The sequence below is a fragment of the Ranitomeya variabilis genome, chromosome 2, assembly GCF_051348905.1.
Source record: "Ranitomeya variabilis isolate aRanVar5 chromosome 2, aRanVar5.hap1, whole genome shotgun sequence".
In the NCBI taxonomy this organism is placed as follows: Eukaryota; Metazoa; Chordata; class Amphibia; order Anura; family Dendrobatidae; genus Ranitomeya; species Ranitomeya variabilis.
In genome coordinates, this window is record NC_135233.1 from 58,340,229 (window position 1) to 58,484,407 (window position 144,179).

The following is a 144,179-nucleotide window of genomic DNA, read 5'->3' on the forward strand; positions in this document are numbered from 1 at the left end:
GTATTATATAAAAAAGAAACAATTCTAAATATTTAAAAGTACCTAAAAAATGGAGAACACATGCAAGAAAACCGCACAAAAACAGCAATGCAGCACATTAAGGTATGTATATACACAATTCTTCTATATATGCATGGAATGCCTTTTCACTAATTTGTTATCCCTATTAAGCGCTGCACCACTACTGTGGAGGCATAATGGTTAAATATAAAAAGATAAAGTGCATAGTGCAATATATCCAGCTATTTGCCACCATATAGCCACCAAGCAACTGAAAGTGCATCTGCAGAATGAGGGAGCATCCACCTAATCAACAGTCTTTTGGCCCCATATACTGATAGTGTGTACACAAGAGTTAGACAGATTTTAACACAAAATAAATATAAAGTGACTGTGCTACATAACCTGTTTGTGCGGTCCTGAGCCCCAACGCGCGTTTCGCGTTTAGCTTCGTCCGGGGGAATGTATGCTGAGGTGTCAAATATGGTGCTTTTTATAGTAGTTGGCTAATCAGGCCATATTGGTATTCACAGTGTTGAAGCCGGCTACCGCGCCTGCGCAGGTTAGCGTCCTACATCACTTCCTCTCTCCCTGACTAAACATCAGGGGGAGGAGTCAGCGACGTCATGGACGCGTTGCCATAGCAGCGCGGCGACCCGTACAGCCACAGATTGTTATTGCTGTTGGAGCGAGTCAAGAAGATGTGAGGAGGGGACTCAGTAAGTAGAGGATATCTGTACCTCTTATGTGGCTCCTATATGGTGGTAGTACTCAGCCGCTTACTCATGCAGCTGCGCACGCGCAGCTCGGCGTCCCACGCCACCGCCACACCCCCTAGTCCGACGCGTCAGGACCGGGGGAGGAGTCAGCGGCGTAACAGACGCGTTGCCACAGCAACGCAGCAACATGATCCGCCGCAGGGAAACCCACCTTAAATAAGAATACCACAGAGAAAGGACTATTATGGGAGTAGATAAACTAGGTTACTGCATGGATACAGCATATATGGTACATGTGCTGTGAGATTAGGTGTGGTAAGTAGTGTATAATATAATAAGGTTTGTGCAAATCAAATAACACAGATTTGTGGTAAGTAAATAGGGAAAGATATCCCCAGAAGGCATGTAGTGAGTCTATGTGATACCTGTTATGGTTTCCAATGGCAAGGAAACATCAGAAGCATAGAATAAACGGACAAGCTCTCGGGTGATGGAAACTAGAGCTGACCGCGATGCTAAACCTACACACCACACTAGAAGTAGCCAGGGGGCATTCCTGCATTGTCTCTAGATGCCGCGCGCCAGCCGGAGAACTAACTACCCCTGGTAGAAGAAAACACAGTCCTGGCTTGCCTCCAGAGAATGTCCCCACAGGAGATAGCAGCCCCCCACATATAATAACGGTGAGAGCAGATGAAAAGACACACGTAGTATGAAAGCAGATTTAGCACAGAGAGGCCCGCTAACTAAATAGCAGAAAGATACAACAGAGGACTTCGCGGTCAGCTGCAAAACCCTTCAAAACACCATCCTGAAATTACCTTAACTCATGTGACAACTCATGCCACTGGAGTGGTAATTTCAGCCCAACAAGAGCTTCCAGCTGCAGAGATTCACATAAATGCAAACTGGACAAACATACAAGAATAGACTTAAGGACTAAAGTGTCCAACTTAGCTGAGCAGAAAACTGGGAGCAGGAACATGCAACAGAATCACTCTGGATACATTGATGGCCAGCATTAGAATGACTGAGGAGCAAGGCTAAATAGAATACTCCCACATCCTGATAGGAACAGGTGAACTGAAGGCAAAGCTTGCAGGACACCAGTACCACAAGAGACCACCGGGGGAGCCCACGAACCAAATCACAACAGTACCCCCCCCTTAAGGAGGGGGCACCGAACCCTCACAAGAACCGCCAGGGCGATCTGGATGAGCCCTATGAAAGGCACGGACCAAATCAGAAGCATGAACATCAGAAGCTGTAACCCAAGAATTATCCTCTTGACCGTAGCCCTTCCATTTCACCAGATATTGAAGTCTCCGTCTGGAAACACGGGAGTCCAAAATTTTCTCCACCACATACTCCAATTCACCCTCAACCAGCACAGGAGCAGGAGGCTCAACAGAAGGCACAAGTGGTACCTCATACCTCCGCAATAATGACCGATGGAAGACATTATGGATAGCAAAGGATGCTGGGAGGTCCAAGCGAAAAGACACAGGGTTAAGAATTTCCAAAATCTTATAAGGACCGATGAACCGAGGCTTAAACTTAGGAGTAGAGACCCTCATAGGGACAAAACGGGAGGACAACCACACCAAGTCCCCAACACGAAGACGAGGACCAACACGACGATGGCGATTAGCAAAACGTTGAGTCTTCTCCTGGGACAACTCCAAATTGTCCACCACCTGCCCCCAAATATGATGCAACCTATCCACCATGGTATCCACTCCAGGACAATCCGAAGACTCCACCTGACCAGATGAAAAACGAGGATGGAACCCTGAATTGCAAAAGAAAGGGGAGACCAAAGTGGCAGAACTGGCCCGATTATTAAGGGCAAACTCAGCCAACGGCAAAAAGGAGACCCAGTCATCCTGATCAGCAGACACGAAACACCTCAAATAAGTCTCCAAGGTCTGATTAGTACGTTCCGTCTGGCCATTTGTCTGGGGATGAAATGCAGACGAAAAAGACAAATCAATGCCCATCCTGGCACAAAACGCCCGCCAAAATCTGGACACAAACTGGGATCCCCTGTCGGAAACGATATTCTCCGGAATACCATGCAGCCGAACCACATTCTGAAAAAACAGGGGCACCAACTCAGATGAGGAAGGCAGCTTGGGCAAGGGCACCAAATGAACCATCTTAGAAAAGCGGTCACACACCACCCAAATGACGGACATCTTCTGAGAAACAGGGAGATCAGAAATAAAATCCATAGAGATGTGTGTCCAAGGCCTCTTAGGAACAGGCAAGGGCAACAACAACCCACTAGCCCGAGAACAACAAGGCTTGGCCCGAGCACAAACATCGCAAGACTGCACAAAAGTACGCACGTCCCGAGACAGGGAAGGCCACCAGAAGGACCTAGCCACCAAATCTCTGGTACCAAAAATTCCCGGATGACCTGCCAACGCAGAAGAATGAACCTCCGAGGTGACTCTATTGGTCCACTCATCCGGCACAAACAATCTACCAGGCGGACAACGATCAGGCCGATCCGCCTGAAACTCTTGTAAAGCACGTCGCAGGTCTGGGAAGACAGCAGACAATATCACCCCATCCTTAAGTATACCAGTAGGTTTAGAATCACCAGGGGAATCAGGTTCAAAACTCCTAGAAAGGGCATCCGCCTTCACATTCTTAGTACCTGGCAGATACGAAACCACAAAATTAAACCGGGAGAAAAACAACGACCAGCGCGCCTGTCTAGGATTCAGACGTCTGGCCGACTCAAGATAAATCAAATTTTTGTGATCCGTCAAGACCACCACCTGATGTTTAGCACCCTCAAGCCAATGACGCCACTCCTCGAATGCCCACTTCATCGCCAAAAGCTCCCGATTACCGACGTCATAATTTTGCTCGGCGGGCGAAAATTTTCGAGAAAAGAACGCACAAGATCTCATCACTGAACAATCTGAACTTTTCTGCGACAAAACCGCCCCCGCTCCGATCTCGGAAGCATCAACTTCCACCTGAAAAGGAAGAGAAACATCAGGCTGGCACAACACCGGAGCAGAAGAAAAACGGCGCTTAAGCTCCCGAAAGGCCTCCACAGCAGCAGGAGACCAATCTGCAACATCAGCACCCTTTTTAGTCAAATCAGTCAAAGGCCTGACAACGCTAGAAAAACCAGTTATGAATCGACGATAAAAGTTAGCAAAGCCCAAAAATTTCTGAAGGCCCTTAAGAGAAGTCGGTTGCGTCCAGTCACAAATAGCCCGAACCTTCACAGGATCCATCACAATAGAAGAGGGGGAAAAAATGTACCCCAAAAAAGAAATCTTCTGAACCCCAAAAACACACTTTGAACCTTTAACAAACAGAGAATTGGTCCGCAAAACCTGAAAAACCCTCCTAACTTGTTGAACATGAGATTCCCAGTCATCCGAAAAAATCAAGATATCGTCCAAATACACAATCATAAATTTGTCCAGATATTCACGGAAAATATTGTGCATAAAAGACTGAAAGACCGAAGGGGCATTTGACAGACCAAAAGGCATCACCAAATACTCAAAATGGCCCTCGGGCGTATTAAATGCGGTTTTCCACTCATCCCCCTGCTTAATTCGCACCAAATTATACGCACCGCGAAGATCAATCTTAGAGAACCACTTCGCCCCCTCAATGCGAGCAAATAAATCTGTCAGCAATGGCAAAGGATATTGATACTTGACTGTGATCTTATTCAAGAGTCTATAATCAATACAAGGTCTCAAAGAACCATCACTTTTAGCTACGAAAAAGAACCCCGCTCCAAGAGGAGACGAAGAAGGACGAATATGTCCCTTCTCCAAGGACTCCCTAATATACTCTCGCATGGCAGCATGTTCAGGTACAGACAGATTGAATAGACGACCCTTAGGAAATTTACTGCCAGGGATCAAATCTATGGCGCAATCGCAATCTCTGTGAGGAGGAAGAGAATTAAGAGTAGATTCCTCAAAAACCTCACGATAATCAGACAAAAACTCAGGAATTTCAGAGGGAATAGATGAAGCAATGGAGACCAAAGGTGTGTCCCCATGATTTCCCTGACATCCCCAGCTTAGTACAGACATTGTTTTCCAGTCAAGGACTGGGTTATGAGTTTGCAACCATGGCAATCCCAGCACCAACACATCATGTAGATTATACAGTACAAGGAAGCGAATCACCTCTTGATGGTCTGGAGTCATACGCATAGTCACTTGTGTCCAGTATTGTGGTTTATTACTAGCCAATGGTGTAGAATCAATACCCTTTAAAGGTATAGGAACTTCCAGAGGCTCTAGATCAAACCCACAGCGCCTGGCAAAGGACCAATCCATAAGACTCAAAGCGGCGCCAGAATCCACATACGCATCCGCAACAATAGAAGATAACGAACAAATTAGAGTTACAGACAAAATAAACTTGGACTGCAAAGTGCCAATAGCAGAGGATTTATCAACTTTCTTTGTTCGTTTAGAGCATGCTGATATAACATGAGTAGAATTTCCACAATAGAAGCACAAATGATTTTTGCGCCTGTAAATCTGTCGTTCGCTTCTGGACAGAAAGCTATCACATTGCATACTCTGTGGTGCCTCTTCAGAAGACACCGCCAACTGGTGCACAGGTTTGCGTTCCCGTAAACGCCGATCAATCTGAATTGCCATTGTCATGGACTCATTCAGACCAGTAGGCGCAGGAAACCCCACCATGATGTCTTTTACAGCATCAGAGAGACCTTCTCTGAAAATTGCCGCCAGAGCGCACTCATTCCACTGAGTAAGCACAGACCATTTTCAAAATTTTTGGCAATATATTTCGGCTTCATCTTGCCCCTGAGAGAGGGCTATTAGGGCTTTCTCAGCCTGAATCTCCAAATTTGGTTCCTCATAAAGCAACCCCAAAGCCAGAAAAAACGCATCCACATTGAGCAACGCAGGATCCCCTGGTGCCAATGAAAATGCCCAATTTTGGGGGTCACCCCGCAGTAAAGAAATAACAATTTTTACTTGCTGTGCAGGATCTCCAGCAGAATGAGATCTCAGCGAAAGAAACAATTTACAATTGTATTTAAAATTTAGAAAACAAGATCGATCTCCAGAAAAAAACTCCGGTACAGGAATTTTAGGTTCAGACCGAGGAGCATGTAACAAAAAATCTTGTATATTCTGAACTTTAGAGGCAAGATTATTCAAATTGGTAGCCAGACTCTGGGGATCCATATTTCAACAGATAAAGTCTGAGCCATTCAGGGGTTAAGAGGAGAGGAAAACAGGAGACTGCAATTAGAGCTGGAGTGCAACTTCAGAGGAAGAAAAAAAAAAAAAAAAAAAAAAAAAAAAAGGTTTCACACAGTTCCTTTTCTCTCCTGCTTCAGCCTATAGATTAAACATTTGGGCTGGCCATACTGTTATGGTTTCCAATGGCAAGGAAGCATCAGAAGCATAGAATAAACGGACAAGCTCTCGGGTGATGGAAACTAGAGCTGACCGCGATGCTAAACCTACACACCACACTAGAAGTAGCCAGGGGGCATTCCTGCATTGTCTCTAGATGCCGCGCGCCAGCCGGAGAACTAACTACCCCTGGTAGAAGAAAACACAGTCCTGGCTTGCCTCCAGAGAATGTCCCCACAGGAGATAGCAGCCCCCCACATATAATAACGGTGAGAGCAGATGAAAAGACACACGTAGTATGAAAGCAGATTTAGCACAGAGAGGCCCGCTAACTAAATAGCAGAAAGATACAACAGAGGACTTCACGGTCAGCTGCAAAACCCTTCAAAACACCATCCTGAAATTACCTTAACTCATGTGACAACTCATGCCACTGGAGTGGTAATTTCAGCCCAACAAGAGCTTCCAGCTGCAGAGATTCACATAAATGCAAACTGGACAAACATACAAGAATAGATTTAAGGACTAAAGTGTCCAACTTAGCTGAGCAGAAAACTGGGAGCAGGAACATGCAACAGAATCACTCTGGATACATTGATGGCCAGCATTAGAATGACTGAGGAGCAAGGTTAAATAGAATACTCCCACATCCTGATAGGAACAGGTGAACTGAAGGCAAAGCTTGCAGGACACCAGTACCACAAGAGACCACCGGGGGAGCCCACGAACCGAATCACAACAGATACCCTAAGTGTTCAAAAGAACACACAGAGCCTTAACCCATACTATTGAGGGGACAGCCTTCCCCTCCTACACAGAAAACTAGGTTCAAAATTCTTATTATCCATATATAAGCCCATAAGGGGCCATAATTCATCAGTGAATAAGTCAGTGTATATCACAATATTATAATAAAAATATTGTGAGTGAAGGACCCTCTCAGGTCAGTGACCCAAAATAAAGTCAGTGAATGACTGAATAGTGCCTAAATTCAGATTAATATACTGAATATTGTATGCATATTGATAAAAAATCAGTGCCCCTATAGTGAAGAGGAATATATTACTTCCAGTGACCTTTATGATAAATCTGTGACCCGCTCTTTATATATATAAAGGTCCAAGACCCATATGTTGTATGTTCCCAATATATAAAGCCTGAAATTTGGGAATCATGTACAACCATAACCCACCAATTAATAGGGCCAACTATACCCATTAAGCTAAAGCAAAAGCTCACTTTTGTGAATAAGGACCTATGGACAAGTAAATGGGTATATGTGTCTTCTGTTATATGGGCATAGCATGTAAATAACAGAACATTACATTGAAAATTATCCAATTTGTATTGAATCAATAAAGTGCAAATATATATACTGAGTCATACACACATTGTGATTTAACTAAATTATTCACTATTTGGATCCCATAGTGGGTATGGCTCACAATTTAAATAGAAGTCCAGTAAAGTCCATCACTCAAACATATCCATTTAGTTGTCCTTGTCCCATTTTTCTTAAATATTATTTGCTTTTTTCTTCTTCTTTTTTTTCCCTTTTTTCTTTGTTCTCTCTCTTTAAAGTTTTTCTCTCTAGGTTCCAAAGAGGTCCCCCTTCTGCCATCGACAAGACCCAGAAAAAGAACATCTCTCCAAGGGACAGCATGCAGCCCTCCAATCACCGCACTCCACACAGCCAGCCCAACCACCAACAGATGGTAAGTAGTACCTAAATAAAACTGAAACAGACACAGTTAAAACCCGTATATACAAATAAGCAAAATAAAACAAGACAGCAACATACATAGAGACAATTTTAAAATTAAAGAAAGGGGGCATAACTCAATTTCTCATTTAACCCTTTCGGGTGGATACAATCAATCTTTTTAATCCATCTGGTTTCTAACTGCGCTAAAATTTTTCTCCAATTTCCACCCCGCTGATCAATAAACACCTTATCAATCCCTGATACCCTCAACAAACTGGCATTGCAATTGTGAACTTGCTTGAAATGCCTTGGTATTGGCTTAAGCATTGATATGTCATCTTCCTCTTCAGCATTGGTGATATCTCTATAATGTTCTCTTACACGGATTTTTAGTGGTCTAGAAGTAAGGCCAACGTAAATCTTCTCACATGGACATGTGGCGTAGTATATAACACCCACCGTGTTACACGTTATATGTTGTGTAATGGTAAAATTTCTAGTGCCATCACTGGATTTAAACGTTGAAGCCTTTTGCATATTTGGGCAGGCTATGCAGTCCCTGCACGGGAAAAAACCCCATCTGGGTCCTCTTGAGCCAAACGCTTTGTTAGGTTCTTCACCAGGGTAATAACTGTGTACCAGCATATCTTTTAAATTTTGCGATCTTCTATATGTGATGGATGAGGTGTTACCTATATATTTTGTCAATACTTGATCCATCTTCAAGATTGCCCAGTATTTATTAAGGGCCTTTTTCATATCCATCCATTTCTCATTGTATGTGGATATGAACCTGGTCACGTTGTCCTGTTTATTAAATTTAGTTTTTGGCTGAAGAAGCTCCATACGGTTTTCCACCATTGCTCTCTTCCGGGCTCTCTTAATGCTTCTGTTTGAGTACCCCCGGTTTTTAAATCTCATTGCTAACTCATCAGCCTGCTTGTTGAATAGATGGTCATTTGAGCAAATTCTCTTAATCCGCAGGAACTGACCAGTTGGTATAGCCTTTACCACTTGGTGAGGATGGGATGAAGAGGCATGTAGGAGAGAATTTACAGCAGTCTCTTTACGAAATACATCTGTTTCCAATACATTTGATGGCCCCTTGAATATAAGGATGTCAAGAAATTCAATATTTTTCTGGCTGTACTTGCATGTTAGCCTTACGTTGATGTTGTTGTTGTTCAGGGTGCCTACAAAAGAGATAAGCTCTTGTTCAGTGCCATGCCAGATCATAAGAATATCATCTATAAATCTGGCCCAAAACAGAACCTTTTCAATGTCTGCCATAGGGTTGGTAAAGAAGATTCTCCTTTCCCATGCCCCAAAAAAAAGATTTGCATATGAGGGGGCAAAAGCCGCCCCCATAGCAGTGCCCTGCTTTTGTAGATATACAGTATTTTTAAAAATAAAGTAATTATGCTCAAGTGCAAATCTTAATAGGGACATGAGAAGGTCAATCAATTCTGTATCATAGTTAGACATTGTAAGGAACGTTTGTACTGCATGTATTCCATCTTTATGTTGGATCGAGGTATATAACGATTCCACGTCTAGTGTTACAAGCCACATGTCCTCTTCCATTGGAATCCCCTCAATTTTGCCCAGAACATCACCAGTATCTTTAATATGTGACGGTAAATTTTGAACAATGGGTTTCAGATGGTGGTCTAGGTACTTACATGTGACTTCACATAGACTTCCGTTCCCTGAGACGATTGGTCGTCCTGGTGGATTGGACAAACTCTTGTGTACTTTCGGTATGAAATATATACATGCAGTTCTTGGGTAGATGGGTATTAAATTGTCCCTTAGCTCTTTAGTTATTGTTCCTTCCTGATAGGCTTTGTCCAGTATGTTGTAGAGTTCACTCTGAAAAGCAGATGTTGGATTATACGTTAATCTCTTGTAGCAGGTAGTGTCCCTGAGTTGTCTAAAAGCCTCTTTTTCATATTGCTTTCGAGGCCATACGACAACGTTGCCCCCTTTATCTGAGGGTTTAATGACTATCTCCCTCATGTTCTTGAGTTCACGTAATGCTTTCCTTTGATTTTCAGACATATTGTCATTGGATATACCACCCGCAGTTTTCTCAAATTCTTCCGTAACCAATTTTACAAATATTTCAATGTTTGGGTAGATGTTTAGAGACGGGAATTTTTTTGGGGCTGGTGCTATAAACTTACTTCCTATTGATGGTTCATTCTGTTCTCCACTCAATTCTTCCAATATTTTTATAGTGTCCAGTTCCTCCGCACTCCATTCTTCACCTCTTTCTGATTTATCATGTAGTTTTTTGAGGACCAATTTTCGTGCAAATAAGTGCAAATCCTTTATGGCTATAAAGGAGTCAAAAGGGGAGGTAGGAGAAAAAGTTAGACCCAAACTTAAGACATCCACTTGAGCCTCAGATAGCTTAATTTCTGATAAATTGATTACCTGCAGTTTGGATGGGGGATTCTCATTTCTCTTGTCACCTTTCTTTTTATAATTATTCCCTTTCCTATTATAGTTGTTTTTCCTCAGGTTATAGGGACGGTATCTTGCTCCTATGTCTCCTTCTTCATCTCTTGATGACATAGATGAAAATGATGAGGATCTAGATCTCTGTTCTCTTGTTGTCCCCAGACGCCACCTGTACACGGTGCCACTTTTAAAATCATTTAAATCCCTTTGAAATTTCTTTGTTTTTATTTCTTTAACTTCTTTCTCCCAGATTTGAAATTGGGTGTCTATATCCTTATTCAACATATCCAATTCAGATGTTGTGAGGGATTCTGTCAGTTTTTTCTGTGTATTTTCAATGTCAAGATCAAATTTCTCTAAATTTTTCCTATTATTACCTATCAATAGTTCAATGAGTGATCTTGAACACTGATTACAGACCTCCTCCCACTTTCAGTTGCTTGGTGGCTATATGGTGGCAAATAGCTGGATATATTGCACTATGCACTTTATCTTTTTATATTTAACCATTATGCCTCCACAGTAGTGGTGCAGCGCTTAATAGGGATAACAAATTAGTGAAAAGGCATTCCATGCATATATAGAAGAATTGTGTATATACAGGCGCGGACTGGGCCGGGTTGCAAAGGGGCATGTGCCCCCCGGGCCGGTCACCAAGCAGCTGATTCGGGCTGCTGGTGGCCGGCGCTGTGTTCTCTGTGTCCTGACAGCGGCCTCACAGTGGAGCAGACACGCCCCCTGCCCCCTGTGTGCGGCCGGCTGCTGAGGAAGAGGGAACACTGCTGCATGTAACTGCTGGAGATCTGCATGTGGACGGCTCAGACATCAGTGAGTACCTTCAGCTCTGTGTGCGGAGAGGAGATGGACGCGGCTGCTCACCTCCCGATTAGTCCGGGGCCGGTCCCTATAGTATCAGTGGCCGCTCTGCTGATGCTCACAGATTTATTGCAGGAGACTGAACTTTCACCCTGTCAGTGCCAGGTCATCGGCTCCAGAGTTACCAGACTGCAGGAAAGTTCAGTCTCCTGCAATAAATCTCCCTATACTGAGAGTGAGCAGAGACTGTCTGCAGAATCCAGCACTGGAGTGATCACGCCTGAACCTGGTGACTGGACATCACATGCTATACACATGGCCCCGTATATATACAGTGCATGTATGTCCTGGGCCAGGTGCAGGATTGATCCATCCAGTGTATATAACATTGTGTACCTGTGCCTATAGTATACCCCTATCGGGCGTAACTACAGAGGTTGCAGCGGGGCCCAGAGTGCTAAGGGGCCCCTAAGCACGCTGAGCTACAAAATGGGCCGCCGGCCCTCTAAATCCTCTGCACAGGCCCTGGTGCGTGCTCTCTTGGTGAACGCGCTGACCAAGGCCGTGGCGGCCCACATGAGCACGGCCCTCGTTCTTGCTTGCGTACATGGCTGCAGCCTTTGTCAGTGAGGGAAAACAGGAGAGCGCACGCACCAGGGCCTGTGCAAAGGATTGAAAAGGCCGCCACCGCACGCAGAGATGCCTGAGCCTTACTGTGTCTGACCCTGGCCAGAACCAGTGTCAGAGAACAGTGCTCTCCTCACCAATCCCTGGCCTGCATCTGCTCCACATCCTCCGCACCTCCGATGCTGGCTGGACAGTGGACCCTCCTCATCCTCCCCTATCTCCGATGAGACCCAAGATGAAAACTTTTTTATGTATATGCAGCATTTGCAGTTTGACCTGTCTAATGTATATTGACTGTTGTATATGCAATATATAAGTGATACTGCGATTATATACCGCAGTAGCAGTATCACCTATATAATGTATGTACAGCAGTCTATATACATTATATAGGTGAAACTGCGGTACGTACATTATATAGGTGATACCACTGTGTGTAATATACTGCGACCGCTGTGTATAGCCCATATAGGTCAGCCGCAGTGTATATGTGTGTGTATGTATATATATATATATATATATATATATATATATATATATATATATATATACACACACATACACACACAGAGCGCCTGGCCTATATGGGCTATACATAGCGGTCGCAGTATATTACACACAGTGGTATCACCTATATAATGTACGTACCGCAGTCGCAGTTTCACCTATATAATGTGTGAGTGAGTGTGTGTGTCTATGTATGTATGTGTGTGTGCATGTATGTATGTGTGTGTGTGCATGTATGTATGTGTATATATATATGTGTGTGTGTGTCTATGTATGTGTGTGTGCATGTATGTGTGTATGTATGTGTATATATATGTGTGTGTATGTATATATATATATATATATAATATATATATGTGTGTGTGTGTCTATGTATGTATGTGTTTGTGTGTATATACATATATATATGTGTGTGTCTGTCTATGTGTGTATGTGTGTGTGTGTGTGTGTGTGTGTGTAATTATGCGTGTCTATGTTGTATATATATGTGTGTGTGTGTATATACCGTATATATATATATATATATATATATATATATATATATATATATATAATTATACACACCACTTATTTTTCGGATTATAAGAGGCTCCGGATTATAAGACGCACCCCAAATAATAAGAAAAAAATATTTTTTAATAAAATGGTGGTGCTTCTTATAATCCATGCGTCTTATTGCTTACTGGGAGTAGTGGGTGCAGTGAAGGGGGGTCTCAGGGTCGTTGCTGGAGGAGGCAGGAGTGGGGTGATGCTGCAGGCCAGGATGAGGGGGGCTCTGATGTGCGACGTGATGGTGTGGGGGGTCTTGTGCTGGTGCATGTCCGATGCTGCTGCCGGGTGTCTCTGGGTGCCTGGCGGTTGCTGGCCGGTGCTGCGGGTGTCTCCGGGGCCCAGCAGTGCTGCGTGGGTGTCCGGCGCTGCCATTTTGCGACAGGCCAGAGCCCCGGTAATTCCACGGTTCCCTGTGTGTGTGCAGTGGACTCCGAGAATATGGCCAAGAATATGGGCTAATAAAGAGTCCACTGCTTAAAGGGATTGTCTCCCACTAGGACAACCTCGTCTTAAACTGAATGTTCGGCCCCGATACATTAATAAAGCCTATACTCACCTGCCGTGCCGCGCCGTTCCCACAGTGGCTGTTATGTGGGGTTATGCCACATGTTGCCTGGAACCAATCAGTGCTGGTGTCACTGTCCCCGCCTTCAGAAAAACTGAACATGAAGAGGAAGTGCAGGATGAGCTGCTTGATCCCGGACGTCCTCTTCATGTTCAGTTTGTGCGAAGATTGAGACAGTGACACCAGCACTGATTGGTTCCGGGCATCACATGTCATAACACCACATCACAGCCACTGTGGGAACGGCGCAGCACAGGAGGTGAGTATAGGCTTTATTAATTTATCGGGGCCGAACATTTAGGGGTTGTCCTAGTAGTGGACAAGCCCTTAAATATTTGGTGCTGCTCGGTTATATATATATATATATATATATATATATATATATATATATATATATAGCTTGCGTGGTGTAAATCTAAGTATCTGTGTATATACACTGCACAGTACCACTCCTCCTGTCCTGTATATATACACTGCACAGTACCACTCCTCCTGTATATACACTGCACAGTACCCTCCACCTGTCCTGTATATATACACTGCACAGTACCCTCCACCTGTCCTGTATATATACACTGCACAGTACCATTCCTCCTGTCCTGTATATATACACTGCACAGTACCACTCCTCCTGTATATATACACTGCACAGTACCCTCCACCTGTCCTGTATATATACACTGCACAGTACCACTCCTCCTGTATATATATACACTGCACAGTACCCTCCACCTGTCCTGTATATATACACTGCACAGTACCATTCCTCCTGTCCTGTATATATACACTGCACAGTACCACTCCTCCTGTATATATACACTGCACAGTACCACTCCTCCTGTATATACACTGCACAGTACCACTCCACCTGTCCTGTATATATACACTGCACAGTACCATTCCTCCTGTCCTGTATATATACACTGCACAGTACCACTCCTCCTGTATATATACACTGCACAGTACCACTCCTCCTGTATATACACTGCACAGTACCCTCCACCTATCCTGTATATATACACTGCACAGTACCATTCCTCCTGTCCTGTATATATACACTGCACAGTACCACTCCTCCTGTATATATACACTGCACAGTACCACTCCTCCTGTATATACACTGCACAGTACCCTCCACCTGTCCTGTATATATACACTGCACAGTACCATTCCTCCTGTCCTGTATATATACACTGCACAGTACCACTCCTCCTGTATATATACACTGCACAGTACCACTCCTCCTGTATATATACACTGCACAGTACCACTCCTCCTGTATATACACTGCACAGTACCCTCCACCTGTCCTGTATATATACACTGCACAGTACCATTCCTCCTGCCAATCCTGTTCCTGTCCTGTTCTCGGATAGGCGACATTGGTCTTTGGGAGGGTTAATATTGGTTTATTATTTTCAGGAATACTATGGGAAAATAAAATATATATATATTGGAAAACACATTTAAATGGATTATACCAAGTAATCCCCTTTCCCGAGAACTTTGTAGTTGCTGGGGTCCGACCGCTGGGACCCCCATGATCTCGAGAACCGGCGCTCTAAAGAAGCGATCAATCGTGGGCACTGTGGCGACATTCACACATAGCTCTTCAAATAACGCCTTTAAGAGGAGCGTTGAAGGGCACAACACAGTATAGGAAAATCCACTGATCGGGTGTAGGGGGAGTGTTAAGGTACCGTCACACTCAGCGACGCTGCAGCGATATAGACAACGAGCCGATCGCTGCAGCGTCGCTGTTTAGGTCGCTGTAGAGACGTCAAACACAGCAACTCCAGAACGATGCAGGAGCGATCCTGTGACGTAGCGGTGACTCACTTATCGTTCTCACAGGTCGTTAGCTCCATGTAAAACATTGCTGGCATCGTTGCTTTTGATGTCAAACATGACGATACACGCCGACCTGACGACCAAATAAAGTTCTGGACTTCTAGCTCCGACCAGCGATATCACAGCGGGATCCAGATCGCTGCTGGGTGTCAAACACGACGAGATCGCTATCCAGGACGCTGCAACGTCACGGATCGTTGTCGTTCTCGTTGTAAAGTTGCTGAGTGTGAAGGTACCTTTATAGTCTGTGGGCTGGTGGGGTTTGTGTGGCATTGCTCCTTTTTTGTCCCAGTCCGGCCCTGGACAGCTCTGCAGGGAGGCTGCCATACTTTGTACTGGTTTTACTCCCTGCATATTGTGGGGCAGCTGAAGGGTTCAGGTAGCAGTGTCATCGCCCTGTGTTGTTTTGTAGCCCACATCCCCACACTGACTATATACAGTGGGCAACTAAGGGGTAGACAGCAGTTCCTTATGAATAGTAGGGTCAGTGGGTAAATGTGTCTACCTGTTTTACAATGGTATGGCCCAAATGTGAGCTGAGGTAAAACATTGCCAGAAGCTAAGAGGGACCAAGCTTTCTTCTCAATAGCCTCTGACATGTCCATACACAGGCACTAATGCCCTCACACTTCTGCCAGTATGTACTGCCGTGTGTGTGGCAGTAGTTTTTCTAATAGTCTTATCACACCTGTCTGCCTTACTTCCTTGAGGAGGGACGGGAACCAAAGTTGACGTGTTCTAATATTGAAATCCCATTTCCCAGCTCTGGAAATTCACCACTTACGGTTGGAGGATTGGCAGTGATTGCATGGTTTAGAGGAGCACACTTCCATTTATAAGGGGTTGTCCCCGTCAGGCTGGGTTTACTGGAGGGATACCCTCCGCGAGGCTGGAGGTTGTGGTGCGTATACAGAATGTAAACTTCACTCTTGCAAACCCAGCCTACAACTAATTATGTAATGGTGCATGTATTACTAATGCAGATGACGTTTGCGTGTGTCGCCATTTCTAATTCATCTATATATTTTACTATATTATACTGCTCTGTAGTAAGCTCCGTTCTGCGCCCATATGTCTGTAGTAAGCTCCGTTCTGCTCCCATATGTCTGTAGTAAGCTCCGTTCTGCTCCCATATCTCTGCAGTAAGCTCTGTTCTGCTCCTATATCTCTATAGGAAGCTCTGTTCTGCTCCAATATCTCTGTAGTAAGCTCGGTTCTGCTCCCATATCTCTGTAGTAAGCTCGGTTCTGCTCCCATATCTCTGTAGTAAGCTCGGTTCTGCTCCCATATCTATGCAGCAAGCTCAGTTCTGTTCCCATATCTCTGTACCAGCCTGTTTTTAAAGCCTGTTATGTCTGCTGCTTTAATGCAATGGCCAGAGGTAAGCAGGGAAAAGGAGGGCCACCGCAACTCGAGGGCCACTGCCTTGTGATTGCCCCCCAGGCTGAAAAGTGCCAGCCAGCCCCTGTGTATACATACCTTAATGTGCTGCATTGCTGTTTTTGTGCGGTTTTCTTGCATGTGTTCTCCATTTTTTAGGTACTTTTTAATATTTAGAATTGTTTCTTTTTTATATAATACTTAATAAAGTTTGAAATTTACATATCTGATGACATTTACTTCCGTCCTCTTCCTCCTTTGAAATATGCAAATTCTTAGAGAATTTTCCTAGGCAGATAAAGTGGTAAGGATAGTATTGTGAAAAAATCAGATAGACTGGGCGCTCTCATAAGTAGCATAGTATAGGTAGTGAAAACTAAGATGGAATAAAAAATGCTCACCTTGTGGTAGGGTTGGTTTTTACATTTGAGAAAGACGCCATTCTGGCATAGAAATACATTGGATAAAAAAACACTTTTTTATTTATTGGTTCAAGGATCTTCATTTTGGTTAGCACAGCCCAAAACCAAATAATCTTTTCCTTCAAGCATCCTGGTGGAGTTCAACCACCAGAAGCAGCTGTTATTGAGCTTTCATACAAGTTGTCTACATAACCTGCTCAGGTGAGCACATTACCATGATCTATTATATCTTTTTATAAAGATATCACCCTATGGTCTGGGGCACTGTGTTTCCCTACAGTTTTTATCTGCCTTTGTGAGCAATGTGCCAAAGCACAGCCGCTGCTCCAATCCGGAATGTCAGATAAGTCCGGAGAAAAAGATACACATCGAGTAGAAAAAATTGGAGTCTCTGGCGCTGTTCACTGGATTTATTTCAGTATATTTAAAGCCAAAGGACGGTAGTTTAAAACATTAAAATTAGATTAAGATTGATTAAACAGTTGTGTTTTTATCTAGTAGTTGGATGCTCATCTGGTTCATCATGAAAAAATCAATACTTATTAATAGAGTTGATTAAAAATGTTTAAAAATGACACAGGTCCAGTAGCCACGTCAGTGTTATATTGCTTCTGGACTAGTACACTGAGAGCTTCCCGCTGCCTGTGGTATCCCCTTCTCCTCTTCTGATTAGTGAGCCACCGTGGCCGTGACATCAACCATGCATTATAACATAACATAATGATGTTGTGGAACCAACTAAGAAATAGCAAGATGTTGTTGATCTACCTGGTAAAACGATAGAATACTCAGCAAATTTTGAGTTTCCTTTATTGAAAGTCCACGTTACATAGAACACAAACTGGTTTTCGGCTCAGAACAGGAGCTTTCTTTAGGTGACAAAACAGAATTCATGCCAAGGGCTGTTTAAAAGGCCGTATTTTGGCAGTGAAAGCAGGTAAGATTATATACATTTTATTATAATATGCAAATTATGAAAAAAAACACTTGAAAACACATAAATATATTAGCTTGTAAACATAACTCAAAATTCGCTGTGTATTGTACCTTTATACCAAGTAGCACATTGACACCTTGCTGTCTCTTCTGTTAACGCTTCACCCATTATTTTCTATCTCCTGAGCAGCACCTAAAGATCTTCCTACTAATCAGAAGAGGCACGGAGGATTTTGCACATAACAGCAGTTTTGCAATCTTCTGGTTTTCGCTGCCATAGAATACCAACATGACAACTGAACCACGGTCCTATAAATCTTTTTGCTCAATTCAACTTATCAATAATCTTCCATTGCAAAAATTCTGGAAAATGGGCAGCATGCATGCTCAAATAATTACGGGCTGCATCCAGCAATTTCTCTTCCTGCTGGTTCCCGTAGGTCAAAAGAGACTACAAATTTAAAACAAGGGGGACTAGATAGGCATTAGAGCAGACACTGCTGGAAATCAGTTTTCCTCCTTTTTTACCATTCCAGGCCCTTTCAAAGTTAATTTATTTTCACTAGACTACCTGACATGATTAATATTTGGAGTCATGACAGCTCTGGTCCTGCTTTAATTTAAACATTGGTTTTACTTTTGGGTCAGTAAGGGTTAATGTCAGATTCCTTGCTGGCAGCTGCTTTGTTGCTGTTCAGCTGATATGGGTGGTGACCACTCCCACCATCATTTAAATAGTCACATGACACATCAGCTTACTGTTTGTAATAGAGTTTGTCTCTGAAGACCAGCGAGGAGTTTGGGGCTCTCTGATGCCAGCGGTGTAATCGCTGCTTCTGAGGAGTTCAGGGTCCTTTTTCTGTACTCTCTGCTATATGGAACTTGGCAGCAGAGTCTGGAGCTAAGTTTCAGATTCCCTTTCCATGTCTGTCTCATGCTTGTCATTATCCCCTGTGTTGATACCATCTGCAGTGGTGAGGTTAGCATTCTTGCCAGTCAGTGCACTAGCCAGGGTATTGTGAGGTGACAGCTAGGGACTACGCGATTGATGGTGCTGGGGGAAGGACCCACATAGGGCATTAGGGGAGCTTAGGGATAGACAAAAGTTGTTGTTCAGAGTTTCCACATCCCTCGCTCTCTACTGTTAGGGCCTTCCTCTCCCTTTTTCCATCCCACTGTTTGTGTGTTGTGTCGTCCCGAGCATGACACTGTCTCTTTAAAGTCTTGAAACACAACTGGAAGCAATTAACAAAAGTGAGGATGGGCTAGTAAAACATTACCTATATGAAACAATGTACAATGTATCCATATATTTATGATAGATAGAAAGACAGACAGATAGATAGATAGATAAATAGATAGATAGATAGATAGATAGATAGATAGATAGATAGATAGATAGAGTGACCTAACTTTACCAAAGATAATTTCTTTTGGTACCACTTTACTCTACAGTAACTATATGTATAGAACTGGTATTGAAAAATTCCTGGGAAAATATATAGTGATTATTTACACTTGGACATAGAAGAAAGCAGCAGTGTTAAAAATGATACATCAAGCTAAAGATTGTGTATCTCTAAGTTATCGACTGCTCTGTAAAGCCAAGGCATTCGGCACTGCATTAGCTTTGTTTCCAGGAGTAATGATATGGAATGTGTACCTAGCGTTCTAATTAAAACTTATGGTCATTCATCTATCTAATTGCTACAATGCCCTCCAGGAAAATTTCATCCCAGCTGTACCATTCTTCTTTTGCCTGACCAAGTTACTCTGAAAGCATGTGGATGTTAGCCAAGATGTGCAATGAATAATGTACTGACAATGATATCTTACCAGAAACATCATTATTGGATGAAAAACTGAAGAGGTCAGATAAAGGAGTACTACTTCTTACAGGTCTCGAATGCTAATTTGTGCTTTCTCTGACTGTATAGAAGATTTATTAAAGTGTAAACTCAGATTATCCGAAAGAGAAGAATATTTGTGCTGGGCCCAATGTATAAGTCTAGAAATCAAATCATCCATAATAACTGTAGTTCTCAATATAAAATATACTTTTACTTGTTATCTTACTTTCTCTTCATATTTATGTATTAGAACTGATTTTCTCATATATCAGTGCTGAGATTATTATTTGGTAAGTAAATCTAGTGAAATTTCTTAAATGGGAACATTATGATCGGACGATATGCCCATGTGCTTTTTTGTGAAGCCTATGAAGAAAAAATATGATTCTTGTACATCATACAAATATGCTAATATTGCAATTAATAATATGGAATAGTTTTGAAGCCCATTGCAAATTTAGCATTAGGGTCCTAAAACTTCCCATTATGCCAATAGCTATGGCAATGGGGGTGGAAGAGCATGTGATATTTGGGAGGGGGAATATTACAGATTTTACTCTACTAATGTAGCAGCAGCTAACATGGCAGCTTCCTCTGCTATTTTTAAAGTGTGTCCATTCCCATTAACTTTGCCGTCACGTTGACTTCTGCAACATCGGTATGACTTTCATTTGCAATCTCAACGGTCATGCAGCTGGCTCTCATTACTGGAACTTTCAACAGTCAGGGGAGTTACCCTTCAAAATTTGGGTTTTTCAATGGACAAATACTTTAACTTCTTTAAGAATACAGTAAAAATTACAAAGCTTAGTATATGGTCAGCCGCAATTTACTAAAAGGATGGTGTAAAGCAAAAGCATGTGCGTATTGGCTGCTGAAGATCCACGTGCCACCCACGCGACCTTCTCAGAGACGTGTACAGGATAGTTTGTGGATTAAGTCCACGCTGCCACAATAATACAGATTCGAATGTAATGGAAAACTCTGGTGGTTTATTTAATGCGTTTCAAGGTCTATCTGACCCCTTCATCAGGAAAATACCATGTCTTTGTGGTATTTTCCAGATGAAGGGGTCGGACAGACCTTGAAATGCGTTGAATAAACCACCAGAGTTTTTCATTACATTCGAATCTGTATTATTGTGGCAGCGTGGACTTAATCAACAATTTACTAAAAGTGAATCGCAAAAAAAATGGATTCTGGCAACTGCATTTTCCTGGTAAAATTTGGGTTTATTTGATTGTCCGCAAATTGCTCACTCATCTCCATTAGTTAGATAGAACAAATATAGATAATGGATAGAAATGAGCTGGGGATTTCTTGCAAGTCAGTGGAGGTAGGCAGGAGAAGAAGAAAGGAGGTGAGGAGCCAAAACTGACTGCAATCAACTCCTGAGAAATTCTGTTATTTCTTGGTCACATGGGACAAGCAGCTGCCCATCCACAAAAGGAGAAGAGATCAAAATTGAAGAGGAGTCAGTAAAGAGGCCAAAAGATGTGAAAATTATACTTTATACAGTTAAAGTAATTATATGAATTACTCAAGAGGGTTTTGCTTGTTTTTTCATTTCATGGGATAACATCTTTAAGAATATGTTCAGAAGCAATGGTATTTCTGATGTGGATTTTTCTACGCCCCAAATTAGCCTGATCTGATTTTTATTTCTGCAAGGCTGCAGTGCTAACCACTGAGCCACCATGCTGCCCCTTTCAATGAACCTGTGCCTCAGGCCTTCAGCTTGTCTTTTGAAGATAGTGTGATCCAAACAGTTTCCCCAGATTCTGAGGTACTGGCCCATGAGGATGCCTTTTTCATTGTTGCAGGATGGCGGCGCTTCCCATCTCAAGAGTAAGTTGGTAGAGACAGGCTTCCTGTATGTTTGTTTTCAAGGTGCCCCCCAAGCTCTCTCAAAAAGAATATCCAAAAAGGTAACCTATCCTGATTGACTTCAAATGTGAATTGTAAGCCTAAATTGTAGACATTCAAACTACACACAAAAGATGAAAACATAGATGTATCACCTGTCCAAATTATGAAAATAACATTAATATATGTTAGGGGTTGAGTTTCCCCCTCTGCACAGGGGGAATCTCGGACCATCTCTGCTGCGGTCTCCCATTCTTCTCCTGCCACAGTGGAGCCTGCTCAGCGGAGACATCGGTCCCAGCGTCTCGCTCAGGCTGACTCTGTACAAAGAGTTACTGCTGCTTCTCCTGCTTCTGCCATTGAAGCCAGTGTTGTGCAGTGGCGAGCAGACGCTTCTGGGACAAAGTCCTGCTTTTCTCGTTCTGAGCATGCCCAGGGTAAGATCTCTCAGTGGAGATCGAGGGTCACATGCTCAGATACTGCAGTCAAATCTATTGGTCCTTCTAGGAAGGTCCTGTAGGTGCGCAGGCTCTGTAGCAGCCTCTCATTGGTCTTCCTAGGAAGGTCCTGTATGTGCTGCAACTATTTAAGGCTTGCATGGCCGCACGGCCATGCACTAGTGTATTTCTAAAGTTATGTGCTTTGCGCCAGTGTGGTCATGTGAGTGTGTGTTCAGGGACCCGGCTGAAATAAGCCCCTAGAATGCTGGCACCTCTGGCGAGATTGTGTATGTATGTATTCAGGGACTTGGCTGAAATAAGCCCTTAGAATGCTGGCACCTCCGGCGAGGAGTTATGTGTGCATGCATGACCACTGACTGCTCTCATTTGGGTAGTTAGCCTGTGCCTCTGTGAAGTCAAACAGGACACAGAGCATTGCTGTGAAACTAACAGAGCTAGTTCATACCGCCATATAGTGCCACTGTTTACTAGCAGCAGGTTCCCCTGCACGGTGGACCCCGGGCTGCGAATGCATCTACTTCAATAAAACATTTATATTTACTCAGTGCGTTCCGCTAGCCCTAACAATATATTGTCACCACATTACTATATTTTCAACATATGGATGTGTCTCTTTACGAAAAACTATGGTCTCCTCCCACCAGCCCAGGAGCAAGTTAGGATACGAGGGGGTGCCAGGGCTCCCCATTGCTATGCCCCTGAGCTGCTGGAAATACTTCCTGTCAAAGAGAAAAAAAGAGAAAAAAAAATTACTGGTAAGGCAAAAACACATAACCTTCAGGACAAATTCATTGTGAGCCTTCATATGGGGGCCCTGTTTCCTAAGATATTAATCTACTACTTCCAAACACCTGTTGTGTGGGATCAACAAGACTAGGACCTCCACATATATGCTAGCTAACAGCATGTCCTGCTTCAAAGTGATCCCTTCAATCTTCCTCAAAGGTCATTAGTGTCACTAGTGTATGAATTCAAAGATAAATACAAAAGATCTTACATTTTATTGATATAAATACCAGTATTCTGGCAGATGCTGCATATTCTGGAAACAATGGGTCTCCCTTTGAGAGGCGCAAGACCTTTGTTGACCTTGCGGAGACTGTAAAATGTGGAAATTATAAGGCGTAAAGAAAAAATGAATTCATACTTGTTCTTATCTATTACACCTACGGAAAGTCCCACCAAAGTTTCTTTGTAAGTTCTTTTAAGTAAAGTGCTGTGGGGTCTAATGCAACAATTCGATAACAGTTACTATCGCTCCCAAAATCATGCAACACAATTGATGATAATTCATTGTTTACAACACAACCACATTCCCCCTTTTCAAAGGGCTTTATTGTTATATGATTTTTTATTCAAGTCTCAATAAATTCTGCATTTCAGTCTTGGCCAGATTAAATGACACATATTTTTTTTCTCTCATTCCAGTTTAGCATATGTGCAAAAACGCTAATATATAAGACGTCACTTTGGGCTCGGGTCATCTTTTTGCTTTTTTTCATCTTTCAGATTGGTAAATAGGCCTAATCCATGGTATTTGAGATTAATTTCCAGAAAATTAAATACAACTCTAACATCCTGTAGAAGAGATTCAGGAATACCATAATCTTGACAATGTTGTTTATTTTCCTATGTAAAGTGTTTGTGCCATCCGAGTTTCCTACTAAAAAGGTGGATATCTTTTACCCATTCAAATAAGTTGAAATCTGTCGTTGGAATGAACGAAAGTCCCTTTCTTCGAACATGAATCTCATCTATAGATAACAGTATGAGAGTTTTTTAAACTCTGTATTTCCAGTGTGTTGTTGGTATTCTGTTGGCTGAATTTTTTTCATAGTGGATGCGATTGTTCCAAAAAATACCTTCCCTTGTGTAAATTGTCTGTTGTTAAATCTAGTCTGTCCACTTCCCGTATTGTCTCTTTGTCTTCCTCTTGGAGTTTTTGCAGTGGTCTAGGTATCCGACACCTCAGTATCGGTTGAGGATATATCTGTCTCAGCATTTAGAGAGGTAGGTTTAATAGCAAGAAATCTTCTAACAAGCATCCTGAGAAATATACGGCAAATACGGCATTCTGCAGATTGGAAGAGTAAAAGCACATGATAATACCTCATTCACACATCAGTGTTTTTGAATCAGTATTTCATCAGTATTTGTATGCCAAACACAGGAGTGTCTCAAAAACACAGAACCGGTGTCAATCTTTAATTTATAGTTTTGATCTGTAAGTTTCACTCCTGGCTTTGGCATACAAACACTGATGCAAAAATACTGACTTATGGACGAGGCCTAAGATTGCAAGTTCTGGAACCTTCCCCAGTCAGAACTGTAGAAGCACCACAGAACAAGTACGAGCAATGTGTAAGAAGAAGATGATCGCACTGTTGAATTCTGAGCCCTGTTTGCACCTTGAGATAGAATGACAAAATGTGGTTATCGGGATATTTCCAGGTCACATCAGTGAAGCTTCCTTCTCCTTATCCCTATAGAAACGTGTAGGTTTTTGTCAATGTATGAAGACATCAACCATCTTAAATACTATAGCAATTCTCTAGGCAAAGATAATGTTTATTTCTTGATTAAAATTATTTATGAATTTATTTTTTACATTTTCTTTCTACCTTTTTTTCTATTCACTGAGAACCCCTTTATAGTCCTGGATAAACCATTTTAATTTTCTAGACTTGAAATGTTTTGCCTTCCATCCAGTTGCAATAAGTAAATAAAGTGTCTAAATGATGAATACCAGTTTTATGTAGGTTAATTTTTAGTTGCTTTGGATTAGTCCCCAAGTCCCCACTGTTAACATAAAGCTAGAAAAGAGAATGAATAATAACATTATACGGAGATCACGCTTTGTACCATGCACATTAAATACAGAAACCAGGCAGTTCTACACTGTTGCCAAACCTTTTATCTCCATAGGCTTCCATCTTTAGGCTTTTTATTTCTAATCCATTTATATTAGGTGTAGTTAAATAAGAGTAATTTATGAGTTCAGCTGCACTCTAACAAATATACAGCAATTAGTCTACATTAATACACATAGACTCCACACCTCCATCTCTATAACTTTCAAAAAAACATAAAATAAGCATTCAATTTCAGAAATATTGTAAGATGTTTTTGCGAGCTCAAAAAATGTATCGGTGAAAAAGAAGACTTACAGTATCACATTATACCCAAGCATAATGGACTATAACTGTGGGTTTTCTTTAAACTAATTTCAACATGTTAGAATGAGAAAGGGGTTAATGTCTTACGGTCTGCAAAATCTCCTAAAGTGTTGTAGTTCTTAGGAGAAGGAGTGTGTCTAGTTTTTATGCAGGTATATATTTTGCTTTAATGCAAAAGACACCTAAATGTATGCACAATACTCCCATATTCATGAAGACTATAAATAAATGAGCATTCCTGAACTCGTTGGAGAGTTTTGGAAATATGGAGATATGTTTCTTCTTTTCTGACTAGCTGTAAACTGAAATCCCAAAATATTTTAAGTTGGAGTTAGGACTGCTCTAACACAACTGCTTTTCTAGTAATGGACTAAGCAAACCCCTGTGTAGTCTGATTCTGCAGTGATTCTCACTTCCATATTTCCTCGAAAAATCTACCATTAGCAAAAATCAGGAGTGGATGAACGGCAATACCACTACAAGTTCAGATTCCTTGCAGTTTGCAATTATGGAGACATACAAATATGCATAGATACTTGACACTGATCTCTCCTTCAAGCTACATATGCAAGCCTTTTCCACCACTTCCTGCTAACTTCAACTCAAAAATATTTCATGGATCCGTACATTCCTCAACCAAGAACTTGCAAAAACCCTAGTTCATGCCCTCATTATCTCCCGCCTTGACTAGTGCAACCTCCTGCTCTGTGGCCTCCCCTCTAACGCTCTCGCACCCCTCCAATCTATTCCAAACTCTGCTACCTGACAAATCCACCTGTCCCCCCATTATTCCCCAGCCTCTCCCCTCTGTCAACCCCTGCACTGGCTACTCCAGTTCAAAACCCTAACCATGGCATACAAAGCCATCCACAACCTGTCTCCTCCATACATCTGTGACCTCGTCACCCGGTATTCACCTACACACAACCTCCAATCCTCACAAGATCTTCTTCTCTACTCCCCTCTTATCACTCCACTGGAGTGATCTGACAACTCATAACTTGCAAAAGACTTACCGGAGTGGTGCCGAGAACAGAAAAAGCCGGCAGCTGGTAAGTATAAGACAAGGTGCAGAGAACTTAGATTAGTAACATCACTCCAGTTGTAAAATATAAAAAATACTGTATTTCATGCATTGGTTTCCTAGGTCAAAATCTCAGGGCCTTAATTTACCTATGCAATGTTTGCAACTGCAAATATGGATAAGCTGAGTAAATTGGCTTAAGTGCTGTTCATATCTATATATCTGAGCTCTGTTCTAACACAACATAACATGACAAACGTCATGAACTGTCAGTGCTGCAAATGGTACTTGTCATGCGGCTCATTGTACTGTATTACTGCTGTCAATTATGAACTAAAGCCAGGAATTACAGTGGGGGAAATACGTATTTGATCGCTTGCTGATTTTGTAAGTTTGCCCACTGAAAAAGACATGAACAGTCTATAATTTTAAAGGTAGGTTAATTTTAACATTGAGAGATAGAATATCTAAAATAAAATCCAGAAAATCACATTGTATGTGAGTGCATATGAGTGCCAAGTTCTTCATAGATTTTATACTACGGATTTGGCTTTGGCTCCTACTTGTGCACCTGCTTTCAGAAGTGTCATGTTCTACTATTACATATGAACAAAGTGTAATTTTTTGGGAAAATTCACGTGGATAGAGCTTAAAGGGATTATCCCCAGAATAGGTCATCAATATTTGATTGGTTGCAGGTCCGAGGCATAGCACCTCCACTAATCAGCTACTACTATTATTTGTACTTTCTTAACCTTAGTATTGCTTGTTAACTAAATTATTGTTATTTGTATCAAGAAACATGAGATATAGCATTAAGATAATTATTATTTTTTGGCTTAGAGTCAGCATTTTTAGTCAATTGCTAAGAAGATGTCAATGTGATGACACAGCATCACCCCAGCCACTGGGGTGGGGGTGAATTATTCTTAATTATGCAAGACGTATTATTCCTTTGTTCAGTAGGTCCAGGGAAAGGAGACATTGTTTCATATGAGCCTGTACGTTGGCTTTTGTATGTTAATATGTGGAATGCGTCCTGATTACGTACTTTATCAGTTCCCTTGTGGTTTATTAGTCTGCAAACCTTGGAGGACAAATATGCAGGTTAATTGACAATTGAACAATGAGGGATTACCTCCCCCACACCTTCCCATAATCCTGTGGGAGAATGCCTTGAATGAGAGCTGTAAAATATAAAATGGGGCTGCTTTTGTTTCCAGAGAGACTCTGCAAAATATCAGCCGAGGGAACACGGCTTCAGCTGGTGGATGCCACCCTGACTGTAAAAAGTGGACACATGGACCAAATAATTTATGAAAATTGGATCCAGCACACTGTTGAAAAAGTCAATTTTTTCTTGTATGTAAAAAAATAAAATCTTTGGAGCCTTAACCTCAAGCCATCACTATTATCACAATATATGGGTTGCCAGCTTAGGACATACTTTCTTTATTAAGTTTCCATGAAAACAGGCTGATCAGAAGGTAAAATAGCTTCTCAACATGTGCAAAAGTAAGAGACCACAGTACTGTTCAAGATACAGTTGGATTTTGTGTTGCAATGAAGCAAAATACACATAGATCGTATACATGACACCTTGTAGAGCTTATGGGAAGGGTCTGTGAAAGTTAGATAGCTTTTCTAAAGTATTCTACAATTTAGGGGTTGGTCTTTTAAACACATTTCTCATTTATCCATATGATGGATCATAAATGTATGATGTCTGTGGGTGTGACCACCACTGGGACCCTTTCTTAGTATTGAAATTGTCATCATCCTTAATACTTGTTGATTTTGAGTTTGTCATTTGGCCGATTTCCAAAAATCAGTGTCTTAACTTCTTTTAAGAAATACTTCTCTGTCATTTTCAGCTTCTCTTCAAGGTCTTGCTCCTGTTATAACTCTTATGTAATTTCTTATATTGGATTCTGGTAGCAGTAGATGATTACTTAGTGAGATGACAGGTATAAAGCTGCTGGTGTCCGTTTGCAGAGATGAGAATTTTATTACTTCAATATACATAAAGATATAAAGTCATTTTTGTTCTATTGTAAGTAGATTAAATGACAAATGGCTCATGCAAATTAAATGCAAATGGTAAAATCAAAATCATAAAAGATAATTTGTCTCTCTGTCTATATGCGTCAAGAGTGGCATTTGACAAAAGGTACAAGGCTATTGAGAAACCCGTTAATGAGCTGGAGGATGAAGAAATTGAACCTGGTACCTACTGTGGTGACATGGACTTGTAGCAATGTCACTGAGGTGTATCCACTATCAGGAAGGATCATGCATGTATCCTAATTATTCAGAGTAGGAAATGTGCATAATCCCTGACAATCGGGTATGTTTCACAGCGGTGGTGCTCAGGTGCAATGTCATCAGAGCGAAAGTGAGTAAGGTAGACAATACTTTTATGTTTCCAAAGCCCTTATGCTTTGAAATTAGGGATTTGAGTGAAACACCACAGAAGAAATTAAAAAAAAAATTGCTCACTCACAAAACAAGGATCATTGATGTGCTGATACAGCCTTGTTGTGCGACATGCAGGAAAATTGTAAAAATCCACCAAAGAGGTCCTCAAAATAACATCTTTGTAGAAGATCCATTATTGCTAATCCACGTTGGATTTTTAATGGCTCTTCAATAAATATATCATTTTAAGACCCGATTTCTACATTTTTCCTACATGCAAACACCATGGAAGACCCGAAGGAGTCTGTCACTTTAATGAGACGGATGGAGTAATTTTGTGCTTTGTCTCACTTCTGTTCCAGCATTGTACAAATTTTTGAAACAGGCACAAAACTGTGGTTGGCCAAATATGAGTAGCACTCCACATTATTTAGCAGTGCCTACTTTTGTAGTTTCATAGACTCTTTAGGTGCTACAGGTTGACCAGGTCCTATTTATCAAGGAAGATGTGCTGCCAAGAACAATGATCTTTTAAACCAGCCAAAAGATCATTTTCACCTGAAGAACAAGTATTTTGCTCATTCAGCGAATGTCAGCATCCTGTAGCCCTGAAGGATTGTTAGGTTGCAAGCTTTCCGATAATCAGGCAACATAAATGCACCAGTATTTCTGAGGAAAGCACTGATGAGTGACGGACCACTGTATGCACACTAGAAAAGGAAGGCCTGTAAATCAATGAGGATGAGACTCATAAGTAGTGTTGAGCATTCCGATACCGCAAGTATCGGGTATCGGCCGATACTTGCGGGTATCGGAATTCCGATACCGAGATCCGATACTTTTGTGGTATCGGGTATCGGTATCGAAACAACATTAATGTAAAAATGTGTAAAAGAGAGAATTAAAATAAAAAATATTGCTATACTCACCTCTCCGACGCAGCCTGCACCTTTCCGAGGGAAGCGGCAGAGTTCTTTGTTTAAAATTCGCGCTTTTCTTTCCTTTACGTGAAGTCCCGGCTTGTGATTGGTTGCGTCACAGTCACATGGGCGACGCAACCAATCACAGCAAGCCGTGACGTAATTTCAGGTCCTTAAGGATTTTAAAATTACGTCCCGGCTTTGTGATTGGTTGCATCGCAGTCACATGGGCGACGCAACCAATCACAAGCCGTGACGTCACGGGAGGCTGGACACGCGCGCATTTTAAAATGCGCGCTTGTCCAGCCTCCCGTGATGTCCCGGCTTGTGATTGGTTGCATCGCGGTCAACCAATCACAAGCCGGGAGGCTGGACACGCGCGCATTTTAAAATGGCTTCCCGGCTTGTGATTGGTTGACAGCGACGCAACCAATCACAAGCCGGGACGTCACTGGAGGCTGGACTCGCGCGCATTTTAAAATGCGCGCGTGTCCAGCCTCCCGTGACGTCACGGCTTGTGATTGGTTGCGTCGCCCATGTGACTGCGACGCAACCAATCACAAAGCCGGGACGTAATTTTAAAATCCTTAAGGACCTGAAATTACGTCACGGCTTGCTGTGATTGGTTGCGTTGCGGTCACATGGGCGGCACGCGACCAATCACAAGCCGGGACTTCACGTAAGGAAAGAAAAGCGCAAATTTTAAGCAAACAACGCTGCCGGTTCCCTCGCTGAGGTCCAGGCTGCGTCGGAGAGGTGAGTATAGCAATATTTTTTATTTTAATTCTTTATTTTACACATTAATATGGTTCCCAGGGCCTGAAGGAGAGTTTCCTCTCCTTCAGACCCTGGGAACCATCAGGAATACCGTCCGATACATGAGTCCCATTGACTTGTATTGGTATCGGGTATCGGTATCGGATTGGATCCGATACTTTGCCGGTATCGGCCGATACTTTCCGATACCGATACTTTCAAGTATCGGACGGTATCGCTCAACACTACTCATAAGTTAGCGGTGATTTCTATCAATATTTACCAAACCTTGTACCAGAAAACTAGCAAAACGACAGTATTGTTTTGAGACGTACGCAGTCTCTGCTGATTTATATTTCATGGTCTTGTTTTAGCACACCAAAAATGGCAAACAACGCCTACAATGGTAATTTTATCTGGTGGAATAACGCCTCCCCAGCCATGGGCAGTGGCAGCTGGGTATCTGGTACCTTTACAGTGGTTATGTCTCACACAACCTTCCCAGGTGAGCACCTCTGATTGATATATTTATCTCCTTCATTGGGATTTAACCCTATATGTGCTGTTACGTCACCATTTTCCTTTCCTCTACTGAGGCAGGATCCTATAGCATGATGTAATTGGCTGATAAGCAAGCATATTTTGTCTTTAAAGTGTTGTAAAAACTTTTATGCTAAAAATGCCATAATTGGTTATTTGCTAACCAGAAATAATGCTTTTGCATGTTTTGAAACAAATAAGCCCCTTCATCAGGCAAGTTTATATAATTTTCACTTCGAGAATATGTTTGTGTTTTTTCGGCATAAAAGAATTTACATAGAGTTTTCTGGGGTTCTTTCATGTATTACTTCTCCTTTAATTTTTGAGATCAGACTAGTAGGAATTGATCATTGAGAAAAGGTATACATTACAATTGGAGCTGTAGAGAATCAGTGAGAGCGAGTAAATGACTTAAAAAAAAAACTTAAAAACTTATAAATATATCCTTTAGCCAACTCTTTAATTTTTGATAACCTGGCACCAACATGTAAAAGTTTGCTGTAAATTTACAAGCAGCAGCAGCAAAAGAATGTATATGTATTTCTTATGCAATAATAAAAGATCATTAAAAATGCATAAAAAATAAAGTATTTAATTAAATATTTTAATTACAGGTTTTTTTATATGAATTATTTAGAGAGGAAAGAGCAATAAGAAACAATATTATACATGAAACATATTCACACATAGCAGCTGGTATAAGATACTCGTCCAATAATTCATCCCATAGGTAGGAATGAAAACCAAAGAAACTCGCCTGGAAGTCGATCAGAAATTCTGGTAGCAGGTGGTCTTTTGTAAATATAAATAGACCCCAGGTTCGGCAAAGTTTTACAGCATGTGTACAACTGACAAGAAAACAGGTACATAAAAACATACAGTGCTTTCTATGAATCAAAAGTAAGATAATAAAAAGACAAATCTAGAAAAGAGATCAAGATAAATATTAAAAACAAATATTAGAAATAAGTTTTAGGAATTTAGCTTGTAGAAGGAAGAAAGAGAATATTGAAGCAAAACTAGTTGATGTAAAAACTCTTGTGCTGGTTCATTGCTTATTTTAAGTCATTTTCTTTTGCTTGTTTCTTTTTTTTCACTAGAGGATTTTGTAACAAATTTATAAAAAATAGAATGTAACATTTGATGAATTTGCATGACCATTTCAAAAAGCTTTAAAATATCACGTTATTCTGTGATAAAAAAAAAATAGATTTTGTACCGTACTGGGATACAGAGAAAACAACTGCCCAAAAATTTGGAAACATTTAAAAAAGTCTCAAATAATGAATTAGGCTTAAAACATTTGAATAACAATGCAACCAAGTAAACTTACTATATTAAAAGATGCAAATTGAAAGGAACTTGTCTCCATGGAAAATGCCATTTACCTTCAGATTTAGGATGAATCTACAGAGGAGAAGCATTACAATGCTGACTGCCTGCCTTAATGAAAGTGCAGATACTAGGAGAAAACTTATTTCCTGAGAGCTGCCGGCTTTTAGTCATGGGGATGTGGATGGAGTGGCTACAGTCAACACTCACAGCGCCCCTCACTATACAGGAAGGTGTGTCTGTAAGCACACTCCAGCTTTTTGATTGACAGCTCACTTCATTGATGCTCTTCTGAGCCAGCTGTCAATCAAAGATGACTTTGATACTTTTTTGGTCAAAATAGTGTTAACTAAGTACCCAATGCTATTTACATGTACTAATGCTATTTACTTACTGCAGAGTATATGCTGATTTTGCATTTTTTCTTGGGTTTTGTCTGTGAAATGGCCACAGTGTGAACGTGCTTTTACACATTGCATGTATACCAACTTATGGTCCGGCTCATTTCTTTTGTTTTGTCGTAGTTTCTTGTACTTTGTACAAACAGAGGTCTTGCCTCCCTTTTTGAGCTATTTATAATTTACATGTGGTCTGACAAGTGATTTCTAAAGTGCAAACAATATGTTGGGATCAGGGGAACCAAGGTACGTGGTTGCCAGCAGTCACTACTTTTCCAGGTGGACCATCCCTGCTCTGCACGAATATGTTGTGGACAAAATCAGGTGTGCACTGCGGAACGCTATCAGTATAAAGGTCCATATAACCACTGATACAAGGACCAGTAAGCACGAGCAGGGACTTTTTATCTGTCTAAGCACTCACTAGATAAATGTTGTGGTGACTGGGCCTGAGGCAGAAAACATTTTGGTGCATGTCCTACCACCGCCACAGAGCATTGCTGGATGTTTTTTGATCTTTCTCTGTCTATATTACATCCTCTCCCTACTCTGCTTCCTCCAACACCTCCTCATCCAGTCAGCGTAACACATGCATATTCAACTTTAGCACAGCCAGAGGGAGATGACAGCAGGCTATTCTGAAACTCATAAGTTTGTGGGAAAAATCCCACACCGCTCAGGAGCTGTGGATGGGGATCAAAGAACAGACAGATGAGTAGTTGGTGCCGCTGAACCTCAAGGTTGGTCCGATGCTGTGTGATAATGGACAAAATCTTGTAGCAGCTCTGGGCCTAGACACCTCGACACACATCCCTTGCCTGGCACATGCTGACTTTGGCAGTGCAGAGCTTCCTTAAAAATACAGATATGGCAGAGCTGCTGCTAAAAGTGTGGGCTGTCTGTGCGAGCTTTCGGCATTCTTACCTTGCTGCTGCTTGCCTGCCTGTGCTGCAGTTTCACTTCTGTCTTTCCACTAACCACCTCATATGTGATTATACCCACGTGGTGAAAATCCACTTGCACATGCTGGACAGACTGTGTGAGCAGCAGCAGCAGGCAATACTGGAGTTTCAGCTGCAGCACGCACAGGTATGTCACTCTGCAAAACAATGCCACTTCAAGACCAACAAGTGGGTCTTCATGCAGGACGTATGCTGTGTTGCACTGTTTCAAGTACTCCATGAACATTGCCAGTGTTGATGATATCATCATTAGCATTACTATTCCACTTCTATGCCTCCTAGAAATAAAAATCTTCAGTTGATGATGGATAAGTTGGTGGCACAGGAGGAAGAGGAGGACCAGAAACTATTCAGATCATTAGCAGGCTAGTTGTCCACACATGGCTTAGAGGATGGGTTCCTGTACCAACAGTGGCAAGGTACACAACTGTCCAGCCAGGGGACAGTTTTAGAGGAGGAGGAGGAGGAACAGCCATGTTCACAGCATGGTGGCACTCACAACAGCTCACGGGCATCACTGGAGCGTGGCTGAGGGGATACAAAGGATACAGACAATACAGAGGAACCAGATGATACATCTTCCACTGAGGACAGCTTGTCATTGCCTCTGGGCAGCCTGGCATACATGAGGCAATACATGCTGCTGTGCCTGCTTAACAATCCCTGTGTGTCTCAGATTCTTTCAAGTGCTGATTATAAGGTGGCCACCCTTCTTGATCCCCATATTAGCAGGAGGCAGCGTTTTGGTTATGCTTGCGATGCAGCCAGGGCCGGACTGGCCATAGGGCAGTTCTGGCAAATGCCAGAAGGGCCGATGGCAGTAGTGGGCCGCTTGAGTGTGCCGCTGTCGGCACTCTTCCCCCCGCTGTTGCGGCACACTCCCGGCCCCGCATTCAACTATACCGGCGTCATAGACGCCGGTACAGTTGAATGCAATGATGGAGGAGAGAGCGTCTGCTGACGCCCCCTCTCCCATCATTCCCCACTCTGCCTGCCGCTGACACTGCGGGTGCGCGATGACGTCATATCATCGCGCACCTGCAGTGTGACCGGGCGCCGGGCAGACTGCAGCTGCTGAGACCGGAGCCAGAGGAGAGCAGCACGGGGCACGAGGAGAGAGGTGAGTAGAGTGTTTGTTTGTTTTTTAACAAAGAGTGATGAGTGGATTGTGGAGCTATTGGGGGGGGGGGACTGCCTGCCTGCCTGCATTCCATTCTATGAGGGCTGCCTGCCTGCATTCCATTCTATGGGGGCTGCCTGCCTGCATTCCATTCTATGGGGGCTGCCTGCCTGCATTCCATTCTATGGGGGCTGCCTGCCTGCATTCCATTCTATGGGGGCTGCCTGCCTGCATTCCATTCTATGGGGGCTGCCTGCCTGCAGTACATTCTATGGGGGCTGCCTGCCTGCATTCCATTCTATGGGGGCTGCCTGCCTGCATTCCATTCTATGGGGGCTGCCTGCCTGCATTCCATTCTATGGGGGCTGCCTGCCTGCATTCCATTCTATGGGGGCTGCCTGCCTGCATTCCATTCTATGGGGGCTGCCTGCCTGCATTCCATTCTATGGGGGCTGCCTGCCTGCATTCCATTCTATGGGGGCTGCCTGCCTGCATTCCATTCTATGGGGGCTGCCTGCCTGCATTCCATTCTATGGGGGCTGCCTGCCTGCAGTACATTCTATGGGGGCTGCCTGCCTGCAGTACATTCTATGGGGGCTGCCTGCCTGCATTCCATTCTATGGGGGCTGCCTGCCTGCATTCCATTCTATGGGGGCTGCCTGCCTGCATTCCATTCTATGGGGGCTGCCTGCCTGCAGTACATTCTATGGGGGCTGCCTGCCTGCATTCCATTCTATGGGGGCTGCCTGCCTGCATTCCATTCTATGGGGGCTGCCTGCCTGCATTCCATTCTATGGGGGCTGCCTGCCTGCATTCCATTCTATGGGGGCTGCCTGCCTGCATTCCATTCTATGGGGGCTGCCTGCCTGCAGTACATTCTATGGGGGCTGCCTGCCTGCAGTACATTCTGTGGGGGCTGCCTGCATTACATTCTATGGGGGCTGTGCTGCATTATATTGTATGGTGGCTGCCTGCATTACATTCTATGGGGCTGGCTGCATTCCATTCCATGGGCATGTGCTGCATTATATTCTATGGGGCTGGCTGCATTCCATGGGCCTGTGCTGCATTATATTCTATGGGCCTGTGCTGCATTATATTCTATGGGGTTGGCTGCATTCCATTCTATTGGAGCTGTGCTGCATTATATTCTATGGGGCTGTGCTGCATTATATTCTATGGGGCTGTGCTGCATTATATTCTATGGGGCTGTGCTGCATTGCATTCTATGGGGCTGTGCTGCATTACATTCTATGGGGCTGTGCTGCATTATATTGTATGGTAGCTGCCTGCATTATATTCTATGGGGCTGGCTGCATTCCATTCCATGGGCATGTGCTGCATTATATTCTAGGGGGCTGGCTGCATTCCATTCTATGGGAGCTGTGCTGCATTATATTCTATGGGGCTGTGCTGCATTATATTCTACGGGGGCTGTGCTGCATTAAATTCTATGGGGCTGTGCTGCATTATATTCTATGGGGCTGGCTGCATTCCATTCCATGGGCCTGTACTGCATTATATTCTATGGGGCTGGCTGCATTCCATGGGCCTGTGCTGCATTACATTCTATGGGGCTGGCTGCATTCCATTCTATGGGCCTGTGCTGCATTATATTCTATGGGGCTGGCTGCATTCCATTCTATGGGAGCTGTGCTGCATTATATTCTATGGGGTTGTGCTGCATTATATTCTATGGGGCTGTGCTGCATTGCATTCTATGGGGGCTGTGCTGCATTAAATTCTATGGGGCTGGCTGCATTACATTCTATGGGGGCTGTGCTGTATTACATTCTATGGGGGCTGTGCTGCATTACATTCTATGGGGGCTGTGCTGTATTACATTCTATGGGGGCTGTGCTGTATTACATTCTATGGGGCTGTGCTGTATTATAGTCTATGGGGGCTGAGCTGTATTACATTCTATGGGGCTGTGCTGTATTACATTCTATGGGGTTCTGTGCTGTATTACATTCTATGGGGGCTGTGCTGTATTACATTCTATGGGACTGGGCTGCATTGCATTCTATGGGTGCTGTGCTGTATTACATTCTATGGGGCTGTGCTGTATTATAGTCTATGGGGGCTGAGCTGTATTACATTCTATGGGGCTGTGCTGTATTACATTCTATGGGGGTTGTGCTGTATTACATTCTATAGGGACTGTGCTGCATTACATTCTATGGGGACTGTGCTGCATTACATTCTATGGGGGCTGTGCTGCATTACATTCTATGGGGGGCTGTGCTGCATTATATTCTATGGGGGCTGTGCTGCATTACATTCTATGGGGGCTGTGCAGCATTACATTCTATGGGGGCTGGGCTGCATTACATTCTATGGGGACTGTGCTGTATTATAGTCTATGGGGGCTGTGCTGCATTACATTCTATGGGGGCTGAGCTGTATTATAGTCTATGGGGGCTGAGCTGTAATGTTGGATACAGCTGTAATTATATGTTATATAGTTGTGTTACACTCCCCTCACTTCTTGTAGCCTACAAGTGTACAAAGATATTATACAGTCACCATGCGACAAGTGGGCCTGTGTGACTTCAAATGCCAGGGCTGAATTTTAGTCCCAGTCCGGCCCTGGATGCAGCTCACTGTAGATTAATAGGTTAGACACTAAAATTCGCAACTGACTTTGCCGATTACTGTACAGACTAGATATCTTGACACTACAGTCTCTAGTGGTGTTTGTGAATACAGACATAACCCTAACCAAAGAATTATTAAATAGCAAATCTGACGGCTGTCGAGTTGCTTCACATTTCTCCTAAGAAAAGGACAGAGGAGAATGTGAATTAACTGCATGAGGAAAACAAAGGAAAGAACTCAGAGTGAGTAAAGTTAATAACTAAATACCAAACCAAGAATAAAGCCATTAGTCTTAACAAATATGCAGCCTACTTACTAAAGATCCTTAGCTCAAAGCTCATGTAACATCAGTACGATGTCAGAACATCTAAACAGAATATAAATCTGCATCCAAAAGATGATACATGGACAAAATGAAAATACCTGTGTTAAGCTAGACAGACTGCAGCCAGAAAATAGAACCCATTCCCCCATAGAAAAGGTGTGTCTCCTGTTCCGCGGCAAAAAGAGAAGTTGACCACAAAACAGAAACTCAAGGGATCAAATCCATGAGCATGACAGTTTCAACAACATAGTGAAAGAGTATGTGTCCACTTGTCTCCACCTACTGAGTCAAAGATCTCGCCCGTTTAACTTCTGGTACTCCAAATTGGACACATGGCCTGAGCTTGCCCTTTACATCTTGGAGGTGCTTTCCTCTCCCGAGGCAAGTGTATTGTTAGAAAGTGTGTTTAACATGGCATGAGGTGTGACCACACACATGCTCATCCAACTATCCACAGCCAACGTGGACAAGCTCACATTCATAAAATGAACCAGGTGTGGTTCCCACAGGATTTGTCAGTATATTTTGCAGACTAGAGAAGTATACCAGCAGCACCCAGCCATTGTTAGGCTCCACTACAGTTTGTTTGTTTCATTTTCCATTCACAATGTATTGAGGCCTCTCAAAATTAAAATATAAACAAAAACAAACAAAAAGAAAAATAAACTAGAGTTTTTTCAAAAGTACACCCATACAGTATTACTTTTTATGCCCACAACTCTTATAGATAAAGCAGTAGAGTATAATTATTTTTTAGGTACACCACTCATACAGACACAGCAGCAGAGTATAATTATATTTTAGGCACACAATTCGTACACAGACGGCTACAGAGTATAATTATTTTTAAGGCACACTACTGGTACACACACAGCTGATGAGTACACAGAGGCTTTTTGTGACAGTACTCCCACAGACAGGGTTGCTGAGTAGACACAAATGCTTTTTGTCACAGTACTTAGATAGCCAATAGTGCGGAGTACACAGAGAGGTCTTTTGGCACAGTACTCCTACATGAAGGGGTTCAGGGTAGACACATGTCCTTTTTGGCTCAGTACTCATACAGGCAGGGTAGACACAATGGCTTTTTGACATAGTACTCCCACAGGCAGAGGAGCAGAGTGCACAAAGAGGCTTAAAGGCACAGAACTCACACAGGCGAGAATGCAGAGTAGACACAAAGGTTTTTCGGCACAGAAGTCCCACAGGCAAGGGTGCAAAGTATATACAGAGGCTTTTTGGCAGAGTACTCCCACAAGCAGGCGTGCAAAGTACACACAAAGTCTTTTTGGCAGTACTCCCACAGACAGGGGTGCAGAGTATAGAAAGAGGATTAAAGGCACAGTACTCCCACATGCCATGGAGTAAAGTAGACACAGAAGTTTTTTGGCACAGTACTCCCACAGGCAGGGGTGCAGAGTACTCACACAGAGGTTTTTTTGCTGACTGCGCATGCACAAAACCTAACACTGTCCCTAATTCCAGCTGCATCCTGTCTCTCTGCTAATCAGAGGAGAATGGTGGTGGCACCCATGATCCGGCATTTACACAAGCTAGGTCACAAGGTGCGTCGGCCAGTCACAGCTTTCCAATACTTGGCATGGCTGTGATGGCTCCGGATGTGCCCACAATCTAAAATTTTGTTGATTGACTGAGCTGGCCCCTTTCAGCAAACTTTATTTGGCATCCGCACCTGAACAGTACACCGGACTTCTGGGAAAAAGTTTGTGTTCAGGCTATGATCCCCGAACTTTACAGTTTGGGATCGCTCATCCCCACTTATGTACACTTTTGCCTCAACTGATGATGCTTTTTTTTTTATAATACAGCTTTGCACACAACATATTTTTTTCTGTGTTTCTATGTCATATATTATCGCATACATTTAGTTGTATACATTGGAGCCTGTGTGCAGCTGGACAATTTCAAATTTCTCTCCTAATGTAATTTCCATGTGGGAATTTAGTCTTGGATGTACAAACGAAAAGATTTCCAACTCCCCCACCCTCCAACAAAGAAAAATAAAAACATTTGCATCACAATGTCAGATGATCAACTTGGCATAAGCTGCAGATGCAATATAGGTCAATGAAAATTAATAAGAATTAATGGACCATGTATTATTTCTAATGAAATCATTAGCCACTATAGTAGGAACTGTTTCTGAAAAGTGTTAAGGGCAAAAGCCAAACTCCATCTTATCTGCGTGGAAATTAGACATACAAAGAGATGGCAGTTGGAAGGTACATAATCATGGAGAATTGAGTAATATATGCCTGTAGACAGCCTATAAGCCATAATAAACCTTAGAAATATGAAATAACTTGTCAATAAGGAAAGAAACTGAAATGAGCGAAAAATGACAGAGAGGAGGAGGTGGCGTAAGAATTCTTATTGCATTCGTTTTTTTTTCTGCAATTATGAAATATTGCTTTTTTTCAAGTGTTCAGCTTATGATTAACCTGTTCTACTTTTACATATGTGTACACACCGGTTGCATGTGTACATTAGCAGCAAACATATAGAAACTTGGACCCTGCATGAGCTGAAGGACACATGCAGTGTCTAGTTTATATATAAACGCCATCATTTTCCTGGATAAATACACAGGTGCATGTTGCCATTTTCATTTTTTGAGAAAACCATATTGCAGATGCAGGAGGTGATTACGTTTTTGGGATCACATTGATATGGAAATTTGGTTTGGATAAATTTATCCCTGTGTGTGCTGCGGCTTCTCCCAATAAGACTGAGTATTTTGAGCGCTCATCAAGAATGGACTGTACACCGTTGTGACAGAACAACATTCCATCAATACTGATACTTTATTATACATACATAGTTTTATATTTTCATATAGAAAGGAGTGGTTAGGGGTTGTTAGGGGTGGTTAGTTAATTACCATATTGTCTAGCTCTTCTGTCATTGGTTATCTAAACATATATGGAATATTATGAGTAATGCACATATGGGTGCTGATTAAGCAACTAAAATGTAGCTCTGCATCTAGGACAAAGTTGAGATATCTGATCAGCACTTAATACATCTGGCGTTGTTCCGCTTTTGAGATGGAAAACCCCATACAATCTGTCTGGCTTATATCAGTTTATGCCAGCCATTTTAAGCCATTGATTATAATGTATATATTAGCTGTGAGTATATGAGTATATATGATTATAGAGGAGTATACATGCAAGTGAGATCTACATGATATATATATTTCTATCACAAGCCCCCCTTAGATATCACTTGCCCTAATCCTAGCCTCCTGTCCCAAAGCGCTGCAACTCTTTTGTGCTGTCGGTGAACTGAAGCAAGCCTAACACCTGAGCCCCACTCAGTACAGATTTTTCGCAAATGGGCGATCAGGAGATCTGTCCCTAATGGGGGTTCGTTGCAATCAGTCTCTTAGTCAATAGCATGTGTAGTGAGCGGTGGGTATTCTTTATCAGGTAGGTCATCTGTCCGGTCAGGCAGGGCATCCACAACATCATTCTGGCTTGGGTGTCATCTTCTGGTAGGGGAGCTTTCTTGCAATGCGATGAGTGGATCCAAGTGGGTCTTCCCTCCAGTTTCACAGAGGTTGGTGTCGTCAGCAGCACTTGAACAGGACCATCAAATATGGGATCGAGTGGTGTTCTCCTTACAAACTTTTTTCACCAACTCCCAGTCTCCTGGCTTCTAGGAGTGCATACCGGACATTGAATCTGGATCTGGCAATGAAGAAAAAAACTCGACAATGGATGTTAGCAAGTTTCTTGGTGAGTTCAATTACATAAGCAGACAAAGTATCATATTACATAGTCGGCTGCTGAGGGAAAGGATACCCCTAACCTGGGACTAGACCCAAACAAAATTTCATATGGTGACAGCTTTTCTGGGCCTCTGGGAGTGTGCCTAACACTGAGTAGTGTGATTGGGAGTGTGTAGGCCTAAGTCTGACCCTACTGCTGACCAGAGCTCTCGTGTGAGATTTGCTGTGAATGCGGGTCCCTGGTCACTCTCTATCACTTCTGGGACCCCATAGCTGCATATCTCGTCTCTGAGAGTAGCTTCTTTGCAGTAGTCTTTGCTGACTGGTTCCTCACTGGGAAAGATTCTGGCCATCCTGAGAACACGTCCACGACCACAAGGGCATATTCGAAACCTCCACTTGGCGGCATCTGGATGTGGTCTATCAGGATCCTCTGGAAGGGGTACAGAGGTCTGGCAATACGATGTGTGGGAACTTTCTCCATTCTTCCAGGGTTGTATTTGCTGCAGGTCAGACAGCTGCTAGTGAACTTGGCTGTTAGGGTGGAGATCCCTGGAGCGAACCAGTAAGCACCAATCAGATGATTCATCTGTGTCTATAATCTGTGTGTGGGCCCATGTGCCCACTGGACCACGATAGGGTACATGCTTTGAGGTAAACAGGGTTTGTAGTCCATTGAGTATACCCTTCCTTCTTCATGTGTTGCTCACTTCTGCATCCAGCATTCCTTCTTGTACTTTGGGGCTTGCTCTTGCAGCTTTTTTGAGCAGATCCCAGGATGTCATCTTGTCAGGTTTCCTGTCTTCAGCCGTCCTGTAGTAGCCATCCGGCTCTACGACCTCTCCCATTTCTCCATATTGTCTTCCTTTGACTGCTTCTTTTGGTTGCCATATCCGCCATGTTGTTGCTTCGTGCCTCTACTGTGTTTAGTTTTCCATGCGCTTTGACTTTTAGTACTGCCACCACTTTTGGAAGTTGAAGTGCGTTCAGCAGGTCCTTAATGGCTCCATAATGCTTCACGGTTGTTCTGCTTGCTGTGATGAAGTCCCTTGCAGCCCAGATGGGTCCAAAGTCGTGCTATGCCATGCGAGTACCTTGAATCGGTATACATTTTCGCAGTCTTGTCTTCTGCCATCTGGTAGGCCTTCGTCAGCGCTATCAGTTCTGCTTCCTTGGCTGACAGACTAGGCGGCAGACTTCTGGACCACAGGATCTCTTGATTGCTGGTCACTGCACATCCCGTGTGGAATCTTCCTTCATCATCTGCAAATCTGGAGCCATCCACATAGAGGATCAACTCTGGGTTGGTCAGTGGCTCTTCTGCCACCTTGGGTAGTCCTGCTGTTTCCTGTTACATGATGCTGAAGCAATCATGGTCATCCGTCCGGAGCAAATCCAGATCCCTGCAGAAGATATCATGCAGATTTTGATCAGACTTTTTATCTGAGGGTCCATATCTGTATCCCCCCTTGGGAGTGGGAGTAGAGTGGACGGGTTGAGGACTGTGCATCTGGAGTTGGTGACATTGTCGGGCAGGAGTAGAGAGCACAGGAGGCGAAGATGTCTGGTGGTGGAGAGATGTTTTGGCTGGGTTTGGTTGAGGATTGCTGAGTTGTCATGCGGAGCCAGGATTTCCAGTGGATGTCCAAGAATGATGTCAGCAGTCTTGTCCAGGAGGGCGTGTGCTGCAAATACTGCTCTCATGCAGGAGGGGGCTCCCCTTGGAACTGGATCCAGATGAGCTGAAAAGTAGCCTAGAGGTCTCTGTCTTCCCCCGTGAGTCTGTGTCAGGACTCCAGTAGCATGGCCTTCTTTCTCCATCAGGTAGAGACAGAATGGCTTCTCGTAGTCAGATAGGCCTAGTGCTGGCGCTGAGACTACAGAGCCTTTTAACTTCTTGAATGAGCTGAAGGCTGCATCTGTCAGGAGGAACGGGGTCACACTGATGTATTCACACAGAGGCTGCATTAGGACTGAAGCATCAGGGATCCAGGCTCTGCAGAACGAAACTAGACCAAGGAAGGCCTGTAGCACCTTTGGAGTTGTTGGAGGAACCATCTTCTCCACTGTGGTCTTCCGGTCATTTGTCAGGTGTTTCGTCTGGTGAGCAATACAGTGTCTCTGGAACGTAACTCGCTTCAGACACCACTGGACTTTGTTCTTTGAGATCTTGCAGTGCTGCTCCGCCAGGTAGAGTAGGAGATACAAAGAATGGGCTTTACACCTGTCAAAGTCAATTGCACAAAGGAGTAGATTGTCCATGTATTGTAGCAGGGTTACTTCTGCATGTTCTGTCACCCAGTTGGTGAGGACTGTGGACATTGCTCTGGTGAACTGTGAAGGGCTGTTCTGGGCCCACTGTGGCATCACTGTCCATGTGTGGTGTCCCCCCTGGTGCATTAAGGCAAACAGGAACTGGTCTTCGGGATGAAGGGGAACACTGGAGAAAACATTAGCCAGGTCGGTCACTGTGAACACTTTTGCTATGGCAGGCACATTTGAGAGCAGAGTGTACGGATTCGGCACAATTGGAGTTTCAAACACCGTGACGTCATTCACAGCTCTCAGGTCATGTACCATTCTGAACTTGGCTGGCTCTCCTTTTACAGTCTTTTTCTTGACGGGGAAAGCAGAGGATTGCAAGGCGATGTGCAAGGAACAATGATTCCTATTTCCAGGCAGACCTTCAGTTGGTCAGAGGCAGCTTGACTCTAGGCCTGGCCTGGGCCTTACAAGGGTACGGGGTACATGGCTTGAGTTACACCCGTACTGGAGCAACTTGAGGTTTTCCCATGTGCTGAGGTCCCTTAGACCATAGACTTTCTGATACTACATCCAGTACCTCCTTGGGTAGGCCTCATCGGTTGTTTAACGTTCTTGTAGGGCCACCAGCATGACTCTTCTTGGGTCAGGGATGAAGAAAGTGTCACTGTCCCATCTTCCTGGAACACTGAGGTTGCCTTCAACTTCTGCAGTAGGTCTGTCCCCAGTAGGTTGAGTGGGCAGGTCCTTGACACCACAAACTGGAACAGGATAGGGTGTCCTGGCTGAGTGCACACGCTCAGTGGCTTTGTAAGCTGAGAATGTCTGACTTGACCATCAATGCCCATGCAAGGCATAGAGGATTCTGATAGGCAGGTGGGATCAGCGAGTTCGACAGGTCTCATCACAGTTGCACCGGTGTGCAAAAGAAAAGATCTGACAACGCCATCCACTTTAAGGGCAATTTGAGTTATTGGTCTTGCAGATGAAGGTTTACATGTCAGGAGTGTAGTGTCTTGCGGACCTGGCTTGCTTGCCCCTGTCCTATGGATGGGGTACTTCACTGCTTTCTGCACTTCTTCCTTGACCTGTTTCTCTGGACCAACTCTTGGGTTGCATGGGTCCAGTCTCTTCGGGGGCGTGGGTGCTCTGCACTGGTTTTGGAAATGGCCAAACTTGCCACAGATGTTACACTTGACACTTTCTTCTGTCTTCGTACGGTGGTTGCACTTCCAGGTTAGTAGTCACCATGAGAGGGGCCGTCCTCGGCACTCCTGGTTGGGACTCGGTCCCTTTGGCTGCTGTGGACAATGGCGTGATGGGCACTGCAGCGTCAGCGGGGTCCGGCCTGCTGATTGAAGCTGCGGTGGTAAGATGGGGCCTGCAGGTGCATTTGTGGCGAGGCCCGGGGGTGCTATGAGACCGGCGGCTGCATCCAACCCAAGGTCTTGGGGCATTACAGGGGCTGCGGCTGCATCTGCCATCACTTCTTCCCCCTGTTCTGACATAGCTTCTTCCCCTTTGCTAACCTTATTGAGGTCGGTGTCACCTCTCTGGAGTCTGCAGCTGTTCTTCCGGCATGTCACTCGGCACTTTGCAGCATCTTCACCTCTGGCTCCCCTTCTGGTGTTCTAGGCAGCATTGCACCCGTTTCCTTCTTTGCAATCTTTGTGGTGCTACAATGGCGGCAGTTTTGGTGACAATTGGCAATAAACAGTCTACTAGGAGCACATAAAACATTTTGCTGGGTCAGTCCACTGCTATTTACCTGTTCTCAGGCCTAGCCACTATCAGTGGTTTCCTAATTGGCTGTCTCAGTCCATGCACAAAGGCCTGTGCCAACATTTGGCTGTGTATCTGGGCTTGAATGGTGAAGCCCAAGTCTTGGAATACTTGCATTACTCTGCCATGAAACTTCTTTACAGACTCTGTCTTGTCTTTGCTCATGTCATGTAAGCTGAGGGCTTGTCCTGCCAATCTGCCTTTGGCCCACTCTCTGAGCTGTTCAATTAGCTGTGGCCCTGACTCTCAAGCGTGTACATCTAATTCTGCTGGAAGTTTGAATTGTTCCTTCATGATTGGCCAGAGTGCATCGCCTGCTTCTATTTCCATTTATGGCCCAGAGATCATTCCAGGTGGCTGCATATGTTCGCTGGTTCTGCTACATTCTTTGGTAATATGGCATGGGATGTATCCCTGGGTCTGGAAGATTGTCACCTGACTTGAAGGGCAGGGCACATAGTGTCATGGTGGTGCCTCCATCTGCCCCTGCATTCCTTGTGCCTGTGGGTTTCTTTTTCTAGTATTGGACAGCATGTATGATGTTCCCTCTTCATCTTCATCAGAGGAATAGTTGTGATAACGTGTACTGGGGTCATACACTGACTAATATTGGACTTAGAAGTTGCCTTTTTATGTGAGGATGTCTCCCCCCTTGCTGAAGCTGTGATGGATTAGGCTCATAGTTCTATGTTGGTGTGAATGTAGGCAGCTCTGACCGGTGCTGAAATTGTACATTATCAACAAATGGTGATGTCAGTACTCCCCCCTCTGCACCCAGGGCTGAGCTGTCTGCTGCCTGATATGCCTGGGGGCTGCCCACTGCAGGGGGGGATTTTTACCTTCTTTCCCCGATATCACAACTGGCAATGGCTGGATTGTGCCAGGGACATAGAAGGGGAACCTTGTGCTGTAAGCACCACATTGTTTGAATTGGGCGTTGGCCCAGCCGGCAACGAAGAGGAAGAAAGAGGAAGAAGAAGAAGAAGAAGAAGAAGGAGGGGTTGATTGAAGGAGGAAAGAGGTGTGGAGAAGGAGAATGAGGACACAGAGAGAGAGATAGAAAGGTGTGGTGAAGAGAAAGGAGGAGAATCAGGGTTTGCAGAAGGAGGTGGAGAGCGAGAGAGAGTGAGGAGAAGAGGGAGGAGAGATGGGTGTGGAGAAGGAAGAGAAGGAGGAGATAGGTGTGGTGGGGGAGTGGAGAAGGAGGAGAGAGAAAGAGTGACAGAGAAAAAGAAGGATAGAGAAGAACAACAAGAATAATAGAGAGGAGCAATGATGCCTTCTCCCTGTAGGGAGGGACAGGGTGCACCACATACTGTGCAAAAACTCCCTATATCATGGATTTTGCTGGGATCAGACTACGCAGATCCAATATCTCCCATCTCATACCCACAAAAATCACTTCCTGTTTTGCTCACATAACTTTCTGTACCACCTAAACGATCTAAGCTCTGCTGCCACTTCATACCATGTATTAGTATTCAGCAATCTAACATCAGCTAACTTCCCTTATTTTCCTCTCTACGTCATGCCATTCCGCAGCTTGAAGTCTGCCATTCTTATGAATTTCACATACTTTATACCTTCCAAAATTCTTCACATACTTAACACCTTCGTATTCTGCCACTATCACTATCTGAAGGGCTGTTTTCTCTCCAGGAAATAAAATGATTCTCCTGTTGCTTGGCCACTTTATTCCTCATGGCAAAAGCAAAAAATGAAAAACACACAAAAAGGAAAAAGAAAACAACACCAAAAAAACTTCTAAAAATGAGTATATAAAACTCCAAAAAAAAAAAAAAAAAACGATCAAAACCGTCAAAAACTTCAAAAACTTAGTTCACAACCAAAAACTCAAAATTTTGATACAAAAGAAAAAACTTTCTTTTTTCCTTTTTTTTCTTTTTAAAAAAAGTAGAGACAAAAGACTTTAAAATATATATAAACCCAGAATCTTCTGATCCGCAGTCAGAGACACACACTTCCCCTTTTCTTATGCTATTGTATCCAATGTCACTAAAATCACGTATCTGAAAACACGTATGTCGCATCAAAAATGATAGATACAATTTGTTTCACTTCTTCACAAATAGCAACACATAGCCAGCATTGCAGAAACAGCCAGGGAAAAAATCAAAAAGATGTGACAGTGTGATTTACAATGCATATATCTCTGCTTGGAAAAGGGGAAGTAAAAAGAAAAGAGAAAAAAAAAACCTTCCCTTTCAATTATATGCTCTTGAAGCAGCAATACATGAATCGAAGCAAACAGATACAGATGTCCGGAAGATTCCACTTTTTATTCTGTGACAGATACAGGTTGCGCTGGGAACAGACTACTGCCAATCGCACTGGGCACACCTGTGCCCGGGCAGCCTGAGTGAGAAGCACAACAAACGGGAAATCTACCACCCCGGTCCGGTTGTCCTGACTGGATCGCTGGCACTACGGGAATCTGCAGTAGCCCTCTAAGTTATCACTACCCATGCCTGGAACATGGGACTACCTGCCCCAGGACTACCTGTCCCTCCTATGCATGGGAATCCTGCAATAACTTATCGAGCGATTTGACCTCCTGTGGTCTGTTACCCAGCCTCCACAAAACAGTCACTGTTCCTTCCTTCTGCCGGATCTTACACAAACACAGAACACATACACGGCACACAGCAGACACTTCAACTTATATCCCAGGGTTTGGATTACAGGCATGGACTTTTTACACTACCTGGGAATGCGGTGGTGACCACACCTGACCGGCTAAAGGTATAGACCCGGACTGGGCACAGGGGACTTTCAGGTAAGATGATAACATTTTCTTACCTTACTTATGGAACTGCGCAGTCTCCGTCCCGTGAACCAAGGCCGTGGCCAACATCTCCGTCTCTCCGGTCAGCAGGGTCCCCATGTGCGTTTCGTCCCTTGCCTCGCTGCTGGGGGCCATTTGATATGGAAATTTGGTTTGGATAAATTTATCCCTGTGTGCGCTGCGGCCGCTCCCAATAAGACTGAGTATTTTGAGCGCTCATCAAGAATGGACTGTACACTGTTCCATCAATACTGATACTTTATTATACATTCATAGTTTTATATTTTCATATAGAAAGGAGTGGTTAAGGGTTGTTAGGGGTGGTTAGTTAATTACCATATTGTCTAGCTCCTCTGTCATTGGTTATCTAAACATATATGGAATATTATGATTAATGCACATAGGGGTGCTGATTAAGCAACTAAAATGTAGCTCTGCATCTAGGACAAAGTTGAGACATCTGATCAGCACTTAATACATCTGGCGTTGTTCCGCTTTTGAGATGGAAAACTCCATACAATCTGTCTGGCTTATATCAGTTTATGTCAGCCATTTTAAGCCATTGATTATAATGTATATGTGGCGCCCCTAGGGGTATTTGCCACAAAAATAGTTATTGACACCAAATACAAATACTAAAATAGCAAGACTGCACTACCATCTCCGGCCAGAAGAGGGAGCTTCAGAGACTCCCCTTGATCTATTCTGGTCTGAGAAAAGGACTGGCAGTTGGGCTAAGGAGCTAGGAGTGAAAGGTGTTGTGTATCCGCTTTTTGGGCTCCCCTGGTGGTTGCTGGTGGTACTGGTGACTTGTTTGCACTTTGCTGCTTCTGTTCACCTGCTTCCATCAGTGTTTGGGAGTTTCCTATTTAGCCTTGCTCTCCAGTCATTTCCTTGCCGGTCATCATTGTAACCAGAGCCTTCGGTTGCATGTTCCTGCTACTAGTCTGCTGATCAGCTAAGTGGACTTTGTCCTTTTGTTTTGTATCTTTTGTCCAGTTTGCAGTTTTTGTAATTCTCTGTAGCTGGAAGCTCTTGCGGGCTGAAATTGCCACTCCTGTGTCATGAGTTGACACAGGAGTTTTAAAGTAATTTCAGGATGGTTTTTGAAAGGGTTTTCAGTTGGCCGTGAAGTCCTCTTTTGTATCCTTCTGCTATCTAGTAAGTGGACCTCTCTTTGCTAAATCTACTTTCATACTGTGTATGTCTTTTCCTCTTAATTCACCGTTATTACATGTGGGGGGCTGCTATCATCTTTTTGGGGTATTTCCCTAGAGGTAAGCCAGGTCTGTTTCTTCCTCTACCAGGCGTAGTTAGTCCTCCGGCTGGCGCGTGGCATATAGGAAGCCATAGGTATGCTCCCTGGCTACTGTTAGTTGTGTGGTAGATTTAGCTCACGGTCAACTCGAGTTTCCATCACCCGAGAGCTCGTTCGTTACTTATATGTTTCTTACGTTCCCTTGCCATTGGGAACCATGACAGTATGACCGGCCTGTGTTAAACTTATTGGCAGAAGAAAGGAGAGAAAAAAGAAGTCTGTAAATTTTTTTTTTTTTTCCCTTTTTCCTCTATGCTTGCTCCATAGTTGGATCAGTTGTATTTCAGCTTTTATTACAGCCTTTGCCTTTCTCTCCTTATAATCCTTGAATGGCTCTGAGCTCACCTGTTTAAAGATGGATCCTCAGAGTTTGGCTGCAGGTTTAAATAATCTTGCTACGAAGGTTCAAAATTTACAAGATTTTGTTATACATGCTCCTATTTCTGAACCTAAAATCCCTACACCAGAGGTGTTTTCCGGAGATAGATCTCGGTTTTTGAATTTCAAATATAATTGTAAATTATTCCTTTCTCTCAGACCTCACTCCTTAGGAGATCCTGTCCAGCCGGTTAAGATTGTAATCTCTTTGCTGCGAGGTGACCCTCAAAATTGGGCATTTTCATTGGCACCAGGGAATCCTGCGTTGCTCAATGTGGATGCGTTTTTCCTGGCTTTAGGGTTGCTTTATGAGGAACCTAATTTGGAGATTCAAGCTGAAAAAGCTTTGATAGCCCTATCTCAAGGGTAAGATGAAGCGGAGATATACTGCCAAAAATTTCGTAGGTGGTCTGTGCTTACTCAGTGGAATGAGTGCGCCTTAGCGGTAAATTTCAGAGAGGGCCTTTCTGATGCCGTTAAAGATGTTATGGTCGGGTTCCCTGCGCCTACAGGTCTGAATGAGTCCATAACAATGGCAATTCAGATTGATCGGCGTTTGCGGGAGCGCAAACCCGTGCACCATTTGGCGGTATCTTCTGAAGAGACGCCAGAGAAAATGCAATGTGACAGAGTTATGTCCAGAAGCGAGCGGCAGAATTATAGGCGTAAAAATGGGTTATGCTTCTATTGTGGTGATTCTGCTCATGTTATATCGGCATGCTCTAAGCGTACTAGGAAGGTTGACAAGTCCATTTCAATTGGCACTTTACAGTCCAAATTTATTTTGTCTGTAACCTTGATTTGTTCATTATCAGTTATTACCGTGGATGCCTATGTGGACTCTGGCGCCGCTCTGAGTCTTATGGACTGGTCCTTTGCCAGGTGCTGTGGGTTTGATTTAGAGCCTCTGGAAGTCCCTATACCTCTGAAGGGTATTGATTCTACACCTTTGGCTTGTAATAAACCACAGTTCTGGACGCAAGTGACTATGCGTATGACTCCAGACCATCAGGAGGTGATTCACTTCCTTGTGTTGCACAATTTACATGATGTTTTGGTGCTTGGATTACCATGGTTACAGTCTCATAACCCAGTCCTTGACTGGAAGGCTATGTCTGTGTTAAGCTGGGGATGTCGGGGGGCTCATGGGGACACTCCTATGGTATCCATTTCGTCATCTATTCCATCTGAGATTCCGGCATTTTTGTCTGATTATCGTGATATTTTTGAAGAGCCTAAGATTGGTTCACTCCCTCCTCACAGGGATTGTGATTGCGCCATAGATCTGATTCCTGGCAGTAAATTTCCAAAGGGTCGTTTGTTTAACCTATCTGTACCTGAACATGCTGCTATGCGCGAGTATATTAAGGAGTCCCTGGAAAAGGGACATATTCGTCCTTCTTCATCACCTTTAGGAGCCAGTTTTTTCTTTGTCTCTAAAAAGGATGGCTCTCTGAGGCCTTGTATTGATTATCGTCTCCTGAATAAAATTACAGGCAAATATCAGTATCCGTTGCCTTTGCTGACTGATTTGTTTGCTCGCATAAGGGGGGCTAAGTGGTTCTCTAAGATTGATCTTCGTGGGGCGTATAATTTGGTGCGAATTAAGCAGGGGGATGAGTGGAAGACCGCATTTAATACGCCTGAGGGCCATTTTGAGTATTTGGTAATGCCTTTCGGCCTTTCTAATGCACCTTCTGTCTTTCAGTCCTTAATGCATGATATTTTCCGTGAATATTTGGATAAATTTATGATTGTGTACTTGGATGATATTTTGATTTTTTCTGATGACTGGGAGTCTCATGTTCAGCAGGTCAGGAGGGTTTTTCAGGTTTTGCGGGAGAATTCTTTGTGTGTAAAGGGTTCAAAGTGTGTTTTTGGGGTTCAAAAAATTTCATTTTTGGGGTATATTTTTTCCCCTTCTTCTATTGAGATGGACCCTGTCAAGGTTCGGGCTATTTACGACTGGACGCAGCCTACTTCTCTGAAGAGTCTCCAGAAATTCTTGGGCTTTGCTAATTTTTATCGTCGATTTATAGCTGGTTTTTCTGGCGTTGCTAAACCTCTGACGGATTTGACTAAAAAGGGTGCTGATGTTGCCAATTGGTCCCCTGCTGCCGTGGAGGCCTTTCGGGAGCTTAGGCGCCGCTTTTTGTCTGCCCCTGTGTTGCGCCAGCCTGATGTTTCTCTTCCCTTTCAGGTTGAGGTCGATGCTTCCGAGATCGGAGCGGGGGCGGTTTTGTCGCAGAAAAGTTCCGACTGCTCAGTGATGAGACCTTGTGCGTTCTTTTCACGAAAATTTTCGGCCGCCGAGCGAAACTATGATGTTGGTAATCGGGAGCTTTTGGCCATGAAGTGGGCATTTGAGGAGTGGCGTCATTGGCTTGAGGGTGCCAGACATCAGGTGGTAGTTTTGACTGATCACAAGAATTTAATTTATTTGGAGTCTGCCAGGCGCCTGAATCCTAGACAGGCACGTTGGTCGTTGTTCTTTTCCCGGTTTAATTTTGTGGTCTCGTACTTACCGGGTTCTAGGAATGTGAAAGCAGATGCTCTTTCTAGGAGTTTTGAGCCTGACTCTCCTGGGAATTCTGAACCTGCTGGTGTCCTTAAGGATGGAGTGGTTTTGTCTGCTGTCTCTCCAGATTTGCGACGTGCTTTGCAAGAATTTCAGGCGGATAGACCTGATCGTTGTCCGTCTGGTAGACTGTTTGTTCCTGACGAGTGGACCACTAGAGTCATCTCGGAAGTTCATTCTTCTACTCTGGCAGGTCATCCGGGAATTTTTGGCACCAGAGATTTGGTGGCTAGATCCTTCTGGTGGCCTTCCCTGTCTCGAGATGTGCGTGTTTTTGTGCAGTCTTGCGATGTGTGTGCTCGGGCCAAGCCTTGTTGTTCTAGGGCTAGTGGGTTGTTGTTGCCCTTGCCTATTCCGAAGAGGCATTGGACGCACATCTCTATGGACTTTATCTCGGATCTCCCTGTTTCTCAGAAGATGTCTGTCATCTGGGTGGTGTGTGACCGTTTTTCTAAAATGGTTCATTTGGTGCCATTGCCTAAGTTGCCTTCCTCATCTGAGTTGGTCCCTCTGTTTTTTCAAAATGTGGTTCGCTTGCATGGTATTCCGGAAAACATCGTTTCTGACAGGGGTACCCAGTTCGTGTCTAGATTTTGGCGGGCAGTCTGTGCCAGGTTGGGCATTGATTTGTCCTTTTTGTCTGCATTCCATCCTCAGACCAATGACCAGACGGAGCGAACTAATCAAACTTTGGAGACTTATTTGAGGTGTTTTGTGTCTGCGGATCAGGATGATTGGGTTGCCTTTCTGCCGTTGGCGGAGTTTGCTCTTAATAATCGGGCTAGTTCTGCCACTTTGGTTTCTCCTTTCTTTTGCAATTCAGGGTTTCATCCGCGTTTTTCATCTGGTCAGGTTGAATCTTCGGATTGTCCTGGAGTGGATGCGGTGGTGGATCGGTTGCATCGGATTTGGGGACAAGTGGTGGATAATTTGGAATTGTCCCAGGAGAGGACTCAGCAGTTTGCTAACCGTCGTCGTCGTGTTGGTCCCCACCTTCGCGTTGGGGACTTGGTGTGGTTGTCTTCCCGTTTTGTCCCTATGAGGGTTTCTTCTCCCAAATTTAAGCCTCGGTTCATCGGTCCTTATAGGATTTTGGAGATTCTTAACCCTGTTTCCTTTCGTTTGGACCTCCCGGCATCTTTCGCTATCCATAATGTGTTCCATCGGTCGTTGTTGCGGAGATATGAGGTACCGGTGGTTCCTTCTACTGAACCTCCTGCTCCTGTGCTGGTGGAGGGTGAATTGGAGTACGTCGTAGAGAAGATCTTGGACTCCCGTATTTCCAGACGGAGACTTCAATATCTGGTTAAATGGAAAGGCTATGGTCAGGAAGATAATTCTTGGGTAACTGCCTCTGATGTTCATGCCTCGGATTTGGTTCGTGCCTTTCATAGGGCTCATCCAGATCGCCCTGGCGGTTCTTGTGAGGGTTCGGTGCCCCCTCCTTAAGGGGAGGGTACTGTTGTGTATCCGCTTTTTGGGCTCCCCTGGTGGTTGCTGGTGGTACTGGTGACTTGTTTGCACTTTGCTGCTTCTGTTCACCTGCTTCCATCAGTGTTTGGGAGTTTCCTATTTAGCCTTGCTCTCCAGTCACTTCCTTGCCGGTCATCATTGTAGCCAGAGCCTTCGGTTGCATGTTCCTGCTACTAGTCTGCTGATCAGCTAAGTGGACTTTGTCCTTTTGTTTTGTACCTTTTGTCCAGTTTGCAGTTTTTGTAATTCTCTGTAGCTGGAAGCTCTTGCGGGCTGAAATTGCCACTCCTGTGTCATGAGTTGACACAGGAGTTTTAAAGTAATTTCAGGATGGTTTTTGAAAGGGTTTTCAGTTGGCCGTGAAGTCCTCTTTTGTATCCTTCTGCTATCTAGTAAGTGGACCTCTCTTTGCTAAATCTACTTTCATACTGTGTATGTCTTTTCCTCTTAATTCACCGTTATTACATGTGGGGGGCTGCTATCATCTTTTTGGGGTATTTCCCTAGAGGTAAGCCAGGTCTGTTTCTTCCTCTACCAGGCGTAGTTAGTCCTCCGGCTGGCGTGTGGCATATAGGAAGCCGTAGGTATGCTCCCTGGCTACTGTTAGTTGTGTGGTAGATTTAGCTCACGGTCAACTCGAGTTTCCATCACCCGAGAGCTCGTTCGTTACTTATATGTTTCTTACGTTCCCTTGCCATTGGGAACCATGACAGAAAGGTCATACAACTGAATTTCTAACAACCCTAGGACAGTTGATAAGTCAGGACCATTGACCTGAAGAGAAGAGGAATAGAGAGAAAGGACATTGTGAGAACCGGGTAGCATTAATTATTACCCAGAATAGGCGCAGAGACGGATACCGGATCCGCGGCTATATTCATTGTATATAATACAGCAATCGGAAAGACATGAGGTGATATCAGCCTCACTAGGGTCAGGCGTAGCAACAGACACAGAGTTCAGCGGTATTCCCAGAGGGGATAAACTGACAAAAAGGACTCGGGTTGCCCGTCGAACCAGGACCCGGGAGGGACAGATTGAGTTGGCAGCCAGTTCACATACAGCAGCAGGGCCACATGGAAACTGCGCATAATAAGAGATAGAAATCTTGACAAGGTCAGAGTAATTCAGAGTGCTCATACAGACTCCGGTGACAGTACTGATTGCAAATCCCTTCATGTTGAAGTAAACTGGTTAAACGTTTCAACGCCTCAGTCTTTCATTTGGACAATAATCATCTACTCAAGATCGGGATCATCACTACTAAGAGGATCCGCTGCTGATCAAGTAAGTGCCTGTTCCTTCACGATATCCCTTACACTGTGCATTGCCTGAGACCACAGCACTGGGTCAAGCCATTCGTGACATCCCCCTCAAGAGACAGACTTCATTGGTCTAGTGCTGGGTACTTCGGTCTCCCGGGCGTCACATATATATTAGCTGTGAGTATATGAGTATATATGATTATAGAGGAGTATACATGCAAGTGAGATCTACATGATATATATATTTCTATCACATTCTGGGACAAGTTAAAATAAATATTTTCAAGCATATTTTCAGAGAAATGAAAAATAAAAAAAACATTAAAACTATGTTTCTTTATGTATCTTTTAAAATTGCTACATCAGTTTTATGCTATTCTCTTCACACAAGGTAACAAATATATTAAAAGGGAAATATCATAACTATTCAACAATCGCATCATGCCTTTTTCCCTGTCAAAAATTAAACATTTACCTGGAAGAAGCAGCAAATGTATAAAAGGGATTTGGGTCTGTTTCATTTAATTGAAGGGACACATAAAAAAATAGATTTTAGCTTTAGAAAGACTTAGTTTATATTAAACGCTATTAGAATAAGAAACCAGCTACTTTCTCTCCATCTGATATCAACATGTTGGAGTGATGTCAGTATGGATATAATTCTTCTGTATCATGGGCCATTTTTAGTTTCTGGCATCAATTATCAAAGGCAATTAATAAGACCATAAGAACTCGTGCACTCCTTTGGAGCTCCAGTAGAAAATTCCATGCATCCTAAATTGTAAAGGGGAGTGAGAACATTTTTACTGATCTACCATGTTAGCAAGCAAGGGTGTGAAGAATTAAATATATGGTTTTGTTAATTGTCGAGAACTAGCATTTCTAGGAATTCTCATTTCCTAATAATTGTGCAGTGTAAACAGAATGCCGATCACCCAATCAACTAATGAGCTAAGCAGTTGTTCTTCAGGTGGAATGGTCTTTTGGCTTGCTAAAAGAAACCCTCCTCCCATCAAAGTTTTTACCTTTTAACCCATTATCTACCAATTTCCTTTTTTTGGGACGCCTAATCCTTAGCTTCTAGCAACCAAGATTTTATAAATTTTATAATTAGGTCCAATTTTTTGTGTTGTGTTTGCAAAATGAATGTTTTCAAAATAGGAAATCATGTCATTGTCATTTTTAATTGAACATTGGGAGGCCCTTTTCGGAAAAATTTTGCAAATTATGTTTCTGATTCATTAGGACCCAAATCATTAAAAATATGTCATTAAAAAAAAATGAAAATTGCTAATTTGGGAAGTAATGGGTTAATATATTTCAATGATCATGTTAGAACTACTCATTTTGCCTTTCCACCCAGATATTTTTTTCTGTTTCCATTAGATCTATGACATCACATGATTAAAAACTGACTAGCTTAATCCTTCTTAGCTCTCTGTAGAAACAGGAGGTCTCTCTTCCCTGCCTAAGTTATCAGTACAAAAGTTCCTGGCCGCAAAAGGATCGGAGAAGCTGAGGAAGGAGCTGAAGAGGGGAATGACTCAAGCAAGGAAAAGAGAAGTTGTGTTTCTACATAAAGCAGAGGAAAGAGAAGAATCAGCTGTGTAGAAAGGCAAAATGAGCAATTGTAAGTATACAGTGCTGTATAATATAATATATTAAGAGGACAAACACTTTGATGGGGGCTTCTTTAAAGACAATCTGTTATCAGGTTTTTGCCACTTAATCTGACAGCAGCACAATGTACAGACAGAAACCACAATTCCATTGATGTGTCAAGTACTGGGCTACGTAGTGTACTTTTTTATGAAATCACTGTTTTATCAGCAGCAGATTATCATTAGAGGCATAGTAAACGGGAATCAGAGTCTCTGCCTCTACATCATGCTAATCTCAGGTGGAGCAGCCAAAACCTGGTGACAGATTCTCTTTTAAAAAGATCATTGTTTTGAGCAGCAAATCATCCTATGACAGGACATTTGCTGCTGTGAACAATAGTCTCTGTTCTTCTTGATACAGACTGCTGCTGAATTTTGGCACAATTTGCTAAATGAGATAACCAATTTGCAAAAGGTATATAGATAATGGCGTGGGCACAATTGAATTTCAACTATATAATCTACAAAAAATGTGTCCTACACTGGGTATAGTAAAATATAATTCTATCAAATCTCATTAAAACACATTAAATAAATATTATCATTAAAAATTTGGGAAAATACATGAAATAAAACATCCGTGGTTGGTGGTTTATAAAAATTAAATACAAAATATCGTATATGTCCAACAGTTAATAGCTATAAAGTGCAATTTAATGATGCATATGCATATGGTATGTTGTTAACTTAAAAATATATCATATAGGAACAAGTGGTTAAACTCCATATAAGCATGGACAGTCAGGGAAAAATTGTATCAAGATAAAGACAACAAATGGAGGATATCCTTACACACACCACAAGGATGTACCTACCTCAACGTACGTTTCGCTTGTTGCTTTGTCAAGGGGAGTTCCTCTATGATATATTTTTAAGGTAACGAGATGCAATATTTATATGCATCATTAAATTTGTAAGTGAGTAGAAAATCTCTTGGGATAGATGGGAAGGTCAGCAACTTTTTCATTTTCTTAAAGAACTGAAATAGTCCCAAATCATTTCTCTAACTTTTAATCTTTCCCTTTAGAGTAATCAAGATGGGAATAGCTATCTATCACATTCCAGAATTGTTAGAATTCTTAACTCAGAAATTGTGTTTATTCTACCATGTCCCAGTTTTGTAACTGTGTAGATAAAAGACTTCTGTTCTGCCTGAACATGATGGATTAGTGGTCATTTTAACGAATGAAGTTTTAAACAGATAAATTGTGGTTTCCACTACTACTACTACTTGTGTCTTCAGAAGTAAAAGAATCTGCCGTATATTCTTTTACTTTTGACATCATCATAAGGAACTTGCAAATTTCTTCTGTGTGATGCATAAGGAAAAATTAGATACAATGTTGTAGACTGTTGTACACTGTAATAAATCAGATGTAAATCCAGCCCCAATCACATCAAAACAATTACTTTAAAAAAAACCTTAAATTATATTGCACAAAAAAATTATGTACAAATGTGGTAAGTTTCATAAATTTTTTGAGCCATGTTTTTCTTACAAAATATAAAACCTAAACGGTATTTCATGCTGGTAAAACTACTGAAGAAAATTTGACAAGAAAAAGATTGTGGACATTTCTCTTTAGAATATTTTTCAGTAAGTAATTCCCTTCTGTAAGTAAATTGTGTATATTGTACACTAAGAAGGTTGTCATCTTTCAAGATAATTTCATCTCAGTGGCTTCATCTACACTGAGCTTACTGATTGGCTGCCGGGCTGTCGACATGATATCTGTTCTGCAGCCAATACTAGTCACCAGGAGCATTGGAGACACACTGGTATATTGGGGAAAGTGAGTTGTTTTATACCAAGCTGTGCCAGTGGTCTAAAATGTTTTTGAAATGGAACAATTTCTTTAACCTTCTTTTAACCTTAATATTTTCATCACATGTCAAATGAGGGTTTTATGAATCGGGCATTGGAACTGAGGCAGCCCAATACACGTCAGCTGCCGGCTGTGTTATACAGATGGCGTATTTCTACAACAACAGATGCAAGTGTTGGCTCTGATTGCTGCTCTTGAAGCATTTAAACGGCAATGTCAATCTCTGAAAGCAACTTTTAAATGATTGTAATGTTCTCTCACAAATGTTCATACGCCCATTGGCACTCACGCAGTGAGATCTCTGGGTGCTGATTGGTTACTTACCATCTTGCCACAAGCTTGGCTTCATAGAAGAGTGTAATTTGTACTTTATAATTTAATACTGTACCCATTGGGGCTCACATTCTACATTCCCTACAGTATGTCTTTTGAGTGTGAGAGCAAATCGTAACACTCATTAGAAACCCATGACAACACTGGGATAAAAACTCCTTAGTAGAATCTATATACTAAACTTTCTATAAAATATAAACTTTTTTTAACCACAAACTTTTTTGCATGTGTGACGCCTGGGAGACCGAGGTACCCAGCACCAGATCAATGAGGTCTGTCTCTTGAGGGGGATGTCACTAGTGGCTTGACCCGGTGCTGTGGCCTCAGGCGATGCACAATGTAAGGGATATCATGAAGGAACAGACACTTACTTGATCAGCAGCAGGTCCCCTCAGCTGTGATGACCCCCATCCTGGATCGATGGCTATTGTCCAAATGAAAGACTGAGGCGCTGAAACAATTAACCAGTTTACTTCAACAAAAAGGGATTTGCAACCAATACTGTCACCGGAGTCTGTTTAAGAACTCTGAATTACTTTGACCCTGTCAGGATTTCCACCTCTTATTATGCGCAGTTTCTGTATGGCCCTGCTGCTGTTTGTGAACTGGCTGCCGACCCAATCTGTCTCTTCTGTGCTCTGGTTCGACGGACAACCCGAGTCCTTTTTTTTGTCGGCTTACCCCCTCTGGGAGTACCGCTGAACTCTGTGTCTGTTGCTGCGTCTTACCCTGGTGAAGCTGATATCACCTCACTTCCTTCCGGTTGCTGTATTATATATAATGAATATAGCCACAGATCCGGTATCCGTCTCTGCGCCTATTCTGGGTAGAGGATATTGCTACCCGGTTCTCACAATGTCCTTTTTCTCTATTCCTCTTTTCCTACTATGGGTATCACGGGCCTATAATCCGTCATAGGGCTGTTAGGAGTTAAGTTATACGACCTCTCACTTTCAGCTCCTCAACCCAACTGCCAATCCTTTTCTCAGACCAGAATAGATCAAGGGGAGTCTCTGGAGCTCCCCCTTCTGGCCGGAGATGGTAGTGCAGTCTTGCTATTTTAATATTTGCATTTGGTGTCAATAACTATTTTTGTGGCAAATACCCCTAGGGGCGCCACACATGTTTAACTTTTCCATGTGGATGCTTTTTTAGATTTTTTTTTCTTAAACAACCCAGATGACTCTAAGCACTTTATAACTTGCTGTAACTATTTTGTTGGGTGTCCATTGTAGACTCTTATAAACACACCGATCCTTTAGGTTCTTTTCTCCTCTCTCTGAAGAAATAGTCAATAGCAATCTCTCTATATTCTCAATGGTTAAAGTATAGCAAATGTTCTTTTCCTTCAATCCTAATGTGTACCAAGCATCTGTGTAGTTGAGCTATCAGTAGAGGTGGTGTGTATTTCTTTTTTCTTAGATCTTTGCCTTTTCTGCTGAAGAATCTTTATTACACCAATGAGTTGGAACCTGTTTCGTTTTAATGATTTCTCTGCTGCCTCTCAGAGTAAAGGGTCATATGGCGTAGTTTATATAACTTTCCTTTGTTGCAAAATTGGCAGGTTTTGGACTTTAAGCTGGAATTTCTGTATTAGCATTTTAGGAAAAGTATTGTAATGAAACTGGAAGACAAGAAAAAGAAAAATATAGACCAAAAGACAATTGTATCCAGACAATTAATGAATGTGATTTGTTTTCCAAGGTTCATTTTTTATTAGCATTACTGTAACAAGCCGATATGTAAGAACACAGTTGATTAAAGACTTCTTTAAGATTAAAGACTTTTTTCTATTGAAGTTATCTGGAAGGTATCCATTTAGGATCCTCACCTATTAGCCAGTGTAGAAAATGGCTACAAAGCATATTTTTGGCTCTGGAGGACCTGACAAGCTCTCACAGTACTTGGACTTCCCATTGATTAGAACTTAAAAAGCGCAATGCTTCACTTTCCATATGGTGGCCTACAGTGAAGAATTGTAAGACTTGCTGCAAGTTCCTCCACTTCTTACAGCTGACCCCTAAGATTCTTACTGACAGGAAGCCCTCTGATCAACTTATTGTCAGAGACCATGCTAACAAGAAAGGATTGTCCAAAATGGAGAATCACTTTAAATTCTTGACATTTTTTTTTATTTCACTGTTAAAAGGAACCTGAACCAGGTTTTCCCCATATAAAGTAGGGTCAGAACTTGTAAGCCCTCTGTTTCAGCATTCTGTAATGCTGTATTATGTCCCCAAGTGAGGGAAGTGGTGCTTGTAAGGAAAAAAAATCTAAAAAGACCAAGATACAGCATACTCGTAATTATTTGCATCAGTGACAAATTTTATTTGAGAAATCCAAAAACGCAATGTAGATAATTGTGTCTTTAATACAGTAAAACTGTGACTTTTCAATTGTAAATGACATTTCGGCTCATCCCGTGCCTTTCTCACATTTAGTCACTTTAAGATAGAAATAAGATTGTGTCAAAACATGAAAGCAACAAAAAATACCTTTAAAAAGAAAAAATATTTATAAATACAGGAGAAAAACACAAAAAAGGTTCTTCTCATAAGAAACTATATAAAAAAGATGTTGTATATGAAGATAATGCCAAATGCGTCATCCAGGTGCGGATCCTAGTGAAAGTGACCATGGTATCACGTCATCAAGGGCTCGTCAGTATGAGTGCCAAAGTGGGCGGGTATCGGGTGACAAGTTTGGAGTCATGGTAAGGCATGTCTAAATATATCAAATTACAAGAGCCACGACATAATAGGACATGTCTCACTAAATATAACCACCCTGTAGATCGCGTCAAAACTATTTGTTATGGTAATAAAAAATTGTAGACAGGTTGATCAGTATATGGTATTGGAGATGCAGGCAAAACTAATATATGAGTGCTACTAATAAGTACAGCTGTGACAGGTATAACTAGAAAGGAGAGAATAGAACATGCTCACACTAACAGAAGGAAAGATGATTAAGAAAATGGAAACATGCATATATATATATAATAGAAAGATGAAAAAGAGGGGATTCGGAAAAGCAGAGAATGAAGAAAAAAAACAAGAAAAAGGAAGAAATAATGGAGGTAAGAGGGAGGGGGAATAAAGAGAAAACAAAAAATAATGAAATAAAAATTGTATATATAGATTGAAAGGATTTAGGAAAACGAATAGTCATGCAATAATCAGAAGACCAGGTTATGGTTATACTACCTGAGAGAATTGTCTAGAGCAGTCAAATAATCAATGGTTCTGGAAAAAGAGAGAATAGATAGAAATACTAAATACAGATAATATCAAATCAATAAATCTTATTCCTTATTAAATTCTTTTGGAGATAGTGTCTGTAAGGTATGAATCCAACAGGATTCCCATTTTTTGAAAAAGTTAATATGATTACCTCCTGAGCTAGCACTTCTGCTCAATGATTTGAAATCTCACTTGGATATAGAATCTTTGTCTGGAATCCTATTTTTTATCATTTGGGTGGTCTCATCAATGTATGGGAGACCACATGGACATTTTATGCAATAGATCAGTGGTAGTGCTGAGCATTCCGATACCGCAAGTATCGGGTATCGGCAGATACTTGCGGTATCGGAATTCCGATACCGAGTTCCGATACTTTTGTGGTATCGGAAATCGGAATCGGAAGTTCCCAGTGTATGGTTCCCAGGGTCTGGAGGAGAGGAGATTCTCCTTCAGGCCCTGGGATCCATATTCATGTAAAAAATAAAGAATTAAAATAAAAAATATGGATATACTCACCCGTCCGGAGGCCCCTGGACCTTACCGATTGTAACCGGCAGCCTCCGTTCCTAAGAATGAGCAGTTTAAGACCTTCAATGACGTCGCGGCTTGTGATTGGTCACGTGTGGACCGCTCACAGGACCAATCACAGGCCGCGACGTCATCGCAGGTCCTAAACTCCTCATTGATCCCAGGGCCTGAAGGAGAGTTTCCTCTCCTTCAGACCCTGGGAACCATCCAGGATACCTTCCGATACTTGAGTCCCATTGACTTGTATTGGTATCGGGTATCGGTATCGGCGATATCTGATATTATTCGGGTATCGGCCGATACTATCCGATACCGATACTTTCAAGTATCGGAAGGTATCGCTCAACACTAATCAGTGGTCCTCAACCTTTTTTGCACCAGGGACCGGCTTCAAGCAAGACCATTTTTCCATATCTCCATACATAGTATGATGGTCCCACACCTGTAATCCCCCATGTATAGTATGATGGCCCCACAAAGTACTGATTGATATATATACAACAATAAATATACTCACCTCTCTTCCTTCATTCCCTGCTGCTCCAGTCAGGCCGCGGCTGCAGCGTTACTATTGCCACGGGTGGGAAATCAGAGTGCCCGCAGATAGCACACACAGCAGTGTCAGCACGTTCCTGCCTGCAGCCACACATGCTTCCCAACATTCAGATGTTATGAACACTGCATGCGTACACACGACCCGCCCCGGTGATAATGCAAGCACCTGCAGTGTGCTCTGAGCCGCCGCAGAGCACACTGTCAGTGTTAAGGAACCACAAAGGTCCAGTCCTGTACCATGGACTGGTGATTGGGGATCCCTGCAATAGATGACATTGTTAGATTCACATGTATAGTTGCTTTCAATTGGAAAAGACTGTCCTCTATGGAGATGTAATAATGAATCCCCCTTGATTAAGATGGAGCATGTGGGCCAAACTCAGGCAAGAAAAGGTACCGTTATGCCACTTTTCCTGGTGTCTGCCCCTAATTTGAGCTGCTTTGACAGCTTTTTCTGAAGGTGTTGTCTATGTGTTTGGTTTTGCATCCCATTGATTTGAATGGTGTTCGGATATGTTCGGTGATCTGTTTGGCGAACATTGGAAAGTTTGCCGAACATAGCCAAACCAAGCTGAAAAGGTTTGCTCATTTCTATTTGGTGAAACCACCCAAATGATAAAAGATATAAATTCTAATAGTGATGAGCGAATATAATCGTTACTCGAGATTTCCCGAGCACGCTCGGGTGTCCTCCGAGTATTTGTAAGTGCTCGGAGATTTAGTTTTCATCACCGCAGCTGAATGATTTACAGCTACTAGCCAGCATAAGTACATGTGGGGATTGCCTGGTTGCTAGGGAATCCCCACATGTAATCAAGCTGGCTAACAGATGTAAATCATTCAACCGCGGCAAAGAAAACTAAATCTCCGAGCACTAAAAATACTTGGAGGACACCCGAGCGTGCTCTAGAAATCTTGAGTAACGAGTATATTCGCTCATCACTAATTTTTAACCATAAATCAACAAGCGCGTGCATGAACAAATGGCTTCCTATTCAGGAACATTTTATAATTGCCAAACATTCTATATCATAGCTGTGATTTCAAATCATCGAGTAGGTCCCTATTGCTAGAAGAGCAGGTAACCATATTATATCTCTAAAAGAATTGGAATCCTTCTTGATTCATTTGATTCATACCTTACAGACACTATCTTTAAAAGGACTTAATATGGAATGTGATTTATTGATTTGATATTACCGTATCGGTATTTTGCATCTATATCTATTCTCTCTATTCTCTCTTTTTCCAGAACTGTTGATTATTTGACTGCTGCAGACAATTCTCTACGGTAGTATAACCATAATCTGGTTTTTGGATATTCCATGGCTTTTATTTTTCCTAAATCCTTTTACTCTATTTGTCCACTTAATTAATTAGTATTAATGTGTTTCTCATTTTGTTCTGGCAAATTTTTCCAATGGCTTTCATCATTTCCCAACCTGATATTTAAACGTATAAAAATTTAGTCTAGATAAGACTAATGTATTTTCGCCTTTCTTAAAACACATGGTTACTTGTTCCTGTGAGCAAAATTTTTCTAATTTCTCTATTTAAATTCTCGCTACATTTTGAACAGTAAGTGCGCTAGATCTTTTATTCCTTTATATTCCGAACATCTCTAGGTCCTGGTGTTACAATACCATCTATGTACAGTAATTACAGACAAGTAAATAAATTCAATGTAATTTGAATTTGAGATGAAGTTTTAAGCATTTTCTGAATCCAACAGCCAATCGACTGGGATTAGCAAAGTCTGTAAAATTAGAAGTAGGAAATTGTGTGGCCATTTTATGTTGAATCTGGACAGTAAGGAAACGACACAGCTCACAGAGACTGTCTAGATAGTGTGTGACAGCGTATTGGTTTGTAAAGTATTACCCTCCATTTCCCCATTGCCCTATATGTTGACATCACATTGACATTACTAAGAGATTGGTTTTGCATTAGAGACTTTACAATGTGTTGGATACAGTCCTAGAAAACCTCAATGTGTCATACATATCTTTTCAGTATAATCGGATGCTTTGCTATACTTTTGATTAAATTAGCTGCAAATTCATTTTTTTTAATTCAGATGATTTAGAATTGCAAACCATTTGCTCTTCTCTAAAGTAAGCTGTAATACCAGATACGATCTATGGACAAGAGTGGCACTCTTTGGAGAAAAAAAAATCACAGACATGTTTTTAATTATTTCAAACAAATTCACTTAGGACATATTTTAATTAACATTATTTTAGCCTTGTAGCTTTAGACAACCTTGTATTTTTTTTACTACCATTAATATTTAAAGAACGGTTGCAAAGCATTCTAAAGCAGAGGAGATTCTGTACTAAGTCAAGGCAGGACATCAAAAATTATCTATAAAATGCTACCAGCCATTTATATAACACATGTTTATAGTTGTGTTTTCCGTACTATAAAGCTTTTGTGCACTCCACTTGTTAGGGTTCATATAAATATATTTTATTGTTCGAAAACCAAGTAAACATTTAAGGTTGAGCGGCCAGCCTTTAAAATGTATTATTTTAGTATTGATCTTAAAGCTGTTCACTACAAGGATAGAGCAAGATGAAAGGAAGCCTGCGTTATCTTGTATCTTGCTAGCAAATGCAATTTAATTCATCAGAAGACTTCTTACAAGACATATTTCTGCTATAGTAATTACTGGTGATTTTGTTTTAGCGATTTTGTTTTGCGATATTCCTGTAAAGTAAATAACTTATTGCAAGCGAAAGATAACCAAATCAAAATAAAATATATCACGCAATTTCAGGAGCACCTAACCTGGCGGTTACCCATTCAATTCTTTTTAATAGCATGAAAGCAAGCCAATACCATCCACAGTAAGCACGTAATAGATTATCACAAAGAGCTTTGAATTCCCTACTGAAATTATGAAATTCCAAAATAATCAATTTCATTTATTTTTATGTGTAGGTAACAACTCTCAGATGTTTTTCATGGTCATGTGGCAGATTCCAATATGAAGGAAATGAGTCTAGGTAATGTGCTATTAATCTTACCAACATAAAGGGAGGTAATTGTGATGTGTATCAAGAGAGATGTACACGTTGCTCTGGATTAGTACATACAATAAGCCATTAATACTGTAAAATCTAGAAATTAAAGATCTAAAATGAGATTAGCAGGTCTTCTGTTGTTTCTTGCTTGAATAAGAGTTGCCATTCTATCTATTATTACTCAGACAGACCATAAGGGGTCTGGCCATAATACCTAGAAAATCTCTGTGGCAGGACGAAGATACATTATTTGCAGACTCAAACAGTTTTTTTATTATTACAAATTGCCTCTTCAGAGAGGAAGAGGACTAGAACTCTAAGGCCATGTTCACACAGTGCGTTTTTTACCGCGGAACCGCGGCGGTTTTGCCGCTGCGGTTCCGCAGCTGTTTTCCATGCAGGGTACAGTACACTGTACCCTATGGAAAACAGGACACACTGTGCACATGGTCCGGAAATTTAAAAAAAAAGCCGTGCTGAATAGCTCCCGGAAAAAAGAAGGAGCATGTCAATTCTTCTTCCTGAACCGCAGCGGTTCTGCACCCATAGACCTCCATTGTGAGGTCAAAATCGCAGTAAAACACGCAGATCAAAAATATATCTGCGTGTTTTACTGCGGTTTGATGTGCAGAACCGCTGCAGCAGGAAGTGCGGGGAAGCCGGCGGAAGTGCGGGGCCGGAAGTGCGTGGGCGGAGAGACATGGAGGCATAGCGTCGCATGGGGATCGTGTCGGCCGTTTGATTGATTTGGTATGTGTGTGTGTGTGTGTGTGTGTGTGTGTGTGTGTGTGTGTGTGTGTCCCCATGCGACGCTAGTGCCACCATTGTGCTAAGTCGCCGTATCGGACTACTACTCCCATCCGGTATTAGGATGGGAGAGTTGTCCCTGTGTCCGGCGACTTAGCACAATAGTAAAGTTTACACCAAACACCTACACACAATACACATACATGACACACAGTACAGTACATACAACACATAACACAGAGTATATACTCACCAACAGCACACTTGTAGGCGAAGCCCTCGATCCTCCAGGAAAAAATCCAAAAATAATAAAGCAAATTCATACTCCCTGTCCGCAGAATCCATAAAACGAGTGTCCCACGCCGATCCCCTGCTCTCCGGCGATACACTGCCAGGAGCGAAGCTCCTAGCAGTGTATCGCGTACTGTTCCGGAGTTCAATGGCTCCGGCGTCTCGGTTAACAGCAGTACAGCTGCGTTGAACTTTCCCACGCAGCACTGCCGTTAAGCGAGAGTGCCGGGGTCAATGACCGCCGGTAAACTCGCTCGCGCATGCGCAGTGACACACCGACAGGAACTATGGCTCCTGTCAGTGTGTTGCTGCATCCGTGGAGAGCAGACATATCTCTGGATGTGTCTGTTCTCCATGGAAAATCTTCGTGGGATACGTGGATACTTAAATACGTGACACGTGTCACTTAAATACGTGACACGTGGCACTTAAATACGTGGCACGTGGCACTTAAATACGTGGCACGTGGCACTTAAATACGTGATACGTGGCACTGAAATACGTGGCACGTGGCACTTAAATACGTGGCACGTGGCACTTAAATACGTGGCACTTAAATACGTGGCACGTGGCACTGAAATACGTGGCACGTGGCACTGAAATACGTGGCACGTGGCACTTAAATACGTGGCACTTAAATACGTGGCACGTGGCACTGAAATACGTGGCACGTGGCACTGAAATACGTGGCACGTGGCACTGAAATACGTGGCACGTGGCACTTAAATACGTGGCACTTAAATACGTGGCACGTGGCACTGAAATACGTGGCACGTGGCACTTAAATACGTGGCACGTGGCACTTAAATACGTGGCACGTGGCACTTAAATACGTGGCACGTGGCACTTAAATACGTGGCACTTAAATACGTGGCATGTGGCACTGAAATACGTGGCACGTGGCACTGAAATACGTGGCACGTGGCACTTAAATACGTGGCACGTGGCACTGAAATACGTGGCACTTAGGCTATGTTCACATTTGCGTTGTGCGCCGCAGCGTCGGCGCCGCAACACACAACGCAAAGTAAAACGCAGCAAAACGCATGCACAACGCTGCGTTTTGCGCCGCATGCGTCCTTTTTTTGATTGATTTTGGACGCAGCAAAAATGCAACTTGCGGCGTCCTCTGCGCCCGGATGCGTGCGCTGCAGTGACGCATGCGGCGCAAAACGCGGAGCGCTGTCATTCAAAACACGTCCACTCATTTTGGTGTTTAGTCCCAAAATGGAGGATGGAAGAAGAAAAGGGTTGGACAAGGAAATGACATCATTTTTTTTTTTTTTCCCCCCACTGCAGTAAACTTTATTTCTGTCAAACACAGACAATCTGCAGACAAAACTGCATCAAAAAACGCACTAAAAAACGCACCAAAAAACGCACCAAAAAACGCACCAAAAAACGCACCTGCGTTTTCTGCAGAGACCTGCAGTTTCAGTCAGGAAAAAAAAAGGATGGAAATCCTGAACGTGTGAACATAGCCTAATGCCACCTATTGGAAGTAGCAATCCTAACAGTCAATGTTGACCCTTTAACGAGCCTTGTCACATGACTTAATATAAAAGCCAAACAAATAACACAGAAGTATATTTGATAAAAAATGATTCAGTGAACCGTACACCTGTTTTATTAGTAAAATTTCACATCCATACATGTCACATTCTTACAGTGGCCTGTTGCATTTGGTAGCTTTTTAGACCTGTTTCTTTCTTTCTTAAATTTGCAAATTGTTTAAAAAATAGCAAAAAAATACAAAAAATATCCAGATTTCATTGTGCATGTCTATTTTTGCACACCTGTTTTACTACTGCAATTTGACACTCCAGTGCAACAAACAAATGTGGCAGTTGCAGTTTTCTTTGGATGTCTACCTACCTACCTACCATTTCTTGTTGCATCACACCTTTTGGGAAGTGCAGAATATTGTGTTAAAAATGGATAAAAAGCTGTAGAATATGTACATGTCTGTTTTTGCACACCTGTTTTACTTGTCTAATTTACATAGTTACATAGTTACATAGTTAGTAAGGCCGAAAAAAGACATTTGTCCATCCAGTTCAGCCTATATTCCATCATAATAAATCCCCAGATCTACGTCCTTCTACAGAACCTAATAATTGTATGATACAATATTGTTCTGCTCCAGGAAGACATCCAGGCCTCTCTTGAACCCCTCAACTGAGTTCGCCATCACCACCTCCTCAGGCAAGCAATTCCAGATTCTCACTGCCCTAACAGTAAAGAATCCTCTTCTATTTTGGTGGAAAAACCTTCTCTCCTCCAGACGCAAAGAATGCCCCCTTGTGCCCGTCACCTTCCTTGGTATAAACAGATCCTCAGCGAGATCTTTGTATTGTCCCCTTATATACTTATACATGGTTATTAGATCGCCCCTCAGTCGTCTTTTTTCTAGACTAAATAATCCTAATTTCGCTAATCTATCTGGGTATTGTAGTTCTCCCATCCCCTTTATTCATTTTGTTGCCCTCCTTTGTATTCTCTCTAGTTCCATTATATCCTTCTTGAGCACCGGTGCCCAAAACTGGACACAGTACTCCATGTGCGGTCTAACTAGGGATTTGTACAGAGGCAGTATAATGCTCTCATCATGTGTATCCAGATCTCTTTTAATGCACCCCATGATCCTGTTTGCCTTGGCAGCTGCTGCCTGGCACTGGCTGCTCCAGGTAAGTTTATCATTAACTAGGATCCCCAAGTCCTTCTCCATGTCAGATTTACCCAGTGGTTTCCCATTCAGTGTGTAATGGTGACATTGATTCCTTCTTCCCATGTGTATAACCTTACATTTATCATTGTTAAACCTCATCTGCCACCTTTCAGCCCAAGTTTCCAACTTATCCAGATCCATCTGTAGCAGAATACTATCTTCTCTTGTATTAACTGCTTTACATAGTTTTGTATCATCTGCAAATATCAATATTTTACTGTGTAAACCTTCTACCAGATCATTAATGAATATGTTGAAGAGAACAGGTCCCAATACCGACCCCTGCGGTACCCCACTGGTCACAGCGACCCAGTTAGACACTATACCATTTATAACCACCCTCTGCTTTCTATCACTAAGCCAGTTACTAACCCATTTACACACATTTTCCCCCAGACCAAGCATTCTCATTTTGTGTACCAACCTCTTGTGTGGCACGGTATCAAATGCTTTGGAAAAATCGAGATATACCACGTCCAATGACTCACCGTGGTCCAGCCTATAGCTTACCTCTTCATAAAAACTGATTAGATTGGTTTGACAGGAGCGATTTCTCATAAACCCATGCTGATATGGAGTTAAACAGTTATTCTCATTGAGATAATCCAGAATAACATCCTTCAGAAACCCTTCAAATATTTTACCAACAGTAGAGGTTAGACTTACTGGCCTATAATTTCCAGGTTCACTTTTAGAGCCCTTTTTGAATATTGGCACCACATTTGCTATGCGCCAGTCCTGCGGAACAGACCCCGTCGCTATAGAGTCCCTAAAAATAAGAAATAATGGTTTATCTATTACATTACTTAGTTCTCTTAGTATTCGTGGGTGTATGCCATCCGGACCTGGAGATTTATCTATTTTAATCTTATTTAGCCGGTTTCGCACCTCTTCTTGGGTTAGATTGGTGACCCTTAATATAGGGTTTTCATTGTTTCTTGGGATTTCACCTAGCATTTCATTTTCCACCGTGAATACCGTGGAGAAGAAGGTGTTTAATATGTTAGCTTTTTCCTCGTCATCTACAACCATTCTTTCCTCACTATTTTTTAAGGGGCCTACATTTTCAGTTTTTATTCTTTTACTATTGATATAGTTGAAGAACAGTTTGGGATTAGTTTTACTCTCCTTAGCAATGTGCTTCTCTGTTTCCTTTTTGGCAGCTTTAGTTAGTTTTTTAGATAAAGTATTTTTCTCCCTATAGTTTTTTAGAGCTTCAATGGTGCCATCCTGCTTTAGTAGTGCAAATGCTTTCTTTTTACTGTTAATTGCCTGTCTTACTTCTTTGTTTAGCCACATTGGGTTTTTCCTATTTCTAGTCCTTTTAGTCCCACAAGGTATAAACCGCTTACAGTGCCTATTTAGGATGTTCTTAAACATTTTCCATTTTTTATCTGTATTCTTATTTCTGAGGATATTGTCCCAGTCTACCAGATTAAGGGCATCTCTAAGCTGGTCAAACTTTGCCTTTGATACCCATAGACATCATACCAATAGAGTAGCTTGTTGCTGAAAGTTGCTGGCTCTTTGGACATTTATTTTCCTACCTATCATTTCTTATTACAACCTTTTTAGGGATTGTAAGATAATTTTGTTAACAAAATTGTTTTATAATGATATAAAAGATATTTAAATATAAATACTTGTGGATGGAGGAAGAAAATCAACTTCAGAATAGTAATCAAGTTTGTGGGGCTGTTGGGATCCTCAAGGTCAATGTTACATACAGCTGGATATGGAAGGCAAAGAAGGAGAAGCAGCATAAGGTGGATATGGAGAGAGACTTTGAGTGATCCCAGGCACAAGCAAGGGACTAGACAGAGATAGTATGAAATTGATGATGATGACGAGACTGGCTATGATGTTAACCCTCCGTCACATACAACTGATCTGACAGGCGCTTCTCTTTTACTTTCATTTCTCCTTCCTCACCAGATTGTGAGGAAAGCCCCTCCCTCCAGGTAGTCTCCTGTCTCTTGATGGTCTGTGAAACCTGATATCACAGTTGGATTTCAGAGCTTCAGGGGAGAGGATATAGCTGCACAGATCTCTCAGGCTCATTGTATGTGAATACGTCACATTCAGTAAGCTTGGTATTTTATGTTTTTATTCACCACAATAGTTTATTTAGCTTGTTTTATGAATGTATAGCACAAAATGTGAGGATATTTCATAGAAATAAGGGAGATTTTATAAAAGAAAGCGGAATCAGAAGGCTTTCAAATTATGAATGTCTCAAATGTCATAAAGCAATTTGCCTGACACATGCAAAAATGGTGTGTAATTCTTGCTATTTGCTCTGCAAGTGTGACTTTTCTGGGGAAACCTCAGCATCTACTTCTGACTGAATATGTTTTTAATAGTACTTAATGTACCTTAAAATTAAGTTTGTGTTCACAAATTTTCTTTGTACATTTTTTTGAGAGAGTCGAACTGGGGACTATTTGGCGGGAGTTTTGAAAAGTTTGTATTTCATAGTTATTAGTTTTATGTTAAGTAAATGGTTTTTTTTGAAACTGATTATGTGTAGTCTCTTTTATTACATCCCTATGAAGGTCACTGATCACTTTTAGAGCACTGAAATTGCAAACATTAGATATTATAGGTATTTTTCCAGCAGGCGCCTGACAGGCACATTGTATGTGAACTCGTTAGTCTGAATATTGTATGTGACGGAGGGTTAATATAAATTTAGATACAAATGTGAACCAATGGAGCCCTTGATCATGTTGGTTTACAAGGCAAAATGCATACTTGTTGCATGTGGAATGACAAGCAAATGGATGCCATTTGGATTAACATGCTTTTAGAGCCTTGCTATAAAAGCAAAATGGGGACATTTTCTCTGGTTTCTGAAAAGGAGTCAAAATTGGCACATTCTCTGCTTGGCAAAGTTTTCATTGGGTAAATATCTACCAGTCACACATGTGACCAGGACACACAAGTAGCCAAATTATTAGCATCAATTATAGTACAGTATATATGATAAAATGAACCAAAGGACTCACTGGCTGAAAAGCCAGATTCAGTCATACCTGAACTGAGTGCTTTTTCTGGCACATACCCTTCGTCTTGGCCACATGATTTTCTGAGTCAGCAGATTAGACCAGTGTCAATAACTAGCTTAGTTTCTTATAGGCATACTCTGATATCCGGACTCCTGCTTAATTTTAAAGATAGTAATTGGTGCAGTAGATGACTTTATTACTCCACAAGTGTAGAAAATCTTACATTTTTCAAACTGAATCAGGTATGGATCAGTGGCCATTTTTATTCACCTATGTCTGATGCCAATGATTGGATTGGCCATAGTATGTGTCTGCATGCTCATTGTGTTCTAAACTGTTTTGCTGCCACCAGCGCCGATTTCTCCCACCAAGCTGGACATATCTTGCCTGTCCATCATGTTTTATCTATACTGTGAACTTTGCTGCTTGCTGGCTTCCTCACCACTTATCCTGTTGTGATGATGCATGACTGCCACTCGCAGCATTGACCTAGTGGACCATGAAAGACATATACTGTCTCTAGTCAGAATTGTTGCCTCACTCATCAATTGTGCAGTGCACTTTTTAGCTCAATGCAAAATTTATAGATCAGCCAATGTTCTACTTCATTTTAGTGTAAACAGCCAGCACCCCATTCTCTGGGAACTAATGATGACTGGGTGATAGGAGTCGAGTTCCCACCGCTGCACAGGGAAAATCTCAAACCATGTCCGCTGCGGTCTCTCATTCTGCATCAGCCGCAGTGGAACCTGCTCAGCGGAGATGTCGGTCCCAGCGTCTCGCTCAGTCTGATTCTGTGCAAAGAGTTACTGCTGCCTTTCCAGGCTCTGCCATTGTAGCCTGTACTGATCAGTGGCGAGCAGATGTCTCTGGGACTAAGTCCTGCTTTTCCCCTTCTGAGCATGCCCAAAGGAAGACCTCTCAGTGGAGGTCTGGGGTCACATGCTCAGGTACTGCAGTAGCTCCTATTGGTCCTCTAGGAAGGTCCTGAAGTTGCTCAGTTATTGTAGCAGTTCTCATTGGTCCTCTAGGAATGTCCTGAACTTGCTGCAGCTGTAAAAGGTTCGCATGGCCACACGGCCATGCACTAGTATACACTTGTTTATGTGTGTGTTGTGAGTGAAAGTCGCTCTTTAATCATCCCCTCCCTTGTGTTTGAATGCTCACGTAAGGAGGATTATTGTAATCTAGCGCCCGACTTGTTACCAACACTGGTACACAAACAGCGTCTATTAGGGTTGAGCGACTTTTATTTTTATAGGATCGGGTCGGGTTTCACGAAACCCGACTTTCTCAAAAGTCAGGTCGAGCGAAATCGGCCGATCCTTTAAAAAAGTCGGGGTCGGGGTCGGCCGAAACCCGAAACCCAATGCAGTGCAATGGGATACTATGGTTCCCAGGGTCTGAAGGAGAGGAAACTCTCCTTCAGGCCCTGGGATCCATATTAATGTGTAAAATAAAGAATTAAAATAAAAAATATTGATATACTCACCCGTCCGGAGGCCCCTGGACATCACCGCTGGTAACCGGCAGCCTTCTTTGCTTAAAATGAGCGTGTTCAGGGCCTTCCATGACGTCACGGCTTCTGATTGGTCGCGTGCCGCTCATGTGACCGCCACGCGACCAATCACAAGCCATGACGTAATTCTCAGGTCCTAAATTCCTAATTCTAGGAATTTAGGACCTGAGAATTACGTCACGGCTTGTGATTGGTCGCGTGGCGGTCACATGGGCGGCCGCGACCAATCACAAGCCGTGACGTCATCTAAGGCCCTGAACGCGCTCATTCTTAGGAAGGAAGGCTGCCGGAAAGAAGCCGAGGGTGAGTATATTCCTATTAGGTATATACTCACCCTCGGACGTGCCCTGCTTCTTTCCGGCAGTCTTCCTTCTTAAGAATGAGCGCGTTCAGGGCCTTAGATGACTTGACGGCTTGTGATTGGTCGCAGCCGCCCATATGACCGCCACGCGACCAATCACAAGCCGTGACGTAATTCTCAGGTCCTAAATTCCTAATTCTAGGAATTTAGGACCTGAGAATTACATCACGGCTTGTGATTGGTCGCGTGGCGGTCACATGAGCGGCATGCGACCAATCAGAAGCCGTGACGTCATCTAAGGCCATAAACGCGCTCATTTTAAGCAAAGAAGGCTGCCGGTTACCAGCGGCGATGTCCAGGGGCCTCCGGAGAGGTGAGTATATCAATATTTTTTATTTTAATTCTTTATTTTACACTTAAATGTGGATTCCGATACCGATTTCCGATATTGCAAACATATCGGAACTCGGTATTGGAATTCCGATACCAGATTCAGAAGATCGCCGACCTCATGGCCGACCCCACACAGGGGTCGGGTCGGGTTTCATGAAACCCGACTTTGCCAAAAGTCAGCGACTTCTGAAAATGGCCGACCCGTTTCGCTCAACCCTAGCGTCTATTACTGTGACCACCAGGGCGGCGCCGTGCACTATCACTGTGCTTTCCAAACCCAAGTCTGGGTGGTTAGTGGCATCCACCAGTGCGGCACCGCATGCACTCTCATGGTACTTAATTATTATTTCTGTCATGTGCGGTACTGTGGCCCTGTGACGCAACAGAGTTCACTCCTTTCACACAGGGTGAAGCTAACCCATGTGTGTATCCTCATTTTACCGCCATATAGTCCGTCATTGCTTAGCAGCAGGTTCCATCTCTGCACAGTGGACCCCGGGCTGCGAACACACCTTATTCCTTTTCTCTAATTATTTGGTGTGTTCCGCTAGCCCTAACACTGGGTATCTTAAGGCTGACAGCCTGCTAACATACCTTGAAAGTCAGTGGAATCCAATAACTGGTATGGCACTGACTGCTCTATCAGCTACTTGACCAGATGAAATACAAGCAGATGACTAGGGTAGGAGTATAGATTGAGCACTGCTCATATTGCTGGCTGTCTTGCTTTTCCCAGGTGAGCAGGTGATGCCACTTTATGTGCTGATGGCGAACCATACTTCCTACTCTATTTGCACCTGGAGGCCCAGTGCTTATTTTCCTCCTAGAAAGACTGTACTCTGAAAAAGATTTGACAGCTGGCAATGTGGAAAACAATTTCCAAATCTGAGATGCCTGCATGTAGGGCACAACTACAACCACAACTACAGCAGAGGTTTCAGGTATAATTGAGAATTGTCTACTAACTGCAGTTGCTATTCCTGAGATAATCTCAGAAGCAGAACTGCCCTGGAAGATCTTTGGACCGATATACTGACTCCTCTTTTTTTTGTAGATACTACCTCTCTCCTGATCTAGTTCTCATATCTTGTCCATCAAACAATTATCAACATCATTCTTGATATTGCTTACAGTTGCTTTAGTGCAGGAAATTACTCGATCTTTTTGCCCTCCTCGCAAAGACATAGCTCTAGATTTGCCCTGAATTAAATTGCCATTACCACCTCAGCTGCCACTGATAGTTCCCCTAGCAGGTTGGCTGACAGAGGGACCAACACAGCTAGGTGTTTCAGTTATGTCATCCATCCCCTCAGTCCAATCTTATACTAGATAATAAATCTGTTAATAAAAGCTGTTGTTTGGAAATATCTTCCTTATCTTTCGATGTGCAGTGGCTCATGGGAATAAGTAACAGAAAAGATAGAGGTATTATTGATGGCACTGGCAGACACAGACAGAAAAGGGTTCTAGTGCAAGAGCAATATATGGGCCCTTTGCAGTCTAATATCAATATATTGCACAATTCCACCTACTTTGAAGGTAGAAATGGGCCCGCTTACCTCTTGGGCTCTGTACGGCCGCACAGGTTGCACTGATAATATGTCTTCCACCTGACTTACAGATTTGAAAGTATGCATTGTATATGATTAACTGTTGCAGTGTCAAAGGAAGAGGACTGTGCAGAACTCAGACTCAAGCATACAGTTTCACTGTCAGAAATACCATCATCCTACTGTGATGGAAACGAGTGATGTGACATGTGTTCCAACATGTTCTCTGCTTTTTCCCCACTAGTATGGTGGACAAAAGGCAAAGGATGGCAATTGTTACTTTCATTAGCACTAGTGTTGAGCTGGCTGATGTCAGTGATGGTGGTGATGCTGCTTCTTGCATTTTTTGTCAGATATCATAGAAAGTTTTTGTTTTTTCCTCTTTATTACCCCGTCCATTGATATTACCACTTTTATCATGCATTTTTTTACTACATTATAATTAACTTTTGTCCCAGTTTTTAGCATCAGTTATTAACGCCTTCCCAAAGAGAACTGAACAAGAATTGCAAAATACACTTTAAAGAGCCAGTGACACAAAGAAATGTTTATATTTTTGATCATTTTCCTTTGTATTATTAAAAATGTTATTCCCCCTTCCCAAAATGAACCAAACAAGAACAACAGCAAGACATTCACTGAACAAGAAATGCAAGAAGTCTATATAGTTTCTTGTGACATGTACCCTTTCTCTGCCAGACAAAGTTTATATATTTTTTCTGATGAGAAGAAAATGCGGCACTCACCCTGTTGCTGTGAAGTCGTGATCTTTATTGGACACAAAGAATTTCAATAATTCAAATCCATGAGGACGGCAGGTATACAGGAGTGTGCGGGGAGCGGAGAGTGGACAACGGCCGTTTCACGCTGAGTTCTGCTCCAGGGTGAGTGCCGCATTTTCTTCTCATCATAAAATATTTTGCTTTTTGCTATACATATGCTGAGCACCAATAACCTGTGATTTTGTGCAAGCTGCAAATCAGTCTCCACGTGGATCCAACGTCTGAGAGTGTGCATTCCTCTGGTGCCGTTCATTTCACTTTTTTCTTATATTGCGGTTATATATTTTTCTTTTTAAGAAATATTGTGTTGGCTTGCTGTTTGCTACCGCATGAAAAATGAAAAAAAAGTATCTAAAATGCAACAACTGCAAGCTACACTAAATTACCGTGTGATCATTTGCTGTTACTGCTTCTACAAGCTCTCCTATCTCTTTTTCTCCATCAAATGAATTCTCAGACTACTACACTACTACTATTTTTTTCACTACTGCAGTTGTACAACATACAGAATTGTTTTATGGCTTTCTCTCTCTATTTGTATTGTTGAGCTGTGAGCACTGATGTCATCTTGCTATATAGATTCACCCTAAAATGGCTGCTTCATTAGCTGCCTCAGCTTTTATATAGACTATGATAATTCCTTATGATTGACTGTGCTATACCATGGGATGTGATAGCTGAAAGGCATTAGGCCAAACCCAATATCATGGGAGCCATCTCTGATTGATGCAATCTTCTGCATTGTGTAAAATGGTGTCAGGCATTTTTTTAAAGATTCAAACAAATTGAAAATTGTTCAGGTTCACCAGATCCAGAGAATTTCCTAAACTTTGCCACAAATTTGATTTGCAAATAATCTATTCACTGATCTCTGTTTGGTTTATCATGACAGCCTAACAAATTTTGTATTGCTCATAGGTATTGTAGATTTGACTTTTTGGCAAATGGAAGGTTATAAATGTGCCAAATGTATATGTACATTTTAATAAAGTATATAATACTTCAACGAACTTCATTTTAAGACAGGCATATTAAACACCGTCCTTTGAAATGCCCATGTTGTGTACAAATGCATTCTCAAAGGTCATTTTCACAGTCAACCCTATACTTACATACTTTACATGGGCAACTATTTACCTCACCATTTTCTTTAATAAATTTTTTATTACTCTACATTTAGACGAATATATGTGATATGAAAATATAACTGATGTTTCCCTCTGAGACTTAGATCAACCAGGAGCTTCTGATACATTATACCTTTGCAGCTTGTAGAGTTTTGAGAATATCCTTCAGCATCAAAGGGTTTGACCAACTACAGATGAAAAAAAACAGAGGATCTGAGTTGTTTTTTGACCCCGGAGGGTTATGATAATGACTGGTGAATTATTAATATGTATGTCAAAAAATACTACATCTAGACATGGAAAATTACATTTCGATTTCATATAAATCCAAGTGCATTTTTCTCTTGGAAGGTTTCCAAATCCAGATGTTTAAAGCAATTTCATTCTAATCAAAAATCTATTTTGATGACTAATCCATCTGGTTAGTACCCATGATGTACCATGTTATGACCTTTTTGGATGATTAGAAATGGTGACATCTTTTATATTTAAGGTGTTGTTGGTAATTAAAGTCAAAATGGTACATCAATGAGCAAAACATATAAACCACTTAATTTTGGCATTAGGTGGGAATCTATGTTCCCAAATCCTTAATACTGACAACATCAGGACATATTTTTAAGTCAGATTTACAAAGATAGCTATACTTTAAAGAAGACCTGTCAGCACATGTCTATTTCTGTAAATACCTGCATTACCCATAAAATAAAGCTTCTAGAAAACTCTTACTTATCTGTTTTGCACCATCCCCCTGTTATTTTGGTGGTAATGGGGTGTGTCCTTACATGACTCATTATCTCTCCTGACAAATATTTTTTAGAAAATAATTGTATTACTCATAAAATAAACATTCTAAAGCATATTTTCTTACATAGGCCCATTCATTCGTCCATGCCATTGGGTCAGAGCATGGACCAATAATGACAGCTCTGCAGACCCGTGCCTGCTTCATATATTTCTAGAAACTGTCACGCTCAAGTGGGGAGACCTGCAGCCAGTTCATGCATTGCAGTCTGATCTTGGACCAACTTGCACGGATGTCTGAAAGAGCCTTAACTCAGAATTGTGCCATTCTTCTGTTTTCTTGCTAGAAATTTATGAATAAATTGCAAATGGGTGTTGCTAAGTGGAAGTGTCTCGTCTCCTTACCCACTGTCCAATGTGGGTGTGACAGAATTTCACCATCTCTCCTGGAGTTTGTACCTCCTGCACAATGTGGGTATAGTTTATGTTCTTCTCACAAAATTAGGATATCATCAAAAAGTTAATCTATTTCAGTTCTTCAATTCAAAAAGTGAAACTCCTATATTACATAGAGTCATTACAAAAAGAATCATCTCAAACCTTTTTCTAATTTTAATGTCACTTCAAATTTGTGTCTGTACAATTCAATTGAGAAGCAAAATTAAACCTTTTCCAGATGGAAAGAGAAAAATAAATACGGTAAATAATGTGCTTGCATAAATATGCACAGTCTTAAATTTACATGGGTTGGAGTCTTTCAGCAAGGCACATCTTATCTGTAACCTATCTATCTATCTAGCTATCTATCAAGAATATTGGAGATATAATTTCATGCCAATCATCTGTATCTTGGGGTTGTCATTGGCTGTAAGCCATAATCATCAACATTAACAGAAATAAACACTTGAAATAGATCACTCTGTTTGGTATGATTCTTGTACATGACAAAAACCTGGCATTTCAACAGAGGTGTGTAGATTCTTTCGATCCACTGTGTATGTACTGTATAAATAAATATATAGATTTACTCATATATATAATATAATTATTTAGTCAATTATTAAAACTCATTCCAAATCTTATATCACGTAGAATAGCTGTGGGATGGACAAATAAAAAAACAACATCAAACTGTGCTGTATGAAAGGATTTATTTTTATTAGAAATAAGATCAGCAAATAGGATGTCAGGCATGACTGAAGATTGCATGGGGTTTTTATCTCTGTTATCAATTTTTATGTTGTAGTAAATGGTGCAGTATGATGTACGGACTCAGCAAGTCTTAAATATTGCAGTCCTGTACTGTACAAGTTTCTGGGAGTAAATTCTCACACTCACCAATCATAGTCTATCCGATGCACTCTTGACCACTGGAGCTTTCATTTGTTTCATACTTATTGCATTTCTTGTGAGAGAACTTTGTAAAAAAAAACAATGCAAATGCAAAATTACAAAATATCAAATGTACTAAAACTAACAGATAAATTAATATGACAATATCCTACATCAGTAGATAAAAGTTTTAGATCAACCTTTAGGGCATTTTTTAAAAAAATCATTAGCAAAATGTTTGAAAAATAAGACTTTGAATTAAAAACTACTAGCAGTTTGCGTATTGTTTGTGCTCCAGAGCTGCTTCTCCTAGTGCAAGAAGTTGATCTTTGAATCGGGAAGGTAGGAGCTGTCTCTTTTTAGTTTTCAAGAGAATATTCAGTATGGACAGAAGGACAGATCGTGCCCGCCTTGTCCATGGATACATAAGTTACTACTATAGATATGTAAGAATCGCATGGGCAGAGGTGTTTCATTGCAACCCTAAACACCAGTGAAAAAGGTTCTTCATGGTAGGTGTTTACCTCTGAAAATATTTCCCTCTATGTCCACATACTTTAACCCATTATCTACCAATGTCCTTTTTTTTGGACGCCTAATCTTTAGCTTCTAGCAACTAAGATTTTATAATTTTTATAATTAGGTCCAATTTTTTGTGTTGCGTTTGTAAAATGAATGTTTACACAATAGGAAATTATGTCATTGTCATTTTTAATTGAATATTGGGACGCCCTTTTCTGAAAAATCCGTACTTGAAAAAATTTTGCAAATTATGTTTCTGATTCATTAGGACCCAAATCATTAAAAATCTGTCATAAACAAAAAAAGAAAATAGCTAATTTGGCAAGTAATGGGTTAATATTATTTATTATATGGTTTATAAGCGCAGCAGTCACAATTAAGATAAGATAGGAGTCATTTCACTCTATAAAAATAAACTTGATTTTATGGTGGAACTTGATGAATCATATATGCAGTTTGGAACAGGTAGAAAGCTTTGTGGCTACATTTTCATAACTTAACATACACATAAGCTTAACGATCGCAGTTACATGTGGTGACACCTTTCTTATGAGCAAGAATTCAATAACATAGCATAGCTAACCAGAGACTCCACATGCATTCAGACATCCTTACTTTCTTCTGCTCAGTGTCTGTGCATTGGTTTGACAACTCCAGTCTACTTTCTCTAACATCTCTCGGTCCAGCCTACGTGATGCTTCAGCCCCAAATTCCCCTTGGCTATCTCAGTGTCCTCCTATCCAACAGCTGTACTTTACGGATCTCTGTACCAAATGCTTTAGTTTTTCTTTTCTTCACTTTCCTTTGGCAATAGGGAAGTGATCCAAACAGCCATTTCTCATTCAATTACTTCCATGCTACCTCTGTTGTTCCATGCCACACACTTTTGAGGTTTATGCTCTCACCTCCTTACTTCTTTTATCTTCAACTCTTAATTCCAAACTGAACTCCAACAACTGCCAAGGGTCTATTTCAAGGCTACACAACTCCCCTTCTTCCACAATGTTCTAAATATTCAAATAATGCTCAGTCATACCTTCAAGCACCATCAATGAGCAGTGGATGGTGCCAAAACCTCACTACATAGTACCCAGCAAAGGAAACATGCACTACAATTACAGTGTAAGGTATAAACAGTAGAATTTACACTGAGCACTGAACCACCTAGTAACATCTCTTAAGACTCTTCGCAACTGCAGGGCTGACTCACTGTAACACTTTCATTCACCGCTACCTACTCTCACAGCCAATACTCAGACAATTCCGACTCAATGCCTATGTTTTCCCCTTGTAAAATAGTTACGTTAATACTCACCACCAATGCTGGTGCTGTTCCAGCGCTGTTGGTACTGCCAATCCCGGGTTTTACATGACATTGTTGTGCCATGTGATTACTGTGGTCACTCAACCCTGACTTTGCTTTCTCTGCTTTTGGGCAAATCTCATACATCTGCAGGAAGTAAGAGCTGTTATTTTTACAAGGGGGAAACAGGTAATTGAGAAGGGGTTGCTGGAACAGTGTACAATCCCTTTAAGTTCAAACACGTACAATATTATGATGCTGTGAGTTCCAATAAAACAATATTCCTTGTAATCTGAGTTAGTTTTACAAAATAAAAACGGAAAGGGACTACGTCGAATTTAAGAAAAGCAATGCATGATTAACCCAATGAGTGGCCAATAATTAATAACATTGGACAGAACAGAAAAGAAAACTGAACTGAGAGGGAATGTGTACATTAGTGGTTTTTTAGTTGTAGTCACAGCTTTTAGGGGTTAAGAACTAGCATTTGCACCTGGGTGGGTCCTAATGCTTCTAGACACATGAGAGAACACCAGTAATATAAATGTCACATATTAGGTCGGTTGTCCTGTTACAGATATAACATTGGAACACAAAAACTTTATGTTACACGTCTGGGCTCAGTAATAAAGCTCAAATAGTATGGATGAATTTTCAGTAGTGCAGAAGAACTAAGTAATGTATATTGAATAGTAAATGTTAAAATCAGATATAAATATAATTTTTAATACCTCTTAACATAACTATCTATCCCTAAGCCCCTGTGTAACATCCAGATCAGTTCATATTCCCTGTTTTCACTTTGGTTGCTGGGCCGTGCCACACCTTTGTATTTTGTACCCCAACTGATTTACTGGTTCTGAGGTCTCTTGCTTCCGGTTTATTCCTCGATCGGGAGCCCCTATGTGGAAGCAATTCAGTGGAATCCATTATAGGCCAAACCCTCTGTACCGGGGTTCCTCTTAAATCTGCCAGATGAAGTAGCTAGCGCCAAATCTGTCCGAGGTAGCCTTTTTGAGCCTACGACCTCTGGCATACATTATAGCATACTACCATATAGCCAGTTATACTAGTATGCTATAGTACAAATACAAATAGTATCCCATCTTCCATCCAGTAACTATATTTCAACTTGTTAATTTTACTTCCTAATTAGATATGTTCCTCATACTTCAGGTGCAATCAATATTACACATAAGACTTCCCCCATACTTTGTCTGGGATTCTATTAAGCCTTCATACTTTAAAAAATAATGTCTCAGTGTGTTGTTGAGCAATGTAATGGATAGCGTGGTGCATGGGGGTTTGGCTGTGGAAGATTTAATGCTTTTGGCTAGCTCTTTGGTACAGTAAGTAACCTTACTGGGAAAATCTTGAAATGAAATACAGCGTTTGTCTCTCTAGATTCATACATTATTTAGCCCGGTTAGATCAAAAAAGCAACCCTAACACTTATAGAGAATGTCAGTGAAATTTATGTGTGCAAAATCCTTTTTTATAGAAAGGTAAGGCATGGTCATCAATTTTTAATCACATTTCAGCATTGACAGTATATTTCAATAACTAAAAAAAATTGGATTTTCGATAAGCAGACAAACTCTAGGAGATAGGGTTAGCTGTGAAAAAGCAGTGCAAGACATAAATACTGTTTGTTTGTATGTCTGCATATATATCCTGAATATTCTAAGTATCTCTCTATATAAATATATTCAAATATGTATTTCATTCTTTTTCGACACATTTAACTGAATTTATAGTTATTTTCTCACTTTAGGAAATACTTGAGAGAATAGCCTGCAGTGCTCTGTCTATCGCTAACACTCCCCCTGAATCTTGCACATCGCTACTTCTATCCAAAAGTTGTGAAATGTATGCATTTCCATTTAAAGGCAATCTGTCTACAGGTTTTTGCTATGTAATCTGAAGACAGCATGCTGTGGGGGTTAAAACACTGATTTCAGCTATGTGTCATTTATCAAGCTGTGTGCTGTTATTTACTTACAATTAGGCTTTTATCATCAGGACCTTATCACTAGTTGGACTACAGCAACACATGACTCCTAATTCAACTCCGCCGTCTCATGTGATATGCAGCTCACTGTTAATAGACAATGTACATAGAGAGTCTGGTATGTGTGGGGTTAGCTTTCTGAGCTCTGCTTCATGCCACATCTATGAACATTGATTGTGTCACAACTAGTTTTGAGCGATACCTTCCGATACTCAAAGGTATCGGTATCGGATGGTATCGGCCGATATCCAAAAAATATCGGATATCGCCGATACCGATACCCGATACCAATGCAAGTTAATGGGACACAAGTATCGGAAGGTATCCTGGATGGTTCCCAGGGTCTGAAGGAGAGGAAACTCTCCTTCAGGCCCTGGGATCCATATTCATGTAAAAAATAAAGAATTAAAATAAAAAATATGGATATACTCACCCCTCCGGTGGCCCCTGGACCTTACCGATGTAACCGGCACCCTCCGTTACTAAGAATGAGCAGTGAAGGACCTTCGATGACGTCGCGACTTGTGATTGGTCGCGTGACCGCTCATGTGACCGCTCACGCGACCAATCACAAGCTGCGATGTCATCGCAGGTCCTAAACTCACTGCATTCTTAGTAACGGAGGCTGCCGGTTACATCGGTAAAGTCCAGGGGCCGCCGGACGGGTGAGTATATCCATATTTTTTATTTTTATTCTTTATTTTTTACATGAATATGGATCCCAGGGCCTGATGGAGAGTCTCCTCTCCTCCAGACCCTGGGAACCATACACTGGGAACTTCCGATTCCGATTTCCGATATCACAAAAATATCGGAACTCGGTATCGGAATTCCGATACAGCAAATATCTTGCGGTATCGGAATGCTCAACACTAGTCACAACAGCTGCACCCAGGAAACAAAGTGATAATCGTTGGAATCAGGTCTCTTTCCTATATTATGCTGCTCTCATATGAGGGAGTAAAAACCTGGTGACAGATTCAATTTAAGACAAAAAAAATCCCTTTTAAGGGCTTGTGTTATAAAAGAATGAACTAATGTCTAAAACAGTTTTTGTTACATTTATTTTTGAACATTTTTGGTAAAGTTTTTTTTTTTCATGTCAAAATCTCTATTTAACCCCTTCACCCCGAAGACTGTTTTCACCTTCCTGACCAGGCCAATTTTTACAATTCTGACCACTGTCACTTTATGAGGTCATAACTCTAGAACGCTTCAATGGATTCCACTGATTCTCAGAATTTTATCTCGTGACATATTGTATTTCATGATCGTGGTAAAATTTCTTTGATATGACTTGTGTTTATTTGTGAAAAAAAAGGACATTTGGCAAAAATTTAGAACATTTTGCAATTTTCAAACTTTTAATTTTTATGCCCTTAAATCAGAGAGTCATATTATTATTATTATTATTATTATACATTTTTATAGTGCCATTTATTCCATGGAGCGTTACATGTGAACGGGGCAAATATAGACAAGTACAATAAACAGGAGTAAAACAAGGCACACACAAGTACAGGAGGAGAGAGGACCCTGCCCGTGAGGGCTCACAGTCTACAGGGGATGGGTGAGGATACACTAGGAGAGGGTAGAGCTGGTTATGTGGTGGTTCAGTAGACTGGGGATCACTGTAGGTTGTAGGCTTGTCAGAAGAGGTGGGTCTTCAGGTTCCTTTTGAAGGTTTCCGTGGTAGGCGATAGTCTGATGTGTTGGGGTAGAGAGTTCCAGAGTTTAGGGGAAGCACGGGAGAAGTCTTGGATGCGGTTGTGGGAGGAAGAGATGAGAGAGGAGTAGAGCAGGAGATCATGAGATGATCGAAGGTTGCGTGTAGGTAGGTAACGGGGGACCATATCACAGATGTATGGAGGAGTCAGGTTGTGAATGGCTTTGTATGTCATTGTTAGTGTTTTGAACTGTAGCCTCTGGGCAATATGAAGCCAGTGAAGGGCCTAGCAGAGAGGAGAGGCTTGGGAGTAACGGGGAGACAGGTGGATTAGTCGGGCAGCAGAGTGTAGGATGGATTGGAGTGGTGCCAGAGTTCTAGAGGGGAGGCCAGAGAGAAGGAGGCTGCAGTAGTCGAGGCGGGAGATGATAAGGGCATGTACTAGTGTTTTTGTGGTTTCATGGTCAAGGAATGCACGGATCCGGGAAATGTTTTTGAGTTGGAATCGGCAAGAGGAGGCAAGGGCTTGGATATGTGGCTTGAAAGAGAGGGTAGAGTCAAGGATCACCCCGAGGCACTGAGCATGCAGGACCGGGGAAAGTGAGCAGCCATTGACATTGATGGATAGGTCGGGTGGAGGGGTAGAGTGAGATGGGGGGAAGATGATGAATTCTGTTTTGTCCATGTTCAGTTTTAGAAAACGAGCAGAAAAGAAGGATGAAATAGCAGACAGACATTGTGGGATTTTGGCCAGTAAGGAAGTGAGGTCGGGTCCAGATAGGTAAATCTGCGTGTCATCAGCGTAGAGATGATATTGTAAACCGTGGAGTTCTATGAGCTGTCCCAGGCCGAAGGTGTAGATGCAGAAGAGTAGGGGTCCTAGAACTGAGCCTTGGGGAACACCGACATACAGGGGGCAAGATGAGGAGGTGGTGTGGGAGAGGGAGACACTGAATGTCTGGTCTGTTAGATATGATGAGATCCAGGATAGGGCCAAGTCTATGATGCCAAGAAATGAGAGAATCTTTAACAGGAGGGAGTGGTCCACAGTGTCGAAGGCAGAAGACAGATCCAGGAGGAGGAGGACAGAGTAGTGTCGCTTGCTCTTGGCGGTTAGTAGGTCATTGGTCACTTTAGTCAGGGCAGTTTCAGTTGAGTGATGTGGTCGGAAGCCAGATTGTAACTGGTCAAAGAGGGAGCAGGAGGAGAGGTGGGAGGACAGTTCAAGATGGACATGCTGTTCCAGCAGTTTTGAGGCAGGGAGAAGGGATATCGGGCGATAGCTGGACACAGAGGATGGGTCAAGGGAGGGTTTTTTGAGTATAGGTGTGATTGATGCGTGTTTGAAGGATGAGGGGAAGACACCATTTGTAAGTGAGAGGTTGAAGAGGTGTGTTAGGGTTGGGATGAAGACTTTTGTGAGGTTAGGGATAAGATGAGACAGGAGCGGGTCAAGCGTGCAAGTGGTGTGATGTGATCTTGACAGAAAGATGGAGAGCTGATCGTCTGTCATGGTGGAGAAGCTGGCTTTCTAACAGGGCTGAGAAGTCAAGAGGAGGGGCATTGGGGGCTGCGGGCCAAAGCTTTGACTGATGTTATCAATCTTCGGCTTAAAGAAAGAGGCAAATTCTTCAGCCGAAATGAGAGGGGAGGGAGGAGATGCTGGGGGACGGAGTAGAGAATTGAAAGTGTTGAAGAGCTGTTTAGGGTTGTGAGTCAGGGAGGATATGAGAGATGAGAAGTAAGTTTGTTTTGCGGCAGTGTGACTTGAGGGACGAGGGACTGCTTGTATGCATTGAAGTGCTCAGCAGAATGAGCTCTATCGCATAAAATAGTTAATAAATAACATTTCTCACATGTCTACTTTACATCAGCACAATTTTTAAACTTCATTTTGTTTTGTTAGGAATTTGCAACGGTTAAAAGTTAACCAGCAATTTCCCATTTTTACAACATATTTTTCAAAACCCATTTTTATAGGGACCACCTCACATTTGAAGTGATTTTGAGGGCCTATATGACAGAAAATACCCAAAAGTAACATAATTCTAAAAACTGCACCCCTCAAGGCACTCAAAACCAAATTCAAGAAGTTTATTAACCCTTCAGGTGCTTCACAGAAATTTTTGGAATGTGGAAGGAAAAAATAAACATTTACTTTTTTTACAAAAATTTTATTTTAGACCTAATTTTTTTTATTTTCGCAAAGGTAACAGTAGAAAATGGACCATACAATTTGTTGTGCAATTTCTCCTGAGCACACTGATTATCCAAATGTGGGGGAAATATACTGTTTGGGCACATGGCAGGGCACGGAAGGGAATGAGCACCATTTCATGTTTTGAATGTAAAATTTGTTGGAATAATTAATGGATGCCATTTCACATTTGGAAAGCCCCTGATGTGCCTAAACAGTGGAATCCCCCCACAAGTGACACCATTTTGAAAACTAGACCCCTTAGTGAACTTATCTAGATGTGTATTGAGCACCTTGAACCCCAGGTGCTTCACAGAAGTTTATAACGTTAAGCCATGAAAATAAAAAAATCACATTTTTCCCAGAAAAATTTTTTTAGCTCCAAATTTTGCATTTTCATAAAAGTAACAGGAGACATTGCTCCATACAATTTCTCCTGAGTGTCCAGATACCAAAAATGTGGAGTAAAACAACTGTTTGGGTGCACAGAAGGGCTTGGAAGCAAAGGAGCGCCATCTGAAATTTTGAATGTGAAACTTGCTGGAATAATTAGCAGACGCCATGTCACATTTGGAGAACCCCTGATGTGCCTAAACAGCGGAAACCCCCCACACATGACACTATTTTGAAAACTAGACCCCTTATGGAACTTATCTGAATGTGTAATGAGCACCTCGAAATCACAGGTGCTTCCCAGAAATTTATAACGTTAAGCTGTGAAAACAAAAAAATTTGTTGGGCGTTTTCCAGAAACAATCAGCAGTGGATATTGCTGAGTGAAAATTGCAAACTGCAGTTATAGTGACCAGTACATTATGCCCAACTTATGCTTCTGGAGACACGCACCTATAAATTACGTGGGCTCTCATCACTACAGAAATGCCAAACATGAGGGTGCTAAATGTGGTTTAGGCACACTGGGGCTCAGAAGGGAGGGGGGCATTTGGATTTGGGAGCAGAGAATTTGCTGAATTTCATTTGGAGGGCAAGGAGCCATTTCACTTTTCCAGAGCTTTTGTGCTACCAGTAACATGGAAGCCCCTATATTTCTATTAACAGATGACGGACCTGAGTGAGGGCTTGCTTTCTTATGGATTGAGTTGAAGCTTTTATTCGGAACATTTTACATAATATTTACGATCACATTTATCCAGCGCTCTATGCTGAGCACTTACATCGGAGTTTCCATCTAAATCTCCAAATGGCATGACAGATGAAACCCCTGATGGATCCATTCACTATAATGAGGCAGCAGAGTTACTCTGGACTCTGTCTAGCCTCTGTTCCTCTGTTGTGTCCTTTTCAGAAGTGCACAAAACTGTGGCCAACGACACTTTTATGCAATCCTAAATAGACGGACACCACCAGATCACAGGTCTTATGGAACCCACAGTACCTCCATCTGCCTCATTATATGTAATTTTCCACTGGGGGTTCTGTCAGAATCACGTATTTCAGAGATTTACACAGAAAACTCCCGGGGTAAGCGCTCAGTGCAGAGCGCAGGATAAATGTGCGTCAAGCCTTACTGTGATTTTGGGAGGCAGAATGAAAAAACAGCACGTGAAGAATTGGCTTTACTTATTTTTTATTCCGTCCCTCATGCGGTGTAAGTGATTAGGCAACTTTATTCTTCAGGTCGGTGCGATTACAGCGATACCAGATTTATATCAGGTTTGTATGTTTGGCTGCTGTCACACACTAAAAGACGCTTTTTATTGTGAAAACTAGTATTTGCATAACCATATTTTGAGAGCTATAATTTTTCCACATTTCGGCCGACAGAGTCATGTTATGGCTTGTTTTTTGAGGGATGATCTGACGTTTTTATTGGTACCATTTTTGGGCACATGACATTTTTTTATCACTTTCTTTTCCAATTTTTGGGAGACAGAATGAATAAAACCAGCAATTCAGGAATTGATTATTTTTTTAATACCGTTCTGCGTGTGGTAAAATTGGTAAGGCAGCTTTTTTCTTCGGGTCAGTATGATTACAGCGATAACAACATTTATATCATTTTTTATGTTCTGGAGCTTTACACAATAAAAACTATTCAAAAGAAAAAATAATTATTTTTGCATTGCTTTATTCTAAGAGCTATAACTTTTAATTTTTCTGCTGATAGTGCTGTATGATGGCTTGTTTTTTGCGGGACAAGATGATGTTTTCAGCAGTATCATTTTTAGTTGCATTCGTCTTTTTGATCAGGTTTTATTGCACTTTTTGTTCGGGGTGTGATGGTAAAGCATTGTTTTTTGCCTCATTTTTTTACAGTGTTTACTGAAGGGGTTAACTAGTGGGATAGTTTTATAGAGCGGGTCGTTTCGGATGCGTCGATACCAAATATTTGTACTTTTATTGTTTTTATTTTTATTTACATAAATAAATGTATTTTAAATAAATGTCCAGTTCGGGTCCAGGGCCTGTAAAAGCATAAAATTAATAATTAACATTATAATTATAATTGCCTGTCCAGCGACGAGTCCTCCTGTCCTGCTGTCTCCCTGCCACATCTGCTTCCAGGGCCACTCATTAACTTCCGGCGGTATTCACTGCACTCGGCAGTGTTCGGCTTTTTCCGATTTAACAGTTCATGTTATTCAAAGCAGTTAAGATTCAATGCACATGGCTAATGCATCAATGCAGTAAGTAAGAACCTAATTAAAATAAGCTGAATCTGGCTACCATTAGGTGATGATTAAAAACTGTTAATATAGTCCAGTTTAGATTTTCATTTAATGGACAGAACCAGTGATCTGAAGTTAGTCAATAAACCGGAGTTGCTGCCAGCCATTCTATTGATTTCCATTTAATGATACTGCATTTGCTAATGTTTAGTTAATACGTACATATTTTTCAGGTTATTAGAGGTTTCTTTTCGACAATGAAACAGAGTTCAGTTGTTAGGAACACGCTAATCTTTTACTCCATTCAATGTAGTTTAACCCCTTTCTGACATCTTTCTGACACATGTCAGCTGTTTTGAACAGCTGACATGTGCCCGCAACAACCATGGTTGAAATTGCAATCCACCCGTGGCTGTCAACCCATTAAATGTTGCTGTCAAACTCTGACAGCGGCATTTAACACGCACTTCCGGCAAGCGTGCAGGAGGCCCCTGCCCATCGGCACCCTTGCCACATGACCACGGGTCGCCAATGGGTTGGCATGACAACCAGAGATCTACAGGACACCTCTCTGGCTGTCACTGCCAGATTGCTATGAGTGCCACCCGGTGGTCGGCGCTCATAGCAAGTCAGCAATTCTGCTACATACAGGCAATCTGATCATCGCCTGTATGTAGCAGAGGTGATCGGGTTATGGCAGCTTCTAGCCTCCCATGGAGAGTATTGAAACATGCCAAAAGTAAAAAAAAGTTTTTAAAAATATAAAAAAATATATAAATACAATTTGAAATCACCCCGCTTTTGCCCCATTCAAAATAAAACCATTAAAAAAATCAAACATGCACATATTTGGTATTACCACATTCAGAATCGCCCGATCTTTCAATATAAAAAAAGAATTAACCCGATCGCTAGACGGCGTAACAAGAAAAAAGTCAAAGCACCAGAATTAAATTTTGGCAACAAAATGTATTTAAATGCAATAACGGGCAATCAAAATATCATATCTGAACCAAAATGGTGTCTTTAAACACGTCAGCTCGGTACTCAAAAAATAAGCCCTCATCCAACCCGAGATCATCAAAATGGAGACGCTACAGGCATTGGAAAATGGTGCAATTTTTTTTCTTTAACAAATTTTGGAATTCTTTTTCACTACTTAGATAATAAAGAACCTAGACGTGTTTGGTGTCTATGAACTTGTAATGACCTGGAGAATCATAATGGCAGGTGAATTTTAGCATTTAGTGAACCTAGCAAAACCCCAAACAAATAATAATTGTGGAATTGCACTTTTTCCCATTTTCCAGTACGTGACATGGTAAAACCAATAGTGTCATTCAAAAGTACAACTTGTCCCACAAAAAAACAAGCCCTCGCATGGCCATTTTGACCAAAAAGTGAAAAAGTTATGGCTCTGGTAAGAAGGGGAGCAAAAAATGAAAATGCAAAACCAAAAAATACCTCTGGTCGTTAAGGAGTTAATAAAAAGTTCAAGTGACAAGAATGCAATTAGAAAACATAAGATTTAGAAATATTCTGTGGTGTTTTCCAAGAGATGAAAAATTACAGATCCTAATATGTTATAAGGATCAAAAGAGTTTTAAACAATACATATTCCATCCATTTTACAGTAGAGGAGAACAAATATTTTTGCCTTGAGGCCAATCAGATTCATCTTGAATTTTGCCCCAAAAATTGGATTTGATCAAATCTGAGTTTTTTTCTGTATCGCTGTGCCCCAATCAAGAAAAATGCATCTTGGAAGGGATTTAAATAAATCTTATAGTCACCTATCTTTTGATTTCGTTGGCCCTAATAAATGGAAGATCTCACTGAAAGAGGATGGAGACCCAGAGTGAAGTTAGAAGATAATGACAGAAGACAGGTGAATAGAATTGGCAGTGGCGGGACAGGTAAAGGGAAGGCAGATTAAAATTGCATCTAATTTCTTCATTGCAAATCAATTTTCCCAACTGATATAAACAAATCTGTCCAAATCATATTTCAGAAGAATTGAAAACTTTAATCTACAGCTCAAATTATATGACACTCTTTCATCAATAAATTATTTTCAAATTGCATATGTACAATTATACAAAGACTTGTCATAAGTGTTTTGCTTTTACAAGCAAGAATCATTAGGTAGAATAAAAATCTGCTAATATTAACCTCTTCATGGCATGAGCCATCAGCGCATGTTGGAAGCTGGAGTATGGAGCTGGCTCAGGCAGTGAACCTATCCCATATCCGGCAGGTGATGGCTGTGTATGACAGCCAGGACTTGTCCCTAACAATCACGGGCAGAGCAGAGCTCCACTTGCAATTGTTAACGTGTTAAATACAACCGTCAATCTCTGACAGTGGCATTTAACAAGCGCTGTTGTGCAACTGGAAAGAATTCAAGAACTCCAAAATTCCTTGTTTTTTCATCGCCACAATTACACAAAAAATGCTGTAACAACCAATCAAAAAATCACATCTATTCCAAAATGGCATTCATAAAAATGTAGTCTTGTCCCACAATAATAAGCTATCATACAGTAACACTGGATGAAAAGTAAAAATGTTATGGGTCTTGGAAAAAGGCAACACATGACTGCGATGAGACAACGTAGGCAGAACAAGCAAGTGGTTGCCTCTGTTAGCAACTACCTGCCTGTCACATTTTAGTTTGACACTAATAAATAATATAATAGTCCTGCACAACTTCTATATGTCACATCTCTGTTGTCGGATTACCCGGGGCAAGGGGTTGATTCCCTGACCCAAATGGTAGAGGCACCCTATCTATCCCTGCTCCTCAAACTACTACTGATGGTGAAGGTGCCGGGACCTTGCTGCACTCCTGGAATCAGCACTACAGTGAAGGAAATAATTATTTGATCCCTTCTGATTTTGTAAGCTTGACCACTGACAAAGATATGAACAGTCTATAATTGTAACGGTAGGTTAATTTTAAGATTTAGAGATTGAATATAAAAAATAAAATCCAGAAAATCACATTTTGCAGTGAGAAATAAGTATTTTTTGCATGCTAAGCTAATATTTTTATTAATACCATTTTGGTGTAGATATGATCTTTTGATTGCAAAAAAAATTGTAATTCTGGTATTTAGATTTTTTTATCGTTACATCTTTTACCAATCGGAACAATTATTTTTATATCTTGACAGATCGAGCGATTCTGAACGGGACGATACCGAATATGTGTATTTTTTTGTTATTTTGAGTGGGGCGAATGGGAGGTGATTCAAACTTTTATATATATACTAGCTGGAGACCCGATGCTATCACATCGGAAGGGCGGTAATGTCACGATGGGGGCAGGCTTTGCAGCATTGAGAATCTCTCCCCCATGTGCTCACCCACCTATCCACTCTCTCTTTCCCCATGTGCTGACTTCTCCCATCTGTGCTCTCTTCTTTGACCTGTCTACCCCATGTGCTATCTATCCCCCTTGTCTGTTGTCTTTCTCCTTCCTGTGCTGTGTTCTCCCCTCATGTGCTGTCCCGTTTGAGCTGTCTCCCCCCTGTGCTCTGTCTCTCTCACCCCTATGCACTTTCTCTCTTCCCCATCTGCTGTCTTCACCTCTCATGTCATCTTATATGCATTGTTTTTGTCCCAGCGATGCTGTTGCTCTTCAAGAGTCTCATTTGCCCGTTGTTGTCTTTGACGCTGTGCCTTTGCTGCTTTCCTTTCATTGTCATTGGCGTACTTTTTAGGAGGAGCCATGTTGGCCTTGATATTTGCTTTTTAACCCCTTAATGACAGCCAATACGCCTTTTAACTGACCTGAGATATAAAAGAATAGCATTCCCATACAGGTGACAATCCAGCAGCTGTTGGCTGTACACTATAGCTGACAACTTGATGTATCAGCCACGATCAGTTTTTGCACAGTCCAAATCTGTTTAACCCCTTAGATGCTGCTGTCAGTAGTGACTACATAATATAAATGGTTAACAGAGTGTGGGGGCTTCCTCTTTATCCCAATCGGTGCCCTCAGATCATGATTGTGTGGTCCTGAGGTTTGTCATGGCACTTCACGACCAAATTGTGGCCTTAGAGTCTGACTGCTGTAGTAATCTGTTCAGAAGTTAGTGACATTTAGGTGGTAAAAATACACATTTTCATTTCTGTCATGCCACTTTGCATTAATTCCTGAAAAGCACCTGAAGGGTTAATAAACTACCTGACAGCCGTTTTCAATATGTAAGGGGGTGCTGTTTTTAAAATGGTATCACTTTTGGGGGTTTCCCAATATATAGGACCCCTAAAGGCACTTCAAATATGGATGTCCTAAAAAAAATAAATTTTGTAAATTTCCTTGAAAAAATGAAAAATTACTGCTATATTTTTAAACCTCCTAAAATGCTAATAAAATAAAATAACATTTTACAAATAGTGCTGATGTAAAGCAGACATGAGGGAAATGTTATTTATTAATATTTTGCTGTGGTATGACTATCTGGATTAAAGGGACAATCATTCAAAGTTTGAAAATTGCTATTTTTTTAACATTTTTCTCAAATTTCTGATATTTTTTATAAGTACACACAAAACATATCGACCTAAATTTATCATTATCATAAAGTATTATGTGTCACAAAAAAACAATCTCAAAATCACTGGGATTTGTTCAAGCGTTCCAGAGTTATTACCACATAAAGTGACACTGGTCAGATTTGAAAAATTTGGCTCCGTCACTAAGGGGTTAAAGAGGTTTTCCCACAATGAAAGTTCATTTTAAATATTGTCTGTGTCTGATCGTGTACAGAACATACCACAGCTCCCGGGCAGGGGAGTAAGCAAAAGACAATACTGACATTACAGCAGGGGATCACAGAGGATGCATTTTGTGAGGTAAAATATTGTTTAAAAACAGTCAGTGAAATATTTTACCTAACAAAATTAATCCTCTGTGATCCCCTGCAGTTATGTCAGTATTGTCTTTTGCTTCCTCCCCTGCCAAGGAGATGTGGTATGTTCCATACACGGTCAGACACAGTCAATTTTTAAAATGAACTTTCGTTCGTGGGAAAACCCCTTTAATATGACTGGCTTCCTCTGCCTGTAGATACGTCACACATCTGCCGCCAGGATCAGCTGAATGATTCACTGCACCTGCACGTAATTCACACAGTAAATCAGACCACTGCCATCTTTATGCAGACAGATAGCAGTGGTCACATTAAAACTGCGTATGTGCTCTTCCTGTACAAAGATGGTGGCGGTCAGTAAATCATTTGGCTGATCCTGGCGGTGGCGTGTTCGCGAGGTGTTCCGCTGGTGTTACCGCACAAAAGGCTGCGTATGGCGTATACAATGTGTGTGTGTGCGTGGTACATACGGCATATACAGTGTGTGTTTGTGTGTGTGGTGCGTACGGCGTATACAGTGTGTGTGTGTGTGTGGTTGTGTGCAGTTTCCATATTGAGACACCCATTACTTGGGTGTCCAAATATGGAGGCCGATGAACTTCTGCCGCCTGGAATTCTGGGATCCGGACACATCTCGATGGAACAGGATGTGAAGACATTACAAGGTAAATATATATTAACATATTAACAAAAAATGTGATATACATTTTTAAAAACTTTTTTTTACTTTTTATTAGCTTAATTAGTCTCAATGTGAAGTTGTGATAATCTGGTCGCTTGTGCTCCACATCATAAGGCTTCAGCCCTGCTTTGTGTAGCAGAAATGCTCATCTGCTATGAGCACTGGACACTGGGCGGTGCTCATAGCTATTTAGCAATGACAACCACAGGGGTCTCTTGTAGACCCTGGGTTGTCATTCCAACCCATAGGCAACCTGCGGTTATGTGACATGGGTGTCGATGGGTGGGGTTTGTGACGCGCAGTTAACATATTAACAGCCATGAGTTAATCGCGATTTCACCCATGGCTGTTAAGGGCACATGTTAGCTGATGAAATCAGCTGACATGTGCCTGAAAAGTTGCCCACAGCAAAGAGAGGGAGGCGACTATGGGTGTATCTATACATCCAAAGTCATAAAGGAGTTATCTGATTATTCAAGATATAGATAGTTTAACAAACCTAATATAAATATCACTTTACAAGTTACCTTAAACAATCAAGAGTCCTTTTCTGAAATACTAGTGTTTAGTATCATACATGTTATTATTCTGATTATTATTACAGACTATTAAGTTAAAAATGTAGAGCAGAGTAGCATTTGTAAATTTTAATTTGCTGTGCATTTTCTAGAACCTTTTGACAGGCTACTAATAGTTTATAACAGTCTAGGAAAATTTAAGACTGCTGGAAAGTCAGCCAATAATCTCTATGGGCAACCATAGGAAATTTGATTTCCCCTTGATTGCTCTTCAACACCTTCAGCTACTGCTGCAGTATTTGCTAATGAAAATATATGAATGCAATTATAAAAATGATACATTTCACTATTTTCAATATATTGGCCTTTGTGCCATCAAACTAGAATAATTGTTACATTTCTAGTTAGATTTTTTTATGTTATTTTGTTAATTTACCTGAAAATTCACTGTATTTAGTATCTTTTTAGTTTTGATCTTTAAATGAATTATCTTTTGTTAGAATTGTAATAAATACATATTTTCCCCATTGCAGTTATAATTATTATTATTATTATTATAATTATTTTTAGATTTTTTTATTAATATAGTTGTAGTTATTATTAGATTTACCCACACTGGAACATTTATTTTTCATTAATCTAACTTAAAATTAGTAGTTTTGAAAGACATATTTTCCAAAGTACTTCTCTTCAAGACTGACAATCTAATGCTTTTGTGTATTGGCTAATAAATATCACCTCTCTACATTCCTGTCTGCTCATTATTTTCTAACACCATGGGATACATGTCTGATCTTATTTACGTGGTATATGTGTCAGTTATTAATTTTATTTTAGTTTCTTCTTTGTGTGTGTTCCCAGGTATTTTATCCTCTGGACTGAATTAAAGGAGACTTCTACTCAAAATACAAGGATTCACATGATAGCATCTACAGTAAAAACAAATTATTTATTCAAAAATAGAAGAAATGTATGTAGACAGAAGTCATCTGAAACTAAAAACAAATAAAACACACAATTAATTGGAAAAATCTTGTAAAAGTATTATATATACAACTATATATATACATATATATATATATATATATAAATATATTATATATATATATATATATATATATATATATATACACTCACTGGCCACTTTATTAGGTACACCATGCTAGTAATGGGTTGGACCCCCTTTTGCCTTCAGAACTGCCTCAATTCTTCGTGGCATAGATTCAACAAGGTGCTGGAAGCATTCCTCAGAGATTTTGGTCCATATTGACATGATGGCATCACACAGTTGCCGCAGATTTGTCGGCTGCACATCCCTGATGCGAATCTCCCGTTCCACCACATCCCAAAGATTTCATGTTGTTTACGCCAAATTCTGACCCTACCATCCGAATGTCGCAGCAGAAATCGAGACTCATCAGACCAAGCAACGTTTTTCCAATCTTCTACTGTCCAATTTCGATGAGCTTGTGCAAATTGTAGCCTCAGTTTCCTGTTCTTAGCTGAAAGGAGTGGTACCCGGTGTGGTCTTCTGCTGCTGTAGCCCATCTGCCTCAAAGTTCGACGCACTGTGCGTTCAGAAATGCTCTTAGGCCTACCTTGGTTGTAACGGGTGGCGATTTGAGTCACTGTTGCCTTTCTATCAGCTCGAACCAGTCTGCCCATTCTCCTCTGACCTCTGGCATCAACAAGGCATTTCCGCCCACAGAACTGCCGCTCACTGGATTTTTTTTCTTTTTCGGACCATTCTCTGTAAACCCTAGAGATGGTTGTGCGTGAAAATCCCAGTAGATCAGCAGTTTCTGAAATACTCAGACGAGCCCTTCTGGCACCAACAACCATGCCACGTTCAAAGGCACTCAAATCACCTTTCTTCCCCATACTGATGCTCGGTTTGAACTGCAGGAGATTGTCTTGACCATGTCTACATGCCTAAATGCACTGAGTTGCCGCCATGTGATTGGCTGATTAGAAATTAAGTGTTAACAAGAAGTTGGACAGGTGTACCTAATAAAGTGGCCAGTGAGTGTATATATATATATATATATATATATATATATATATATATATATATATATATATATATATACAGTACAGACCGAATGTTTGGGCACACCTTCTCATTTAAAGATTTTTCTGTATTTTCATGACTATGAAAATTGTACATTCACACTGAAGGCATCAACACTATGAATTAACACATGTGGAATTATATACTTAACAAAAAAGTGTGAAACAACTGAAATTATGTCTTATATTCTAGGTTCTTCAAAGTAGCCACCTTTTGCTTTGATGACAGCTTTGAACACTCTTGGCATTCTCTTGATGAGCTTCAAGAGGTAGTCACCGGGAATGGTCTTCCAACAATCTTGAAGGAGTTCCCAGAGATACTTAGAACTTGTTGGCCCTTTTGCCTTCACTCTGCGGTCCAGCTTACCCCAAACCACCTCGATTGGATTCAGGGCTGATGACTGTGGAGGCCAGGTCATCTGGTGTAGCACCCCATCACTCTCCTTCTTGGTCAAATATCCCTTACACAGCCTAGAGGAGTGTGTTTGGGGTCATTGTCCTGTTGAAAAGTAAATGATGGTCCAACTAAACGCAAACCGGATGGAATAGCATGCTGCTGCAAGATGCTGTGGTAGCCATGCTGGTTCAGTATGCCTTCAATTTTGAATAAATCCCCAACATTGTCACCAGAAAAGCACCCCCACACCATCACACCTCCTCTTCCATGCTTCACGGTGGGAACTAGGCATGTAGAGTCCATCCGTTCACCTTTTCTGCATCACACAAAGGCATGGTGGTTGGAACCAAAGATCTCAAATTTGGACTCATCAGACCAAAGCACAGATTTCCACTGGTCTAATGTCCATTCCTTGTGTTCTTTAGAGATGTGTCTGCTGCTAGAACTCTGTGTGGCATTGAACTGGTCTCTAATCTGAGCTGCTGTTAACCTGCAATTTCTGAGGCTGGTGACTCGGATAAACTTATCATCAGAAGCAGAGGTGACTCTTGGTCTTCCTTTCCTTGGGCGGTCCTCATGTGAGCCAGTTTCTTTGTAGCGCTTGATAGTGTTTGCCACTGCACTTGGGGACATTTTCACAGTTTGCCCAATTTTTCAGACTGACTGACCTTGATTTCTTAAAGTAATGAAGGCCACTCGTTTTTCTTTACTTAGCTGCTTTTTTCTTGCCATAATACAAATTCTAACAGTCTATTCAGTAGGACTATCAGCTGTGTATCCACCAGACTTCTGCACAACACAACTGATGGTCCCAACCCCATTTATAAGGCAAGAAATCCCACTTACTAAACCTGACAGGGCACGCCTGTGAAGTAAAAACCATTCCGGGTGACAACCTCTTGAAACTCATCAAGAGAATGCCAAGAGTGTGCAAAGCAGTCATCAAAGCAAAAGGAGGCTACTTTGAAGAATCTAGAATATAAGACATAATTTCAGCTGTTTCACACTTTTTTGTTAAGTATATACCGTATTTTTCGGACTATAAGACGCACCGGACCATAAGACGCACCCCAAATTTGGGGTGAAAATTGCAGAAAAAAAGATTTTTTTATAAGATGGGGGTCCGTCTTATTGCCCGAATTTACAGTATCTTACCTGAGGGCTGGCGGTGGCAGAGCAGGGTCACAGGAGGCATGGTGTCGGCAGAGGTGGGGTGATGCGGTACGGCGTGCACCTGAGCAGGGTCCCGTCCTGACGCCATGGCCTGATGTGTTGGGATGAGGAGGCGCTGGGATGAGGAGGCGCTGGGATGAGGAGGTCCTGGGATGAGGAGGTCCTGGGATGAGGAGGTCCTGGGATGAGGAGGCGCTGGGATGAGGAGGCGCCGGAATGAGGAGGTATAGTGTAAGAGGGGTCCCTTTCCCCGGTGAGGTGATGCAGCAGAGCCGGGTGAATCCTGTTATTAATAACATCAAACTTAGATGCCGCGCTACAAGGGGATGCTACTACTTCGTAGAGCAACACAAATAATGCAATAAACAAATCCTAAGGTGAGTTACCTTGTGGCCGTCACTGATGTGTCCCCGTAAGGCAGTGGGCTATTGTAATAACTGTGATCTCCGTGCTGATGAGAGCAACGTTCCTCAGACAACACAGACAAGGGAGTGTCCTCCCAGTCTGTAGAAACCCCTGCGCGCACGCTGCTGATAGTGCCGGCACAGTTATCACAGTAGCCCACTGCCTTACGGGGACACATCAGTGACGGCCACAAGGTAACTCACCTTAGGATTTGTTTATTGCATTATTTGTGTTGCTCTACGAAGTAGTAGCATACCCTTGTAGCGCGGCATCTAAGTTTGATGTTATTAGTCTTTATTCAGAAATAGCAGGTGTACACACACCACCTGCATAGGTGCCTGCAGCTTGGGGGGGGGGCACAGTCTCACTTTAGCGCCGGTGTTCATTCTGAGTATCTGAATCCTGTTATCACCGGTGGTGGCGGCCATCTTGCGGAGGCCGCGAGTGCGCAGATGGAGCCTCTGCTGCCCGGGGCTTCAGGAAAATGGCCGCCGTGATCCCCATCTGCGCACGCACGGCATCCCGCGGCCATTTTCCTGAAGCCCCGGGCTGCAGAGGCTCCATCTGCGCACGCGCGGCCTCCGCAAGATGGCCGCCACCACCGGTAATAACAGGATTCACCCGGCTCTGCTGCATTACCGGGCTGCTGCATCACCTTACCGGGGAAAGGGACCCCTCTCACTGCGCCTCCTCATCTCCGCACGCCTGCCGCCGCACCTCTGCCACCGCACCTCTGCCACCGCACCTCTGCCGGAACGGGTAAGCCTGCATTTCGACTATTAGACGCACCCCCCATTTTCCCCCCTTTTTTGGGGGGGAAAAAGTGCGTCTAATAGTCCGAAAAATACGGTAATTCCACATGTGTTAATTCATAGTTTTGATGCCTTCAGTGTGAATGTACAATTTTCATAGTCATGAAAATACAGAAAAAACTTTAAATGAGAAAGTGTGTCCAAACTTTTGGTCTGTACTGTATATCGGCATGTTCAATGTTATTGTCAAGAAAATACATCCTTGTGTATGTATATGCTACATATTAGAAATTTAAAGGTAATTTGTTAACAGATTTTTGCTACCTCATGTGAGAACTGCATACTGTATGAAAAGAGGCCCTGATTCCAGAGATGTATCACTTAGTTTACTAGGTGCAGCAGCTGTGATACAATCAGAGTTCTTAGATGTAGCATGTAGGAGAGCTCAGAAAGCTGCCCCTTCCCACACCAAGCACACTATGTACATTGTCTATAGACAATGAGCTGCTTATCAGAGGAGGGAGTGTGGTCGGACCAGGGCTCACAAGAGCATCTGTCCAGGCAGTGATATTTCCTGGTGATAAAACCTTAATTGAATGGAAACAACAGCACATTGCTTAATAAGTGACAAATCCCTGAAATCTGTGTCTCAGCCCCTACCTTATGCTGTCCTCAGATTATCTCAAAAACCTGCTGACACCAATGTGATGTTATTCTGTCACTTTTATGGCTCCTGTTTATGTCTGTGTAGGCTTCCACATTGGTTCAATAATCCTGTACTAAACCAATTAAGAGGTTGTCCACTCCTTATAATAGGTCATCATTATCTGATGGGACGAAGTCCAAGATCAGGCATCCCCGTCGATCAGCTGTTATTGGTGACGGTGGCAGCTGCCGTCCAGAAGTACTAATTTGACAATAGCTGGCCATCTTCTCATAGTGGGCAAGGCTTGGTGCTGAATATTCACCTTCTATTCCAATCAATAAGAAGCAGATGTGTAGTACCCTTCCGCAGCCACTACCAGATGACTGCCACCTCCTCAAGAGAGCACCTCGGGCCAGTGGCAGCCACCGCAAACACTGATGACAGCAGATCAGCAGGGATGCTGGGTGTCTGGCTCCGGCTGATCAGACACTGATGATTTATCCCAAAGATAGGTCATTAATTAAAAAATAGTGGACATCCTCTTTAATGTCTTCTGTTTTACATGGAAGCATACAGACTTTTTACTGTTGGTTTCTGATACAGAAAGGTATTCTTCTAAATAATTTCTTTAAGAGAATATGTCTAACTGTACAGCACCAACACAGCCTGCAGTGCATCACATGGCGGCCATGGGTTTCTTACAGATTCTGCGCATATGAACCCTTGGTTTCAAATCAAAAGCATAAAGGTTAAATAACAACTCATATATCACTACACATTTTTACAGATTTTAACTTTTTTTAGTGATGTAAAGTAAACTTGATAGCACAACATTGTATTGCATTTTTGTATTAAAATTTGTGGATGCAAAACAAAAATTATTAGAAACTGAAATTGTTCAATTCCACTCACCTAATATGTGACTGGCATGATGGCTTTGTCCATCAATACTTGAATATAAGAAAATCACCAACACTAATAAATAAAATGTTTACATTTGTTAATCTTTAATGTTAAACTCCAAAGAACAGTGGCAAAGTGCATGCAATACTATGTGACAAGACTAACACACCAAATATGAGTATCAGGCCACACGTTTCTGACCTGCATGGTCCTTAAAGGAGTTGCCCCTTCTTAATCTGAATGCTTGCCCCTGTCGAAATAAAACACATATACTCAACTCTCGTGTTGGCGCTGTTACAGCGTTGTCAGCACTCGCTCTTCCGAGTGTCAAGTCACGCAAGCCCTGAGCCCAATCATCACAAGTTTCACTGTTCCCATCTTTGAATGTATTGAACATCAAGAGGAAGTTAGAGAGCATCCACAGCCGTAAAACTCACCTCTGGCACTGAAGGTGAGTATAGGCTTTTTATTTTAACATGGGCAAACACTCAGATTGAGAAGGGTATGCTCTGAATAGTGGACAAAAAGCTAAATCTGCAAGTCTACACTGACTCTATGTGACTGCAAACTTATGAATCCTCACATAGCGTGCACTGCACCTCCAGAAACGGTGGTCATGTGACCTCATGTATGCGATATGCATATTCCTGACCACATTCCAACTAGCCTTCTCCAGCATCGATCAGAACACTTGCATTGAGCAAGGAAGCTCCCATCTAATCAGAATGAGGCCTGGAAAATGCAAATTACAAACTTGCGGGCACATGACTGCAGTTCCTGGCAGCAGCATTGGAGAATCCTCACATGGAGTGACTACAAACATGTAGCTTTACATCACAAAACCCCTTTTAACCCCTTTGCACCATGCGCCGTACTAGTACTGTGCTGCGGGCTCTGCATTTATGCCAGCCACAGTACTAGTATGGTGCCGCCATTTTCCGGTCACCGCGTGGCATCTTGCGGTGATCGGGTTCCGATGGCTGCTGTCCCTGACAGCAGACAATCTCTGCACGTAGCCCCAGGGGGCTGCACCGCCCCCCCGAATCCACGATAACTGTGATTGGCTGGTCAATTCTGACCAGCCAATCCCAGCGACATGACAATAAAGTTAAAAAAAAAATCATGTGACAGGCTGTGATTGGTGCTGTGTGATGTCGCACCAATCACAGCCATCAGAGTAGGTGGGGTGATCACCACGTCACTTCACCTGATTAACCCCTATGGCTCTGATTGGCTGAACAATAGCTTCTAGCCAGTTAGCGCCAAAGGGGTTAATTTAAAATACTGATCACCACCCTGCACGCCATTTTTCTCTCAGATTTGGTGTGCAGAGCAGTTGTCCAAGCCCCTCTGTGTTACCTGAGTCAAAGATTCCATTGGTGGCCATTGTGATCGACCCGGCGATCTCCTGCTCTCTTGTGCTGTGTGCTGCTCCAGCTCCTTGCTCTGTGCTTGTTCTCTCTGCTGCCATCTGCCTGCTGTATGAGGCCTGTGATCACAGCAGCAGCAGCAGCACCTCCCCCAGCCCTTTCCCATCCCCCAATTCCTTTTCCAGTACCCCCACCCTCCAATTGAATTTTTTTGCGCACTTTTTTGCACTTTTTTTCTGTGTGTGGCGCAGAGCATTCGTGCTCTTCCTGTGTCCGAAGCCCTCTGATCAGTATCGCTGCTGATCAGAGACTGCGCCACAGGACTTTATTTTTTCAGCTAGTTAGCGTAGTGGACATTGCAGTCTAAGCGACGTCCGTTTTTTTTTTTAGAAAAAATATAGTAGTTAGTACAGTGTAGTTTTAGATGTAACAAGGTAGCGTAGCCGGCGTCAGAGTTTGGTTACGTCCCTCCATCCCTGTTCCAGTACCCCCTCCCCCCTCCAATTCAATTTTTAGCGCACTTTTTTGTGCTTTTTTCCTGTGTGTGGTGTCCCATGCAGAGCATTAGTTCTCTTCCTGTGTTCCCAGCTCTTTGATCAGTATCGCTTCTGATCAGAGAATGATTTTTTATTTTCACACCTCTACGTTCTAAACTTCTGGGAAGCACCTGGGGGTTCAAAGTGCTCACCACATAGCTAGATAAATTCCTTGAAGGGTCTAGTTTCCAAAATGGGGTCACATGTGGCAGTTTTTCACTGTTAGGTACATCAGGGGCTCTCCAAACGCGACATGGTGTCCGATCTCAATTCCAGCCAATTTTGGTTTGAAAAAGTCAAATGGCGCTCCTTCCCTTCCGAGCCCTGCCGTGCGCCCAAACAGTGGTTTTCCCCCACATATGGGGTATCAGTGTATTCAGGAGAAATTGCACAACAACTTTAGTGGTCCATTTTCTCTTTTTTAAACTTGTGAAGATAAAAAAATTGTTGCTAAATGATCATTTTTGGGGAAAAAATTAGATTTTTTATTTTCACGCCTCTACGTTCTAAACTTCTGGGAAGCACCTGGGGGTTCAAAGTGCTCACCACATAGCTTGATAAGTTCCTTGAAGGGTCTAGTTTCCAAAATATGGTCACTTGTGGAAGTTTTCCACTGTTTAGGCACATCAAGGGCTCTCCAAACGCAACATGGCGTTCAATCTCAATTCCAGCCAATTTTTGTTTGAAAAAGTCAAATGGTGCTCCTTCCCTTCCAAGCCCTGCCGTGCGCCAAAACAGTGGTTTTCCCTCACATATGGGGTATCATTGTATTCAGGAGAAATTGCACAACAACTACAGTGGTCCATTTTCTCCTTTTACCCTTGTGAAAATAAAAAAATGTTGCTAAAAATCATTATGTGAAAAAAAGTTAAATGTTCATTTTTTCCTTCCACATTCCGTTAATTCCTGTGAAGCACCTGAAGGGTTCATAAACTTCTTGAATGTGGTTTTGAGTACCTCAAGGGGTGTAGTTTTTAGAATGGTGTCAATTTTGGGTATTTTAAATCATATAAGCCCCTCAAAGTGACTTCAAATGTGATGTGGTCCCTAAAAAAATGGTTTTGTAAAGTTTGTTGAAAAAATGAGAAATCGCTGTTTAACTTTTTACCCTTATAACTCCCTAACAAAAAAAATTTGGTTCCAAAATTTTGCTGATGTAAAGTAGACATGTGAGAAATGTTATTTATTAACTAATTTGTGCGATATGAGTGTCTGATGCAAGGGTATAAAAATTCAAAGTTTGAAAATTGCTAAATTTTCAAAATTTTCAACAAATTTCCCTTTTTTCACAAATAAACACAAGTAATATCAAATAAATTTTGCAACTATCATAAAACACAATATGTCGTGAGAAAACAGTGTCAGAATCACCAGAATCCGTTGAAGCGTTTCAGAGTTATAACCTCATAAAGTGACAATGGTCAGAATTGTAAAAATTGGCCCTGTCACTTAGGTGAAAACAGGCATAGGGGTGAAGGGGTTAAAGAAGGCCTTGCATGAACATTTTTTCCACTAAACTTGTGTATATTTGTATGTACTGTAGTGTTAATGGGTTAATATATTCTCCTACCGCCATCTTCTTTGGTTTCCAGTACCATTCTGCTCCTCTCCTGAGTGACATCACCACTCTTCTGACTCAGGGATCATGCTGCACATTGTGTGACCTTTGAGTGAATTTTACAATGTAAATCTATGGAGTGTCAGAGCCAAACTCCATAGACTTAAATTGTAAAAGACTTATGACTCATGCATAGAACATAGAGTGACCTGGAATGTCTGAAGAGTGGTGGCATCACTCAGAAGATGAGCAGAGTGGCACTGGATCTCAGATAAGGCAGTGGTAGATGAGTATATTAACCTATTGACACTATAGTACATACACGTATACTAAAGAAAAAAAGTTAATGGGAGGCTTCATTAATTATGCTTGCATAGTGTTGTCTAACATGAACTGATACAGACCCAATAATTGGACACATCTATATCTCAGATGTATGCATAATTAATGTGAGGCAGTGACTGATGTTACATGTGAGAGTCACTGTATGTTCCCCACGGGAAGCACACGGAGGCGTATAAGTGAGTATAGGTCTTGGACATGCTGGTTTTCCAAGGCAGATTTAGAAAAAACCTGCTCTGGGCTTTTTGTGTTTTGAAACGGACTACAGGATGGTAGTGGTGCTGTCCGTTTCATTCCAGGCTGGGTTTTCCATGTGTCTGAAGGACACAGATTCAAGTTAAAAACCCTGCAGTATAGGGTTAGGGTGTGTCAGGTTCAGAGTGAGTGTCTGGTTTTGGCAGGAGTACAGAGCAGGATGCTCTTCAGAACTCCACCTGTGTGAGGCAACAAAGGCCAGCAGAGCCAAACGGCCAAGGCAGCTGAAAAGCCTGGCACCCACAGGGTACACAGCGGTGCAGTTGCCCACGACACTGGTCTCAGGATGTGGACTGGTGTGTTTAGTGACTGTAAACTGGAGGATATGGTTCCTGTCTATGATCCTGAGGATATCATGTATTGTGTATTGCTGTGAGTAAAGAGACATTAACATGGCATGCAGAGGTGTGCTGGCGTGTTTAGTGTCTGTAATCCAGAGGATATGTGCCTGGCTGCAATCCGGAAGATATCGCGTGCTGTGTTTATCTGAGTTGAACATTAAAGAGAAGTTTTGCTTTGAACTTTGCTGGATCACTGCCTCATCACTGCACAGAGTGCTACCGCTGCACTACATTAAATATAAGTGAGAATATAGTGGGATTAATAAAACTTTACATCGTGAGCATATCATAAATAATTAGTCATGTCAATAATATAAAAATAAATCTGACCTGTAATTTAAATATTTTGGATGGGGAATGTTTAACATTAAAATCAAGAAGGCTTCCCTTTTAAGTAAAGCTGGTTTCTGGCTGACAGCATCTAGAAATGTATTAACTCTTTAATTTGTATGAAAGGTGAAAAAAATCAGATCTCCAAAGTCGACCCTGTGAAAATGTTTAGATATGTTAGAAGGGTAAACTACCTCTGAATTGGTTGAATCCTGAATTTCCTCTTGAATCCTCACTTTTGATGTTTGGATGGTACACCCTCTAAAGCAGGAATCCCAAAACTGTGGCTTGGAAATGACGTGGCTCATGGGTCCATAATGTGTGGCTCAGAGCTGTCTGACAGCTTACTGCATTAGCACCAGGAAAAGCAAACAACTATGAAGAACAAGTTTCAAGATAGTGACTTTTATGAGTAGTAAAAAGAACAGCAGATCTGGAAACACATATACAGACAGAGGGGACAAATATGATGAGCTGGAGATAGTATGATAACAGTAAGAGGTGTGATTGAAGTTTAAAGGGGTTGTCCACTACTAGGAAAACCCCTTTTCTACCTGAATGTTTGCTCTATGAAAATATAAACACCTATATTCATCTCCCGTGCTGGCGCCATTCTAGCAATGTCGTCACTCGCGTTCTCAGGGCTCATGTGTGAATGTCATGACATTTCAGCCCTGCACTCAATCAGTGCCTTCCGACATATACAGCTCTGGCAAAAATTAAGAGACCACTGCAAAATGTTCAGTTTGTCTGATTTTTCTCTTTATAGGTATATTTTTGAGTAAAATGTAAATTATTCATTTATTCTATAAACGTCTGACAACATGTCTCCAAATTTCCAAGCAATATATTTTGGGGTTTTTTTCTGACAAAGAAAAATGGTCAAAATAAAAAAACAGTGCTTTCAGACCTCAAATAATGCAAAGAAAACAAGTTCAGAATCATTTAGAAACAACAATACCAATGTTGTCTTGACATGCTTTCCACCAGTCTTTCACACTACTTCTGGCGCACAAATGTAAGCAGTTCTTCTTTGTTTGATGGCTTGTGGCTATCCATCATCCTCTTGATTACATTCCAGAGGTTTTCAGTGGAGTTCAGGTCTGGAGATGGGGCTGCCCATGACAGGGTTTTGATGTGGTGGTCAATTAATTTTTGCCAGAGCTGTATGTAATCAACAGGAAGTGAGAACGGCAGCTGACCGCTCACTTCCTCTTGATTACTAATATGCACTAAGATGAGGACAGTGACACAAGTGCTGATTTGGCGCAGGGCTCAAATGTCATAGCAACTGCGTATGAGTCCTGGGAAAGCAAGTATAAGCAACATATCTGATGTCTTAGACCTATCACTTTATACCGCCTGCACTAAGCCACTATTGAATGGATATTAACATTGAAGGTTCACAAATTTGAAAGCTTTTATCATATGAGTTCTGGTTATTTTCCTTCATTAAAGTTGAAGTACTTATTCTCCATTTAGGCTCCAGTATGGATTCTATATTTTCAAAGATGTTCTGTTTCTGCAAAATTAACCTCATAGACGTCTATATGTTTGACAATGTTTGTAAACTACATTATAGGGGGTTACAGAGGTCCCCAATATATGTGTTTACTGTAACCTATATAATATGCATACATACAAACCATTTCCGATTAGATGACTTATGTAATGTCAGCATAGCTCCACGGAACACTGAATTTACTGATAAAGTAAACTGCATATTATATTTTCTTCTTAGTCCACAGTGAATTACTGCACAGTAGATTTCTTTCCTACACAGTTATTCGTCTGTAATTGCCTGCCACAAGATAACTGTGAAATCAGACCTACAAATATATATACTGCTGTAATCAAAGACAACATCTGCTGCATAACCTACATGTATCTTCCTACAGCCCTAATGGTTCTCCCATGCATCGAAATTGGAGAAAAAAAACTTTGAACATAAATAGATTAAGACATTGGAGCCAATTATTAGACCTTTTCGACTATATAAATCTGAATAAAATGGAGTAAATCTTCTGCATTCATTGCTATGGTCCCATAGGATCATTTCCTATATTGGCTTAAAGAACCATTCCAGCTTTTTATTGCACCGCTGGAGTGGTGCTTTAAATATAATTCTCCTGACCCCATCTCATATTCACCTGCCGTCGCCTTCATCCTTTTCCAGTGTTGCTCTCCTCGATCTCCTGTGAAAAATAACCTGCCGGCAGCTTCAGTGTTTCATGGAGCACGCTGGAGGTCACTCTTCGATACGTCTTGATGAGAGCCTCGTTCTGGCTCTCATAGACTTGCATTGAGCTGTTTTGATGTAACATCTGACTTTTGGCCAGTCAGGAATTGCTGGCACAAGATGGTGGTGCAGGACCGGAGCGGAGTTGGTAAAAGGTGAAACTGCCAGAAGGTGAGTATAAGAATGGGCGCATGGGGTTACATTTAAATCATCACTCCAGCGCTGAAAAAATGTTGGAGTGGTGCTTTAAGGTAACTTATTCTTACACTAAAAAGGGTCCGATCCATATTTTTACAAATAATAAAATAGCACTAAAAAATACAGCTATTTATACAAATAATAAAGCAACACTAGAAAATAAAACTATTGACACTCATGTAATATATATCTAGGCTCTATATTCACTATGTATATCGGCATTTTGTACTATGTACTTTTGTTTTAAAAAAGGAAACTATGTATAAAAGATGATTTAAGTATGACTAAAACATTTTCTTTGTTCTCTCTGCTGGGATCAATTCTTATTTTGCTAAGTAATTTGCCAACGTAAATCAAAAAAATACGACCATGTTAGGGCATGTGCACACAACGTTTTTAAGCCGACTTTTTTCCTGGAGATGTTCCACCGGCGGCTTTGCAGTCATTTTAAATGCATATTTATCTGTGGCTTTTATGTATAAATGGAGCAGGTGGCTTTCAGGGTTGCCAACTTGACTTTTCAAAAAATCACAGACAATATTTTTTTTTACGGACACATTGGAAAACTGTAATAAATCATTATGATAATAAGTGACGTGTCTACAGCCAATATTTTTGACATGTAGATATCAGCTGAATTCACTGTAAAATGATGATAATTACTATCCATATAATCTGTATAAGTTTCTTCAGCTTCAAACAAATCATAGACGCCTTAAATTTATTTACGCACTTGAATTTCTGGACAGTTGGCAACCCTGGCGGCTTCCAAGCAAAGTTGCCCAAAAAATAAAATTGTTACTTCATTTCTATCCCTGATGCAATTTAAATGAATAGTGAAGTATATCGTGGCACAGCTGTGTTGGTGCTCAAGATAGGTTGCCCACACCAGTAAGATTATAGAAAGTAAATAACTTGGCACTCAACTTGTGTATAGTGATGATTTTAAGAATTGAATATTTATTCATTATTGAATGATTGAATTGATTCAACCAGTGGTGGACACCGCGTTGATGCACACCATCCGTTTACAACATATTGGGGCCGGTAACACAGTGGCACCTATCCTACAGGACTCTCAAGGAGACCTTGCACAATAGAATTTTGTGCCACTACATGAGTAACTATTGGCCAATATATACAATAACATTTATGGTGAGGAACTCATTATTATATGCCAGCACATTGAAAGTTACCCTGCTCTTTTATTCTATGGGATACATACCTATCCTGGCTATTTTAGTTACCAACCTTACCACAATTTGAAGAACTATGCGTTCATATCCAATTGATCTGAGGTCTATTTACAATTAATATATAGGATCTTACCTATACTCAGCGACCCTCTACATCTGACAAGCAGTCGGTCTACTGAAGAAGGTCTTATTGTTTTGACCGAAACGTTTATGCTGGACTGCGATCCAAGTAATAAATATTCAATTCTTAAAATCATCACTATACACAAGTTGAGTGCCAAGTTATTTACTTTCTGCAATTTAAATGAAGTGACAATAGGCGAAACATCATTTTGACATTACTGTGCATCATGTCCGTTTTTTTGCCCTGCTTTTGCAGCACTTTTTCAGGTGGCTTAGGGTCAAATCTGCCTGAAAAAGACGTCATGTGCACCTACCTTTAAAAGATCTTTGCTAAAATGTCAGTGCAAGAGTTTATTTAATGAAATCTAGACAGTACATCTCACATGAGATTTTGAGGAGGAATTGATCATTTCCAGAATCCTAAAAATATAAATAGTTGGAAACTGTTCAATTTTGTCAATGTTTTCGAAACAGAAAACCTACATCTTCAAACATCCTTCTTCTTACTTAAGGGTTCTATTTCTGATTTCCTGTACACTAGTGGCACAGTACATATTCACATCTCCTGAACAGTAAGAGAAAACTAAAATAAAAATCAATCTAATTTGAAACAAAAATATAGTAAAATAAATTGTACTGTTAAAAATAGAAAATACATTTTCGCTTTAATTAATTAGGCCTAACGCATTTTTCATTTTACAAGTAATTAAACTGACCTCGCTATATGAGGAGAAATGTATTTTTACACTGTGAAAATGATGAATAATTCACATAATTCAAATAAATGACTCTTTTAAGTATGGGACAATTTTCTTATTTGTTACAATTACAACAGTCTGAAAACATAACAGTCAAAATCCTTATAGCATTTCATCCATTTACCAATAGTGCATTAAAGCTACATATCTGATTCCTAAACCCACAGAACTCAATCCATTTGCGCCAATTTGGAATTAATTATTTAGCAAATGGATGGGCTTGAAACATTCCTGAATTCATAATGTGTTGATTCACACAAAAACCAACAAAATGTTATTCAATTGTGGAACTATCTTCTTTGAAGTTTGCCAAAAAAGGACAAAACTAAAAAAGTCCCAACTCATCTACAAAAACTGTAGAACTGTCAAATATGTAATTACTTGTCTATGTAAAGGAGGAGTGTATTAAAATTGGGCACTACAGTGTTAGGCAGGTGTACCTGAAAAAAGTGGAACCTTAAAAGGGTTGTTCCATGAACAAGTTACATTTTAATCAATAGATTATGAAATAACAATAAGCTACATATTTGGACTTGTTAAAAAAATCTTCTTGTACTGAGATAATTTTAAAAGTGTGTCCATGATATATTTTATGTTATTTGCTGTGTCCTACATACATAACTGCTCAAGTAACTGACCATGGGAGAAAGCATAAGATTTAGATGTCAAAGCAGGGGCTTGGAGCTGTTGCTTTCTGTGAGTTTACACATTTCCCTGCTTGTTTTATCACAGGAGTGGGGGTTTCTATCACCTGTGGTATCATCATGAATTAAGTCAGTGACATAGCATCTCTGGGTGGTGCTGAGCTCATGTCACTGATTTATGATGAGCTCACAGGTCTGGTGACATATCAAAAACTCTTGTAATGAAAGAGAAAAAATGGATGGTATCAGCCCCTTATAAGATGATAATAACAAGATAATTCTAGAGGACAAAGAAAAAGCTAAGATATTAAACAGTCACTTTCCATTCATGTTCTCCAATTACCTGTCTATTCCAGGGATCTTTCAACAAAATCAAAGTGCACCACCTGATATAACTAGTTTAACAGAAGAAGTACGCCTGCATCTGAGCAAATTAAGTATTGACAAATCCCCTGGGCCAGATGTCTTTCATCCATGGATATTGAGGGAAATTAGCTCAGTAATTGACAGACCACTGTATCTCATCTACTTAGACTCTCTTGTAACAGGGGTGGTACCACAGGATTGGAGGATGGCTCACGTGGTATCGAAATTTAAGAAAGTTAAGTTAGTGGATCCAAGCAACTACCATCCGCTAAGTCTGACATCAGTAGTGTGCAAAGTTTTTGAGGGTACCATAAGAGATAACCTGCAGAAATATATTGCAGAGAATAATATAATAACTGACAACCATCATGGATTCATGAAAGATAAGTCATGTCTAATCAACATGTTGGGTTTTTATGAGGAGGTGAGTGCAAATCTGGATATTGGTAATGCAGCTGATTTGATTTATCTGGACTTTGCAAAGACATTTGATACTGTACCATACAGCCTTATACTGAATCTCCAGAAGCAATGACTGGGGGAAACTAAATACAGATGGGTAAGGAATTTGCTAGCAGACAAGAAACAAAGAGTCATCATAAATGGTACATTGTCTAAATGGGATATAGTCAGCAGTGGGGACCACAGGGATCTGTATTGGGAGCAGTGGGGACCACAGGGATATGTGCTAGGACCGATTCTTTTTAACCCCTTCACCCCCTGTGCTTTTTTCTTTTTCGTTTTTCACTCCCCTTATTTCCAGAGCCATAACTTTTATATTTTTTCGTCAATATGGCCTTTTGAGGGCTTATTTTTTGCGGGACGAGTTGTACTTTTGAAAGACTCCATTGGTTTTACCATGTCATGTAACAGAAAACGTGAAAAAAATTCCAAGTGCGATGAAATTGCAAAAAAAGTGCAATTTCACATTTGTTTTTTGTTTCGCTTTTTTGCTAGGTTCACTAAATGCTAAAACTGACCTGCTATTGTGATTCTCCAGGTCATTGCGAGTTCATAGAATCCAAACATCTAGGTTCTCTTTTATCTAAGTGGTAAAAAAAAATTCCAAAGTTTGCTAAAAAAAAAAATTGCGCAATTTTCCAATAACGGTAGCGTCTCCAATTTTCTTAATCTGGGGTTGGGTGAGGGCTTATTTTTTGAATGCTAAGCTAACGTTTTTAATGATACCATTTTGGTGCAGATACATTCTTTTGATCACCCGTTAATGCATTTTGATGCAATGTGGCGGCGACCAAAAAAACGTAATTTGGGCGTTTTGATTTTTTTTCACTACGCCATTCAGCGATCAGGTTAATCCTTTGTTTTTATTGATAGATTGGGCGATTCTGAACTCAGCGATACCAAATATGTGTAGGTTTGATTTTTTTATTGTTTTATTTTGATTGGGGCGAAAGGGGGGTGATTTGAACTTTTATATATATTTTTTTATATTTTTAAACACTATTTTTTTTAAATTTTGGCATGCTTCAATAGGAGGCTAGAAGCATGCACAACTCGATCGCCTCAGCTACATAGAGGTGAAGCACAGATCACCTCTATGTAGCAGAAATGCAGGGTTGCTTTGAACACCGACCACAGGGTGGCGCTCAAAGCAATCGGCCATCAACAACCATAGAGGTCTCAAGGAGACCTCAGGTTGTCATGGCAATGCACCAATGATGCCCGATCATGTGACGGGGTCAGCGGTGCGAGCACTTCCGGCTGCGCGGCCGGGAGCGCTAGTTTAATGCCACTGTTAGCGCTTGACAGCGGCATTTAACTAGTTAATGGGTGCGGGCGGATCGCGATTCCACTAGCACTCATTGCGCACACATGTCAGCTGTACAAAACAGCTGACATGTTGCTGCTTTGAGGTGGGCTCACCGCCGGAGCCCACCTCAAAGCGGGGGTTCTGCCAGCTGACATACTATTCCGTCAGCTGGCAGAAAGGGGTTAAACTCTATCTTAATGACCTTGTGGTTGAGATTGAGTGAGAATAAAGTGTCAGTCTTTGCTGACAACATCAAACTATGTAGGATATTAAAATCTGACCTTGACATTACAATATTGGAAAATTATCTTGATATGATAACTGAATGGACAATTGGAAACTGAGATTTAATATAAATAAATGTTGAGTAATCCTATTGCTGCATATACATTAAATGGGATCCAGTTTTGGACTCCACATTTTAAAAAGAATATTTAGAAGTTAGAGTTAGTTTAAAGGTGGGCAACTAGATTATTACAAGGGATGGAAGGCCTCTTATATGATGAGAGGCTGGAAAAGTTGGGCTTGTTCAGCTTAGAAAAAAAATGCCTCAGAGAAGATCTCATTTACATGTATAAATATATGTGTGGTCAGAACAAAGGACTGGTACACGACTTTTTCCTTCCGAAGGCCATACTAAGAACCAGGGGTCAATCATTACGGGTGGAAGAAAGATTATTCTAATAGCTAATAGGAAAGGGTTCTTTATAGTTAGAGCAGTCAGACTGTGGAATGCCTACAACAAAAGGTAGTAATTAGTGATGAGCGAGCGTGATTGGATAAAGTATTATCCGAGCACGCTTGTGTGCTAACTGAGATGAATGGTTGAAAAATGCTTGAAAATATTCTTTCAGTCCCTCTGCTGCATGTCTCGCAGCTGATCGACAGCCACCACACATGCAGGGATTGCCTGTTTGTCTAGCAATCCTTTCATGTATTGCAGCTGTCAAACAGCCATGAGATATGCAGGCACTGGGACTCAGACATATTATTTGAGCACACCAAAGTCACTCAGCACACGAGCATGCTCAGGTATCACCTTATCCAAGCTCGTTCATTCATCACTAGTAGCAATGGCAGACACTATAACAGCCTTTAAAAAAGGGTTGGATGATTTCCTCAACACACATAACATTGTGAGTTATAGTTAATTTAGCGGAAAAATCTACAATTGGTGGAGAAAAGATGAAATTGATGAACTTGAATCTATTTTCAACCTATATTACTATTTAACTATAAAACAGGCAGAGAAATGTATTGCCTCACAGAAAGCAGTATCTGCAAAGTCCCTGCTGTTTCATCTATATATTCACTTATCATATGTGAATTACGACTCCTTCTCTGGCCAGAAGGTGTGATATATGCTGACCATGAACTGGAGCAGTGGCACATTTTTAAAGATTATCTCAGCACTGGAAAAAAAATTCTAACAAAGAAAACAAACACAGAGTCAAAGTTCAGGTAATGGGTCAAAGTCTGATTCATACATGAAAGGGTAAAGCCTGGATCTGGACGTCATCTGAAGAACATCAAAAAATGTCCCATTATAGTCACTTCAAGCCTCGCAAAAGACCTGCAAAGATTTCAGAGCTGGATCCTCTGGGGTCTTAGCCTGTAACCACACCTGATATTACAATTTTGAAGCCAATTGCACTTTTAGAAGTTGGACAAACTTTTAAATTTTTTGTTGCTTTAGAGTTTATCCGTAATGGAATGGAAGCCATGGGAAACCCTTAACATCTAAAAGCAATCTTGGCTACTACTGGCATCACTGATTTTCAACACATTATGGCTAGTAGACACTATTTTGTCCTAATTTCTATAGATACACTTGATTATCAATGCTTTAGGATCTACTTTCTAATTAATTACTTGATTTGGGCTATCATTGGCAGTCAAAGAAGTGAAGGTTTGGCAGGAGACATCTGGAAGAATTTTTAAGCCTATAAACTACATACAGCATCTGGCTTATTTCATTCACCTGACAATTTATTCGGTATTATCATTGCAGTCTTTCATCACTTCAGATTAAACTATGTTCAGTGTGAAACTCAGGGGATGATACTCACAATCCTCACTCTATTTATATTCACAATAAAACTGGCAATCGAAAGCTAATTTTAACTAACATATTGGGAGGGGCTTTCATTGTAAATGACACAGACTGATGGTTTGAATAAATAGTTTTTTGGGTTTTTTTTCATAGTGGCATGACTAATACCAAGCTATCTTTATACTGGGGATGAAGACTATAAAATATGCCAACAAGTTCACAAAGTTGAGTTTAAAGCCCAGCTTCATCCAGTGCAAATCAATGAGGCCATGAAAATAATTGAATTGCACTCAAATGACATCTGAGTCCGGTGCAATTTTTACGGACGACAGTATGGAGATGACGGAGAAACTGTTTTTTTCAATCTTCTCCACATCTGCGAACATTGGATTACAGTATGATCATGCTCTTCCAAAGTTTGATCAGCGTGTGATAAGCACAATTGTACCAATTCTCTCGGATGAGAGAAAATCCGTTGATATGACTCCAGTCTTACGCTCAGGCATTGGCTATGTAACACAGCTAACAGCCATGCAGATGTATGGCAGATGTTGTTAATGGGTTAAAGGTATAGTCTAGTCATGCATATATTTATTATGGCATTTATGCACTGTTATGGACTCAAGTTGAACCTTTGGAACCTTAGTAATTTAGAACGCTATATGCTGACTCCATATTTCTCACTGACTAGCAATATATGGGCAGTTAGCCACCTCACCCAAAATTTTGTGCTCTAATGCTCCATGTAGGTTGTAAATAATGAAACCTTGAATTCAGGTATTTTACCAAAATTTGTACTTGTGAAATATATATATATCAAAAATGCTGTACGCATAAAACCAGAAGACCTTCAGCATCTAGGGCCACCAAGAGCTTCAAACTCATGGCCCTTGTTATCCTTGGAGAGATGGTTGACAAGATAAGGTGTCACATCTTTGAAATCAGTCAGAGCTACAAGCTACATGAACTTGTAGGGTTCTTGAACTACCACTAATTTTGATGTATTAAACTATCTGTTCTTCTCTCCTGGGATACAAATTGGGCAGAATGTCACAGTTCTTGAGATCTGTGAGTATTTCAGTTGTTGAACCTCCATCTATTAAACACATCACCCTTCTAATTTACACTGTGTTCCAAATTATTATGCAAATAATATTTCCTCATATTTTCTCTAAATTACCTATCTGAATTGCAGTCATTGTTATTTTCCAGTCATCTACTATTCTAGTATAATTGCAATGTTTTGGAAAAAACTGCCTTTGAAAACAGTATCTTTTTATAAAAAATAAACACTCAAAATGCATGTTCCAAATTATTATGCACAGCAGAGTTTTCAACCTTTTTTTTTTATTTTGAAGAAAAAAATGGTCAATTGTGAAGTTATAAGCATTATCAGCTTATTACAAAATGAAATCAAACAGTTTTCAAGTGAAAACTTTATTCTAGGTGATGTTACATTTGCACGTAGGACCCCCTGTTCGAAAGAAGCTTCTGAACTCTCTCGTCCATTGAATTTGTCAGTTTTTGGATGGTTTCTGCTTCAATTGTTTTGCATGTGGACAGAATACCCTCCTAGAGCTGTTACTTAGATGTGAACTGCCTCCCACCATCATAGACACTCCTTTTGATGATGCTCCAGAGGTTCTCAATGGGGTTGAGGTCAGGGGAAGATGGTGGCCACACCATAAGTTTGTCCTCTTTTATGCCCATAGCAGCCAGAGATGCAGATGTGTTTTTTGCAGCATGAGACGGTGCATTATCATGCATGAAAATGATCTTGCTGCGAAAATCACGGTTCTTCCTCTTGAACCATGGCAGGAAGTGTTGCTTTAGAAACTCCACATAGATTATGGAGTTCATCTTTACACCTTCAGGGATCATAAAGGGGCCGACAATCTTTCTCCCCATGATTCCAGCCCAAAACATTACTCCACCTCCTCCTTGTTGGCGCCTTAGCCGTGTTTTCATGGGGTGTCCATCCTCCATTCCATCTATCTGGACCATCGAGCGTTGCACGGCACTCATCGGTGAACAAAACAGTTTGGAAGTCAGTCTTCATGTATTCTTTGGCCCACTGGAGCCGTTTCTGCTTGTGTGCAGTGGATAGAGGTGGTCGACAGGATGGCTTACGCACAGCTGCAAACCTCTGAAGGACCCTGCATCTTGTTGTTCTGGGGACGTTGGAGGCACCAGCAGCTTCAAAAACTTGTCTGCTGCTATGACAAGGCATTTTTGCAGCTACTCTTTTAACCTTACGCAATTGCCTGTTGGAAAGAGTCCTCAAGTTTTCCTTATCAGCACGCACATGTGTGTGCTGGTAATCAGCTACATACGTCTTGATTGTGCGATGATCACGATGAAGTGTCTTGGCAATGTTGATTGTAGTCATGCCTTGACCTAAATACCCCACAATTTGTTGCTTCTCAGCAGCCGACACATCCTTTTTCTTTCCCATTTTGGCAAAAAATGTAGGCTGCTTAATAATATGGAACAGCCTTCTTCAGTAGTCTTGCCTTTATTTGGACACACCTGCCAAACTAATTTGCACAGGTATCTGCAATTGCTTTCAGTGATATAAAGAGCCCTGACACACATCACCATCAATGAGTTTAAATGACAAACAAAAAAATTCTAACCTTATCACTCCTAAACTGTATGTGCATAATAATTTGGAACACAGTGTATATGTTATAAATCAAGGTCAGAGGGAAAAAGTACATTGTGTGTGGAATAGAACATATTCTGAAAATTCTTTTTTTTCTATTGACTCCATAGGAGAAGACAAAACAATCTCGTGTTAAGTCAAGTCATGTTAAAGAGGACCTTTCACTAATTTTTTTTCATGTTGAACTGGACACAATGTAATAGTGGCTACTGAGCAGAATAAACCTTTTTCTCCGTTGCAGAGATATTAGTAATTAAAATATTTGGCATCTAATGATTTAACACTTTTAACATTTTTTTTAAAGTTCAAGTGATTTTTATCAGAGTTTCCATTGAAGGTGTGTACATCTTCTCTCTGTATGATAACCAATCATTTGCAGGCTGTAGCACTCAAAGGAAAGAAGAACAGACCACACCATAGTTTAGTGCAGGTTTCTCAGTGTGTGAAACATAATGATACAGCTCTGATCTCTTAGGCTAACCTACTGCAGCGGGTGTGGGGGAGGTGCAGTGCATCTGAGTTTAGCTGAATCACATTGCTAACTGTATTTGGTATTTTGCTACTGCACTTTGTGAGTATTTGTAATGCGTAATATGTCAAGACAATGTTTGCTTCATATATCTATATAATCAATGCCAATACTACAGGTCCCACACAGAGTTACACCTGTCTTCTACATCAGTAGTCAATTTTTCCTCCTTTGCTGATATTAATTCTCCTTCCACCTTGTAAAGGGTTAACCTTGCTTACCTTGATCAGTGAGGTGGATAATGTATTTAAATCACCTCTGTTCTGACTTTAGTGTCATTTTTTTGTGGAATTTGCTAGACTTTATCTGTTTGTATTCTTAAATCCAGTGAGCAGTGCTAGCAGATTCTCCTTAAGTCAGCACCCTCAGGGGAACAGTAGTGTGTTTGCCCTATTCTTACATCAGTAACCCTATTCTCTCCAGTATTAGATCAGAAAGACAGGGTGGACAGCAGTGTGAGCAGCCTCTTCTTATCTTAGTATCCCTGGTATCTCCAAGTTTAAATCAGAAAGACAGGGCGGGCAGAAGTGTGAGCAGCTTCTTCTTTACCCAGCACTCATCGTATCTCCAGTATTGTATTAGAAAGAAAGGGTAGACAGCAGTGTGAGCAGCCTCTTCTTACCTCAACACTTCTGGAATCTCCAGTATTAGATCAGATAGAGAGGGTGGACAGCAGGGAGAGCAGCCTCTTCTTACCTCAGCACCCCTGGTATTTCCAGTATTATATCAGATAGACAGGATGGAGAGCAGTGTGAGCAGCCTCAGCTTACTTCAGCACCCCTGGTATCTCCAGCGTTAGATCTGGCATACAAGATGAAAAAAGAGTATAAGTACCATATAAAATTAATATTAATCTTTATTTAATAAATATTATTAAAACAGAAGCAAAACATATAGAAAATACAAATACCAAATCAGAGGCTGCAATGCCATGTAATAGTCTAGGAGTTCTCATGAGTTTTTTCAGTATGAAGTTCTAGAGTTACTTACATCTCTTCAGTTTTGGGTGTTTATTAGTGATGAGCGAGTGTACTCGTTGCTCGGGTGAACTCTGAGTATTTATGACTGCTCAGAGATTTAGTTTTCATTGCGGAATCTGAATGATTCACAGCTACTAGCCAGACTGAGTAAATGTGGGGGTTGCCAGGTTGCTAGGGAATCCCCACATGTAATCAAGCAGGCTAATAGCTGTAAATCATTCAGCTGCCGCGATGAAACTAATTCTCTGAGCAGTCATAAATACTCGGAGGTCACCTGAGCGTGCTCAGGAAAACCTGAGCAACGAGTATACTCGCTCATCACTAGTGTTTATTGTTGTTATCATACAAGGTGAACATCAGTGTAGGTAGCCTCTTTTTACCTTTGTATCCCTGGTATCTTCAGTACTAAATCAGAAAGACATGTTGGACAGCAGTGTGAATAGCCTCTTTTTACCACAGCATGCCTGGGGTTTCCAGTATTAAATCAGTTAGACAGGGTGAACAAAAGTGTGAGCAGCCTCTTCTTACCTCAACACTCCTGATATCTCCAGGACTAGATCGGATAGACAGGGTGGACAGCAGTGTGAGCAGCCTCTTCTTACCTCAGCACCACTGGTATCTCCAGGATTAGAGGAGACAAACAGGGTGGACAGCAGTGTGAGCAGCCTCTTCTTACCTGAGCACTCCTAGTATCTCCAGTATTAGATCAAAATATCCACTGGGAACACATCTTCCTACACATGAAGGGAGGGTGTGAAGCTTCCTGCTGCACATGCTCACAGTCACCTGTCCTTTTAATTTTCTAAGACAGGTTTCTGTCAGTGTAACGAGTCAACGACCATTTTAATTTTATTACCACCCTTGAAAAAACAAGAACAATTAATTAGTAACAATTCAGGAATTTTATAATAACATTTTGTTTACTTGCTGCTATTCCTGAAGAACCCATTTAAATATTTCTATGATTTAACCCCTTAGTGACAGAGCCAATTTGGTACTTAATGACCAAGCCAATTTTTACAATTCTGACCAGTGTCACTTTAAGAGGTTATAACTCTGGAACGCTTTATCGGATCCCACTGATTCTGAGATTGTTTTTTCGTGACATATTGTACTTCAAGATAGTGGTAACATTTCTTCGATATTACTTGCGATTATTTATGAAAAAAATGGAAATATGGCAAAAAATTTTAAAATTTTGCAATTTTCAAACTTTGTATTTTTATGCCCTTAAATCCGAGAGATATGTCACAAAAAATAGTTAATAAATAACATTTCCCACATGTCTACTTTACATTAGCACAATTTTGGAAACAATTTTTTTTTTGTTAGGGAGTTATAAGGGTTAAAAGTTGACCAGCAATTTCTCATTTTTACAACACCATTTTTTTTCAGGGACCACATCTCATTTGAAGTCATTTTGAGGGGTCTATATGATAGAAAATAACCAAGTGTGACACCATTCTAAAAACTGCACCCCTCAAGCTGCTCAAAACCACATTCAAGAAGTTTATTAACCCTTTACGTACTTCACAGGAACTGAAACAATGTGGAAGAAAAAAATGAACATTTAACTTTTTTTTGCAAACATTTTACTTCAGAACCATTTTTTTTAATTTTCACAAGTGTAAAAACAGAAATTTAACCACAAATTTTGTTGTGCAATTTTTCCTGAGTACGCCGATACCCCATATGTGGAGGTAAACCACTGTTTGGGCGCACCGCAGAGCTTGGAAGTGAAGGAGCACCGTTTGACTGTTTCAATGCAGAATTGGCTGGAATTGAGATCAGACGCCATGTCGCGTTTCGGGAGCCCCTAATGTGCCTAAACAGTGGAAACCCCCCACAAGTGATACCATTTTGGAAACTAGACCCCTTAAGGAACTTATCTAGATGTGTGGTGAGCACTTTGAACCCCCAAGTGCTTCACAGAAGTTTATAACGTAGAGCCGTGAAAATAAAAAATCGCATTTGTTTTCACAAAAATGATTTTTTCGCCCACAAATTCTTATTTTCACAAGGGTAACAGGAGAAATTAGACCACAAAAGTTGTTGTGCAATTTCTCCTGAGTACGTCAATACCCCATATGTGGGGGTAAACCACTGTTTGGGCGCACCGCAGAGCTTGGAAGTGAAGGAGCACCGTTTGACTTTTTCAATGCAGAATTGGCTGGAATTGAGATCGGATGCCATGTCGCGTTTGGAGAGCCCCTGATGTGCCTAAACAGTGGAAACCCCCCACAAGTGATACCATTTTGGAAACTAGACCCCTTAAGGAACTTATCTAGATATTCGGTGAGCACTTTGAACCCCCAAGTGCTTCACAGAAGTTTATAACGTAAAGCCGTGAAAATAAAAAATCACATTTTTTCTACAAAAATGATCTTTTTGCCTCCAAATTTTTATTTTACCAAGGGTAACAGGAGAAAATGGACACCAGAAGTTGTTATACAATTTGTCTTGAGTACGCCGACACCCCGTATGTGGGGGTAAACCACTGTTTGGGTGCATGGCTGAGCTCGGAAGCAAAGGAGCGCCATTTGACTTTTCAATGCAAAATTGACTGGAATTGAGATCGGACGCCATGTCGCGTTTGTAGAGCCCCTGATGTGCCTAAACAGTAGAAACCCCCCAAAAGTGACCCCATTTTGGAAACTAGACCCCCCATGGAACTTATCTAGATGTGTAGTGAGAACTTTGAATGCCCAAGTGCATCACAGAAGTTTATAATGCAGAGTCGTGAAAATAAAAAATATATTTTTTTTAACAATAAAGATTTTTTTAGCCCCCAAGTTTTTATTTTCACAAGGGTAACAAGAGAAATTGGACCCCAAAAGTTGTTGCCCAATTTGTCCTGAGTATGCTGGTACCCCATATGTGGGGGTAAAACACTGCTTGGGCGCACGGCAGAGCTCGGAAGGGAAGGAGCGCCATTTTGGAATGCAGACTTTGATAGAATTGTCTGCGGGCGTTATGTTGCGTTTGCAGACCCCTAATGTATCTAAACAGTAGAAACTCCCAACAAGTGACCCCATTTTGGAAAATAGACCCCCCAAGGAACTTATCTAGATATGTGGTGAGAACTTTGAATGCCCAAGTGCTTCACAGAAGTTTATAATGCATAGTAGTGAAAATAAAAAATATTTTTTTTTCCCACAAAAAAGATTTTTTAGCCTCCAAATTTTTATTTTCACAAGGGTAACAAGAGAAATGGGACCCCAAAAGATGTTGTCCAATTTGTCCTGAGTATGCTGGTACCCAATATGTGGGGGTAAACCATTGTTTAAGCGCACGGCAGAGCTCGGAAGAGAAGGAGCGCCATTTTGGAATGCAGACTTTGATAGAATTGTCTGCGGGCGTTATGTTGCGTTTGCAGACCCCTAATGTACCTAAACAGTAGAAACCCCCCACAAGTGACCAAATTTTGGAAACTAGACCCCCTAAGGAACTTATCTAGATATGTGGTGAGAACTTTGAATGCCCAAGTGCTTCACAGAAGTTTATAATGCATAGTAGTGAAAATAAAAAATATTTTTTTTTCCCACAAAAAAGATTTTTTTAGCCCCCAAATTTTTATTTTCACAAGGGTAACAAGAGAAATTGGACCCCAAAAGTTGTTGTCCAATTTGTCCTGAGTATGCTGGTACCCAATATGTGGGGGTAAACCACTGTTTGGGCGCACGGCAGAGCTCGGAAGAGAAGGAGCGCCATTTTGGAATTCAGACTTTGATAGAATTGTCTGTGGGTGTTATGTTGCGTTTGCAGAGCCCCTGATGTACCTAAACAGTAGAAACCCCCCACAAGTGACCAAATTTTGGACACTAGACCCCCTAAGGAACATATCTAGATATGTGGTGAGAACTTTGAATGCCCAAGTGCTTCACAGAAGTTTATAATGCATAGTAGTGAAAATAAAAAATATTTTTTTTCCCACAAAAAAGATTTTTAGCCCCCAAGTTTTTTTTTCAGAAGGGTAACAGGAGAAATTGGACCCCAAAAGTTGTTGTCCAATTTATCCCGAGTACGCTGATGCCCCATATGTGGGGGTAAACCACTGTTTGGGCGCACGGCAGAGCTCAGAAGGGAGGGAGCACCATTTGACTTTTTTAGCGCAAAATTGGCTGTCGTGTTTGGAGACCCCCCCTGATGTACCTAAACAGTGGAAACCCCCAAATTATAACTCCAACCCTAACTCCAACAGACCCCTAACCCTAATCTTAACCCGATCCATAATCCTAATAACAACCCTAACGATATTCACAACCCTAACCCCAAAACAGCCCTAATCTCAACCCTAACCATAACCCTAATCAAAACCCTAAATCCAACACACCCCTAACCCTAATCCCAAACGTAACCCTAATCCCAACCCTAATCCAAACCCTAATCCCAACTCTAACCCTAACTTTAGCCCCAACCCTAACCCTAACTTTAGCCCCAACCCTAACCATAACTTTAGCCCCGTCGTCACAAAAAAGTTCAATGTAACCTTTTTTTTGTACGTCGCGTCCGCCATTTCCGCGCATGCGTGGCCGTAACTCTGCCCCCTCCTCCCCAGGACATAGACTGGGCAGCGGATGCGTTGAAAAACTGCATCCGCTGCACACGTTGTGCACAATTTTCACAACGTGCGTCGGTACGTCGGGCCGACGCATTGCGACCGCCCCGTACTGACGCAAGTGTGATAGAAGCCTAAGGCTACTTTCACACTAGCGTTGTACTCGGCCCATTGCAGTGTGCCGGGCCGACGTACCGACGCTAGCGTTGTAAGCGCCGCACAACGGGTGCAGCGGATGCTGTTTTTTCAACGCATCCGCTGCCCCATTGTGAGGGGAGGCGGGGGCGGAGTTCCGGCCGTGCATGCGCGGTCGGAAATGGCGGACACGTCGCACAAAAAAGTTACATGTAGCTTTTTTTGTGCCGACGGTCCGCCAAAGCACGACGCATCCATCGCACGACGGATGCGACATGTGGCAATCCGTCGCAATGCGTCGCTAATGCAAGCCAATGGAGAAAAAACGCATCCTGCAAGCACTTTTGCAGGATGCGTTTTTTCTCCGACGCATTGCGACGGAAGCCAAAAAACGCTAGTGTGAAAGTAGCCTAACCCTAACCCTAGCCCTAACCCTAACCCTAAATTTAGCCCCAACCCTAACCCTAGCCCTAACCCTAACTCTAGCCCTAACCCTAGCCCTAACCCTAACCCTAACCCTAACCCTAACTCTAACCCTAACTCTAACCCTAACCCTAACCCTAACTCTAACCCTAACCCTAACCCTAACCCTAATTTTAGCCCCAACTCGTCTTCTCCTGCCGGCCGGCAGATGGCAGCAGATGGCGGGCGCACTGTGCATGCGCCCGCCATAAGGAAAAAGCCGGCTGGCAGGAGAAGACAGAAGAGGACCCAGGGACACCGGGTGAGTATGTTAGGGTCCCCGAATCCCCCTATTTCTCTGTCCTCTGATGTGTGATCACATCAGAGGACAGAGAAATACAGATCGCTTTTTTTTTTTTTTCTTTTTGCGGTCGCCGGTAAACTGTTAATTACTGGCGATCGCAAAACAGGGGTCGGTGCAAACCGACCCCGATCATGTTCTTTGGGGTCTCTGCTACCCCCGGCAGCCGAGACCCCAAAGATCTTCCGGGTGCCGGGCGGCGGGCGTACTGCGTGTGCGCCCGCCATTTTTTCCCGGAAAAAAGATGGCGGCGCCCATGGGGACCCACGAGGAGCACCGGGGGAGGTAGGTAAGTATCGGGGGGCTATTGGGGGCCATCGGGGACCCTATTTCTCTGTCCTCCGATGTGCGATTACATCGGAGGACAGAGAAATTAAACGGCACATCGCGTTTTTTTTTTTTGTTGCGACCGCCGGTAAACGGTTATTTACCGGCGATCGCTACTCGGGGGTCGGTAAAAAACCCCCGAATCATGTTCTCTGGGGTCTCGGATACCCTCGGCAACCGAGACCCCAGAGAAAATCCAACTCTGGGGGGCGCTATTCACTTTTTCCACAGCGCCGTTAATTAACGGCGCTGTGGTTTAAGTACCCTTAGCGGCCGCCGTTAAAAGGCGTATCGGCGGTCGTTAAGGGGTTAATAAGGTAATAAATAGTGATGTCTATGTATAGCCTATGTTATGATTTAATACAACATAAACTCTATATATTTACAAGTTTCAAAACTCTTTATTTGAAGGTTTTTTTTTAGTCAACAGAGGATTGAAATAGTCTGTACTTCTTTGTCCTTGATTGATTCAAACATTGATCTTCAGATATTTTCTTCCACGTTAATACTCTTGTGTTTAAGGCCTATTATACGATCCAGGATACTGAGCAGGGCAAGAAAGTAGATTCTAAATATTTATTTAGTTGAAGAGAAATTTCTTATATAGTGATTGACAGGTTCTATTTTCCCTACATGGAATAAGTGGTCATCAAGAACTGCATCTTCAGTGAAATGTAGCTTTATCCTTTTGCCTTTTCTGAATTTAAATTATATTTAAAACAATTTTTTGTATGGAAAGTATCCTACACTTCAGAAGGCTAGGATTATTTCTCTGTGCTGAAAAGGACCTAAAAGTCAAAACATATTTGTCAAAAGATACATATTAATACTCATTCGGCACTTTTCATCAATTCTTTCATGGCAAAATTCTGGCGGAAAAGTTTTGAAAAGTAGCAAAAAGTAAGTGCAACTCGAAGTTGCAGCTTCAGCAAAATGATCGGCGCTGGGGTGGGAAGGGGGTGTTGTAAACACAGCTACTCCAAAAATCTTACTGCTGCAGGGGCTGGAGTTGGATTTGTGGAAAGACACAGAGAGGTGTACACCACTGATTTGGTTCTCTTGATTCTTTAAAAGACAAACATCTTTTCGTGAATCAAGAGCGTCCAACTCCAGCACATCTCCTTATCAGGACCGATGTGAACAACACCAGCCTTGATGTATCGAACCCAGTATGTTTTAAGACTGCAGAAAGGTTTAATCTTTTTGTTTAACTTTACAGCACCTATTATTTGGCTTAGTTTATGCTAATATTTAGGATACAAGTGCATGTTTGGGGGCTCTGCAAGGCGTCTGCATTTCGGTGTCAGTGTATTTTTTTCCTAGTTTTGTGGAATTTGCTTTATCTAGATGTTTTGTGCCTATTTGTTTGTATCTCTAAATCCAGTCAGCAACCTCTTCTAAAGGCCCCGTCTCACATAGCGAGATCGCTAGCGAGATCGCTGCTGAGTCACAAGTTTTGTGACGCAACAGCGATCTCAGTAGCGATCTCGCTATGTGTGACACGTACCAGCGATCAGGCCCCTGCTGCGAGATCGCTGGTCATGTCGGAATGGCCTGGACCTTTTTTTGGTCGTTGAGGTCCCGCTGACATCGCTGAATCGGTGTGTGTGACACCGATCCAGCGATGTCTTCACTGGTAACCAGGGTAAACATCGGGTTACTAAGCGCAGGGCCGCGCTTAGTAACCCGATGTTTACCCTGGTTACCAAAAAAACAAACAGTACATACTCGCCTTTCGGTGTCCAGGTCCCTTGCCGTCTGCTTCCTGCTCTGACTGCCGGCCGGAAAGTGAGAGCAGATCACAGCAGTGACGTCACCGCTGCGCTCTGCTCTCAGTGTACAGCGGCACTGTCAGAGCAGGAAGCAGACGGCGAGGGACCTGACGGACACCGAAAGGCGAGTATGTACTGTTTGTTTTTTTTGGTAACCAGGGTAAACATCGGGTTACTAAGCGCGGCCCTGCGCTTAGTAACCCGATGTTTACCCTGGTTACCGGGTGCTGCAGGGGGACTTCGGCATCGTTGATGACAGTTTCAACGATGCCGAAGTCGTTCCCCTGATCGTTGGTCGCTGGAGAGAGCTGTCTGTGTGACAGCTCCCCAGCGACCACACAGCGACAAAACAGCGACGCTGCAGCGATCAGCATCGTTGTCTGTATCGCTGCAGCGTCGCTGTGTGAGACGGGGCCTTTACCTTAGCAATCCTAATATATCAAGTATTAGATCAGAAGGATCAGATAGACAGGGAAGACAGCGGTGTGAGCAGCATCTTCTTACCTCAGCACCCCTGGTATCTCCAGGATTAGATCATAAAGGCATGGTGGTGGACCGCAAGTGATCAATAAGTTATCCTTAATGATAAAGGACAACCCCTTCAAAGGAGTTTTCACAAAATAGTACATTTTTCCCTATCTTCTGGATATGGGATAGCGTGCTAATTGCTAGGGGTGCAACTAGTTGATCCCACATAACACCGCTCTGCCAGCCAAAAACCAAGTTCTATGGAGCCATGTTTTGAGTGGAGCCAAAATATGCATGCTTGACCTCTGCCCCATTCATTGCTAATATCCTATAGAATTATTGACAATGAATGAAGTAGAGTTCGAGCATGTACTTTCACTCCATTTAACCCTGCTGTTTTGTTCGCATTTACTATACACTTGTAGTGTTCCGGGTCACTATGACCTGGCTTATTAAACCTTGATTTTAGACACTCTAACTCCATTTTTTTATACTTTTTGCTTACTAGACTGTTTGTGAACATGTTTGGTAGTAAAAAAAAAAGAAAAATGAACTAGAAATCTTTTTTGTTTGTTTTTATTCTGAAAAAACAGATCAATGAGCAAAACGAAAATAGAAAACTACACATATTTTGTAAAAAAAATAAAACAAAACATGTGTACTGATAAGAGCAGAGAAGATAAGAACCCTTCTGAAAACAAGCAGATAAGCCAAGAAGACAGACTTACTTAGCAAAAAAAAATTATTTGCAAGACTTCACAGCTCAGCTTTACAAAAAAAAGTCTTAGAAAGTGCGTTCTGAGCAGTCCGTTCTGCGCATAATATACACGTGTAGTGCACACCTAGTGATCTCTCCGGATGCACTCTACATTTTAGAATAGACTGCGCACCAAAAATAATCAATATAAAGCCATTTTTATGGTGCGCAGATCTCAATGCATACCCCCGGTAGAGCGCGTGTACGACCCCATTGAAATAATTTAGGAAATAAATCAATTGATATACAATAGTAGATGCAATAAATAGACCCAACTGAGGTTATAACTCCTTTATTTCACTGAAAATATGGCCTCACAGCTGTAAAAAACAATGTCGGGTCACTATGACCCGAACACAACAAGTGTAACTTTTTGCGTGTAGCAAAAAGTAAACGGAAAAAAAAAAAAAAAAAACTCATAGGTAGGTCCCCCCAAATGAGGAAAAGTCAAGGAGTCTCAAGTTTTATAGACTTACAGAAAAAATCTACAGGGCCGCAAAAAGTCTGTTCGGGTCACTATGACCCGAACAGAACATTAGGGTTAAGAACTTTGCAGAGACCACTTTTTGAGTAAACTTGCCAGTTTGACAAGATTCCTTTAATTGAATGTATCATTTTCTGACATATCATGGTAAAGATGTGGAGGACGTGCAGCTGATGCTCTGAGATAACACATCGGAGACGGAGGTTAAGGAGGAGCAGGAGGGGGTGCAGAAGATCCTGTAGGAGGTGGAGGAATCCATGATAGAGGTAGGACCAGCAATCCTCATCATCAGTAGCACATGTGTCCTGCCAGGATGGAACTTGGCCTCCATAGTGTTAACCCAGTGTGCTATTAGGGAAATGTAGCAACCCTGGCCACATGCGCTTGTCCACATGCGCTTGTCCACATGTCGTTAAGTGGACAATTCCAGTAAGTGTGCTGGTAAGGGCATGGGTGTTGTTCCTGAAAATGTGCTGATACAAGATGGGGAACACCACACCGGGAGAAATAGTGGTGGCTGGAGACTGAGTATCAAGAAATTGTCCATGTCTACAAGGTTAACCAGCAACATTTCCACAGCAAGCAGCCTGGAAATATGTCTGTTTAGCATTTGGGCCTGTGGGTGGGTGGCTGGAAACTTTCTTTTTTGTTCCAAGGCCTGGGGTATGGACAGCTGAATGCTGTGCTGTGACAAGGATTTGGAAGTGCCTGATGATGGTGCCTGAGATTGTTCAAGGACAGGTGCAGGGCTGGGGGCATCTGTGCCAGTTTCATGAACAGGGGATTGGCAAGCACTTAGCACAGGGGAACAAACAGTGGTGTCACCCGCTGGCATCAATTGTGGACCCATGCGTTTGGCCCACCAATTCGGGTGCTTAGATGACATGTGCCTAATCATCCTGGTTGGTGGTTAGGCTCTTAGTGGTCAGGCTCCTGCTGATCTTGGCATGGCATAGGTTGCAAATGACTCTCTTTAAATTGGTCCCAGACTGGAGAACACCTAACTTTTTAATGGAGAAATTTACAAGTGCAGTTGCTTCACGGAACAGTTGCCCACCTTATCCCTCTAGTCACCCCACTGCCTCTTTCTGCCTTTTTTGGTGCTGCTGATCCCTCCCCCTCAGTGCTACTGGCCTTGCTTTGCATGGCAGCTTCCCAGGCTGGATCCATGACTTTGTCATCCACCACCTCGCTTTCCACCACGGCTGTTATGACCTGGTGGTTAAGAGGCCACACTGATATGACCTGGTGGCTAAAACGCAACATGGGACGAGCTCTGAGAAGGTGGTATCTCTACTGACCGCAGTCCCTAATCCTAACAACAACACTAGTAATAGCCGTGGGATGTTCCTGACTCTCCCTAGACACCTCTTCACAGCCTAAGAAATAACTACCCCTAAAGAAGGAAATAGAAAGCTATCTTGCCTCAGAGAAACCCCCAAAAGGAAAGACAGCCCCCCCCACAAATATTGACTGTGAATGGAGAGGGAAATGACGTACACAGAAATGAAATCAGAATTCAGCAAAGGAGGCCAATACTAAACTTGATAGACAGTTGCGTCAGTATTAAAAACTACAAAATCCATGCAGAGTTTACAAAAATGAACTCCACACCAACTCATGGTGGAGGGGCAAATCTGCTTTCCCAGAGCTTCCAGCTAGCCTGAATAAGACATAGTGACAAGCTGGACAAAAAGAGACATATTTGCAGAGCAATAGAGTCCAAGCAAATGGACAAACAAAAACTAGCAAAAACTTATCTTTTGCTGACAAGGACAGGCCATATGAGAAATCCAAGGAGAGAACCAAATCCAACCAAGAACATTGACAGCAGGCATGAACTAAAGCCCAGAGCAGGTTTAAATAACAAACCCAGGCAAGGCGATTAGTGAAAGCAGCTGCTACAGCTACCTAAAGGAGCAGCAGTTCCACTCGAAACCACCAGAGGGAGCCCAAGGGCAGAACTCTCAAAAATACCATTAGCAACCACAGGAGGGAGCTCCAGAACGGAATTCACAACAGTACCCCCCCTTGAGGAGGGGTCACCGAACCCTCACCAGAGCTCCCAGGCCGATCAGGACGAGCCTAATGGCAAGCACGAACCAAATCGGCAGCATGAACATCGGAGGCAACAACCCAAGAATTATCCTCCTGGCCATAACCCTTCCACTTGACCAGATACTGAAGCTTCCGCCTCAAAAAACGAGAATCCAAAATCTTCTCCACCACATATTCCAATTCCCCCTCAACCAACACCGGAGCAGGAGGGTCAATGGAGGGAACCATAGGTACCACATAACTCCGCAACAAGGATCTATGGAACACATTATGAATGGAAAAGGAAGCTGGAAGGGCCAAACGAAAAGACACTGGATTGATAATTTCAGAAATCTTATAAGGCCCAATAAAGCGAGGCTTGAACTTAGGGGAAGAAACCTTCATAGGAACATGACGAGAAGACAACCAGACCAAATCCCCAACACGAAGTCGGGGACCAACACACCGACGACGGTTAGCAAAACGTTGAGCCTTTTCCTGAGACAACGTCAAATTGTCCACCACATGAGTCCGAATTTGCTGCAACCTGTCCACCACGGAATCCACACCAGGACAGTCAGAAGGCTCAAGCTGCCCTGAAGAAAAACGAGGATGAAAACCAAAGTTACAAAAGAAAGGCGAAACCAAGGTAGCCGAACTAGCCCGATTATTAAGGGCAAACTCGGCCAACGGCAAAAAGGTCACCCAATCATCCTGATCAGCAGACATGAAGCATCTCAAATAGGTTTCCAAGGTCTGATTGGTTCGCTCCGTTTGGCCATTTGTCTGAGGATGGAATGCTGAAGAAAAAGACAAATCAACGCCCATTCTAGCACAAAAGGACCGCCAAAACCTAGAAACGAACTGGGAACCTCTGTCAGACACAATATTCTCTGGAATACCATGCAAACGAACCACATGCTGAAAAAATAATGGAACCAAATCAGAGGAGGAAGGCAACTTAGGCAACGGTACCAAATGGACCATCTTAGAAAACCGGTCACAAACCACCCAGATAACAGACATCTTCTGAGAAACAGGAAGATCAGAAATAAAATCCATGGAAATATGCGTCCAGGGCCTCTCAGGAATAGGCAAAGGCAAAAGCAACCCGCTGGCACGGGAACAGCAAGGCTTAGCCCCAGCACAGGTCCCACAGGACTGCACAAACGAACGCACATCCCGCAACAAGGAAGGCCACCAAAAGGACCTAGCCACCAAATCTCTGGTACCGAAACTCCCAGGGTGACCAGCCAACACCGAACAATGAACCTCAGAAATTACCCTACTAGTCCATCTATCAGGAACAAACAGTTTCCCCCAGGACAGCGGTCAGGTTTATCAGCCTGAAACTCCTGAAGTACCCGCCGCAAATCAGGGGAGATGGCAGAAAGAACCACCCCCTCCTTGAGGATCCCAGCCGTCTCAAGAACTCCCGGAGAATCAGGCAAAAAACTCCTAGAAAGGGCATCAGCCTTCACATTCTTAGATCCCGGAATATAAGAGACCACAAAATCAAAACGTGAGAAAAACAGAGACCATCGAGCTTGTCTAGGATTCAACCGCTTAGCAGACTCGAGGTAAATCAGATTCTTGTGATCAGTCAAGACCACCACGCGATGCTTGGCTCCCTCAAGCCAATGTCGCCTCTCCTCAAATGCCCACTTCATAGCCAACAACTCCCGATTGCAGACGTCATAATTTCGCTCAGCAGGCGAAAACTTTCTGGAGAAGAAAGCACATGGTTTCATCAAAGAGCCATCAGAATTTCTCTGAGACAAAACGGCCCCTGCCCCAATCTCAGAAGCATCAACCTCAACCTGAAAAGGGAGAGAAACATCTGGCTAACGCAACACAGGGGCAGAAGTAAAACGACGTTTAAGCTCCTGAAAGGCCTCAACAGCCGCAGAGGACCAATTCACCACATCAGCGCCCTTCCTCGTCAAATCGGTCAGAGGCTTCACCACACTAGAAAAATTAGCAATAAAGCGGCGATAAAAATTGGCAAAGCCCCAAAATTTCTGAATGCTCTTTACAGATGTAGGTTGAGTCCAATCATGAATGGCCTGGACTTTAACAGGGTCCATTTCAATAGCCGAGGGAGAAAAAATGAAACCCAAAAAAGAAACCTTCTGAACTCCAAAGAGGCACTTAGACCCCTTCACAAACAATGCATTAGCACGAAGGACCTGAAATACCATCCTAACCTGCTTCACATGAGACTTCCAATCATCGGAGAAAACCAAAATATCATCCAAATACACAATCATGAATTTATCCAGATAATTCCGGAAGATATCATGCATAAAGGACTGAAATACCGATGGAGCATTAGAGAGCCCGAATGGCATCACAAGATATTCAAAATGGCTTTCGGGCGTATTAAATGCTGTTTTCCATTCATCACCTTGTTTAATACGCATGAGATTATACACCCCTCGAAGGTCGATTTTAGTAAACCAACTGGCACCCTTAATCCGAGCAAACAAATCAGAAAGTAAAGGTAAAGGGTACTGGAATTTGACAGTGATCTTATTGAGAAGGCGATAATCTATACAGGGTCTCAAGGAGCCATCCTTCTTGGCAACAAAAAAAAATCCTGCTCCCAACGGTGATGAAGACGGGCGAATATGCCCCTTCTCCAAGGACTCCTTTACATAAATCCACATAGCGGCATGCTCTGGCACAGACAGATTGAAAAGTCGGCCCTTAGGGAACTTACAGCCAGGAATCAAATTAATGGCACAATCGCAGTCCCTATGAGGAGGCAGGGAACTGGACTTGGGCTCATCAAATACATCCTGGAAATCCGACAAAAACTCAGGAACTTCAGAAGAAGGGGTTGAGGAAATGGACATCAAAGGAATATCACTATGTATCCCCTGACAACCCCAACCAGTTACAGACATAGATCTCCAATCCAGCACTGGATTATGTACCTGTAACCATGGAAAACCCCGCACAACAACATCATGCAAATTATGCAACACCAAAAAGCGAATATTTTCCTGATGTGCTGGAGCCATGTACATGGTTAACTGTGTCCAGTACTGAGGTTTATTCTTGGCCAATAGCGTAGCATCAATCCCCCTTAAGAGAATAGGACTCTGCAAAGGCTCCAAGGAAAAACCACAGCGCTTGTCAAATTCTAAGTCCATTAAGTTCAGGGCAGCACCAGAATCAACAAATGCCATAACAGAAAAGGACGACAATGAGCAAATCAGGGTAACAGACAAGAGAAATTTAGGCTGTACAGTACTAATGGTAACAGACCCAGGGACCCTCCTAGTACGCTTAGGGCAATCAGAAATAGCATGAGCAGAATCACCACAGTAAAAACACAGGCCATTCTGATGTCGGAATTTCTGCCTTTCTGCTCTAGTCAAAATCCTATCACATTGCATAGGCTCAGGACTGTGCTCAGAGGACACTGCCATATGGTGCACCACCTTGCGCTCACGCAAGCGCCGATCAATCTGAATGGCCAAAGACATTGACTCATTCAGACCAGCAGGCGTAGGAAACCCCACCATAACATCTTTAAGGGCTTCAGAAAGACCCTTTCTGAAAATCGCTGCCAGGGCATTCTCATTCCATTTTGTGAGCACAGACCACTTTCTAAATTTCTGGCAGTATACTTCTGCTGCTTCCTGACCCTGACACAGAGCCAGCAAAGTTTTTTCTGCCTGATCCACAGAATTAGGCTTGTCATACAGCAATCCGAGCGCTTGAAAAAATGCGTCAATATTGAGCAATGCAGGATTTCCTGGCTCAAGGGAGAATGCCCAGTCCTGCGGGTCGCCACGCAGCAAAGAAATAATAACCTTCACCTGCTGAATGGGGTCACCAGAGGAACGGGGTCTCAGAGCAAAAAACAATCTGCAATTATTTTTAAAATTCAAAAATTTAGATCTATCCCCAGAAAATAAATCAGGAATAGGAATTCTAGGCTCTAATACCGGACTCTGGACATTGAATACTCTGTACCCTAGCAGCGAGTTGATCCACGCGCAAGCACAGACCCTGAACCTCCATATCAGCACCAAAATCCTGAACCACCCAGAGATTAAGGGGAAAAAAAAGACAAAACAAGCTACAAAGGAAAAAAAAAATACTCAGAACTTTCTTTTCCCTCTTTTGAGATGCATTTAACACATTGTGGGCCTGCTGTACTGTTATGACCTGGTGGTTAAGAGGCCACACTGATATGACCTGGTGGCTAAAACACAACATGGGATGAGCTCTGAGAAGGTGGTATCTCTACTGACCGCAGTCCCTAATCCTAACAACAACACTAGTAATAGCCGTGGGATGTTCCTGACTCTCCCTAGTATAGAAAAGTAGGAGACAAAAAAAGTGCAAATAGGGTCTTATCCTCAGGATTGCTTCTAATCAATTATGAGAGAACTGCTCACCTGGTGGTACACAGTAAAGGCGTGTAGTTTGTCAGCTGCTGCAGATCCACAGGTCGGTGCTGCGACCTCTTAGAGACGTTATAATAGATGAATGTGGATAAAATCCGCGCTGCTGCGACAAATAATGGATCCAGATATAGTTATAAAGTGTTCAGGTGGTTTATTCAACGCGTTTCGAAGCTCATGGCTTCTTCTTCAGGAAGATATCTCTGTGTGGAAACTTCCTGAAGAAGAAGCCATGAGCTTCGAAACGCGTTGAATAAACCACCCGAACACCTTATAACTATATCTGACTCTCCCTAGACACCTCTTCACAGCCTAAGAACTAACTACCCCTAAAGAAGGAAATAGAAAGCTATCTTGCCTCAGAGAAACCCCCAAAAGGAAAGACAGCCCCCCACAAATATTGACTGTGAATGGAGAGGGAAATGACGTACACAGAAATGAAATCAGAATTCAGCAAAGGAGGCCAATACTAAACTTGATAGACAGAGAGAAAAGGATACTGTGCGGTCAGTATTAAAAACTACAAAACCCACGCAGAGTTTACAAAAATGAACTCCACACTGACTCATGGTGTGGAGGGGCAAATCTGCTTTCCCAGAGCTTCCAGCTAGCCTGAATAAGACATAGTGACAAGCTGGACAAAAAGAGACATATTTGCAGAGCAATAGAGTCCAAGCAAATGGACAAACAAAAACTAGCAAAAACTTATCTTTTGCTGACAAGGACAGGCCATATGAGAAATCCAAGGAGAGAACCAAATCCAACAAAGAACATTGACAGCAGGCATGAACTAAAGCCCAGAGCAGGTTTAAATAACAAACCCAGGCAAGGCGATTAGTGAAGGCAGCTGCTACAGCTACCTAAAGGAGCAGCAGTTCCACTCGAAACCACCAGAGGGATCCCAAGGGCATAGCTCACAAAAATACCATTAGCAACCACAGGAGGGAGCTCCAGAATGGAATTCACAACACACGGCACCCTGGTTCTCCAAACTTGGTGACTTAACAACAACGTGACTTATCGGCAACTGTTTGTGTTGAAACTTAATTTTTTTAATGTAAAAAAAATGTGGTCAACTGTAGCAGGCTGAGCAGTTTTTAAATATTTTAAACCACCATAATTTAATACAAAGCAGGTTAAAGGCTATGGATGACAATAGTCAATTTGGTCACCTGTAGCAGGTCATAATGTTTTTAACACAAACACAGAGCCGAAAACAGAAAAAAACGGCACTCACCAATGTCAGGGCAGTGATGTTCTTTAATGTGTCATATTTGTTAAAATACAACAGCAGGTTGTAGGCGATGAGGTGCGGGGAGGGTGAACTGGACGACGGCCGTTTCAAGCAATCAGCGCTTCCACGGGACCATTTTAATCTGTTCTTGGCTCTGTGTTTGTGTTGCATGCTTTTGTATTTTTGAAAGCTGAGCACCACTTTGCAGTTACAATTTACACTGCATGCTGTGGGTCTGAAAAGGGTTACATACATCCGCTCCATTATAGTATTGTGCGTCCTGGTGCCATTCACTCAAGTTTGTTCATAATGTTTTTAAGAATGTTAGACCAGTGCAATTTTACACAAAGCATTTAAACTGTATGGGTGACAATAGTCAATTTTTGGAACAAAAAAATGTTGTGACCTGTAGCAGGCCAAACATTTTTTTTTGTATTTTAAATCACTGTAATTTTACACAAAGCACATTAAACTGTATGGATGACAATATAGTACATTTTTTTCGCCAAGAAAAAAAATCATGGTCACTTGCATCAACCATATAGTTAGAAACAGACTGCAAAGCCCTAAGTCCTGCCTAGAGACTGTATTCAGCCACTCTCTTTGCTCCAGTAACTGTCCCTAGGCTAAATGCAGAATGTATCACATAGAAACAGAAAAAAAACAAGAATAGCCCTTAGAAAGACTTTTAGAATTTAGTATTATGGCTTAGCATGGGTCTCTGATTAATGAAAAGGCGTACACTCAGGCCCAGACAATTAATCTGTCCCTCCAATCACAACTGTCCCTGATCTGTGCAATGCCGTCAGTGTGGCGACCGTGGTGGTGCCAGTCCGTTTATAACCTCTGATGAGGTAATGTGGCCAGCCAATCACAATAATGTCACTATCAAGATAGCTACGGCATTACAGTGACTGGCATGTTTATTGGTTGTGTAATAGGCACCAAACATGAAGGGCGGGGATTTGGGAAATCAGTCATAGAACCAGCCAATGCTCGATGAGTGTCGTGCATATCCAAGCACTCAGAAACTCGATGATACCAGAGTATCACTGAGCACGTTCGCACATCACTAGTAGACATCCATACCGCATTATAACTGGCACATGGTAGATGGAAGTCCCTTTTACCCATTTTGTTCGGACTCACTACCTATAGTCTGTATACTTTAGTGTACATTTTTTATCAATGAAAAAAATTCAAAAAGTAAGCAAAAAATATATACATTTATATTTATAGAATTCAATGGTAGACTTTTCGAAAGTCTACCTGGAGTCTTTCGGTAGCACTAGTTAAACATGCATGATAAATTTAGGAGCTAGCAATTTTTTACCTGAAGCATTTACTAAGTACAACATTTCATATTATTGTTTGTTACAAAATACATTTTGCTGTAAAAAAAAAAAAGTAACAAAAAGTTATTTTGTGCATCAAAATTACAGAAGTTAGCTCTCATTTGCTAAATTTTGTGTTGCATCCTCACATCTAAATTCTTGTGCACACTGCTATAAATGCGTTCTTCGGTGGTAATTGTGGACATTATATTTTATTTCATTGTATCTTATTGTTTTATATGGTCAGATTTTTCACAGTCCAGAGAGGATATATTTCATCAGCGCCTTCATGTTTAATAAAGCATGCAGTCAGGTAAATCATACTCGCTTGTTTTTGGCTTCTAGTAAGCTGATAAGACCAGCAGAATCTTCTGCTTATTCTGACCGTCTCTAAGGGTACTCCAGAGAGTTACAAAGTCATTCCAAGAGTCATATTGTTTTATATTGATTTTAATAATAATTCTCGTATATATTTCACCAGCATCTTATGTCTAGGAAGTGAAAGTTGCTGTTTGATTTCACTGCTTTAATAACTGAGGGAAATGAAACAGACAGATACAATGTATATGTAATGGTGTATTACATATAAGACTCTATTTATAGACTTCCACCTTGTCATGATTCCAAAAATCTGTGTGTCTGGGTACAGTGAATGACAGTTCTGCTGTCCAGTCTAGGACAGGGGAGTGCTGAGCTGTCAGTATGGTGATGGACAGCTCAGCCGTTGAATCGTATGCTAAGGTGTGCTGAGATTTCAGTGTCTTGACTGACAACTTAGCCATCCAATCAGGGCCAGAGTTTGCCAGAGCTTCATCCATGAATCTCCTGTTTGGAGTAATTACGGATCTATTTAGCCAGCTCTTTGCCTTAGGTTACTGCCAAATGTAGCTTTGCTCAAGAGGTGTGTGTGTGCTTTATGTTCCTAGTCTTGTACTCTGATCTTTGTTACTCGGCCTTGAATTTACCTTTGACCTTGCATTTGCCTAGCCCTTTTGTCTTGATCCACTATGATCTTGAAATTTTGACCCCGGTGTGTGACTATGGCTTTGTCTCACCACTCTGTCTAAAAAAAAGGCCGGGCTAAAAGCGAGCATTGATGCCAATTAGTGATCAATGGCTCAGTGGCTGCAGCATGCCCGCATGGATGTGATGCTGAAATGGGAAAAAAATGGACAGGGAAAAAACAAGTCCTGTCCAAAAGTGAGCATGGACTCTGATCAGGCGTCTGCATGATGCATGCATGGAGGTTGTGCAAAAAAAAAAAACCTTCCAAAAACAAGCGATCAAGTACTGATCAGTGCTTGATGGCAGAAGAGGGAAGGGTTGGGATGGACTTGAAAAAGAAGGGGACAGAAACAGGAAAGAAAGCAGCACAAAAAGTGGTGGAACAGGATAAAATGGTCTATGGCACCACAAGTCCTAACAGATTCAGCAGCAGAACAGCAAAGTGACTCTGACATAGCTCTCCTCACATCTCCAACTGCTCATTGACTGATGAGACCAGACATCATCGTCTAACTGCTCCAAGTACTGCTGGGGCTGCTGACGCTGCCGTTGTCTAGCTCGAGCCTATGGTCAGTGTTGTTATGGCAACAATCATAGCTGGACTTCAATGTTTTAGTCAATTTCATTTGCCTAAACATTGAAATCGCTGTGAACGGCTGTTCAGAATTGGACAGCCAATCATAGGATTATTAAAGGGTTATTCTTAAACAAACAAGTTATCCCCTCTCATATGGATAGGAGATAACTTGCTGTTTTCAATAGGTCTGTCTCCTGGAAGCTCCAGTGATGCTGAGCTCTAGAGCCCATAGAAAGGGGCAGCACTTTCCTGAATAGAGTTTAGATGCGCATGCTCATCCTCCACATATTTTATTTTCTATTGGACTACCAAGAGCAGCGAGCAGCTATTTATGGCAGTTCTATATACAATAAATCGAGGAAAAGCATGTGCATTGACAATCCTGCTTCCATTTTGGATGGAACCAATTCAGGATTGCTAGGTGTCCCAGCAGTTAGACTCTCAACAAGCATCTAGCTATGCCCTATCCTGTGGAAATGGGGTAATATGTTTTTCCTGGAGCAAATCTGTAACTATTGTTAAAGAAAGGACAACATTTGGGCAGCTAACAAACTCATAGGAGCCCAAGGCTCATTAAAGGGACCCCCGTACCCCAGAGCCACCAGCAGTTGTGTCTACATATCTAAATTCCCTGCCTAACAGTTCCTGTATTAAATTACACACATAAACAGATCTTTAGAAAAAGTATTTCTAAAGTCCGTTTCTGATGAATGAGGCCTTTGACAAGTCGAGGGGGCGTTAGCATGTTATCACGCTCCTGTGGGTGTCATAACATAACTTACAAGGGCCAGTGTCATCACAAGAGCTATTCTTACCTTGCGCATACACGCAGCTTCTTCCCCTCTCATCATTGATCCTCTGAATCTGGGTGTATGTGTGCCGGTTTCAGAGAAACACACTGCACATGGTTGGAAGTCTCTAATTATGTGACTTCTGAAGGAAATTGGTCACCCTTTATTTAGGGGTGTCAGACAACAGGTTTCTGAATACAAATGCACGTCACAATTTTCAGATTTTTTTTTTAAAAAATATTTAGAAAACCATTTCCTTTACACTTCATAAATACTTGCTACTTAAATACATAAAATCACAAAACTATATTCAAATTTCGAAGTGCAATATGAAAAAATGTGGAAAAAGTACTCTGAGTATGAATAATTTTTCAAGGCATTGTAAATGGTAGTTAATGTAGGGTGCATCATATTCTGTAGGGGTCAACATAGTGTTTGTTGGGGAATTTGGGGAAATTATGCTATGTGGGGACTGGTAGCATCATACAGAATGATGGGAATTGTAGGGGGCATAATACTGAGCGGGGCCATCATCCTGTTTAGTGGGGAATGGGGAGTATAATATTGTGAGGGATGATATTGTGGTTGAGACTGGGGGCACTATACTGGGGGAAAGTCAGAGCTAGGTCATTATTGAGAACTTTGATGTGACTTCAGGTGTTCATCAAACTGTGCGTGTGAGGACTCGGAGTACTGTGGGGAAATTCACAATGAGGCTATGACACTGTGTGTGTGGACATTTTTCAGGTTTCATAATCTAAAGGGGCTATGAAATGGATATCATAGTGAGTGAGAAGGCTAAGGGGTTTCAATTGGGGCAAAATTATTGTATGCCTCTGTTAGGCAGGTCGTTTCATTTTCATGCTTTATCACGGTATCATGGCTTGTGTGTTGTATATTAGTGATGAACGAGTATGCTCGTTACTCAAGTTTTCCGAGCATGCTCGGGTGTTCTCCGAGTATTTTGGGCGTGCTCGTAGATGATGTTTTTGTCTCCGCAGCTGCATGATTTGCGGCTGCTAGACAGCATGAATACATGTGGGGATTCCCTAAAAAACAGGCAATCCCTGCATGTGTTCAGGCTGTCTAGCAGCCACAAATCATGCAGCTGCGGAGACAAAAAAATAATCTATGAGCATGCCCAAGATACTTGGAGAACACCCGGGCATGCTCTGAAAACTCGACTAACGAGCATAGTCGCTCATCACTATTGTATATGTGTATCTATCTAGACATGTCGTCTATGCCATTGCACATTTTCTTATGAGAGCCAACACATATGTTCCACAGTCAGTAGATGCAGTCCTACACACTGATGATGTATAAAATGTGGTTTTGCAGATTTCATAAATTCTACAAACTCTACAGCGTGCACTAGATCATTTTTTTATTGTGACCATAAAACAATGGGAGACTTGTGTTCTAGCAGCTGGTCCAGTCACTTTTATCTGGAAGCTGTTTCACTTCTGAAAGTAACTGCAAGTTTTAGCAGTAAGGTGTGACAGTG

General features: G+C 41.8%; 1 protein-coding gene across 1 annotated transcript; it reads right to left on the reverse strand.

Moving 5' to 3' along the window:
* Positions 1–9,367: 9,367 nt before the first annotated feature.
* On the reverse strand, positions 9,368–10,698 carry LOC143809084 (uncharacterized). Its single transcript, XM_077292244.1, has 2 exons — positions 10,001–10,698; positions 9,368–9,686 (listed from the first exon to the last, which is right to left on the reverse strand). Exons 1-2 carry the CDS (start codon positions 10,563–10,565, stop codon positions 9,682–9,684), a joined length of 570 nt encoding a protein of 189 aa, XP_077148359.1. The 5' UTR covers positions 10,566–10,698; the 3' UTR covers positions 9,368–9,681.
* Positions 10,699–144,179: the final 133,481 nt, after the last annotated feature.

What these genes read in the sequence shown, in the direction of transcription:
- LOC143809084 (XM_077292244.1), bottom strand. Translation starts at nt 10,565, where the DNA reads ATGTTGAATAAGGATATAGACACCCAATTTCAAATCTGGGAGAAAGAA.